The 144,179-nt window shown below is 34.9% G+C and overlaps 1 protein-coding gene and 1 long non-coding RNA gene across 2 annotated transcripts; both read right to left on the bottom strand.

Moving 5' to 3' along the window:
* Nucleotides 1-42,491: 42,491 nt before the first annotated feature.
* LOC139703312 (uncharacterized) lies at nucleotides 42,492-99,762 on the bottom strand. Its single transcript, XR_011705714.1, has 3 exons — nucleotides 99,686-99,762; nucleotides 98,225-98,276; nucleotides 42,492-42,529 (listed from the first exon to the last, which is right to left on the bottom strand). It is a non-coding gene; the product is annotated as an uncharacterized lncRNA (long non-coding RNA).
* A 29,097-nt stretch (nucleotides 99,763-128,859) lies between these two features.
* On the bottom strand, nucleotides 128,860-129,898 carry LOC114083550 (LRP chaperone MESD-like). The gene is made up of 2 exons (XM_027924840.2): nucleotides 129,692-129,898; nucleotides 128,860-129,543 (listed from the first exon to the last, which is right to left on the bottom strand). Exons 1-2 carry the CDS (start codon nucleotides 129,896-129,898, stop codon nucleotides 129,052-129,054), a joined length of 699 nt encoding a protein of 232 aa, XP_027780641.1. The 3' UTR covers nucleotides 128,860-129,051.
* Between the last annotated feature and the right edge of the window lie 14,281 nt (nucleotides 129,899-144,179).

The raw sequence follows: 144,179 nt of genomic DNA, 5'->3' as shown, positions 1-144,179 counted from the left end.
GTATGTTTTGAATCTGTTTCTTCTTCCCTCATTCATCTTAGAGGTTTGGTGCTTTATTGAATTTATAGCATTTGATTGTTTCCTAATTATCATTTGCTTATCTATTCTTCCAGTGAGATTTATTCATTACTGTGCTCTAGTGATTATGTTTATCTTGCTTCCTTTTCTAGGTATTGGTTTAAGTATCATCTGTAGTGCTGGGTTAGTGGTCATGAATTTTTTTTTAGTTTATCTTAGATGTTATTTATTTTGCCTTTAATTCTGAATAATGACTTCTTGATATAGTAATCTATGTTGGCAATTTTTTTTTCTTCCAGGACATGAAATGCATCATACCATAACCTGCTGGCCTTTAGAATTTCTGCTGATAAATCTGCTTTTATTGCAATGGGGTTGCCTTTATATGTGATGTGGAACTTCTCTCTTGCAGTATTAAATATTCTTACTTTATTCTATAGTTTTGGCAGTTAAACTATAGTGTGTCACAGAGAGTTTCTTTCCTGGTGATGTTTATTTGGGGTTCTAAATGACTCCTGAACCTAGACGTCCATTTCTTTCCAAGATTTGGGAAGTTTTCTGTCGTTATTGCATTTTTTTCTGTGATGTTTGCCTATAGCTATCCTCCATTGTCAATTCCAATTTCATATATATATATATATATATATATATATATATATATATATATAGAGAGAGAGAGAGAGAGAGAGAGAGAGTCTTTTAATGGTATACTAGTAACTTGTATGTTCCATTAATTCTTTCTTAATTTTTTCCTTTATTACTGTCTGAATGTGAAAATTCATCAACCTTGATTCCAAGCTGATATTCTTTCTACTTGATCCATCTTTGGGGAGGCTTTCAATTATTTCTTATTTGACTTGTTTAGGTTTCCATTTCTATGATTTCTATTTAGTTATTTTTCAGAATATATATCTCTTCATTCAATTGGTTTTTCATAGCCTGCATTGTCTTCCTTAATTCATTCATCTATTTATTTATATCCACTTTGAATTATTTTAAAATATTTTTTTAAAAATTCCTTTTCCAGCATTTCATACATTTGTAATCAGTTTACTAGAGGTTTATACACTTTTGGAGGAGTCATGTTGCCTTGCTTTTTCATATTTCTTATTTTATTTTTAGTTGTAGATGGACATAATACCTTTATTATTTAATTATTTATTTTTATGTGGTGCTGAGGATTGAACCCAGTGCCTCACATGTGCTAGGCAAGTGCTCTGCCACTGAGCCACAATCCCAGACCAATATTTCTTATGTTTTTATGTTGATATTTTTATGTCTGTTGGAATGTATATTTTTTCTACTTTTACGTGAGATTCTTCTTACTAAGCAAACTTCTCTTTAAAATGTGCCTTGAAATATCAGTTTGTTGAGTTTAATTACAACTGAACTTCATGGTTCAGTTTTCCTGCTGCTTCTTTAGTTGTGATTAGTGGATAAAATTATACTTCATGCTTGTATTAGTCCTTCTTTATCTGTGCAGTCTTTCAGGCTCAGAGATGCCTGCTTTCTCTGCAGGCATTGGAAAAAAGGGGGTCCTTCTTGTAGTTCAGGCAGGTGTGAGGTAGATAGCAAAATATATGGGGTGGAATTCTGTGGTAGAATGAAACTGACCAAGCTATCCTATGTACCTATATGGATATACCAAAGTGAATTTCACCTTTTTGTATATCTATAATGCACTAATTAAAAAACAGTATAAATAAATAGAAGAAATAATGGTAGAATAGAGGAAATAGAACAGGGGGAAGAAGGAGGAGAGAGAAAGGAAAAATACTAGTGACTGAATGGGAATGAAATGTATTCCATGCTTGTATAATCATGTTAAAATGAACCCCATATAACTGTAATATTTATTATAGTATAACTATAATAAAGTAATAAAATTAAAAAGTAATAATAAAAATAAAATTAATTTTAAAAAGGAAAAAAAATAGAAAAGGAAAAAATTGAAAAAAGAAAAAAGTAAAAATCAAAGAGGAAAGATTTGATCCCCCAAATCCTGCACCTGCCTCTTGAGCTTCCAAGTGGCTCTACCCCAGGGCCAAACTGGGTTTCAAGGCAGGTGCCTGCTGAGTCAGTGTAGTTACATTGTTGTGGGCTCCCAGAGACAAGAAAATGCAGGGGACTTTTGACTCCCAGAGCACCAAACTCAGACAAAGCCTTCTCAAGATAGTTCCCCATTACAGCACTGTGAACATCCACTGGAAAGTGCATAGGACTTCTTCATAGCCAGTTCACTATGCAGATCTCAGGTTCACTGTTCAGACTTCACTTTTACACAGTACAGAATTCTGTGCTAGGTGTGCTCACATGGACTTTCTCTCTTTCACATCTACCCTAACCTCTGCCTCACTGTCATTCTATCAGTGCTAGGGCATTTTGTCTCACCCTCTGTTCTACTACCCAAGGTATCTGGGTTTTTCCGTCTCTGACTATCCACTATTGAAATTCAGCATTCTCCCATAGTCACTCACCTTGATAAGCAGTTGCTCTCCAGTTGTTTTGATTTTATCTGGTGGAGAAACAGGTGAGTGCTAGGTGCCTTTTATCTGCCATCTTGGATCTCCTCCTAATCTTTCTTAAGACAACCTTCTTTGACCTCTTAAAGAGGTCAAAAATCTATTATAATTTTTCATAGCAATATATTTTCGTATGTTGCAATTAGCATAGATAAAATTTTATATTTGTATGATTAATGATAATCATTAACAATAAACTGTAGGTCTCCTATTAGGAACCACTTAAGTGAGGCATATTGGAAAGGGATCCTTCAACACTAGTCAAGTCTTTTAGACAACTGAAATCCTGAGAAAAACAGATATTTCTGACATATAAGGAAGAAGAGAAATAAGAGTGCTAATGGAGTAGCTCAGGGGAAGAAAGGAAGTCAGGCCATATAATGGAGACTAAAGAGAGACTATATATTAGGAATTCTTCGCCAATAGTATCCTGTGGGGCAAGTCAAGAGAGGAGGGAGTCTCCAAGTTTCCTTATTCATGATGCCTTTCCTTGCCTTTATAGAGTCAGATGATAAATGCCCATCTGGCAAAATATCTACTACATGTTGCCAAGTGCTGCACTGGGCACTCAAGTTTTTTTGAAATACCAAAACTGCTTTGCCTTCAGCTATCTCTTAAAGTTGACACTACAGTAATATCTAAGTTTTTGTTTTTTCACTATTGTGAGTTTAAAAAACATAAACATCCATATCAGTATGGGATAGGGGCTGATTAGGGTAGGCAGGGAGAAGGAAATCTTATTTCTACTGGAAATAGAACTCCAGGTTCATTCATCATGAATTTTTATCTGATGTGAAGATTTTAAAATGTCCTCACTATGGTCTCTGTCTCCTTTTCTTGCCTATTCACTCACAGCTGACTCAGGATGACCTTAGGCTCAGCCCAGGGCTAAAGAAGCCATTTTGAATATGGCCATTTGGCTTGAATAAGTCAGTTCAAGCTACAGTACTTTGCACAACAGAGAAACCTGAATATTCCCTTTAAGCTAACCTCTTGTCCAACATTCAGGTGGAGCAAAAATATAAACCAGGGCATATCAAAAAATACTTTTAAATAACAAAAAATACTTTGTGGGTATGTATATGTGCATGAAATATAAATATTCCTAAAAATTTTAAAAATTAATAGGTAACTTTGGAGTTTGTAAAAGTATAGGTCTTATGATGTGCCAGTGGTTTTCCAATGATACTTTTCTGCTGCTAAATTACCACTTAAGGCGATAGACTGTAGAAAGCAGTTCTGAATTGAAGCCTATTGTGACAGCAACTATCAGAAGGGCCAGGATGGAACAGAAGAATTTTCAAATTAAAACTACACAAAGAAACTCAAAGAGGAGAAAATGGCAGATCTAACTCTCTGTGGGGAAGAGAAGAGACCTTGTAAAATATAAAGAACCAAAGTTTAAGATCGTGAGTGGTCAATATATTCCAAAATTTGAACCATTACTGACCTCTGGTGTATGGTTGATTATCTTAAAATTCATGTTCACTTAAATAACCCAATCAAGCAAATAACCCAATCAAGCAAAATGAGTTTATATCCTAGGATATTCTTCCTTTAAGAAAGCAGTTTACCAACTGAACAACCTCTCCCCTACTCACCTTAGCCTCTGGTAATCACTCTTCTACTCTCAACTTCTATGAGAGCAACTTTTTTAGATTCCACTTTAGTGAGATCATGCAGCACTTGTCTTTCTGTGCATGACTTTTTTACTTAACATAATGTCCTCCAGGTCTATCCATGTTGTTAAAAATATTGCACAATGTATATAAGAATGGAAACATCATTTTATCCCATTGATATATACACTTATTATTTTCATTTATAATGCATTTTGATCACAAATGGGGGACTGGAGTGTGGAGAAGGATGAAATGAAAACAGGAATTACCCTAGAATTTGTCATTCAAATATCAAAAAATGTCTTGAACTTTAGGGGTTTTGTTAAGGAAGTCAGTGCTTGCACCAATATGGTGAAGTGTTGAGCTTATGTTTTCTTCTAAAAGTTGCAAATTTTATGATTAAACTAAGAATCAATAAGTGGCATCAAAATTAAAAAGCTTCTGTACAGCAAAGGAAACAAGAGTTTGAAGAGATAGTCTACAGAATAGGAGAAAATCTTTGCCAGCTACTCCTCCAGCAGAGAATTAATATTCATAATATATTAAGAACCCCCCAACATTTAACACAACCCCCCACAAATAACCCAATCAATAAATGGGCAAAATAATTAAACAAGATTTTCTCCAAAGAAAAAATACAATGAATTAAATTTTAAAAAGAAAAAATACACTGGCCAACAATTACGTAAACAAAATCTTTAATGTCTCTAGCAATCATGCAAATGCAAATCAAAACCACATTAAGATTTTACTTCACTCCAGTTAGAATGGCAATTATCAAGAATACAAATAATAACAACTGCTGGTGAGGATGTGGGAGAAAATATACACTCATATATTGTTGGTGGGACTGCAAATTAGTATATTTACTCTGGAAAGTAGTATGGACATTCCTCAAGACTAACAATGCATCTACCCTATGACCTCACTATCCCACTCCTTGGTATTTATACAAAAATAACTAAAATTGGCATAGTGTAGTGATAGAGGCACATTAATGTTTATAGCAGTGCAATTCACAATAGCCAAGTTATGGAACCAACCAAGATGTGTGTCAACAGACAAGTGGGTAAAGAAAATGTGGTATATATACATATTGGAGTATTACTCAGCCATAAAGAAGAATGAAATTATGGCATTTTTTTGGTAAATGGATAGAACTGGAGAACATCATGCTAAGTGAAATAAACCAGACTCAGAAAGTCAAGGATCAAATGTTTTCTCTCATATGCAGAAGGCAAAACAAATTAAGGGTGAAAGGAAGAGGATCCCATGAAAAAGAAGAGAGATCAGTAGAGTAAAGGAAGGGGATTCGGGGGAGGGAGGAGAGACAGGAGAAAGGAGGAACTGTGGAATGAAATTGACCAAATTATGTTATGTGCATATATGAATATATCACAATGAATTCTACTGCCCCCCTCTATATATATGGCACCAATTTTAAAAAATGAATAAATAGAAGGAAGAATAGTGTAGAGGAATGGGAATAGGGGAAAGAAGGAGAGGAGGGAAAGAGGAAGTACTAGGGACTGAAATGGAACAAATTATATTCCAGGCATGATTGATTGTGTCAAAATAAACCTCAATATTATGTATAACTATAATGAAATAATAAAAGACATTCTAAAATAAAAAAAAAATTATCCTAGATACTTTGTTTGGAGAGTTGGAAAAATGGTGTTGCTGTGATCCTAAAACGGCAAGTTGGGAGAGAGGAGCTGCTGAGGGGCTTCAGTGGACGTTTTGTCTCTGAAATGTTTATCTGACCATAGCTATCGTCCTGACCTATGCTCTCAGTTTCATCTAAGGAAGAGTCAGAAAGTTGTGAGTTGGTTTCTCTAGGCAAGAAACAGGAGTCTGGAGATAAAGTCAATATTACAGAAAAGTCCAAAACTGAACTTTGGAAATTTTCTCTCACCAAACATTAATGTCTCCCTCACTCTACTTTTGAGGTACATTTAATAGGTAAACACACATTTTCTTTGATTTTTCATGAAGACTAAAGTAGTATCGGATAGTCTTTTACCTCACTAATCCTCTTTGTGTCCCCGTCTTCACCTAGTTTCTTCCAGGTTCATGCAGGTTGGTTCAGGACACTGGCACCAAAAAAATATAGAAAAATTTCTTTAGAATTGAGGTTGTATTGCCTGAGTGTGATAACAAGTCATCAAACACATTTCACTTAGTTGTTTAGGGCAAATAAAAATTTAAAAGTGGAAAAATTAATGTCTAAATTAAGCATGATAATACATGTATCCAATGTAATAATAACCAACATTTTTGAGCATGATGTAGTAGTAACAGTAGATACCATTTAGTGATTCTGCCTATGTTAACTCATTTAATATTTACAATATATATGTAATATCAATTGTAATGCATTCTGCTGTCATATATAACAAATTAGAATAAAAAAATAAAAATTACAATAGCTCTATGAAGATGGCTGTATTATTATACCAATTTTACAGATAAATAAAGTAAAGAGAATAATGATAATTTGCCCATTATTACATAGCTAGTAAGTAACATAGCTATAGTTTGAACTCAAGAGATCTGGTTCCATGATCCACATTCTTAACTACTGGGTTGCACTTTTTCTTATGAGGTTAAAAAAATAATATAAAATATATACTAAAATGTTTAGAATATGAAAAGCTTCTAAATTTTCAATATTGTTATTGTAACATAAAAGATCCTATGGGTAGATGACTTCTATCTTTTTTCTTATATTGATTTAAAATCCTAAAACCTGATCATTTTACAGGCTTTTTAATATTTAAGGGAGAGATGGAGACCATCTTTTATGTTTATGGCCTAATTCCATCTTAAAAAACAAAACAAATAAATAAGCAAAAGCCAAGAAAGGGTTATTATGTAAAGGTGAGACAGCTAATAAACCCTTTAACTGAAATGCAAACTCAGGTCTTTTAGAGCTGAGAACTAAGCTCATTGCATGACACTATTGCAGACCTCATGAGGCCTCAGAGGTTGGTGGGGTTAATAATATGAAATATATCAATGAACAAATATTAATGCACGATTTAGAAAATAGTTCCACCCATTTTTGCAAGGTGTTTGTTAAAGTGTATAGGTAAAATTTACTTCCTAACTGCTTAATGACATTATCCAGACTACTTTCTGTATTATCTCTCTATGTCATTGCTTCCATTGAAGTTTACCTCTCCTTAATTCAGCTTTTTTTCAGAACCAATGATTGAACCCAGGGTCACTCTACTACTGGGATACATCCTTAGCCTATTTTTAATTTTTTTTAAATTTTGAGATAGCATCTCACTAATTTGCAGGCTGCCCTCAAACTTATGATCCTCCTTCCTGAGCCTCCCAAGTCTCTGGGATTACAGGCATATAGCACTACACCCTGGTTCCTTATCTTACTTGTTTTATATGTCAGCTTCAAAACATTAACTCATAAAACTTCCTTTTCATTTATTCTCCTGTGGTCCTTCATAAAACTTTAGGACACATTCTTAATAAGACCTCCAGTGCCTGGACCTACCCAGAGTGGGTAGTGGAGGGACCTCTCATCTCTCCATTTCAGTGGGTATAGCTACCACTGAGACCATTTTCATTACATGAAATTACACCACGTTCTTGATCTTGAACTCTGTTTTTCCTTCCTCTGACCTCTGCTTACTATACATCTGATTTCTTCCATTCCTATCTTCCTATTGAACCAGTTTTCACCCACATCTGCATCTGTAGTCCTTGGTTACCTCCCTATTCTACCAGGCTATCGTCCCATCTGCCTTTAATTTTGCTCAGTGTACAGCATTATGCAATCCATGAGATTCTCAGTTACTTTCCATGTCCTGTTTTGAAAACTGCTAATTTTGAGTAAATCTCATTATTTTTTTTTCCTGATCCTTTGCCTGAGCTACAAATCCTTTCTGGAGAAAAGTTGAGAAACCAGACAGATTGGCTTCATTACAAATCTATGCTCTTCACCCTAGGTGGACTCTTCATTTCCAGCTATTTGGTAACTATTTTACTCATTCATGCCTGGCTATCATATTCCACTCATATATCTTCTCCATCAACTTTATCCCATTAGTCTCAAGTCAGATCCCATCATTATAAATAATTTCATCAACTTGCTTATGAAACACCAAGTTTAAACTACATCTGATGCACATTTTCATAACTTCCTTTCTTTGTACCACAGCAATTCACTTCTCTTTATCATTTTCCTATCCCTTTATTGTATCCTATTTCCCAAGAGATTTTCCTCCTCTCCTCCAAATCTTTGGCTCAGGACCCTCCTCTTCTAAGGACCTTTCTTCACCTATTTTTACCCATTCCTTCTCATATCTTCTATCTATACCTCTTTCTTCTTCCACTAAACCTATCAGAATTCTATCACAAAATTATATCCAAACAACAAAAATCCAATACTTTGATTTGACCATCTGTATCACCTTCTTTCTTTATGATGTTTCCTCTATTGCATAAATTTTAGAAATATAAGTCTATATTAACTGCCACTACTTCCTGACCATTTTCTAGTTCTGGGGTCCTTTTTCATGAGGTGAGGCTCAGATAATGCAGTTGGTAGCCAAAGTTCCCTTAACAGTAACCAAAGACCTAGCCACAGAAGACAATACTGTCAGCAAGTTGAAGGCCAAAGGTGTAATGTGACTTTCTTGATAGTATCCTTTGATGCACAAACATTTTTAACTTTGATACAGTCAAATTTATTTTTCCTTTTGTTGTTCATGCTTTTGGCATCATATCTAGGAATCCATTCTAAATGCCAAATCACAAATATATGGCCCTATGTTTTCTTCTAAGAGTTTAAAATTTTAACTCATATTTCTGTCTTAAATGCATTGTCTTGTCTTTTGTAAATGGTGTGAAGGCAGGTACACTATATTCTTTTGTATGTGGATATCCAGTTGCCCTGGCATGAATTGATGAAAAGACTATTTCCTTCCTATTGAATAATCTTGGCACCTGAATCACCAAGGTTCTTGTCATAGTTTATGATTAACTAGAACTTCTTGCATTATTTTTCTTCATGAATTCTGGGTTTCTCTTATTAATACCACAGCTAACATGATGATCCCAAGTATAAAACTTGGTATTTCTCTAATAAATTGTATTCTGTGGACTTTTACTCAGTTATTCATTCAACAAACATTTATTGCATATCTAAATATATATTAGGCATTGTGATTACCAAAGCAGTTTATTTGGGCAAGATTGTTTTAAATGGTTTTACCAAAGTATAAAAATTTTATTTTTCTCTCTTTTATTTCCAAGTGATGTATACAGTACACATTCATGATTCTCATTTCATCACTGAGACTTTCTTTGTAGGATCAAGAATGGGAGGAAGTAAAGAATTATAAGTGATGAGGTAGAACTTAGCAAGGGAATTAAGTTCAGGGATGTTATAGGGGAGTGGTATGGAATGAAGGTTTTTGTGGTACAGGAGATATACATATCACTCAGGACCTCAGGGTCCTTGACACCTTTTGCTGCACAAAAGGTACTAGGGACCCTGACATGCTGTAGCATCCAGAGTGAGAATAGAAGGTAATGAGGTCAGAGAGGGAGCAGAAGCCCAGAGTGCATAAGACCTTGATAACATTTATTGTGCATAAGATAGAAAACCACTGGAAGTTTCCAAGGAGAAGAATGATAAGATCTGAACAATGGGATCAGTTTAGAACAGAGAAAAGCAAGGAGATAAAATTTTAAAAGAAAATTGATAATACTCTCTGTTGACAAGAATGTGAAGAAAACATGTAGTTATATGCATAGTTGGTTGGTTATGTAAATTGTTACAGCATATCTATTAAGATTTAAAATATGGGGCTGGGGGTAGCTTAGTGGTAGAGTGTTTGCCTTGCATGTGCAAGACGCTGGGCTTGGTCCACAACACTGAAAAAAAAGATATAAAATGTGAATACCATCTTATCCAGCAATGTCATGTCTAGAAATCTAGCTACAAGTATCCAAAGATATAGGTTTCACATTATCATCATCTTCATCATCATAATCACTTGAGGAACTATTATAAGAGATTTTAACTAATTTAATCCTCAGAAAAATATCTCTGAGGTACGTACACTTATTATTCTCTTTTATATAATAAATTATTGAGGCACAAAGAAGATAATAATCTGCCCAAATTCACATAGACTGGAAGTAGACTCAAAGTCAAAACTGAGCAACCTAACCTTGGTGACTGGATGGTGATACACATCTCACATGTGTCTACAATTTTGTATACCAGGGATACATTAGTGAAAAGAGCAATGTCCCTTATGGAGTTCCTCATTTTTTTATTTAATTACTCTCATCTCCTTGCATTCTGGAAGTAAGATGAGAATATAGAATTACTCAGAGACCTCTCCAGTATATGTAAAATAAGATCAAACTGGAAGCAGAGAAACTAGTCATGAGACAGTTGCACTAAGTTAGGCAAGAGACAAAAGAACCTAGAGGAACACAACAGAATTTTAAAATTTGATTTTGCAACTGATTAGACCTAGGATGCATAGGAAAGTAAATCATCTTCAGTACCCAACTCTACCAGGTTATCCCCTTTTAACCCACCTCGAAGTGTGATTGAGCATAAGAAGATGTTTTTAGAACTATACAACTAGTAATTTATTTCTGTCTTCCTCATTATACTGTCTTGCACATTGCAGGCATTCAATTTTCATGTGTTCACAAAATGGTGTTTGAGCAGTTCATTACACCTCCAATACGACAATCCAATTTTATTATCAGCTATATTTTCACACCACTTACAGGTAGATTTGTGGTGGCGGGTTGTTTGCTTGCTTTGCTTTGCTTTTCTGATCCCATTTGCCACTTTAATAAAATCTTCACAATCTATACTGAATGCAGAGTTGGACAGCTGACCCAATTTTGATCTCATTTGGTACATTACCAGGGATTATCAGTTTGGCTTGTAGGTGGGTGCAGCATCTTTGAAAGTGGTGCTGAAATAACCAAACATATACATTAAGCCACTGATTTAAAAAGAAACCTTCCTACACTATGTCAAATATGAAAATATATCTTTACTTTATTCTTTCATCTATTGGGTTGGGATTAGGTAGGAAAATAGTCTCTTGTCAACAGACAAAAGTATTCTGAAATGATTAAGTAATGAATCCCACTGCTGAAAATCTGGAGAAAGGATATCTTCACAATTTTCCCAAAGCTGGTGAGTTGCACTAAGATTTGACTTCAATAGTATGTTATCTATTGTTCTCTTCCTTACCTAAAGTAGAAGATAAGCTAACCCCAGGAACATTATCCATGCTGAAGGACAGCATCTGAATAATTTTTAAAAGCATAAAGAGCTCCTTCAGTCTATCAGAGCTCCTCTCCAGTGAATGGAACTTCATACTTTCTCTTCTCTCAGTCTCGAATGCCTTCTCAAAGAATCACTCCCAATCACTACCTTCTCTTCTCAGTTGATTACTGTATATCCATCCTTCAAGATTCAGCTCAAATTATAGCTCAAGCACTACCCTCCTGATAAAGACCTTGGCATGTTTTTTGCCATCAAGCTTTCTCCTCTAAACTTTCATGGTACCAGATCTTTATTACAGCACTAAACATTATAATGAGAATTGCAGTCTTATTTCTTTGCAGGCCTTCATCTTTTATTTCCCCAGAGGGCCAACACACACTCTTTTTAAACAAAATCATTTTATTGTTTACTTTCTCAAAATTCTGTTAAATATTCAAATATTTTTTCCAGATTTAGTGAGGTATAATTGATAAAAATTGCATACACTTAAGGTATAAAATATGATGTTTTAATATGTACATGCAATGTGAAATGATTACCAGTGAGTCTTTATATTAACTTAGTTTGTGAACTCTTCTAGCTAGAGCTTATGTTTTATCTATAGCCCTGAAACTACAGGTTTCTAATGGAGAGGGTGTTTAGTGAGTCTTTGTTCATTTTTTCAGCATGGGATACATTAGTGAAAAGAACAACGTCCCTTATGGAGTTAATTTTAGTTAGGGGGAATGGACAATAAATAATATATGTCACAGAAAATAAGAGAGTGTAGGAGAGATGGGGGATACTTGAAAGAGCATTGCTCTTTTACATAGGTATCCTTGGGAAGATAATATTTGAACAGAGGCCTGAAAAAAAAAACAGAGAAAGTGAGCCATGTGGATATTACAGGGAAGAAGATTCCAAGCAGAAAGAATGGCAAGTACACAATTCCTGTAGATTGAATAGAGTAAGTGAATGGGGAGAGGGGAAAGAAGATGGGGTCAGAGAAAGAGCATGGACCAAATCATGCAGATTCTTGTATGCCAGGGTAAGGATGTTGGCTTTTAGTTTGAGTGAGATAGAAAAACATTGGAGGGATTTGTGTGGAAGAATGACTTAATATTACTTAGTTTAAAACAGAATCACTACTAATATAATAGAATGTATTGTTAGGAGCAAACATAGAAGAAGTGAGACTAGTTAAGAGGTTGCTATAATACTCTGGGAGAGAGATGATGGTAGCTTGGACCATGGGTGGTAGGCTGGGAGTAGTGAAAAGGTGTTGGATTTAGGATAGTGTCTGTTATTTGTTTGAGGTTAGAGATACAGCATTGGATGGTGCAATTATTACATATGGGTGTAACGATATTAATGTTTTGACCCTATCAACTGAAAGGATGAGTTTCAACTTACTGGAAAGGTAAAGGCTGAGAGAAGCAGGTTGGTACTAGAGATGGGAACCTTGAGTTGTACTTTGGCTAGGTTAAGTATAGGATAAGTTAGAATGAATGGATGGATGAATGGATGAAGGTAAGCAGTTTTCTAGTTGGCATACAACTAGAGTATGTCTACCTGAGTTTGGCATTTCCTAAAGTACCATTCATTACAAAACTACTCAAACAAAATCTATAACCATTACAAAAATCACTATAGCTTGGGATGTAGTCCAGTGGTAGAGTACCAAATTAGCATGTAAAAGGCCCGAGTTTGATCCCCAGTGTCATGAACATCACTGTGATTAATGGAATAAATAACAATTATCAGATATTAAAGCTTTATATGTGTACTCTCATCTAATCATTACCCAAATTCAAGAAAGTACAAAATTTCTGCATTTTTTAAATGATATAGCTGAATTTCAGAGAGACTGAGCATCATTGCAAGGAATAATACTGCACCAGTCCATCTCACTCTAAGCCCTTCATGTATTCTACTCCACCTTCTTGCCCATGAACTAGATCTGACCTATCCCAGTTACAGTATCTTTTTTCAGTTTTATAATTGGAGAAGTGAATATCCTGGAAAGGGAAAATAACTTACTTGAGGTCTGACTTTTGGCTGTGATGCAGACAGAAAGATATCATAATCCAGGAAAATATCTCCTCATTTAAAAATGTTTTATGAACACTGGAAAAGATGCCAGACAATGTAATGAAGGCATAAACTAGAAAATGTGTTCAGAAGTTAAGCTGATCCAGAAAACAGAGGTCTAACAGTTGCCATCTCAATTAAGCTTCCCTACTTGACTACTAGCTTAAAATCAACCTAGCATATAAAGACCCTTCTGAAGTGATATTGAAGTGCATTTCCATTTCTAAATGAAATCCACAGTTGAACTTCCTCTGACTTTTGATCTTCATCATGAAAGTTCTTATCATGACTTGGGAAAGGGGAGTGAGAATGTGAAAGGACTAGACACCAAAAGGTCACAGTTACATTAAACAAAAGAATCATTTTCTCTGAGTTTAGCCATGCCAAGACTCAACAGAAAATGCACAATCCCGTGTGACATCACCCTTCTTTACCCAGAATGACCACACTGTACATAAACCAAGCTAAACTGAGCCCACAACAGCTGATGCATGCTGGGAAGTCTCCCAAGGAAATCCCTTGGCAATGATGCAGAAGACTCCACTGACCTCTCCCTATATAGACCACAATGGGTCTATGGTTTATAAGGGCAGCTGTGGAAAGCATCATATTTTATATGGCATCAGAAACTGATGAATAATTCATATACTTCAGGTAGAGAGACAGTATAGTCTAGTGGTTAAGAAAGTATACTGAAGCCAGCTTGCCTGTGTTAAAATATGGACTCAGTTCTTCACAAGTTGCATAGACTTCAGCAAGTTATTCATTGACCAAATATTAAATGAGGTTCTAATATGGGCAAAGCTTCATTTTAGACACTTTGGATGCCTCATTGAACAAAATGGATCGAGATCCCTACTTTCATAAAGCCAGCATTCTATTGGGGGGCAGATAATAAACAATAAATGTACAAGGGAGAAATGAACAAGTAGAGCAAGGTAAGTATTCCTAAGAAAGCCAGGGGAAAGGGAGTTACTTAATTTCACTGCCTCAGTTTCCTCACTTGAAAATGAGCATAATAAATGATTTATAAATGTAAAGTTATCAGAACTGAGCTTGGCAAATAGAATATGCTTCAATAAATTTTAATTAATATTATTACTGTGCTATGATATCATTTTGCAAAAGAGTTTTTCATATCAAAATGCCATCAGTACCTTAGAAAATAATTCTTTAGTTCATCTTCCTTTTTGTGCAAACAGGTTATCAGTATCCGACCCCAGAGTTAAGCAGAGTTCAGGAATGGCTAAGAAGAGAGGTCAGTCAGGTAGGTGCCATTTGTGCAAAATATTCCTATTGTGTAGAGAATAAATCTAGAGACCATACTCTATACTTTATGAAATAAATAACCTATTTATGAAAAATATGTTTCTTCCCTCAATGAGTGAGACCTCATCATTCTTCCACATATCAATCTCCCTTCCCTTATTCCTTCATTTAACTAACTCTCCTCTTATTTTCTTATTAGTGCCCTCTGCCCAAGCTTGCTGCTTTCATTCAATGGATAGAAGAATTATAACAATAAACAGGTCAGAGTTTGTTTCAGGCATATGCTCAGGATCAAGACTTCATCAGTTTTATTTCATGGCTAAACAAGATTGGTAACTCTTTTGAAAAGTAAGGGGATTGTACTGCCCCTCTGCCAAATACATTAGGGGAGAAAGCTTAAGAAACATAAAGAAAAAATATTGAAAGGAAGCATAATGGGGAGTATTCATGCCAGAAGTTGTGTTATACAAGACATTAGTGATGTCAGTAAGGCAAGCATCTTACAACTTTCTTGACCTCTTCAACTTCATTCACTTATTGTGTATAAGTGTCTTTTAGGGTGAAGGAGGGAGAATGTGGGAGTATATGAAGAATACAGTATTAGAACCACCAAAGTAAGAAAAGCAATAAAGGATATAAGTGAGGCAAGGCAAGTAAGAGGTCCTTTAAAATTTTTAAAATTTTTTCATTAACACTATTCTATATTCAGGTTGCCTTTTAAAACTTCCACATATAAGTGGAAATATGCAGTTCTTGTCTTCCTGTGTCTGGCTTATTTCATTTAACACATTGTTCTCCAGCTCCATCCATCTTGCTGCAAATGACATGAATTTGTTCTTTATAGATGAGTAATATCCATTGTGTATATATGCCTTATTTTCTTTATTCATTCATCTGTTGATGGGCACAAAGGTTGATTTCATATCTCAGCTATAATTATAAGTGCCCACCATAAACTTTGGTGTTCAGGTATCTCTTTGGTATTTTCATTTCCTTTGGAGATATACTCAAAAGTGGGGTACATGGATCATATGAGAGTTGAAAGTGATTTTTCAAGGTATTAAGTGGGTAATTTCCCTGAAATGAGGGTCCTTCCATTTAAGATCACATTCTCTAGGAACTATCAATTGCTTTCTGAAGTATGCTACAGAGCATATCAAAAGTACATAGGTGCTCTTGCACTATTAAAAACCATCAGGGGACTGGCATTGTGGCTCAGCGGTAGAGTGTTTGCCTAGCATGCATGAGGCCCTGGGTTTGATCCTCAGCTCCACATCAAAATAAATACATAAAATAAAAGTATATATTTCTAAAACAACCATCAGGTCCTGGCTGGGACAAGTATTCTCTATGTGATCCTAAAATTCAGCCAAGATAGGCCGCGTGTGGCTCTTCTCTAATTATCCTCCTTTACTGGCTGCCTTTGAAAAAGCAAAGAATGCAAAAACATGACAGGATAAGTGAAAATGACGCTTCTCTGTGTTTGGAAAAAAAATTCAGGTCAGAAGAACAGAGCTTTCAGGTCAAGCTGCAAGAATTACAGTCACATGAAAACTAAACAATTCATGACAGATATTCAAAAGCACTAACACAAACAGACAAATAAGTCAGTCTTGCCCACTCAGAGGCCTTCCTTTTCCCTTTCATCTCCCCTTTCTTCACTTTACTCTAGTTTCTCTTACTTCAGCTTACCAGCCTCTTCTTTTCCAGGCTCCCTCCCTCTTTTCCCTATTTAATATCCCTTTTACAGCCTTGAAGAGGAAGTCTTATGTGTGTAGGGTCTAAATGAAGTATTTTCTTTAGGTCCAGGGCATGCTGTACTCACACTGCTCAGAAACCAGCAGGATCCTTGAGAAAATATGAAAAAGGTCAAACTCTCACCTTCACTTGGAAATATGCCCTCCAAAACCCAGCATTTATTCTTCCCTGGGACTCAAAGGGGAGGAAGTGGGGTATATTCTCTTTTCTTTTCACTTTCATAAAAAAGAGGAGGTGAAAGCCCCTACATTGGGGGGTGGTGACTAGTGGTTGGAGGGACAATCAAAGACATGTTTCTGGGGCTGGCAATACCTCTCATCCCAAGGATTAGAGGCCACAGCAATTTTGTAGCACTACTATAAATGCAGGACCTGGATTAAGGCCATTCGGGTGGGGACCTTTTTCTTTTTCTTCTCCCTCCCTTTTCATTCATGCAGGTATTAGAAGCACAGAAAATTAGAGGCCCGGCCAGCTGCCTGGAATTGGTTCTACCTTAAGATCAGCTACTGCACAAAGGTCAGCTGGATAGTGGGCAATAATGTTTATTTAAAAGTAGAAAGGACTAAATGAAAGCTTCATATATTACCAAGGCTGAACAATGAAAATATGAGCCTTCCAGAGGGCCATAGCTTATAGTCAAACATCCATGGACATTTTACCTAAAGCCAGGCATTTGGGGCATGAGGATTGCAATTGGGTGGTGCAAGTAGAGAAAAGGGAGCCAAGGTAATTGTGGCATCCAGAATTCCCACATCAGAGGAGCTTAGGGGAGAAAGCAGGTAGAAAATAAGGTAGGGAATGAGATTAAGATACTTGAGGTTGTATTTACATTGAGAGTATATTGTTTTACTTAACATTGTAGATTATAAATAATAATCTACTTAAAATATAGCTTTCAAAGATGCTTTCATTCATACTTGATGTAAGATTGACAAAATGTCAATTATTCACTTAAAAGAATGTTATCTACATTGTTTTTATGTGGTGTGGTTTTGGTTACTGATGGCAATTATGGAGAAGCCATATTCCATTTCCTAATCCATCCTTTGGTATGGACATAGAGCTGAATGGGGAAGGCAGGCCCTCCAAGGTAGCCAAATCATAATAGGAATAAGAATGCAAGTGGAAATGGCCAGAATACAAGTAGAAATAGTGGAAAGCGGCTACTCAGAAAGTAATGCTAGTGACATCCAAGCAAAGATAAATTTGAAAAGATAAGAAAACACACACACACACACACACACACAATGTAAATGAATTTCTAAATACCCTCCAGCGGTATCAAAAGACTCAAATGAAGCAACTATCATGTAGAAGATGATCATCCCAAGTGCTTCCTTGTATCCAAAAACATTTCCTTGGCTCCTATGCCTTTTTCTTCCCCTACCCCTCTATAAGCCTATGAACATATGTTAAATACCTAAACCTGAATTCCCACAACCTACTCTTTTGCTTGTAGGCACAATGGAAGAACTAACTATAATAAAACAAAACAAAAATTAAAACCCAATGCTCTATTGTTATATTGTATATTGTGTGCATGTATGTATGTGTAACAACAAATCCCATCAGTATGTACAGATATAATGCACCAATAAAAATGTGAGGGGAAAACCCAAATGCTCTTAAATAACTGAAAATAAGTGGAACCTGTTGTGATAATGAGATGGCTCTTTCACAGCCAGCTTGCTTCAGCTGGCCTCTCCTGGGCTGCCTCCTCAGCTTTCCCATTAGGATCTCTGAACATCGGGTAGCTATGCCAGCCACTTCTTCACTCCCTTCAGTGATCCTCCCCCTCCTCATGCTTCAGCAAAAGAAATCAAAGCTCTCTTCTGTCAAAGAGAATGCCAGCAGGAGGGAAGAAGGTTTTGTTGGAAGTAGACCAATCCCTGACTTCTTCTTCTTTCTTTCACACACAAACTATGACAAATACCTCTTGATTCTAGGGCTCAGATGAGAGGGGTTTCATAGATTTAAGAAAAACTAGTCTGGGTCCTGCAGAACAGGATTATACCCCAAACACTCTATATCCACCCTTCTCCAGGAATTTCTTCTCATTTGAGGTTTCTTATGCCTTTTTCTTCCCCTACCCCTCTATAAGCCTATGAACATACGTTAAACACATGTGACTGTGATTGAGATATACATATATACGGCACATAAATGTGTGCACACAATAAGAAAAAAACAATCTAAATTAGAAGCTCCTGGCACAGTATCAGTCCCAGTTCAGTTACCACAGACCTCACATAATCAACCTTTATCAAAGGTCAAAGATGTTGAGAGCCACAGCCGAAGGGGCCCCAGCAAACTTCCAGCTGCCAGCAATCCAGCTGCCGGCTGATGATTGGCTCACAGCGCCCCCAGCAACATCTAGCTGATTGGCTCCTCGGCCCCAGCAACATCTAGCTGATTGGCTCCTCTGCGGTGATGCTCATTGGACTGTTTCCCTGCCCTTTCAGACCACGGAGCTGCTCATTGGGGGACTTTTTGGCTCTGCCCACGTGACCCAGCCAATCGGCCTCAAGAGCAGGAGGATTGTGGGAGGTGGGAAGAAGCTTGGGTGGGAGAGAGAGGCTTGTGGAAAGCCGGTGGTGGCAGTTGAGGCTCTGAGGGTTTTTCCTGAGAGGCTGTTTTGTTTGGCGTGTGTGGTTCTAAAAATAAAGTTAGTTTCTTTTGACAAGTGGCTCCTGATTGTGCCCAGCCAGACTGCGGCATTTGGTGGCCCGTACAAAATGCTGGGGCCGCAACATCTAGCTGATTGGCTCCTCGGCCCCAGCAACATCTAGCTGATTGGCTCCTCTGCGGTGATGCTCATTGGACTGTTTCCCTGCCCTTTCAGACCACGGAGCTGCTCATTGGGGGACTTTTTGGCTGTGGCTCTCAGCAAAAGGGGACAAAAAGGAGAAATAGAAAAACAACTATACACAGCTTCAAAAATATTTACTACGTACTCAGGAAGAAGAAAATTACTATTGGCAAAATTTCATCAATCAAAAGAAGTTTTGCCATTGCAAATAGAGACCATTATTTAAGTACAATAATCAAACCCAGAAGGTCAAGGGTCGTTTGTTTTCTCTCATATGTAGAAGCTAGAGAGGAAAAAGGAAAAGAAAGGGGGGCAGGGATCTCATGAAAATCAAAGGGAGAACAGTAGAGGATAGGAAGGGGGGGTGGCAAGTGGAGAGGGAGGGGGAAGTGCTGGGGAATAGTATTGGTTAAATTATAATACTATGTGTATATACACATATGTAACAACACATTTCATCATTATATACATCTATAATGAACTAGTAAAATGTGAAAAATAAAAAATATAAATCTGTTATAAATACTTAAAAATTAAAATAAAAATGAAGTTTTTCCATTATAAGTTATTGATGATAAAAATGACTAACATTTTCACTGATAACTTATAAAGAACAATAGGTTGCTGGGTAGTCTGTAGTAGAAGAATATAAAATGTGGAGTTGAGAGATTTAGGCTATTAGGGGTGACCCTAAGCTAGTCACCTAATCTCTTTAGGCTTCAAGTCAAAATTTCTATGTATCTCTTATAGATCTCAGAGTGAATAAATGAAAACAAAACTGTGAGAGCCTTACAAAAATATAAATGTATGTTAAGAATAGAAAAAGTAGTAAGCATTTATAAGTTCTTTTTTTTTTCATTATTTGAGGTCTATCTGGCTTTCCGAGTCTTTTATGGGGTAAAATAATTTAGCAGCTAATTTCTCATAGCACATATTAATAGTAATAGCTAATTTACACTGAGCACTAGGTACTGTGTTTACATATGTTACCTCCTTTTCAACCTTTATAGTAGCCCTATTGGGTAGGTAAACTGAGTACTCAGAAAGGCTAAGTAACTTATCTAAGGATGTACAGATAAGAAGTTGCTATAGACTGAATATTTGTGTCCCCTCCCAATTCATATGTTGGAATCCTAATTCCCAAGGTGATGATATTAGGAAGTATAACATGTGGGAGAGGATTATGTCACAAGGGCAGAACCTTCATGAATGGAATTAATGACCTTATAAAAGATGTCACAGAGAGATCCCTTGCCCCTTCCCATAGGAGACCATGTTAGGAAATAGAGAAAAGATGCCTTTCTATGAACCAGGAAGTGGATGCTTACCAGCTAATGAAATCTGCTGGCATCTTCATTTTAGACTTTCCAGCCTCCAGAACTATGAGAAATAGACTTATGTTGCTTATAAGTCACCCAGTCTATGGACTTTGTTATAGCAGCCTGAAAAGACTAATTTAAGTGGAGAAGTTAGGAATTAAATTTGGCAGCCTGACTTTAGAGCCCACTATCTTACTCTATAAAATGGATTAGATTAAAAAGTTAAAGATGAATCAATTTGAAGAAACACTAGAGGGAGACAGCCAATCTCTTAGTCAATCAAGAACTAATTATTCAACATGCTGGTCCTGCAAATATCTTGCTTTTATACAATTTTCCTTTTTAAATATGACTATATGAAAGTAACATGTTTAACAAGAAGGTGACACAAATTGTCCCACTGTTCCTAACAGTTCTGATTAAGGAAGAGTCTGGAATTAATGGTACGCTGAGATTAGATGTATTTTAATCAACCAAGTTCTTCCTGTATACCTTTCCAGAGATAATAGAACTGGACAAACTAAATTTAAATTCTGTACAGAGAACAGGATCATGATTTTGTCACAGAGTGCAAAAGTTCAGTGAATGTAAAGCCCCAATTCTGCCTGAAAATTGAACTTCTTGCTCAGCACACAGCACATACTTATAATATAGTGGATGCTCAGGAAATATTTGTTGGATGGATTTTATTTCAAAGAGGATCATGCTAATATTCAACAGGTGGCTCAAATGTAAGAAATGGGAAAGCTAAAACAGGAGGGTACTACTTGTACTGAAATGAGCTAGGATAGTTATATCAATGTCTCTGATTTTTACAAGGTGTTCTAGGGCTTGAAGAATTGTAGGTTATCAGAAAAACTATTTAAAAATTCATTATAATAATTTACTATAGAACAAGATATTGCATCAAAGAAAGTATAAAAGTTCTAACATGTTATGATGCTTATTAACTGTTAAAATATATCGAAGGAAAAAACATTTCAAATTCTTGCACATTCTATACCAATATCTTGACTAAGTACGCAACCCAGTCCAAATTCATTTCCTTAACTCAAGTGCATTTGGGAGAAATAATGAGAAAAGCAGGAAGCAGTCTGAGACTCTGTGAGTATAATGATCTTGAACTCTGGACTGCCCTGTGAACTTTCTTTATTCATCTGCCTCCTGTTACAATCACACAGAGTTCTCAGAGAAATTTTCTTTCCAAATGGCTTTTTCAAGAAAATAATTTCCAAAGTGAAATAAAACGTATCTTACAATGGCAGATACCAGAGTCTCTAGTACAAGCTACATAGCCCAAATTCAGTTCTCAAAAGTTGTGGTGAGCACAGTGACTATTGTTAATAATACTGAATTGTTCATATGAACTTTGTTAAGAGAGCAGATCTTGAATGTTCTCAGTATTCACACAAAGAGAATGATAACTTTGTAAAGTGATGGATGTGTTAATTAGCTTTATTGGGAGAATCATTTCCTAGTATATAGATACATAAGAACATTACACTGTATACCATAAATACATTCAACTTTCATTTCTCAATTATAATTCAATAAATGTGAGGAGAAAATCAACATTACTGATTCATTCCCCCCGCCCCCGTCTCTCTCTCTGTCTTTACAGTGGTGGAGTCTGAACCCAGGCCCTTGTGTATGGGAGATAAGCACTCTAACATTGACCTATATCCCTTCCCCTCACCTTCTCCCTTAACCACCCGCACCCCAGCTTTCCAGGTTCTTTTTAGTAAGCTGCAATTTCTGGAACTCTGGCTATAACACTGGTTTCTGGAAGAAAAGGAAAGCCATAGGAAGAAGCTCAAAATCAGCTCTCAAAAGAGTGGATATTTTCCACTCAATGAGTAGTTATTTTTACTAGTCCTTTCATCAATTCTTCTAATTGGCTCCTCTCAGGCCACTTTTGCATAAATACTATGTTGCAATAGATCCAGCCATTCTCTCAGAATCCCTGCTGGCTCAACCTACTCATAGCCATTCCTTCCAGATGGCATTCTACATGAGCACTCACCTATGCAGCCAAGATCCCTTTGGCCAAATGCTAAACCTAAGACTATCAAAGCAGCATCATTCCATGCAGTAACAGCCTTAATTTTAGAGAAGACATAGTCTGGGGCCCAGGGCAAAAAGCTTGGAAAACACAGAATAAAGAATCATATCAGGGAAGAAATGCTGCTCTAGATATAAGCTCACTACCCATTAGATAGGTTCATATTTAATTAAGTGTGTTTGATAACTTTAGTGGGGTGTTAACTAGTTGAAAGGCCTTTGGGTGGACAGGAAAGGACAGATGTTGAACTTTTACCCTTCCACTTATTAGCTGTATGACCTTGGGTATGATATTCATGTGTTCTGTGTTTCAGTTTTCTCACTGGAAAAAGTAATAGGAAGATTTTAGCTGATAGAACTGTCATATATTTTAAATGATATATTTCAAACAAAGTTCTTAGAACCTTGTTTGACACAAGGTAAATACTCAGTATGTGATATTATTATTATGGAAATGTCATATTTGGACCCTGATAACCATTTCATTTTACCAGGGGTGTATTTATTATACTGAAAGATAGTTTACTACATAATGACTACCCATCTGTCTTGAGGACACTTCTAGTTTGATTATTCAGTCTCTGAGAATGTTAAAGTCCACCCCTATCACTCATTAATCGGGCATAGAACCACTCTAAAATGTACAGGGAATAAAGATTCCTTTGATTATGTCTTCCAACATGTTAAAGAACCTTTATTTATTGACTCCCAAACCTAGATCCACTAACAAAAATTCTCAGCAATATGTGCCTTTTCAGATTTGTCTATTTTAATCTTCAGAATAAGAAAAATCAATAGTTGACAATTTTTAATGGATTCACTTGAAAATGAAATAATTTAAAGAGAAAAATACAACATTACCATGAATGGAAGACAGAATTCATTTATGCATATTATTATATATTCAAAGAAATCCATAACCCTTCAAAATTTTAAAACTTTACCAGAAAAGAACGAGCTACAAAATCTCTTCATTTTATAGGTGAAAAGAACTGAATTATGGAGAAAAGACCACACACAAATAAGCCATGTCACTGAGTAAAAAATAAAACTAAAAGCCAAGGCTCTTAAAGACAAATTTAGTATTCTTTATACCATACTACCTATGGTTTGTGTAAAATTTTAATTATTCTCCCCACCACTCGACATATTCCTCCCTTTTATCTCAGGCAACCCTGGAAAAGAAGTGATTTCTAGAACTACAGACCAAAATTTTTCTTAGTCCCTGATTCTGCTTCCATAGCAGATAGGCAAACTGATGTACAGGAAAATAATTTGCTTTATCCCACACACATTACATAGAATTATATCTATGCCCATATCAAATATAAAGGAAATCATTGTACTTTTTTTTGCTTGCCAAAATTTTATTTCATATTAATCATTGTACTTTTTGCTTATCTTGACAGAGATAGTCATAACTCAAAGTTTACTGTCTTTCCTGCTGAATCACAGAGATCTACAAATCAAAGTTACAAAAAGGTCTTAGAGTTTATGTAATTGCAAATACGCTTTATTTAGTAAATTAAACTGAGTTTTCAAAGGGGCAAGCACTTGGGCAAGGTCATACAATAAATTCATGGTAGAGCAAGAAAAGTCACAGCTCAATATTTTTCTCCTTATTATATTTTAGTCCTTCCAAAGGCCTGGAAATATCACAGTTTATAATTTTATATTTGTGGTTATTAGGTTAATTTGGTTTATTTCTTTGCTATATTGAAATGTCTCGAGGCTCAAACATGGCCTTCTGTATCTACATACAATATTTCCTATGGTCAACTCAATCCAGGCTCTTGGCTTGATAAACCATCTTAATGATAACTCTTAATGTATACATCTATCCTGGCACTCTTCCCTGAACATCAGATTTGCATACACACCTAACCATTTGATACCTCGATGTGGATGTTTAATTAGCATCTCTAATTTAGCATGTTCGAAGTAGAAGCATTGTTTTACTCCCCAAACCTTATCTTTCCTGAGTTTTGCCTATCTCAATTAATGGCACCATCATTCTGCCAGTTGCACTCTAAAAACTGTAGAGTCTTTGATTCTCCTTTTCCCTTCCTGCCATATTCAGCTAATCATGAAATGTCAGTTCTATCACCCAAACATATTCTGTATCTGATCACTTCCATCTCTACTGCTAACAGGTTACTCATCTCTCACCTATAACAGAATCCTAATTGGTCTTCCTGGTTCCTCTACATTCCATTCTCTGTGGAGCATCCAGGGTGATTTTTAAAAACACAAATCAGATTATATCATCCTCTTGCTTAATATTTTCCAGTAATTCCAATTATAATTAGAATAAAATTAAAACTTTTAACCGTGGCTTATAAAGTCCAAAGTGACTAACAAGATCTAACTCTCAAACTTTACTTCCTGGTAATATGTTCCTCATTCACTATGCTCAAGCCACATGGGCCTTTGGCTGTTTTCCAAATACCCCTTTCATTCCTACCCCATGGCTTTTGTGTTTGCTATTCCTTCTTGGAATGTACTCATCCCAGTTTTGCATAGCGATCATAGCTAAGGTATTGCCATTATTTTTAACCTTCCATCCTTGTGTGTGTATGTGTGTGTGTGTGTGTGTGTGTGTGTGTGTGTTCTATAGCACTTACTAATGTATGAAAATTGTTTTTCATCTTTCTTTCCATGCACTAGACAAACTCTATAAGGGAAAAAGGATTTTTATTTGCTATATACCTAGCACTTATAACAGTGCCTATCACAGAGTAGACACAATAAATAATCCCTGAATAAATTAATCAGGAAAAAACAAAAGTTGCAGTGCCCCAAGAATACTCAAAGCCTGAAATTTATATCACTGTTGGGACATGAGATGACTTTGGTTGGTATACAGATGAATTATTTTTTTATTTAATGATCATGCATTTATACCAATATACACCACAAAATATTACTAGCATTTCTAATCTGTAAGTATATGATGTAGATATAGATATCACTGCTAAGAATAAAACTAAGTAAAAATACAGTAGAATTTATAAATAAAATTTTTAAGAAACTAAAAGTATAAGTGGTATATGGATCTCTTAAAAGTCATCAAGGTGGACTGGGGCTATAGCTCAGTGGCAGAGCACTTGCCTAGTGTGTGTGAGGCACTGGGTTTGATCCTTAGCACCACATAAAAATGAAACAAATAAAATAAAGGCATGCTGTTCATCTACAACTACAATTTTTTTTTAAAAAAAGTAATCAAGGTGGTATATGTATCACTAAAGTCTTGAAAATGTTACTCAAAATCCAATTATATAGGTAAAAACTGATTATTGTCACAAGAGTTATAAAAAATACTAGGAAAAACTGAACAAGGGGTGAAAGATCTCTATGAGAAAAATTACAGAACATTGAAAAAAGAAATTGAAGAACCCCTTCTTGGACTATTCCCAAAAGACCTAAAAAGAGCATACTACAGGGATACAGCGTCATCAATGTTCATAGCAGCACAATTCACAATAGCTAGACTGTGGAACCAACCTAGATGCCCTTCAATAGATGAATGGATAAAAAATGTAGCATATATATATATATATATATATATATATATATATATATACACACACACACAATGGAATATTACTCAGCACTAAAAAATAACAAAATCATGGCATTTGCAGGGAAATGGATGGCATTAGAGCAGATTATGCTAAGTGAAGTCAGCCAATCCCTAAAAAACAAATGCCAAATGTCTTCTTTGATATAAGGGGGGCAACTCAAAACAGAGCAGGGAGGAAGAGGATGAGAAGAAGATTACCATCAAACAGGGACGAGAGGTGGGAGGGAATGGGAGAGAGAAGGGGAATTGCACGGAAGATGGAAGGAGACCCACATTGTTATACAAAATTACATATAAGAGGATGTGAGGCGAAGGGGAGAAAAAAATAAGAGAGAGAGAGAGAAATGAGTTAAGGTAGATGGGGTAGAGGGAGGGGAGGGGAGGGGAGGGGAGGGAGGGGGATAGGAAGGGGATAGGAAGGGCAGCAGAATACAACAGACACTAGTATGGCAGTATGTATAAATGTGGCTGTATAACCAATGTGATCCTGCAATCTGTACATGTGGGAATAATAAGAATTCATACCCCATTTGAAACAAAAATATGATATATGATATGTCAAGATCAATGTAATGTTTTGAGCAACTAATAAATTTCTGATGTTAAAAAAAAGGAAAAAAAAGATATTGAAGAAGACAGTAGCAGATGGAAAGAACTCCCATGTACATTTTTTTGGCAGAATTAGTATTGTTAAAATAGTCAACGTACCAAAAGGGATGTGCAGATTCAAAGAAAGCCCCACATTTTATTTATTCATTCATCTATTGAAGGGCACCTAGTTGGCTCCATAGCTTAGCTATTGTGAACTGAGCTGCTATAAACATTAATGTGGCTGTGTCACTGTAGTATGCTGTTTTATATCCTTTGGGTATATACTGAGGAGTGGGATAGCCGGGTCAAATGGTGGTTCCATTCCTAGTTTTTTTGAGGAATTTCCATACTGCTTTCCAGAGTGGTGGTACCAATTTGCAGTCCCACCAGCAATGTATGAATGTATCCTTTCTCCCATATCCTTATCAACATTTATTTTTATCTCACTCCAGTCAGAATGACAATTATCAAGAATGCCAGTTACTCTGACAGAGGATTAATATGTAGAATAAAGAAACAAAAGAAAAAGCTCAATCCCCCCCCCCAAAATCATTCAACAAATGGGAAAATAGAAGAGTTACAAATGGCCAACAATTATGTGAAATTTTTTTTCATATTTATCTATCAGGGAAATGCAAATCAAAACTACCCTGAGGCCACCTTGTGCAGAGCCTGAACTGAATCCTGCATGCCCCACCTCACATGGAGCCTGGATGGGAACCACCAGCCTGTGCTGAGCCAGTAACCATTGTGCCCATATGGTTAGGAATACTGCACTGGGGTTCCCTATCCACCAACGTGTGGCTGCACCCAAACCACTTCCATCTTGGAACACTGTAGCCACTGCCATAACCTTTCTGACTGTGGTAATCTCCACTGTGGGACAACAGACAGGGCCAAGAGGCAGCTGCCCATTGCAGCATCATATGCCACAGTGTGCCATCACCAAACAGGCCATCCAACACAAGAAACAGTTCAAAAAATTGACAAAATAAAAAGGTGGTTCTTTGAAAAAATAAATGTAATTGACAAACCCTTAGCCACCCTAACAAAGAGTGAGAAAACTCAAATTACTAAAATTTGTGATGGAAAAGGGAATATCAAGACAAGACACATTTGAAATACAGAAGACAATTAGAAACTATTCTGAAAATTTATACTCCAGTAAAATAGAAAACCTTGAAGACACCAACAAATTTCTAGAGGCATATAATCTACCCAAACTGAACTAGGAGTACATACACAATTTAAACAGATCAATTTCAAGCAAGGAAGTAGAAGACGCCATCAAAAGCCTACCAACAAAGAAAAGTTCAGGACCAGGTGGATTCAGAGCTGAGTTCTACAAGACCTTCAAAGAAGAACTAATACAAATACTCCTCAAATTATTCCATGAAATAGAAAAATGAGGTAACCCTTCTAAACTCATTCTATGAGGCTAGTATCACCCTGATACCAAAACCCAGACAGAGACTCATCAAGGAAAGAAAATTTCAGATCGATATCTGTGATGAACATAGATGCAAAAATTCTCAATAAAGTTCTGGCAAATCACAATACAAAAACAAATTTAAAAATAGTGCACCATGATCAAGTGGGGCTCATCCCAGGGATGCAAGGTTAGTTCAACATACAGAAATCAATAAACGTAATTCATCACATCAATGCACTCAAAGATAAGAATCACAATTATATCAATTGATGCAGAGAAAGCATTTGACAAAATACAGCACCATTTCATGTTTAAAACACTAGAAAAACTAGGGATATTAGGAACATACCTCAACATTGTAAAAGCTATCTATGCTAAACCCCAGGCCAACATCATTCTAAGTGGGGAAAAATTGGAAGCATTCCCTCTAAAAACTGGAACAAGGCAGGGATGTCCTCTTTCACCACTTCTATTCAACATGGTTCTTGAAATTCTAAAGCCAGAGCAATTAGACAGATGAAAGAAATTAAATGGATATAATTAAGAAAAGAAGAACTCAAAAGTATCATTATTTGCCAATGACATGATTCTATACTTACAGGATCCAAAAAATTCCACCAGAAAACTTTAGAATTAATAAATGAATTCATCAAAGTAGCAGAATATAAAATCAATACCCATAAATCAAATGCATTTCTATACATCAGGGATGTATACTTTCAGGGATATGAAAGAGAAATTAGGAAAACTACCCCATTCACAATAGCCTCAAAAAAATAAAATACTTGGGAATCAACTTAACAAAAGCAGTGAAAGACTTCTACAATGAAAATTACAGAACACTAAAGAAAGACATTGAAGAAGACCTTAAAAGATGGAAAGATCTCCCACGCTCCTGAATACGCAGAATTAATATTATCAAAATGGCCATACTACCCAAAGCAATATACAGATTCAATGAGATTCCAATTAAAATTCCAAGACCATTCCTTGTAGATATAGAAAAAAAAGCAATCATAAAATTCATTTGGAAAACTAAGAGACCTAGAATAGCCAAAGCAATACTTAGCAAGAAGAGTGAATCAGGAGGCATTAGAATACCAGGTCTTAAACTATACTACAAAACTACACTAACAAAACAGCATGGTTTTGGCACCAAAATAGACATATAGACCAATGGTATAGAATATAAAACACAGAGACAAAGACCCACATAAATACAGTAATCTCACACTAGACAAAGGTGCCAAAAACACACCTGGAGAAAAGATAGCCTCTTCAACAAATGGTGCTGGGAATACTGGAAATCCATATATAGCAAAATAAAACTAAACCCCTATCTCTTACCATGCAGAAAACTCAAGTGGATCAAGGACCCAGGAATTAGACCAGAGACCCTATGCCTAATAGAAATCCACTTGAATCAAATGTATGAAATATGATATGTCAAGAACTATGTAATGTTTTGAACAACCAATAATAAAATTTTTTTTAAAAAGAATGATTTATAAAAAAAATGTAGGCTCAAATCTTTATCATGTCACATTAGGCCCCTCCTTCCTTAACAAGACGTCTAAAGTGCAAGAAATAAAATCAAGAATCAATAAATGAAATGGATTCAAACTAAAAAGCTTCTTCTCAGCAAAAGAAAAAATGAATGAAGTGAACAGAGAACCTACATTTTGGGAACAAATTTTTGCCATGTGCATGTCAGATAGATCACTAATCTCCAGGATATATAAAGAACTCAAAAAACTTAACACCAAAAACAAACAACCCAATGAATAAATGGGCTAAGGAGCTGAACAGACACTTCTCAGAAGAAGATATACAATCAATCAACAAATATATGAAAAACTGTTCATCGTCTCTAGCAATTAGAGAAATGCAAATCAACACTACTCTAAGATATCATCTCACTCCAGCCAAAATGGCAGTTATCAAGAATACAAACAACAATAAGTGTGGGTGAGGATGTGGGGGAAAAGGCACACTCATATATTGCTGGTGGGACTGCAAATTGGTGAAGCCAATCTGGAAAGCCGTATGGAGATTCCTTAGAAAACTGGGAATGGAACCACCATTGGATCCAGCTATCCTACTCCCTGTTCTATATACAAAGGACTTAAAAACAGCATACTACAGTGACACATAAATGTTTATAGCAGCATAACTCATGATAGTCAAACTGTGGAACCAACCTAGATGCCTGTCAATCGATTAATGGATAAAGAAACTATGACATATATACACAATGGAGTATTACTCAGCAAGAAAGGAGAATAAAATTATGTCATTTGCAGGTAAATGGATGGAGTTAGACATGCTAAGCTAAGTAAACCAATCCCCCCAAACCAAAGGCTGAATGTTTTATCTGATGAAGTGGATGCTAATTCCTAATGGGAGGGGGGAATGGGATGAGTGTAGGAACTTTGAATGGGGCAAGGGGGTGTGAGGATAGGAAAGATGGTGGAATGAAATGGACATCATTACCCTAGGTACATGTATGATTGCATGAATGGTGTGACCCTACTTTGGGTACAACCAGAGAAGTCAAAAATTGTGCTGTATTTGTGTACAAAGAATCAAAGAGCATTCTGCTGTCATGTATACTGATTAGAATAAATAAATAAATTTTTAAAAACTACACTCTGAGATTCCATTTCACCTAATTCAGAATGGCAATCATCAAGAACACACATACTGATAAACCTTGGTGAGTAGGTGGGGAAAAAGAATTCTTATATAATATTGGTGGGAACATAAATCAGTATAGTCACTATGGAAATCATAATGGAGGTCCCTCAAATAACTAGAAATAAAACTACCATAAGATCCAGCTATATCAACTCCTCAGTATTTTTCTGAAATAAACTCAGCATTCATTAGAGAAACATATATACTTATGTTTATCATAACATGATTCATATATACATTGTTTGGAGAATGTCACCAACACACACTCAACTGCCAATCCTGCCTAGTTATCACCCTATTGTTCACCAAAAGATGAGTAGATGAAGAAAATGTGGTATTTATACACAATGCAATATTATTCAGTTATATACATCAAGAAAATTATGCAATTTATGGGAAAATGAATGGAATTGGATATCACATTAAGTGAAGTAAGCCATACTCAGAAACATAAGTATCATGTTTTCTCTCATATGTGGATGCTGTGTGTTTGTGTCAGGGGAAGAATACCATAAATATAACAGAGAGTCAATAGATGCTGTGAATTTAGAAGAGTAAAAGAATGGGATTTTGGAAGGGGAAGTGAGGATAAGGGGAAGATTTGAGGAATGAAACTGATCAAATTATGTTATAGGAATGTAAGAATATGCCACAATGATACCCACTATTCTGTCAAATTAATATGCATCAATAAAAGATTCTGATTTCTGTTTCTTTGGAAATATACAGTAGTGGGATTGCTGGATTCTATTTCTGATTTTTTCAGGAAACTCCACATGGCTTTCAATAATGGCAATGTGATCAGCACTTGTTACCTTTAGTTTTCTGGTAATGATCATGCTTTCCATTTTAAGTGATCTCTCATTATGGTTTTGATTTGTGTTTACCTGATGATTTGTGATTTGGGGCATTTTCTCAGTTTAGTCCAAATTCTTTTTGGAATACATCAAAGCAATGGACAGGAGATCATTTTACACATTCTAGAAAACTATTCTTATGGCATTGTATCATAGTTTAATTGTCATTTTTCTTTTACAATGGTATATAAAATAACAGTTCATCTTAATAATGTATGCTAACTTAGATTTAAGGAAATAGAGTAGTAACTCCTCATGAGGTTTTTGTGGAAATATGAGTTCATGCCCATTAGCTCTGTGCCTAGCGTGTATAAGAATTAAATAAGCATTAGCTAATATTTTTCAAAGGTACCACTTTTAACTGCTTGCAAAATACGAGACGTTTACATAAACTAAAATAATTCATATTATTATATCTACTTGATACATGAGAAAACCCTACCATACAGAGATTAAATTACTTTTTAAAGTCATAGTTAGTAAATGGATAAGAAGCATTTGAACACAGGTACAATTTCTCATACTCTAAAACACGTTTTTCCCTTTTTACTAGGCCTCTTTTACATAAACCTGTATTGGTTTGAGAATGAAAACAGTTTCTAAGGGGAAGCCAGTTGGAACCATTGTACTTCAAGTACATATTGACTGTCTAACAATGTCCTTGCAGATAATTTGCACAGAGGGTAACAGGATGTGAGCTTGACGAATCACATTGGAGCTCAGGAGCAAGTTGAGAAATGGATTTGCATGCATAAAATAAATATTACTAACCTGTGTGATAGTGTGAATGAAATCACCAGTATGGGGTTTCAAAATAGCTTCATCAAAGCCTTCTTTTGTCTCCAGACCTAGAGAGTGGAGGCCACAGCATTTACTATGATCTAGGTACAGGTTTTCAATCTATCTTTTCCTTTTTCTCATTTATTAAATATTTATTCAGAAACCAGTATGTATTTGGCATTGTTCTAGGGGCTAGAGATACAACAGAAAACAAATTGTCTCTCCATGGAAGTTAATATACTAGTGAAGTTATGCAAATTAAAACATGATAAAATACAGGTTGCTGCTAAATTCTAAAAACAAATAGAAAGGGGAATGGGGAGAGGATGGGATTTTAGATAGGAGAGCCAACTCAAAGAATTTAATTTCCCTCATGTGAGTTTTTGTTTGGAGAATGTCACCAACACACACTCAAATGCCAATCCTAAGACAAAGGTTGATTTTTTGATGTAGCTATTGTTCTATATCTGTAATAAGTTTCCAATGCATTTAATTATTTCCTTTCCACTGCTATGACATTAGGTTAACCTAAAATTATCTCTTAGCAAAGTAATTATGAAGACCTCCAAAAGGTCTCCCTCCAGTCTTTTTAAAAAATGTCTTTATTAGTGGATAATACTTATACATAATCATGGGGTTCATTTTGACATATCCATACTTGCATATAATTTGTTCCATTTCAATCCCCAGTACTTTCTCTTTCCCTCCCCATCTCCCTCCCCCTGATCCCCTTCCTCTATCCTATTGGTCTTTATTTTACTTAGTTAATTTTAAGTGGTACATTATGAATATATATAAAAGTGGAATTCATTGTGACATATTCAAACATGCACATATAATCAATTGGTCAATTTCATTTTGCAGTTTCTTCCCTTTCCCATCCTTCCTCCTTCCTCCACAAATCACACTCTCTACTTCAATACTTTCCCTTCTATTTTCATTGAATATTCCCCCTTTTTAAAAAAATTGCTTATTTTTCTCTAACTTCCACATATGGGAAAAACAATCTGACCCTTGACGTTCTGAGTCTGGCTTATTTCACTTAGCATGATGTTCTCCAGTTACATCCATTTACCAGAAAATGACATAATTTCATTTTTCTTTGTGGATGAGAAAAAACTCAATTGTGTATATCTATCACATTTTCCTTTTCCATTCATCTTTTGATGAGCACCTGGGGTTGGTTTCATAACATGACTATTGTGAATTACCCTGCTATAAGCATTGGTATGCATGTATCACTATAGTATGCATATTTTAATTATTTTGGGTAAATATCAAGAAACGGGGAAGCTGGGTCATATGGTGGTTACATTGCTTGTCTTTTTAAAAATTTTTTTTAGTTGTCAATGGACCTTTATTTTATTATTGATGTGTGCTGCTGAGAATTGAACCCAGTGCCTCACTGTCTTTTTTTTTAAAATGTCTTTATTAGTGGATAATATTTTGCTCTAATTCAGTCCCCTTTACTACCCCTTCCCATCCCCTCCTCTATCTCCCTGTTCCTTTCCCTCTACTCAACAGTTTCTCTGCTATTTATTTATATGTTTTTCAATATCAGTATCTTGCGGATATACATGATGATGAGATTCATTGTGGTATATTCATATACATACACAGGAAAGGTAGGTCAGATTTATTCCCTTATCCAATCACTCTTCCCTCCCCTCAATCCATTTCCTTTACTCAACTGATTTTTCTTTTATGTTGATGGAATCCCCCCCCCCTTTGCTTTTTTTTCCCACTTATTTTGGACTAGCTTCCACATATCAGTGAAAACATTTGACTTTTGGGGACGTGCTTATTTCATTGAACACAATAGTCTCCAGTTGCATTAATTTTCTGGCTAATGCCACAATTTCATTGTTATTTCTGGCTGAGTAATATTCCATTGTGTATATATACCACATTTTCTTTATCCATTCATCTGTTAAAGGGTGCCTACTATGGTTTCATATATTGGCTATTGTAAATTGTGTTGCTATAAATATTGATGTGCCTGTATGCCTATAGTATGCTGACTTTAGATCTTTTGGACATATGGTGATTCTATGTCTAGTTTTTTGAGAACTCTCGATATTGCTTTCCAGAGTGGTTTCACCAATGATGTATTAGTGTACCCTTTCCAGCAAATCCTCTCCTATGCTTATTAGTATTTGTATTCTTGATAACTGTCATTCTGATTGAAATGATGTGAAATCTCAATATAGTTTTGATTTTCCCTGATTGCTAGAGATATTGAAAATTTTTCATATATTTGTTGGCCATTTATATTTCTTCTTTTGAGAAGTGCCTGTTTAGTTCTCTTGCCTACTTATTTTTGGGTTATTTGTAGGGGGCTGGTGTTAAGTTTTTTTTGGTTCTTTATATATTCTGGACATTAATGCCTTATCCCAGGAACAGGTACAAAATATCTTCTCCCATTCTGTAGGCCTTTCTCTTCACAATCTTAATAATTTCCTTTGCAGCACAGAAGCTTTTTAAACTGATGCCATCCTACTTATTGTTTTGTTTCATTTCTTGCATGTTAAAAGTGTTATTAAGAAAAACAGTACCTGTGCCAACATGTTGGCATGTTGGGACTACATATTCTTCTACCAGTTGCAGAGTTTCTGGTCTAATTCTGAGGTCTTTGTTCCACTTTGATTTAGCTTTTATGCATAGTGAGAGATAGGGATCTAGTTTCATTCTTCTACATATGGCTATCCAGTTTTCCCAGCACCATTTGTTAAAAAGTCTATCTTTTCTCCAACAAATGTTTTTGGCATCTTTGTCTATTTTTATTTGGATTTGTCTGTTTGTCTTGTATTCTGTTCCATTGATTCATATCTGTTTTGGTGCCAATACCATGCTGTTTTTATTACAATAGCTCTGTAATATAATTTGAGGTCTGGTATTGTGATGTCTCCAGCATTTCTCTTTTTGCTCGAGATTGCCTCACATAGGTTTCTATTCACTATTTGGTTTTAAACTGCATGATTTGCTTCAAGGACACTGCTGTTTCTGTCATGTTTTATTTTTTCCTGTGTTTTTTTTTTTTTTGCCAGTTGTTTTAAAGGGGGGGTTGTGCTTTTCCTTTCCCTCTTTCTCTTGCTCCTGGCCTCTTTTCCACCCAGGTCTGGGTTTGGGGTTAGGAAACTGCTTTGTTTTCTACTCTGGTAACCAATCTTCAAGTCTCTCCCGGTCTCAGATTTTGTAGTAATGGGTCTTAGAACATTTTTTTTTGTCACCCACCTCTCAGATAACTTTTTCCTTTACTGCCTTCTTTTGGAATTATGGGAGATCAGGAATTTCTCCCTAGCTCCATTCTACCACCTATTCACATTGATATTCCACATCATATTGCTACTTGTATAAGGCAGTGTAATAGTGTTTAGACACCAAGGTTATTCATAAGGTAAATCTGCTTTAACTGTACTATCTGTTACTTAAGGCAAATTTATGTTATAAAATAAAAACTTGTATTGTGCCAGGATTACAAAAATAAATACTTTAATAGAGATATGAGAACAAAAAAAAATTGTCTGATAAGATTTCATCTCACTCCTGTCAGAATGGCAATCATCAAGAATGCAGGCAACAATAAATGTTGGAGAGAATGTGGTGAAAAAGGTACACTCATACATTGCTGGTGGGACTGCAAATTAGTGCAACCACTATGGAAAGCAATATGGAGATCCCTTAGAAAACTTTGAATGGAACCATCATTTGACACAGCTATCGCCCTCCTTGGTTTATACCCAAAGGACTTAAAATCAGCATACTATAGTGATGCAGCCACATCAATGTTTATAGCAGCTCAATTCACAATAATTAGACTATGGAACCAACCTAGGTGTCCCTCAATAGATGAGTGGATAAAGAAAATGTGGTATATATATATATATTCAATGGAATATTACTCCGCTTTAAAGAACAGTAAAATTATGGCATTTGCCAGTAAATGGTTGGAATTGGAGAATATCATGCTAAACGAAATAAGCCAATCCCACAAAACCAAAAGCCAAATGTTTTGTCTAATATGCAGATGCTAATTCATAATAAGGCAGGGGGGCACTAGGGAAGAAAAGCATTACTTTGGATTAGGTAGAGGAAAGTGAAGGGAGGGGAGGGGAGGGGAGGGAAGGGGAGGGGATGTGGGGATAGGAAAGATAGTAGAATGAAACAGACATTATTACTGTATGTATATATGTGACTACATGTCCAATATGATTCTGCAACATGTACTCTCTGAAAAATGAGAATTTATATCCCATCTATGTATAATATATCAAAGTGCATAAATGCATTCTACTGTCATGTATAACTAATTAAAACAAATTAAAAATTTTTGAAAAAAGAATTCAAAGCAGTGATCTTAAGGAAGCTCTATGAGATAAAAGGAATTATAAACAATTGAAAAAAGTCAGAAAAACAATTCATAATCTGCCTGAGAAATTCAACAAGGACATAGATACCACAAGTTAAACAGAAATAATAAAGTGGAAGACTTCACTGATTTGAAAAATTACAATCAACAGCAAACTAGATCAAATAGGAGAAATAATTTCTGAAATTGAAGACAGGTCTTTTGTAATAACAGAGAGGAAAAAAGGTAAAGAAAAATATTCATGTCCTACAATTAAGTGAACAGATATTTGCATTATGAGAGTTATAGAGGGAGAAGAGATGGAGGAAAGGCACAGAAAGCATATTTATTAACATACTGGTTGAAAATATCTGACATCTTGGGAAAGATATGGACATCAAGATCATTGAAGCATAAAGCACCCCAGTCAAATTCAACCCAGAGCAGTCTTCTCCAAAGCACATTATAATTAAGCCATCAAAAGTCAAAGACAAAGAGAGAATTATAAAAGCAGCAAAAGAGTTAAGTCATATAAGAGGGAATCCCTATTTGACTGTCAGTAGCACAAACATTGTAGGCTGGGGGAGAATGGACTGTGATATTTCAAGTGCCAAAGGAAAAAAAAAAAAAAAAAACTACCGCTCTATAAAGAAGTATGGAGAGTCCTCAAAAATTAGAAATGGAACCACCATGTAACTTCACTATCTACTCCTTAGAATTTATCCAAAGAACTAAAACCAGCATACTATTGTGATACAGGCATACCAATGTTTTTGGCAGCATAATCCACAATAACCAAGTTATGGGACTAGCCTAGGGTCCATCAATAGATAAGTGGAGAAAGAATATATATATATATATATATATATATATATATATATATATATATATATATATATATATATATAAATACACACACACACACAATGGAATATTATGTCATTTGCTGATAAATAGATGGAACTGGACAGCATTATGCTAAGTGAAATAAGTCAGACTCAGCAAGTCAAGGGCTGAATGTTTTCTCTCACTTGTAAAAGCTATAAAGAGAAAAGAAATAACAAAGGGAGATCTTATAAAGATAGAAGAAAGATGAGTAGAGTAGAAGGGTATGAAGGGGTAGTAAGAAGGGGAGAGAAAGGGAAAGAACTGGGGAATGAAATTGACCAAATTATGCTATATGAGTGTATTAATATATCATAATGCATTACAATTTCATATGTAATATAATGCACCAAATAAATGAGAAAACATATAAATAAATAAATAGAAGGAAGACCAATAGAGTAGAGGAAAGGAATCATAGGGAGATAGAGATAAAGATGAAGTACAATAGACTAAAATGGAAAAAAATATGCATTTATGAATATGTCAAAATGAGCCCCATTATTATGTATAATTATAATGCACTAATTTTTCAAAACTAACAATAATATCATACCCAACAAAGATATTCCTCAAGACTTAAAAGGGAAAAAAGTCTTCCTCAGGCAAGCAAAAGCTCAGGGCATTAATCATCAAGAGACTGGACTTACAGAAGATGCTTAAGAGAATACTTCAACCAAAAGAAAAAAGGATAACAGTTCCATATCATGGAAATATGAAATTATAAAACTCAGTGGTAAACTCATATTTAAATTTAGAATGATCCACTTTTGTAATGGTGGCATAAAATAGTATGAAGAGAGGAAAAAAATCCAGGTGATCAATGATAATCATAGTTACAAAATGTTAAGGGAAACACAATATAAGATGTACTTTAAAGCAACAAAATCAAAAATTGTGGAAAGAAGTGTAAAAGTCCAGAGTATTAGCATGGAATCAAAATAAAGCTGTCTTAAGCTTTAAATAGTTGATTTTATCTGTGAGATTTTTAATCAGAAGCAATAGAGTAACTACAAAGAACAAAATTACAGCAGGTACAGAAAAGAGAAAGAGAAAGGAATTAAAGTTTATCATTACAGAAAAACCACCAAAACAGAGAGGCAAAAAAGAATAGGGGAAGAAAGGAATAAAAAATGTACAAAATAACCAGAAAACAGTTAACAAAATGGGAGAATTAAGTCTTTATCTATCCATAATAACCTTGAATATACATGGATCAATACCTCCATTTGACAGATGTAGAGTGGCTAAATAGGAGAAAATATATTCTGCTTATAAGAGATTCATTTCACCTTTGAAGCATACACATAGACCCAAAGCAAAGGAATGTAAAATTATATTTTATGCAAATGGAAAATAAAATATAGCTGGAATAGCTATATTTCCCTGTGATCAAAATAATTGAAAACCTGTGAAAAGAGAAAAAAAAGATTATTTTATAATAGTAAAGGGGTCAACAAGGTTAAAGATATAAATATTGTAAACATATATTTATCTTACAATAGAATACTCAAATATGTCATACAAATATTATAAGATCTAAAGGGAGAGACGGACTTCAGTAAAATAATAGGAGGGGCTATGCCAGACCACTTTCAGTAATAGAAAAACAATACAGACATAAAATCAACAAAGAAACATCAGATTTGAACTGCACTGTTTATAAAATAGACCTAACAGACATTTATAAAAATTTCACCCAATGTCTGCAGAATGTACATTCTTCTCAACAGCACATGGAACATACTCTAGGCCAGTTCATATATTAGAAAACAAAAGTCTTGGGCTAGGGTTGTATCTCAGTGGTAGAGTGCTCGCCTCACATGTGGAAGACACTAGGTTTGATCCTCAGCACGACATAAAAATAAAATAAAGATATTGTGTCCATCTACAACTAAAAAATATTTTGAAAAGAAAAAAAAATCTTAAAAAAATTTAAGAAAACTTCAATAATTTCAAGTATCATCACTGGGCACAATGGCATAAAACTAGACATCAATAATAGGATGATTTGCATTACTCCAATTGTTAAGGATGTTGGATATTTTTTCATATATTTGTTGTACATTTGTACTCTGTTGAGAAGTATCTGCTTAATTAATTTGCACATTTATTGATTGGAATTATTTGAGGGTTTGTTGGTAAGTTTCTGAGTTCTTTATGTTCTGAATATTAATCCTCTGTCAGAAAAGTAGCTGACAAATGTTTTCTTCCATTCTATAGAGAAGAATGAAATAATGGCATTTACAGAAAAAAATAGACAAAACATTAATGCATAATGTCAAGTAAAATAAGCCAAACTCTGAAAGTCAACTATTGTATGTTTTCTTTAATGTGTGGAAACTAGAGATGAAAGAAGAAAATAAAGGTGAGGGAGGAATCTCATGAAAATAGAAGGAAGACCAGTAGAGTAGAGAAAAGGGGCCAGGGGGAAGAAGGAGGGAAGGAAAAAGGAAAGTACTGTAGAATAATATTTGCAAAACTGTATTGTTATATTGTGTGCATATATATTTTACAATGAATCCCTCTAGTATGTATAATCATAATGCAGCACTACAAATAGGGGGCAAATAATAGGAGGAACTTTGGAATCTTTAAAATTTTTGGAAATTATATAATATGCTCCTGAACAACCAAGGGGTCAAAGAAGAAAGTAAAAGGAAATTTAAAAATTTCTTGAGATAAATAAAAATGGAAGCACAACATAATAAAATCAATGGGGTACAGCAAAAGCAGTACTAATAGGAAAGGTATAATAAAATCCTAAATCAAAAAGGAAAAAAGATCTCAAATAAACAACCTAACATTATACCTCAAGGAGGCAGAAAAAAAATAGAACAATCTAAATATAAAACTAATGGAATAAAATTAAAATGTTAGAGAAGAAATTAAAAAATTGTCTAAAAATACAAAAGATAAATGAGAAAGAGTTGTTGTTTATATAAACAAATGAGAAACTGAGTTGTTTTTTTAGATAAACAAAATTAACAAACCTTTAGCTAGTCTAAGAAAAAAATGAGAGAAGAGGGGCTGGGGTTGTAGCTCAGTGGTTGAGCACTTGCCTTGCATGTGTGAGGCACTGGGTTCCATCCTCAGTACCACATGAAAAAATAAATAAATAAAATAAAGATATTGTGTCCATCTACAACTAAAAAATACTAAAAAAAATGAGAGCAGACTCAAATAAAGATAAAATATATCTTTCACATTTCTGATATTAGATAACCTGGGTGAAATGGATATGTTTTGGGACATATACTAAAATGGAAGTATGAAGAACTAGAATATGTGAACAGACCAATAATAAGCAACAATATTGTGTCATTTAGAAAGTCTCCCATAAAGGGCTATGATTGTGGCTCAGCAGCAGAGTGCTCGCCTAGCACATGCGAGGCCCTGGGTTCGATCCTCAGCACCACATAAAAATAAATACATAGAATAAAGGTATTGTGTCCAACTAAAACTAAAAAATAAATATTAAAAAAATTTTTAAAAAGAAAGTCTCCCATGAAATAAAAACTCAGGACCTGATGAATTCACTGCTGAATTCTACTAAATATTTATAGAAGAACTAATACCAATTCTTCTGAAACTCTTCAGAAAAAAAAAAATCAAAGAGGAAGGAATTTTTTCAAATTTATTCTACTAGGCTGGCATTACCTTGGTACTGAAACTAGACAACGACACAACTAAAATTCAAACTACAGGCCAATATCCTGATAAGCACAAATGTAAAATTCTCAATAAAATACCACCAAACAAAATTCAATAGATCATTTAAAAATTATTCATTATGACCAAGTGAGTCTCATCCTAGGGATGCAAGCAAGGATGGTTTAACATACACAAGTCAATTAACGTGATGCATATGAAGGGGAAAAATCATATGATCATCTCAGCAGATGCAGATAAATCATTTGACAAAATATAATGTCCCTTCATGATATAAATATGAGCAAATTAGTTATAGAAGGAATGTACCACAATACAATAAAGGCCTTAAATGACAAATGTACATATACTGAAATGGGAAAAGTTGAAGGCCTTCCCTTTAAAAAAAGGATGCCTTCTCTCATCACTTCTATTCAACAGAATATTGGAAGTACTAGCCAGAAGAAGTAGGCAAGAAAAGAAATAAAAGGCATTCAAACTGGAAACAAAGAAGTTAAATTTTAGCCAGGTGGTGGTGCATACCTGTAATCCCAGCAGCTCTGGAGGCTGAGGCATGAGAATTGCCAGTTCAAAGGCAGCCTCAGCAATTTAGTGAAGCCTTAAGCAAAGAAGTTAAATTTTCCTATTTGCTGAAAACATGATTTTATGTGTGTGTGTGTGTACACACACACACATATATACATACATGTGTATATACATGTGAGTATATATTTGTGTATGTGTGTGTATATTCCAAAGACTCCACTAAAAATTGTTTAAATTAATAAATTAATTGTTTTAGGGTATAAAATCAACATACAAAGAACAGTAGCATTTCAACATGCTAGCAGTGAAATTCCTGAAATAGAAATCAAGAAAACAATCCCAGGGCCTGGGGTTGTGGCTCAGTGGTAGAGCACTTACCTAGCAGGTGTGAGGCACTGGGTTCAACTTTCAGCACTGCATATAAATAAATAAATAAAAGTTCCATCAACAACTAAAACAGAAAGAAAATAATCCCATTTCCAATAACTACAAAACTAAAATACTAAGAAAAAAATAAAATTCATGTTTATATGTTTATGTCAATGAACATAAAAAAGTCCTGCAAAGACACAAACCAAACTATTAAGAATGGTATACTAAGAGAGGAGAGTAGAATGAAGACAAAAGTAAAGGTCAGTTTTATTCTACTTCATTTAGTTATATATTTTTAATCATCTTATAATGAGTACATATTATGTAATATAAGAAATAAACATTGCGTTACACAAACTGAATTTGAGGTGAGTAGGATATGTAGAAGTCTACATGGAATATAATAATTTGATCTCTCATGTATGTCTGTGTTCTTATTTGTACCAAAGAGGCTAAAATCTACAGGGATTAAATTCTTATTACACTTATTTGTTATCCTGATACACTGTGTCTTCCAGGACTGACCTCCACCTGGAATACATAAAAGTCCTTCCTCAAGCCAATTCTAGAACCAGTAGAAAACAGTAAATAATTAAGATCAGAGCTAAAACAATAAAATTGAGAATTAAAAACAACAATAAAAAGGGCCACTGCAACCAAGAATTGGTCTTTGAAAATATAAACAAGATTGATAAATCCTTAATCAAACTAACCAAAATAAAGAGAAAGAAAACGCAAATCAAAAACATGAGATGGGCCAGGTGCACTGGTGCATGCCTGTAATCCCAGTGGTTTGGGAGGCTGAGGCAGGAGTTTAAAGCCAACCTCAGCAAAGTGAGGTGCTAAGCAACTAAGTGAGACCCTGCCTCTAAATGAAATACAAAATAGGGCTGGGGATGTGGCTTAGGGTCAAGTGCCCCTGAGTTCTATCCCTGGTTAACCCCCTCACCCCAAGAAAAAATATGAGATGAAAAAGGATATATCACTACAGACATTTAATGCCTGGATCATTAGTAGAGGATCATTAGCAACTTTTGAAAACATATTCCAAAAATGTGAAAAATCTAGAAGATATTAACAAATTTCTAGTCATATTTCTAAGTCATACATGACTTACCCAGATTTAACAAATGGAACATATAAAACATAAATAGACCAATATTAAGAAATGAGACTGACTGAATGAGTGATAAAAAAAGGCTCCCAAAAAAGTAAAGCCCAGGACTAGAGAGATTCTCAGTTGAGTTTTACCCTAACCTTTAAAGAACTAATGCCAATCATCCTGAACCTATTCCATGAAATAGAAAGGGAGGGAGCACTGCAAAATTAGTTCTATGAAGCCAGAATCACCCAGGTAGCAAAACCAGAGAAAGACACATAAAAGAAAGAAAACTACACACACATACCCCTGATGAACATAGATACAGGTATTCTTAATATTAACAAACCACATTCAAAAACCCATTAAGAAGATGATACATCATGATAAAGTTGGTTTCATTCCAGGAATGAAAGATTGCTTCAAATTATACAAATCAATAAATGCAATTCATCACACGAATACAATTAAGGACAAAAATTACATGATTATCTTAACAGATGTAGAGAAAGAATTTGACAAAATCCAGCACCCATTCATGTTAAAAAAAAAAAAAACATCAAAAAAATTAGGGACAGAAAGAACATACCTCAATATCATAAAGGCTATAAATGTCAAACACAAAGCCATCATTATACTTTAGAGAAAAACTGAAAGCATATCCTCTATAGTCAGGAATAAGACAAAGATATCCACTCTCCCCACTCCCATTCAACAGAGTTCTTGAAACTGTAGACAGACTTAAAATCAGCCTACTACAGTGACACAGCCACATGAATGTTTATAGCAGCTCAATTCACAATAGCTAAACTATGGAACCAACCTAGATGCCCTTCAACAGATGAATGGATAAATAAAATGTGTACATACACACAATGGAATATTACTTAGGCTTAAAGAAGAATGAAATGATTGCATCTGCAGGTAAATGGATAGAACTATCATGCTAAGTGAAAAAACCCAATCCCCCCAAAAAACCAAAGGCCAAATGCTTTCTCTGATAAGCAGATGCTGATCCATGGAGGGGTGGGTAGGGAAAAATGAAGGTACTTTGGATTATGTAGAGGGGAGTGAGGGGAGGGGTGGGGCAGTGAGGATGGGAAGGAGGGTAGAATGAGACAGACATTATTACCCTATAAACATGTATGATTACACTATTAGTGTGACTCTGCACCATGTACAGCCAGAGGAATGAGAAATTGTGTTCCATTTGTGTACAATGTGTGAAAAAGAATTCTACTGTCATGTATAACTAATTAGAACAAATTAATTTTTTAAAAAATTACAAAAAAAATTATAGCCAGAGCAATCAGGCAGGAGAAGGAAATTAAAAGAATAAAATTGAAAAAGGAGTCAAATTATCTCTGTTAGCTGATGACATTATTCTATACTTAGAAGACCCAGAATACTATGAATACTATAAGCAAAAGACTTCTAGATCTGATAAATTCAGAAATGTAGCGGCTTATAAGATCAGCATAGAAAAATCAATAACCTTCCTGTAGTAAATCTGATGAGAATAAATTCAGGATTACGGGCCTCAAAGAAAGAAAGAAAGAAAGAAAAGAAAAAAACTCGGGAATAAATCTAACCAAGGAAGTGAAAAACTTCTACAGTGAAAAACAAAGAACACAGAAGAAAATGAATAAGACCTTAGAAGATGCAAAGTCGTACCATGAATTTGGATAGGCAGAATAAATATTGTCAAAATGATAATATTAGCGAAACTGATATATAGATTTAATGCAAAACCCATAAAAATACTAATGGCATTCTTCATGGAGATAGGAAAAATGCTAAAATTAATATAGAAGAATAAAAGAATAGACAAATCAGTACTGAGCAAAAAAAGAGTGATGCTGGTGGCATCACAATACCTGATCTCAAATTATATAACAAAAAACAGCCTAGTATTGGCATGACAACAGACATGAAGACCAGAATAGAAGGCATGGAGACAAATCCATATAGATACAGTCATCTAATCCTTGACAAAGTTGCTAAAAACATATATTGGGAAAAAGATACCATTTTTAACAAATGGTGCTAGGAAAACTGGATTTTCATATGTAGAAGAATGAAACTTCTGTGAAGCCTTTATTCGGTTAGTTTGCCCATTTATTGACTGGGTTATTTATTTTTTTTAAGTGTTAAGTTTTTTGAGTTATTTATATATCATGGAGATTAATGCTCTATTTGAGGTGCAGTTGGCAAAGATTTTTCTCCCATCCTGTAGGCTGTCTCTTCACCCTCTTTTTCTAAACATATTTTTTAGTTGTCAATGGATTTTTATTTTATTTATTTTTTTATTTATATGTGGTGCTGAGGATTGAACCCAGGACCTCACACATGTTAGGCAACTGCTCTACCACTGAGCCACAACCCCAGCCCTCTCTTCACATTCTTGATTGTTTCCTTTGCTGTGAAGAAGCTTTTCAGTTTGATACCATCCCATTTATTGTTTCTTGATTTTACTTCTTGCACTATAGGAGTCCTGTTGAGGAAATTGGTTCTTAAGCTGACATGATGGAAAGTTGGGCCTACTTTTTCTTCTAGTAAGCACAGGGTCTCTGGTCTAATGCCTAGGTCTCTGATCCACTTTGAGTTAAGTTTTGTGCAGGATTAGAGATAGGGGTTCAATTTCATTTTGCTACATGTGGATTTCCAGTTTTCCCAGCACCATTTGTTGAAATGGCTATCTTTTCTCCAATGTATACTTATGGCCCCTTTGTCCAGTATGAGATAACAATATATATGTGGGTTTATCTCTGTGTCTTCTATTCCATTGGTTCTTCATGTCTGTTTTGGGACCAATACCATGCTATTTTTACTTCTATATTTCTGTAGTATAATTTATGGTCTGATATTGTGATGTCCTCTGCTTCTATTTTCTTACTAATGATTTCTTTGGTAATTCTGGGCCTCTTATTTTTCCAAATGCATTTTATAACTGCTTTTTCTCAGAAGAATGTCATTAGAATTTTAATAGGAGTTACATTAAATCTGTATAGCACTTTTGCTAGTATGGCCATTTTGACAATATTAATTCTGCCTATCCAAGAACATGGGAGATAGTTTCATCTTCTCAGTTCAAGTATGAATGGTCAACAGATATATAAAAAAAATGTTCAACATCTTTAACAATTAGAGAATTGCAAATTAAAACTGCATGAAAATTCCATCTCACACCAGTCAGAATGGCAATTATCAAGAACACAAATAACCAATAAATGCTGATAAGGAATTGGGGAAAAAAGTATACCCAAAGTATACCCAAACATTACTGGTGTGCCTGAAAATTGGAACAACAAGTATGGTAAACAATATGGAGATTCATCCGAAGATTTGCAATGAAATCACATTTGACCCAGTTATCTCAGTCCTTGGTATATACCCAAAGGAATTAAAATCACCATACTGCATTGATGCAGCCAAATCAATGTTTATAGCAGCTTAATTCAGAATAGCTAAGCTATGGGACCAACCTAGGTGCCCTACAACAGATGAATGGCTAAAGAAAATTTAGTATATATCCACAATGGAATATTACTCAGCCATAAAGAATAATGAAATTTTGGAATTCACCAGTAAATGCATGGAACTGGAGACTATCATGCTATGTGGAATAAGCCAATCCCCCCCCCCCAAAAAAAGGCCAAATATTCTCTCTGATAGTGGATGCTAACATACAATGGGGCAGGGGGAGTGAAGAATAGAAGTTTAGTGGATTAAACAAAAGAGAATGAAGAAAGAAAGAGGGATGTGAATAGGAAAGACAGTAGAATTAATCAGACATAACTTTCCTATGTTCATATATGAATACACAACCAGTGAAACTCCATATCATGTAATGGGATCCATATTAGAATACGTTATACTCCATGTATATATGTCAAAATAACCTCTACTGACATGTATATCTAAAAATATAAAAATTTAAAAAGAATAATGACACTAGATCCCTTCTCTTGCCCTGTACGGAAATCAACCCAAAATGTATCAAAGACCCAAGAATTGGACCAGAAACACTGCAACTGCTAGAAGAAAACATAGGGTCACATCTCCAACATATTTGCACAGGTGCCAACTTTGTTAATAAGACTCCTAGTACTCAAGAAATAAAACCAAGTATTAATAAGTAGGATGGCTTAAAATCAAAAAGCTTTTTCACAGCACACAAAAACAAGAGTGTCAAGAGAGAACCTACAGATTGGGAGAAAATCTTTGCCAGGTATCAAATAGGAGATTAAACTTCAGAATTTTTAAAGAACTCAAAAAAAAAAAAAAAACTTAACACACACAAACAAATAATAATTAGGCAAAAGAACTAAAAAGATATTTCTCAAAAGAAAAAAACCACAAATGGTCAACAAATATATGGGAAACAATGTTCAACATCTTTAGCAGTCAGGGAAATGCAAATCAAAACTACATTGAGATTTTATCTTACTCCAGTTAGAATGACTATTATCAAGAATACAAATCGGGGCTGGGCATGTGGCTCAAGCGGTAGCGTGCTCGCCTGGCATGCGCAGGGCGCTGGGTTCGAACCTCAGCACCACATAAAAAAAAAATAAAGATGTTGTGTCCACCAAAAACTGAAAAATAAATATTAAAAAATTCTCTCTCTCTCTCTTAAAAAAAGAATACAAATAACAATAATTGCTGGTGAGGATACAGAAAAAAAGATACACTCATATATTATTGGTGGGACTGCTAATTAGTACAACCATTTTGAAAAGCAATATGGCGATTCCTGAAAAGATCAGGAATGAAACCAGCATTTAACCAGCTACCTCACTCCTTCATACTCATCCAGAAAACCTAAAATAAGCACTCTATAGTGACACATGCATACCAATGTTTATTGCAGCACAATTCACAACAGCCAAGTCAGGGAACCAGCCTCACTCGTGTCAACAGACAAGTGGATACAGAAAATGTAATACACACACACATATACACATATACATACATGCATACACACACATCCATGTACACACACATATACACAATGGAGATTTACCTAACCACAGCAAGAATAAATTATGTCATTTGCTTGTTAATGGATGGAGATGGAGAACATTATGATAAGTGAAATAAGTCAGACTCAGAAAGTCAAGGGTTAAATGTTTTCTCTTATATTTTCAGAAATAAGGAATTTTGACCAAATTATGCTATATTCATGTATGAATATACCACAGTGAGTTCCACTTTTATGTATAAGTATAATGTACCAAATATAAAAAAACAATAGAAGGAAAACAATAGAGTGAGGAAAGGAATCAGGGGGGTGTTAGGAGGGAAGGGAAGGGTTTATTACTGGGGATTGAATTGGAGACAATTATGTTAATGCATTTATGAATGTTTCAAAATGAACCTCACCATTCTATAAAAATTATATTGTACTAATAAAACATTAAAAAGATGAAAAAATGAATAGTCCTTCCTCAGCTGAACTTGAGGTCTTTTATGATAATATGAATGCCCATGGCTTCTACTGAGGTACCATCTATATTAATATGCTAGTCTTTTTCACTGGAAACACGGATAGATATAGAAATGACCTCAGAAAATAGATGTTAGAACAATGAGGCTTATTTTACTTTAGTTTTCTTCCATTTATCTGTAGACTGGCAAAGAAAATAGTTAAATCCTTACCCATATAGAATTCATAGTACAGTTTTGTTATTTAAGATAAAAGTCACACTTGTGAAATGACACAAATGGGAGTTTGCATGATTCCTACTATAGGTAATATATTCATATTCATAAGATAGAGCAAGTTAGTAGTTAATCTCTTTTCAACATACTGAGTGGCCAATTTATTAAAAAATACTTTTTTTCTAGGCAGTTCCAAATCTCTCCAGCTTCACTATGGAAAGATTTATGACTATTAGTGACAGCATGTTGATAATATCAGTATGTGACATTATAAAAAAAAAAAGGTATGCTAGTAGAAGCATCGCAAAATTAAAGCCCCATGTAACTGCCAAATCTACTTTCACATCTTCAGCCCAACCCCCCCTAAATGTCTGGTACACAGGACATGAGTGAAAATTGAAAAAAAAATCATCAATGGTTTTCACCAAGGCCCACAGCTTCAGGCAGGGGGCTTTATCTCTGTGAACAAAAGGCAGTCATACTAGCTGGCAGCATGGGGTTACTGACCCCAGGAAAGGAAGACTGTTGCTGGCATCTTCACAGGAAAGAATGCTGACCTGAATAAAAGGAAAGGTCTGAGGGAAGTGATTCAGAATTTACAGGAGGCACTTAAAAAGGAAGTCAGAAGCATTTCATTCCCTACTAAACATCTGTCAGGATTTCCACCCCCACAGCTGTTGAATTGATTGAACCTAATCCATCATAATGATACTTTATAGAGAGTCCCATCCAGAAAATAATTATAATTTAACTACAGTTAATTTTATAGTTTTTGGGGAGAAAAAAATGGTGCTCCAGATTCATGGGAATAATAAAGTTACCACTTTTATGTATGTGAGGTGGTGACGAATTGTTTTGTTTTATAGACAAGGGCTCAATATCATACAGCTTGCTTTTGGTGACAGGTAGTACTGCTTCCCAGGAGTTTCAAATCCTAATACTGTACTCTTTACACTTATAGAATAATGTTGCACATGTTCCTGGTGCAAGTTGTTTTACAGTTTTTTTTAATCATGTGGAAGTTTTCCAACTGTTGTCCCCAAACCTTAAAATATTATTTAATTTTATCCTATCCCTCAATCCAATAAGCTACATTTATCTCTTTATTAATTTGTTTCTTTGTGGTTTATACTCTGCTTCATTTATAAAACCACAGTTTATACCAAGGAGGATTAGATTTCTTTTTTACAATCAACAGGAATATTCAAGTGACAGTTGCCTAAAAAGAGTCTTACTTATTTCATATAAAAGAAGCTGGGGAGAAGGCTGTTTGGGGTTGGTTTGTAGCATTGTGCTTGTAAGAGACATAGGTTCTACCATCATATCACAAGGCTCTCCTCTTCGGAGTATCTTTAGGATGACAGGTTTTCCAGGGATCAGGAAGGAGCAAAGGAAGAAAGGACAAAAAAGGACTCTCCAGCAGTAGCATGCAACAATTACTTTGACATCTTATCTTACTTTAGTAATATGCCCACACCTAGCAAGGGAGAATGTTAATTAGCTGAGCACAGTTCCACCATTATTGCTCTGTTAGTAAGTGCTCTGGAACTAAGTAAGAGAGGGAATACTGGGCATTCTACTAGGATCCTTTGATAAAAATATAATTTGTGGAATCTAAGTGAAGAAAAGATAAGGGTAAATATTTAAGAAAAGATTCTAAGGTGCTTAAGCGGGTACACTAGCAAGAGACTGGTAGAATATTGGTATTTGAATCAACTACCAAATAACCTGAAGTCTACTTCTGCCTTATCTTACAAATCTTTCCTCTTTCCCACTTTCACTGCCATTACTTCCATAGCTCATCATAACCAGATCTTGGGCAACTGCAGAACTAATAAGCTTTTAACTCATTTTCTAATCTTTAGTCTCTTTCATACTTCATAGTAGTCTTCCAAACACCAATTCTGATCATGCCATTCCTTGTTCAAAAATATTTAGTGACACAGTTAGTCACATCTCCAGTATTTTATCCTGTTCTTTCCTCCTGCCTAACAGAACCTTGACTTTATTCATGTATTTGCCTCTGTTATACATAGGATGGGCTTCATAGGAAGTCAATTTCATGCCTGGCTGAAATAAATAGCATTTATAAAAAGTAAATAGCATTTGGTATAAGCCTATCATAGTTATCTGAATCCCCTTGTCAGTAACTGGTAGAGAGGTCAGTGGGGCTTGGAACAATAGGCAATGAGGCTTTAGGGAGGACTTCTGGGAAAGCATGTAGGAAAGTATTCCTCCTACTGTAAAGGTAAAACTAGATGAAATGGTCATTTGGTATCCCTCTAATGTTAATATTTTGGGATAAATTGCCTGAAGCTATCTAATTACAAGTCTGAGTATAACTCTAATCAGTGAAGGGGCAGATCTAACAGAATCATACAGAAATAGATTAAAAGTCCTGAAATACACCTAGAGCTAGCCTAACTTCTAGCTGTAGTGTTATATATGAAAGTAAATTTCTGTATTGTTTGCATCTATGTGAATTGGTGTTTTCCTTTACTTGAAGTGAAAAGCTGATGTACAAACATTAATGGCTCCAAATCTCCTCCAAAATGATGTCCAAAATCTTTCACATAGCCCTAAGAGCTTTTGTGATTTGGACCCAATTTACCTTTCTAACCATATGTTTCCATTATCCTTGATATTCATTAACCCCTAACCAAACTGGATCAGTTGATGTTCCTTGAGCATCTCCATGCATTCTTCCCTCCAAATTCATCTCGCTAGTACACTCTGCCTACCACACCTCATCTCTACTTGTTGAAATTCTACTGAACCTTTAAATCTTATCTCAAGGTGCTATCCCTAGCTTGAAACATTTCCTAGTTACAGACATGTGATATGTTTCCATTCTTAATGTCCATAATACTTAGCCAAGCAAAGACTGAGGAAACAGTGAGCAAATGGGAGCATATAACCAGATGAGATTAAGGATATATGGGCCAGATTATGAAAGGCCTATTAAATCTTGGTAATATGTTGTGATTTTATTCTTAGCCTAAAGACAGTCTTCTTGTGTAAAACAGAGTAATCATATAATCTGATTTACATTTTTTTAAAATTTTTTATTGTTGGTTGTTCAAAACATTACATAGTTCTTGATATATCATATTTCACACTTTGATTCAAGTGGGTTATGAACTCCCATTTTTACCCCGTATACAGGTTGCAGAATCATATCAGTTACACATCCATTGATTTCAATGTTGTCATACTAGTGTCTGTTGTATTCTACTGCCTTTCCTATCCTCTACTATCCCCACTCCCCTCCCCTCCCCTCCCCTCTTCTCTCTCTACCCCCTCTACTGTCATTCATTTCTCCCCCTTGTATTATTTTTCCCTTTCCCCTCACTTCCTCTTGTATGTAATTTTGTATAACCCTGAGGGTCTCCTTCCATTTCCATGCAATTTCCCTTCTCTCTCCCTTTCCCTCCCACCTCTCATCCCTGTTTAATGTTAATCTTCTTCTCATGCTCTTCGTCCCTACTCTGTTCTTAGTTACTCTCCTTATATCAAAGAAGACATTTGGCATTTGTTTTTTAGGGATTGGCTAGCTTCACTTAGCATAATCTGCTTTAATGCCATCCATTTCCCTGTAAATTCTATGATTTTGTCATTTTTTAATGCAGAGTAATACTCCATTGTGTATAAATGCCACATTTTTTTATCCATTCATCTATAGAAGGGCATCTAGGTTGGTTCCACAGTCTTGCTATTGTGAATTGTGCTACTATGAACATCGATGTAGCAGTGTCCCTGTAGCATGCTCTTTTTAGGTCTTTAGGGAATAGACTGAGAAGGGGAATAGCTGGGTCAAATGGTGGCTCCATTCCCAGCTTTCCAAGAAATCTCCATACTGCTTTCCAAATTGGCTGCACCAATTTGCAGTCCCACCAGCAATGTACAAGTATACCCTTTTCCCCACATCCTCGCCAGCACTTGTTGCTGTTTGACTTCATAATGGCTGCCAATCTTACTGGAGTGAGATGGTATCTTAGGGTGGTTTTGATTTGCATTTCTCTGACTGCTAGAGATGGTGAGCATTTTTTCATGTACTTGTTGATTGATTGTATGTCCTCCTCTGAGAAATGTCTGTTCAGGTCCTTGGCCCATTTGTTGATTGGGTTATTTGTTATCTTACTGTCTAATTTTTTGAGTTCTTTGTATACTCTGGATATTAGGGCTCTATCTGAAGTGTGAGGAGTAAAGATTTGTTCCCAGGGTGTAGGCTCCCTATTTACCTCTCTTATTGTTTCTTTTGCTGAGAAAAAAACTTTTTAGTTTAAGTAAGTCCCATTTGTTGATTCTAGTTATTAACTTTTGTGCTATGGGTGTCCTATTGAGGAATTTGGAGCCCGACCCCACAGTATGTAGATTGTAGCCAACTTTTTCTTCTATCAGACGCCGTGTCTCTGATTTGATATCAAGCTCCTTGATCCATTTTGAATTAACTTTTGTGCATGGCGAGAGAAAGGGATTCAGTTTCATTTTGTTGCATATGGATTTCCAGTTTTCCCAGCACCATTTGTTGAAGATGCTATCCTTCCTCCATTGCATGCTTTTAGCCCCTTTATCAAATATAAGATAGTTGTAGTTTTGTGGATTGGTTTCTGTGTCCTCTATTCTGTACCATTGGTCCACCCGCCTGTTTTGGTACCAGTACCATGCTGTTTTTGTTACTATTGCTCTGTAGTATAGTTTGAAGTCTGGTATCGCTATACCGCCTGATTCACACTTCCTGCTTAGCATTGTTTTTGCTATTCTGGGTCTTTTATTTTTCCATATGAATTTCATGATTGCTTTCTCTATTTCTACAAGAAATGCCGTTGGGATTTTGATTGGCATTGCATTAAACCTATAGAGAACTTTTGGTAATATCGCCATTTTGATGATGTTAGTTCTGCCTATCCATGAACAGGGTATATTTTTCCATCTTCTAAGATCTTCTTCTCTTTCTCTCTTTAGGGTTTTGTAGTTTTCATTGTATAAGTCTTTCACCTCTTTTGTTAGGTTGATTCCCAAGTATTTTATTTTTTTTGAGGATATTGTGAATGGAGTGGTTGTCCTCATTTCCATTTCAGAGGATTTGTCGCTGATATACAGGAATGCCTTTGATTTATGCGTGTTGATTTTATATCCTGCCACTTTGCTGAATTCATTTATTAGCTCTAATAGTTTCTTTGTAGACCCTTTTGGGTCTGCTAGGTATAGAATCATGTCACCTGCAAATAGTGATAATTTAAGTTCTTCTTTTCCTATTTTTATGCCTTTAATTTCTTTCGCCTGTCTAATTGCTCTGGCCAATGTTTCGAGAACTATGTTGAACAGAAGTGGTGAGAGAGGGCATCCCTGTCTTGTTCCAGATTTTAGAGGGAATGTCTTCAATTTTTCTCCATTCAGAATGATGCTAGCCTGAGGCTTAGCATAGATTGCTTTTACAATATTGAGGTGTGTTCCTGTTATCCCTAGTTTTTCTAGAGTTTTGAACATAAAGGGATGCTGTACTTTGTCGAATGCCTGATTTACATTTTTAAGAGGTCTTTTTCATTGTTTTGTGAGAGAATAAAAGGTAACGCATCAAGAGACAAATCAAAGAGAACAATTAAGAGGTGATTATAGTAGTGCAAATAAAATACAATTAGTGACTTGGGCCAGATACTAGTAGTGGGGATAGAGAAAAGTGGATATATTCAGGATACAATCCAGAGGTAAGGGTGATAGACTTTTTGATAGATGAATATAGGAGAGATGAAATGGAAGAAAATAAAGATGAAGCCCAAGATTTTATCTAGAGCAACCAGAAGATGCCATTTCCTGCGATGGAAAATCTAGGGAAGGAAAAATTATAGGGAAAAAAGTAGGATAGACTTCTATTTTGAACATGCTATGTCTTGATGCCTAATAGACACCCAAATAATATCCAAGTGAAGAACATTAAGCTGAGTGAAGTAAGACTCAGAAAAATAAGTGTCATGTGTTTTCTCTTACATACAGAGGCTAGCGGGAGGGGATAAAAACGGGATCTTCTGAAAATAGAAGGGGCACCAATATAGTATCATTTCTTTTAAAAATGTTAAGGTGTGTAATATGTACTAGAATGTTTTCTGGTTTGGAGAATATTCCATATGAGCTTGAAAGGAATGTGTATTCTGCTGTTATTACATGAATTTCAATTGTTATAGTTGACTGATGGTGCTATAGAGGTCAACTCTGTCCTTACTGATTTTCTGCTTGCTTCATCTATCCTTTTTTAATGGAAGTATGTTGGAGTATTTATAAAAGTTGTCTGCAAGTTATCCACATACACTAGCAAATTTTGTCTCCAACCTAGATTTTCCTCTACCCCAAAGGCCCAAAGGAAATTCAGCCAAATAATGTGACAGCTTACTGATTTTTTTTTTTTTTTTTGTACCAGGGATTGAACCCAAGGATGCTTAACCACCCAGTCACATCCCCAGCCCTTTGTATCTTTTATTTTGAGGCAGGGTCTCACTAAGTTGCTTAGAGCCTTGCTAAGTTGCTAAGGATGGATTTGAATTTGCAATCCTCCTGCTCCAGCTTCCCAAGCTGCTGGGCTTACAGGCATGCACAACCAGGCCTGGCAGTTTACTGATTTTTATAATATCAGATTGTCTTAATGATTTTTTCTTCTGCTCAAAAATGTTTTCTGTATTATCTAGGCCCCTCTCTTACCCAGCTGGATAATTCTGGCAACCTTCAACAGAGAATCAGAATCATTCATATACCATATTCTGAGATCACCCTTAAATTAATTTTTGATCAGGTATGTATCTGAATTAATTTTTGAATGTTAATGTCCAATAGTTCCAGTATCATAATTGAAAATTCTGTGTTTTATTCATTATATTGATTTTGCTTGTTTGTCAACAATTAGCTATATTTGTATGGGTTTGAGTATGGGCTTTTATTGTATTCCATTGATCTATTTGTCTATTCTTCTGAGAATATCATATTCTCTTGATTATAGTAACTATATAGTCAGTCTTGAGGTTAAGTAGTGCCAATCCTCAGACTTTGTGCTTCTCCTGTAGTATTGTATTGACTATTCTGATTTTTTCCCCTCTCCTTATATACTTTAGAATCAGTTTGTTGGTATCCACAAAATAACTAGCTGATTTTTAATTTTGGCTGATTTGAATTTACAGATAAATTTGAGAAGAACTGAAATTTTGACAATATTGTGTCTTCTGACTCATGAACAAGGTATATGTATCCATTTATTTAGTTCTTCTTTGGTGTCTTTCATCAGAATTGCAGTTTTTCTCACATATCTTATAAATACTGTGTTGGGTTTTTAGCTAAATATTTCATTTTGGGGGTATGTTAATATAAATGGTAATGTATTTTTAATTTCAAATTCCATTTGTTCATTGTTGTACTATATAAAATCCACTGACTTTTATAAAAAGTACTGGTGGTTTTATTGATCACTAGATTTGGTCTTCACAGATGGTCTTTTCAATATTGAAGTTCAATAATTAACATGGTTCCTCAAAAATAGCTAATGCTTCCTTAAACAAGGATTATCCTTATTTTAATTATTAAATCTTTGCAATTATTATCTTTATTACATAACTGAGGAAAGTAATATTTCTATAGTACTTTGTTTAATACCACTTTGCTATAATTTCTTTTTACTTCCCAGAGAATTTTGTTAATTTCGGGTTTTCTTCATAGATAACCCTGTCATCTGCAAAATGTCTTATTTCTTCTGAGCTCTCGATTTTCTGCTGGATCTAAATAGTCACTGATTTTTAGTTTGTTCTGCTTTTTCTCTTGCTGTTAAGATAGGGGTGATAACTTCCAAGATTTCTATGTGGTAAATGCCAGAAGTCCTCCCAATGTTTATTTTGATTAATAAACACTCATATTTTTAACAGTGTGTGTGTGAGAGTGTTTGTGTGTATGTGTGTGTGTGTGTGTGTGTGTGTGTGTGTGCTGTACTTGTGGTAGAAGTAAGTAGTTATTAATGATTTGATATACATGCCTATAATTACTTTTCCTTCCTATCTCCTTAATTCTAGCTGAGACCTTGGTATTGAATGAGTGAAATCTTTGAATAAAATTAAGGATGAGAAACTGAAAAGTAAGAGTCAAGTGTTGATAGTAGTGCAAATGTTAATTTCAACGATGGTTGGACCTGAGTGGAATATTACAGTGACTTTAGATAACCAGTGAGCAATACATTCCTAGAAGGTAGGGAAAAAGAAAGAACCATGCACAGGAATAGGTGAGGGGCTTAAAAAGAAAATATTTTCTTCCTTTGAATGTTCCCGTAATTTATGTACAACTGTTATTTCAGACTGCTATATTCAATTTCTCATAGCCAAGGCTTTGCTGCCCCATTTCCTTGCTTTGAAAACCAGGGGGCTGTGTTCTTTGTGAAAGAATGTCCATAGATTGAACCAGGTTTCCTGACCACCTAAGAGTGGTATACATTGACTTGTGGGAACCCATAACATGGAGTGGTAAGAAAGGCTCTTATCAAGAAAAATAATAATGAACTAGACCTACTAGAATACTTTTTTTTGGACTTTGACCAGGAAAACAGTCAGTGATTAATGAATATTAGAGCAGAATCATGAGAAGAAAAAAAAGGACAGACACTTCAGCATATACAATACCACTTAAAGACATACTTCTTTAATAGCTCATCTCAGTAGATTAATAATGTGGCACATATACCTTTGCTATGTTTAATTCTGTTTGTTGGTTGGTTAGTTTGTTTTGATGACAGATTCATCATGGAAAAACAGAAACATTTTAAAACTATGTATGCATTCAATATCCCAGAAACAAAAGCAATTACCTGCATTTAGGGGCTTTTCCCTCTTCCTTTAAAATAATAGATAAATTAATTGCTCTAAAAAAGAAAATAGTAATCTTTAGCACTCATCTGATGAACAATGAAAAGTTCACCTTCCTCCTAACACCTTGGAAGATTCAAGGAGAGTTTTTGTTTCTTCTTATTATGTTTTTCTCCGATAATTGCCTCTAAAGAATTAATCTTCCTTGCATCCTAATATTGGTTTCTTCTCGTTGGTCTATAATTTCCCCAGAAAAAGGCACATTCCATTTGACTTTGATTTTCCTAAAGCATCACTTACACAAGGCAGTTTTATAGGTATTAGAGTCTTTAGGGAATAATGTTCTCTATACATATGGCATATTCATAGCTATATGATCATAACTAAGTGCAGTTTGATTTCTCTGTCCAACTTCTGAAGAAAGCGACTTACTGTAAATAAACCAATAAATATTTATTAAGCAATAAGTATATGTGGATTACAGGAAAGAGAAACAAAGAACCTAATTGATATAAAAAGTAAATAATCACCCCCCTGTTAAATAAATAAAGCTATTTTTCTACTCAAAGAAATCTAGTGAAAAATAACTATTCACAAGATATATCTTAAAGACTACAACTTGGTTATCTCTAAGGAAGATTGGTATCATTGTTCAGTAAGGGCATAGTATGTATTTGACATGCAACAAGCATTCAGTGAGTAGGTGAATGAAAAAATGAATGAATGAATCAATCAATCAATCTAAGTATATAACCAGATGTCTCTAATATTGGCAACTTCTATATTCTGTCTGGTTCACTCCACATTCCTCCCTAATGAGGTATCTGATAAACGCTCACCTCTGAATTCCACTTCAAGGAAAGCATCAAAAACTAACTGTTGTTGGTTCCAATTTGATCTTAATGACTCCATCTCCCAGTAAAGGATCTTTTTTGTTTTAATACCAAGGATTGAACTTAGGGACACTCGACCCCTGAGCCACATCCCCAGCCCTATTTTGTATTTTGTTTAGAGACAGGGTCTCACTGAGTTGCTCAGAACCTCGCTTTTTTTTTTTTTTTCTGAGGCCTCCTGCCTCAGACTCCAGAGCCGCTGGGATTATAGGTGTGTACCACTGTGCCCAGCTCCAATAAAGGCTCTTTTTAAAATTTTTATTTGTCCTTTTTAGATATACATGATAGTAGAGTGTATTTTGACATATTATACATATATGGAGTATAACATTGTATGCTTGTGGTTATACATGATGTGTAATTTCACTGGTCATGTGTTCATATATGAACATAGGAAAATTGTGTCCGATTCATTCTACTCTTTCCTATTCACAACCCCCTCCGTTTCCCTCATTCTCCTTTGTCTAATCCAATGAACTGTTATTCTTCTCTCCCCCACCCTTACTTTGTGTTAGCATCTATATATCACAGCAAACATTCAGTCTCTGTTGTTTTAGAATGGGCTTATTCCACTTAGCATGATAGTCAACAGTTCCATCCACTTACTGGCAAATGCCATAATTTCATTCTTATTTATGGCTAATATTCCACTGTGAATATATACCACATTTTCTTTAGCCATTCATCTATTGTAGGGCACCTAGGTTGGTTCCATAGCTTAGCTATTGTGAATTGAACTGCTATAAACATTGATTTGGCTGCATCAATGTAGTATGGTGATTTTAAGTCCTGTGGGTATAAACTGAGGAATGGGAAAACTGGGTCAAATAATGGTTCCATTCCAAGTTTTCTGAGGAATCTCCATACTGCTTTCCATAGGGGTTGCATCAATTTTCAGTCCCACAGCAATGTATGAGTGTAATTTATCCCCCATATCCTCACCAATATTTATTGCTACTTGTATTCTTGCTAATTGCCATTCTGACAGGAGTAAGACAGAATCTCAGTATAGTTTTAATTTGCATTTCTCTAATTGCTAGAGATGTTGAACATGTTTTCAGATATTTGTTGGTCATTTGTATTTCTTCTGTGAAGTGTCTGTTCAGTTCCTTTGCCAATTTATTGATTGGGTTATTTGGGGGGGGGGATTTTTTGTTGTTAAGTGTTTTGAGTTTTTATATATTCTGGAGATTAATGCTCTATCTGAGGTGCAGGTGGCCGAGATTTTTCTCCCATTCTGTAGGCTCTCTCTTCACGTTCTTGTTTCCTTTGCTGTAAAGAAGCTTTTTAGTTTGATTCCATCCCATTTACTGATTCTTTTTTAAAATTTATATATGACAGTGGAATGCATTTCAATTCTTATTACACATAAAGAGCACAATTTTTCATATCTCTGGTTGTATGCATAGTATATTCACACCAATTAGTGTCTTTATACCTGTTCATTTATTGATTCTTGATAGTACTTCTTGTACTTGTTGAGGAAATTGGTACCTAAGCCGACATGACAGAGAGTTGGCCATACTTTCTCTTCTATTAGGTGCAGGGTCTCTGGTCCTAAATGCCTAAATCCTTGATACACTTTGAGTTGAGTTTTGTACGGGGTGAGAGATAAAGGTTTAATTTCATTCTGCTACATATGGATTTCCAATTTTCCCAGCACCATATGCTGAAGAGGCTATCTTTTCTCCAATGTATGTTTATTTCACCTTTGTCTAGTATGAGATAACTGTATATATGTGGGTTTGTCCCTATGTCTTCTATTCCATTGATCTTCATAGCTCTTTAGGTGCCAATACCATGCTGTTTTTGTTACTGTAGCTCCATAGTAACAATAAAGGCTCTCTTGCCCTTCAGATCTAGTCTCCAAATGACTGGATTCCTTTGTCATATGGTATCTAGTGTATGAAACTGAATTTCTGAATTAATCCAGTTCTCTAGTTTGGATTTTGTGAATCAACTCTGATATCTTAATGTTTACTGCTTTGCCAATTCAACTACTGCTAATTACTAAATATATTTTTAATTCCTACCAGTAGTTGTAGTTAGTTGTGGTTTATAGAGGCTTTATTGTGACTAACCACCTCCATTACTATGACTACCACTACTACTACTAGTACTCATTATCATTGTCATCATCATCATCATTATCATTATGGTAATAAATACATGCATTTATTTTCAAATTATATGGAAAGCATTAATAAAATGATTTTTAGAAAAAAATGCTGTTATTTCTTTGCAATATACAAAGTTGTAAGAAAAGTTGTCTAAATCTTATTCCAAAAAATTTTTCAAATCTAAGTTAACCATATTTAGAAATATTCAACACACTACTCAATATTGTTCTTAAATTCAGGAGTGATAGCTCTTCACCCCATCTTTTAAAGACCCTGCTCTGGACCTCTTCTATTAGTGCCCCTTCTACAGGATGAGAACATCATAGGGTGAAGGGAACTGCAGGGAAGGAAAACTGTCACTGGGAGAGGGAACTAGCAGCATGAAACACTTTAGACTGAACTGGAAAGTGAACTTGGGGGTAGTAATTAAGTAGAAGGATAAGATTAACTAAGGTACCTAATCATAGAATTATTTCTGCTTTTTAGCAGTTTATATTTATACTACTTTTATTATAACTTAGTTATAATTACATATCCTTTGACCAACATCTCCCCATCTCCAGATCCTCCTATAACTATTTAAGCCTCTGGTAACTACTCTTCAAATATATCCTTCTATGAGATCAGCTTCCTAAGATTCCACATCTGACTGAAATCATACAGTATTTCTCTTTCTGTTTCTTCCTTATTTCACTTTACCTATTATCCTCCAATTCCATCCATTTTGACACAAATATTGGATACTGATTTTTATTGTTCAGTAGTATTCTCTTGTACATATACATTTTCTTTATACATCTGTGCATTGATGGATACCCAGGATGATTCCATATCTTAGGAATTATGACTAGTTCTGTAATAAATACGAGAGTGCAGATATCTTTTTAACATACTGATTTTATTTCCTTTGGATATATATACAGTATTAGTATTACTGGCTCATACTGAGTTTTCATTTTTAATATTTTGAGGAATATTATTTTCAATAATGTCTGTACTAATTTATATTCCACCAACAGTGTACAAAGTTTCCCTTTTATCTACAGTTTCACCAACAATTGTTCATTTTCCTTTTTATAATAGCTATTTTGATAAGCATGTAGTGACATAGAAAAGGCAAACATATAGAGACAGAAAGTAGATAAGTAATATTCTGGAGCCACGGGAATAGGTAAAGGAGAAAGAAATTAGAAATGACCACTATTGTCTATGAAGCTTCATTCTTAGGCAAAGAAGGAGCTCTAAAGTTGATTGCGGGGATGGCTGAATAACACTGCAGACATACTAAAAACCATATTGGATTGTGCACTTTAAGTGGATGAATTGTATAATATATGAATTTTCTCCAATCAAGCTGCTTTGTTTTTTAAAACTCCAATCCAGGAAAAAACCCTGTTTCCCTGTGCTTTTCCCAAAATCAACTCACAAAAGCCCAAATCCTAGAAGGGTCCTCTCATGCTGTCTTCCTGAGATGCCATTGGTTCCCTATGGTATCTGTTTTCCCTGTTGCAATGAGTAATAAATTAAACTGTTTGAATCAGATGTTTTCCCAGTTGGTTTTGATAATAAATCACCCTCCAAAATGTGAAGGACTCATTGAGATTCAGATAAACCTCACTATCTTAAACCAGAATCCTAGACTCAAATAGTGTACACATCAGAGACTCCTTGTGTTTCTATACTCAAATTGACATCTTGTGCATGACTGGGAGGTATATTCATAATAAAATGAGCTCAGAAAATTTTCAAGTCCTTCAGCATTACATTTTTAAAGGAATAATAAAGTCCCTAGGGAGGAAGCACTCTGGAGGATTCAGAAAATGTCTGCATAGAAGCAGGCTTTATGTCCCTGCTCCTCTGAAGTTAGGAAACAAAATAACCAGAGAATAACTACTCATGAGGTGGGTGATTGAGGGAATGTACTGAGACTCAATTTGGAACAGTCAGAGACTTGGAAAAAATCAGAGACTATAGTTACTGGAAACGAGAGAGAATTTTAATCAGGTATGAAGCTGTATCCATGGCCAGCTTCAGGGCAGGTTGGAGGGGGGGTGATCACACAAAGGGAGAGAAAGAAAGTCATATCTAACAAAATTATGACAAAAACAGTGTCAGAGTGAAAAGTCAGTCTGAATTTAGCTGAAACCAGAACTGCATAGTGGGCAGCTGTGTGATAATTACTCCATTTTTCTCCAAGTATAAGCAGAGAACTGTGGAAGGAAGCCATCTTGTTGGGGCTGAGTCTTGTTTCTTAAGCCTGAACCTTAGGGAAATATAATCTCCTGTATCTTCATCTACCTTCATCTACCTTCATGACTGACCTGTAGGTAGCAAGCCATCTGAATAGTTTATATACTGAAATCACTGTAAGCCTAAAACGAACAAACAAACAAAAATTGGTCAGCAGAGAGAATGTAGCAGAACCCACTGCACTATTTGGGTACCCTGGCATCTTCCCTCATGCATGGAAGCTTCCTGGGGGCACACAAAGTGCACTGCCAATACCAAAGAAGGTTCGGTCTGCTGGGAAGTGTACATAATGGCACCAGCTTCTCTGCAATATGAGGAAATCCACAGGTTCCCAGGTTAGTTCTGGAATTTTTAGAGCCACCTAGGTCCTCACCAGAGGAGGGGAGGGTAAAGTCTTTGTGATCAACCCCAGCATATGGTGCTTTTCCCTGAGCATCACAAGAAAACCTTGAGGGCATGGAAAACTCCCACCTGTACCAGTGAAGAGGAACTTCAAGCCTAAATCCTGTTAAACATTACGTCTGGCAGAGGGAACACAAATAGAAAGACTCCAATGTCTATGTACACAGTGTTTCTATTTGCATACTAAAATTTCCCTGTTGAAGTATTCTACCCATGCCAGAGAAAGTCCAGATTCACTGGTCAGGGATGTGTTTTAGTCAGCTTTTTTGCTGCTGTGACTAAAAAATCTGACCAGAACAATTTTAGGGAAAAAAGTTTATTTGAAGGCTCATGGTTTCAGAGGTCTTAGTCCACAGAAGGCTAGCTCCTTTCCTCAGGGCTTGAGGTGAGGCTGAACATCATGGTGGAAGAGTTTAACAGAGGAAAGCAGCTCACAATGTAATCAGAAAGCAGAAAGAGAGAGAGAGACCACTTGTCAGATACAAACATATACCCCAAAGCCACGCCCCAATCCCCATCTCCTCCAGCCACACCCTACCACTTCAGTTACCACTCAGTTAATCCCTATCAGGGAATTAATTCATTGATTGGGTTAAGACTCTCACAACCCAATAATTTCTCCACTGAACTTTCTTGCATTGTCTCACATGTGAGCTTTTGGGAGACACTTCACATCTAAATCATGACAGGATATCCCAGCACTATCCCATCTGTAAAGCTAGGAGATCCACAGGTTCCCGGGCCAGTCATGAAATCTCCAGAGTCACTTAGCTCTATACCTGAAAAGGAGGGTAGGGTAACATTTTGTGATTAACACCAGCCTGCATTGCTTCTCCCCATATAGGAAGAAAACCCCAAGAGCACATAAAACTACAGACTGTGCCAGAAAGGGATCCAGCAACTGGGTTGGAATTCACACAATACCCAGGTAACACAAAAATCTCACAGGCCCTGATAAGGATACCCAGAGCCAGATGAAGAGAGAATGGGCAAAGTTTGAATGAGTAAGTTGCAGTAACAGCTCCACACAGATTTTTTAAACAAGAGACTCACCTAGACTTTGGAAAATCCAAATACACAACCTCCACCTCAATGCTGTACCCAGTATTTCGGAAGTTGCCTCCACCAGCAAAACCAGTCAGAAGATACATATTCAAGGCTTGGACATTGGCCACATCTCTGATACCTGACTGATTTTAAAACTTGAAGTACTTGAAAGAAGTATCTATATGTCAAACATCTAGGCAAGGTGAAGTTTTAGTCTTTTTCATATATGACTTTACTTCACTTGTACTGCCTTCTATGTTGGCTTGTTTGGATTCCTGTCACTACTTGTTATTTCATACTTTTATATAATTTTAAGTATTTTTAAATTTATTAATTATATTTCCTATCTTTTTCTGTCATTTATGTTCTCTGGTTTTTTTCTTTCTCTTGTTTTTCTTTTATTTGACTTCCTCCCCCACTATTTCTTTTTCTTTCTTCCTCTCTTCTTTCCTTCAAATTCACTCTATTTTCTATGTTTGATATTAACTTTATATTCTCTATGTCCTGATTTTTCAATCTATTCTATATACTCACTCTCCCTTCTGTTTGAATAATCTTCAATAAATTTTTATTGAATATGTATGATTTCCTTTCAAGTTGCTGTTGTTACTGATGGTTAGTCTCTCATCTCAAAGCAGAGCTGGGATTGAAAATAGCATTTTTAACACATTGAATAGATGCTTTGAGGTTAAGATAAACCATGATGGGCTAGGATCCACCATAAAGAGAAACAAGCTCACTAAAAGACTCTTACATAACATTGTTAGATATCTCCATCCTGAGGGAAAAAACACTTATCAACATAGAAACAAAGATAACATGAGAAAACAAGTATGCAAGATGCTTCCAAAAGGTAAAACAAACAAACAAACTTCCCAACAAATAAATTCCACTCATATTGAAGTAGAAGAAAGGGCAAACAAAAAATTCAAAAAATTGATTGTTACAATGATCAATGAATTAAAAGAAGGTCTGAAGAATAAAGTGAGAGAGAAAATGCAAGATATGAAAAAGTATTTCAATAAAGATATAGAGACTATAAAAAGAATCAGAAAGAAAACTTGGAAATGAGAAACTCTGTATGTAGAGTCTCAATATGAAATCATATCAAGCAGAGGAAAGAATATACACACTAGAAGATAAGGTACAGGAATTAGAACACCCAGACAGTTAAAAAACTATAAGACTCTATTGGAAGAATATACAGGAGCATCATAACAACATTAAAAGCACAAACTTAAGAATCATAGGCCTTGAATAAGGAAAGGAGATTCATACTAAGAACACTGAAGACATATTCACCAAACAATAGCAGAAAAATTCTGTAACCTAGGGGAAAACATGGATATACAAGTACTGGAGACATTTTTTTTAACTCTCAATAGACAGGACCAGAAAAGAAGTTATCCATAAAATATTATAGTTAAAATGCCAAAAATTCAGAACAAAGAAAAGATTTTTTTAAACTGTAAAAGAAAAGAACTAAATCAATTAGAGAGGCAAATCCATCAAGATAAAAGCAGATTTCTCAGCAGATATTTTAAAGACAAGGAGGACATGAAATTGTGAAAAATAACAACTGGTAACCTAGGTTATTGTGCTCAGCAATGCAATCCTTCAAAATCCAAACAGAAACAAAAAAAAATTTTCCAAAATGAGCATAAAGTAAAGGAATTCATGACCACTAAAATGGCATAGGAAAGGATACTTAAAGGAATTCTTCACAGAGAAGAGGAAGATAAAACTAAACAAGAGAGCATGGATAAGTATAAATAACATTAGGGAAATAAATAACTAAATGAAAATTGGGAGATAATCAAATATAAAACAATATGACAGTAACACAAATCTCTTGATAATAATGATGAATATAAATGATATTAATTCTCTAATTAAAAGAGAGACTAGCAGACTGGATTTAAAACAACACCTTATTTTATGTTGTCTCCAAAAAATGATCCTCATAGGCAAGAACAATATTAGACCGAAAGTGAAAGAATGGAAAATTATATTCCACACAAGTATAAACCAAAAGCAAGCAGGAGAATCCACTCGTATATGAGACAAAGCAGACTCTAAGTCAAAATTAGAAGAGGCAAAGAAAGCCATTACATATTGTTAAATGGAAGAATCCAACCAAAAGTTATACCAATTAGAAATACTTATGCTGTAAATGTTGGGGCATCCACTTTCATAAGACAAATATTATTAGATATGAAAGGATTGACCAACACTATAAAATAATAGTGGGGGATTTCAATCTACTTCTTTCACTAATAAGCCATCTAGACAGAAAATCAACAAAGACACATCATATTTAAACCTTACAATAGATCAATTGGACTTAGCAAACATCTACAGAATGTTTTATCCAAAAACAACAGAATGCATTTTCTTTTCAGCCACTCATGCGAGTTCAACATCCTTTCATGATAAAACCCTGAAGAAATTGTGGATATAAGGAAAGTATCTCAACATCTTGAAGTGGATGCATGATATAACCAAAGCAAAAACTGAAAGCATTTCCACTAAAATCAGGAAATAAACAAGTATGTCCATTCTACACATTCTTATCCAATATAGTACTTATAAATTTAGATAGAACAATTAGGCAAGAGAAGGTAATAAAAGGGACACAAATAGTAAAGGAAGAAGCTAAATTATCCCTCTCTGCAGATGAAAAGATTCTATATTTTTGAAGACCATGAAAATTTCATCAGAAAACTTTCAGTGCTGATAAATTCAGCAAAATACCAGGATATAAAAATCAATGTACAAAATTTAATACCTTCTTTATACACAAATAAATTTGCTATGAAATGATGAAAACAATTGCATCATAAGAGCTTCAAAAATAAAATAAAATACTTAGGATTAAGACTAACCAAAGAGGTGAAAGGCCTCTATAATGAAAATTATAGAACTCCAAATAATGAAATCAAAGACTTCCCATGTTCATGGATAGGCAAAATTATTATTGTTAAAATGGTCATTTTACCAAAAACAACAGAGATATTCAATGCAATCACCATCAAAATGTCAATTATATTCTTCACAGACATAGAAAAATTAATCCTAAAATGCATATGGAGGAATAAAAGACCCAGAATAGCCACATAAATCCTAACTAAAAAGAAAAATGTTTGAGATATCACAGTACCCCATTTAAATTTAACTACAGATTCATATGACAAAAACAGCATGATACTGGCACAAAAACAAATGGACCAGCGGAACAGAATAGAATATACAGAAACAAATCACACAGCTACAATCATCTGATCCTTGACAAAGATGCCAAAACCATACACTGGAGAAACGAAAACCTCTTTAACAGTAATGGCAAAATTGCATATCCATATGTAGAAAAATGAAACTACATCCCTATTTCTTACTCTGTGCAAAAGTCAACTTAAAATGAATCAGAGATCAGGGATGGGATTGTGGCTCAGTAGTAGAGCTCTCGTCTAGCATGTGTGAGACCCTTGGTTTGATCCTCAGCACCACATAAAAATAAATAAACAAAATAAATGTGTTGTGTCCAACTACTTCTAAAAAATAATTTTTTTTAAAAAAAGAATCAGACATCTAACTATAAGACCTGAAACTTTGCAATTTCTGGAAGAAAAACAGGGGAGACATTGTAACATATAGGTCCTGGCATAGACTTCCTTAAAAAAAAAAACTATAGCTGAGGGAATATGAGAAAGAATCGATAACAGGAATGACATCAAATTAAAAAAAATCTCTGCACAGAAAATGAAAAAGGAGTGAAAATACAACCAACAGAATGGGACAAAATCTTTGCTGGCTACTCCTCTAACATAAGAATATATAATATATAACATAAAGAACTCAAAAAACTAAACATTAAAAACAAATAATCTGAGCTGGGCATGGTGGTGCACACCTGTAATTCCAGTGACTCAGGAGGTTAAAACAGGATAATTGCAAGTTTGAGACCAGACTTAGCAACTTAGCAAGGCCCTAAGCAACTTAGTGAGACCCTATATCAAAATATAAAAATAAAAAGGGCTGAAGATGTACCTCAGTGATTGAGTACCCTGGGTTTAATCCTACTACAAATACACAATGAATAAAAGTGCAAATGAACTGAATGGACACATCCCAAAAGAAGAAGTACAAATGGCTTAAAAATATATGAAAACATATTCAATACCTTTAGCCATGAAGTAAATAGACCTTCAGACTCAAACTTGTCTGTAGTCTATACTATCAGCTCTCTTTTCCTTGGGTCTTTGAACTACAAACACTGGCATTCCTGGGTCTCCAGTTAGCAGGTAGCAGACTTGGAAACTTCTCAACTTCCACAATCAGGTAAGTTAATACTTTATAATGTGTGTGTGTCCTCCTGGCTTTATATATAGTGATTCAAGTGCTGTTTATCCATAGGAAGAAATGCCTCTATGGAGTGGTAGGGGGAAAGCCACATAAGCTCATTCTCAAGCTGTTCTACGGGGTTAATTAGTTCAAAAGATCTCCTAAGACCAGCATTCTTTGAATAAAATTTGTTTAGAGTCATCATTTTAAAACCTTATAAAGATTTCTTCCTAAAGATTTAATTTGTATCTCTGAAATCACCTTTGCATACTTATTTTTCTTTATTTATAGTAACTGTAAATTGAACCCAGGGGCACTCTACCACTGAGTTACACCTGCAGCCCTTTTTATTTTTTTATTTTGAGATAAGGTCTTGCCAATTTACCCAGGCTGCTTTTGAACTTGAAATCCTCCTGCCTCAGCTTCCTGAGTACAGACATGAACCACCATGCCCAGATGCTTTGTATACTTTCATTTACCTAGAATCATCAGGTTTTGTCCAGTCCTTAATTGGTACTGATTGGCTATTGGCCAAACACAGAATATAGGAAGCTATATGAGCAGCATACTTAAATAAAATTCTCAAAGGACCTTCTCAATCTAAAGCTGTGCCTCTTCTAGGTTAAACATTTGTATCTTTCATGTATTCTTACAAATATAATTCTCAGTTTTATAATTATCATTCTAATTGGAAAAAGTTCACTAGGGAGAATTTGAAATTCCAATGGCTACTTTGAAAACTTTTAATATAAACAAGATTATTAATTTGAGAGGTAACATATGACAAAAACCAAAGAAAGATCCATGAGGAAACTGTTTTTTAAAGAGAGATCATTTCATTTAATGTAGAAGACCTTCTTACTTTTGACTCATACTTTGAAGATTAGGAAAACTCTCATTTTTTTGTAATATTGTTTAAAAATTTTAATTGATTTTTTTAAAAAATAAATGACAGTGGAATATATTATAATTCTTACTACATGTATACAGCACAATTTTTCATATCTCTTGTTGTATATAAAATATGTTGACACTAATTCGTGTCTTCATACATGTATTTTGGATAATGATGTCTATCACATTCCATCATCCTTGCAGTACATGGTTTGATTAGAAATATCAAGAGCTCAAGTTATGTCGACATTGGCTCTATGCCATTCTTTTTTATGTACACTGCTCCTCTGCTGAGGCATCACTTTCCATGGTTGCAGTTACCTATGGTCAACTGTAGCCCAGAAACATTAAATGGAAAATTGTAGAAATAAGCACTTCACAAGTTTTAAATGACATACTGTTCTAAGTAGCATAATGAAATCTTGCAGCAACCTGCTCTATCCTACCTAGGGCATGAATCACCTTTTTTTTTTTTTTTTTGTCCAGTGTCCCACAATATATATGCTAACAACTTGTTAGTCACTTTTTAGCCATCTTGGTTATCAGATCATCTAAAATGGTATTGCAGTGCTTATATCCGAGTAACTGTTATTTAACATAATAATGGCTCCAAAGGGCAAAAGTAGTAATGCTGGCAATTCAGATATATCAAAGAGAGGACTTAAAGTGCTTCTTTTAATTAAAGAAGGTGAAAGTTATTAATAATAAAGGAAAACATCATCTTAAGAATAATCTATGGTAAGAATGAAATTATGAAGAGAGCAAAAGATATTTATGCTAGTTTTGTTATCACACCTCAAAAAATCAAAAATTCCAGCTAAAGTGCATCACAAGTACTCTTTTAAAAAGGAAGAGCCATTCAATTTTTTCTAGGAAAAATCATAGTTCAGTACTCCTATAACATCAGGCAACAACTAAGGGTCATCAAATGTATCCCTCTCATGAAAAATTTTAAAGATATCCAGATCGAAAAATAATTCAGTTGTTTCCCATTCACTCTAAGATATTTAGTTCAGGTAAACAGTCAAATAGTCTTAACAAAAAAAATTATTAAATGTGTTTCTTTTAGTGGATACTGAAATGTATGTTGACATAATAGCCTTTTTACTACTACTATGAGAAGAGTATGGGAGGAATAGACAAACTCTACATAGGGCAGAGGGGTGGGAAAGAAGGGAGGGGGCATGGGGTTAGAAATGATGGTGGAATTTGATGGACATTATTATTGAAAGTACATGTCTAAAGACACGAATTGGTGTAAATATATTTTATATACAACCAGAGATATAAAAAATGTGTTCTATATGTATAATATGAATTGTAATGCATTCCACTGTCATATATAAATAAAAAATAATAAAAAGACAAACTCACAAATAAGCAATATTCTAGTTCAGATGCACTATAAAAAATGCTTTGTTAGCAAGGTAGAAGAAGGATTTTGAATTGTAGAGTCTTAAAATTTTGGTTTACAATATGAAAATGACATTAGCACAATATTTAGGATATTAAAGACCAATGTTACATTTATTATGCTTCACATTTTCTACAACACCTTCATTTGTTTTATGAGTTAAATATTAATGTGTTATGAGCTAAATGTTAACTGTCATAGTTAAATGAATCCTATGAATGTTGTTTTCATAACTTGTTCAAAAACTTTAAATATATATACATATGTAATTGTATTCAACTAAATTAAATGATAATGAATATTCTTCTAAAGTGAATCATTTAATGAAAATTTCACAAATATACATAGATAAAAATGTAATGTGTTGTTTATAATTATATTACCCAGATCTTTAGCTAAATTCAATATCCTAAACTTATACAATATCCAGCAAACTTCCAGCTGCCAGCAAACTTCCAGCTGCCGGCTGATGGACAAATAGTAAATAATCCCTGAATTCCTGCCTGATCAATCACAAAATATAATTTTGTTATATTACTTCTTAAAATGACAGTAGTTTAATAAATATTCAAATACTGTTAGTTGCTAATATGTATACATTCATTTTTACTTCCTCAAAATTATTAAAATGACATGATGTCAGTATTGATGAAAAAAACCTACCTAAACAATCATTAATTTTATTTCCACAGTTTTCTCTTGTGTCTGAAGAAAAGTTGATTACTTTGGCTAAAAATAATAATTAGTATAAATGATTAGTAATACTACTTACAATTTCAGAGAAATACAAATATATACATGCACAAAACAATGAATAGGACTTCATTTTTATTTAAAAATGTTATAGTACATTCAAATAGTAAATTTAATGTAATATATAAGGTATACATATGTTTTTTTAAATATACTGATAAGCCAGTTCTACTTTAAAGCTATAGTTAAAAGCTTTAAATTATTATTGCCTTGTAATGTATGCCCAAAGCCATATAAACATGGGAATATGTATAATCGTATTAATAAGTTATTTACTGCAAGCTATTAAATGAATAATGCACTAAAGTTGTAAAATTACAATCTGGATCTTTTATGCAGAATGACTAAATAATTTTATGCACAAATTACAAGAGAATCCATTTATCATCCTATGATTTAATGCAGTCCTTTTTTAAATAATTGTAAACCATATTTTAAGAGTCCATACATAAAAAAAATTAGTTGCTAATAATCATTATGGTTTACTGATGGGTGTTTCTACAATGATGAGTGAAAATATTTATTGTCTTCAGATACTTTCATCATATTCTTATCTCCTCTAACAATATTTTTTGGCTTTTTGCTGGTCTCAAATTAAGAGTAAGAAAACAAGCCCAGTGTGGTGGCAATTGCCTGTAATACTTGTGGCTCAGGAGGCTGAGGCAGGAGGATCTTGAGTTCAAAGCCAGCCTCAGCAACTGGCAAGGTGCTAAGTAACTTGGTGAGGCCCTGTCTCTAAATAAAATACAAAATAGGGCTGGGGATGTGGCTCAGTGGTTGAGTGTCCCTGAGTTCAATCCCCAGAACGGAGTAGGAGGAGGAGGTGGAGGAGGAGGAGCAGGAGGAGGGGGAGGGGGAGGGGGAGGAAGAGGAGGAGGAGGAGAAGGGAGAGGAGGAGGAGAATAAAATGTTTTTAGCTGGGCATGGTGGTGCATACCTGTAGTCCCAGAGGCTTGGGCAGGAGAATTGCAAGTTTGAGGCCAACATCAGCAATTGAGCAAGGCACTAAGCAACTTAACAAGATCTTGTGTCAAAATAAACAAATAAAAATGGGCTGGGGATGTGGCTCAGTAGCTGAGTACCTCTGGGTTCAATCCCTGGTCCTCCTGTCATTCCCCCCGCCACAATAGTTTTTATACCTAAACTATCTTTGGTTTTTGGCTCTTGGGTAACAAAGAGCTCTGCTTTTTTTTTTTACCCTGTAAATGAAAGTATAATTAAAGATAAGTCTAGAGTAATTTCAGAAAAATTCCAGAGTTGGCAGCTCCCAAAGGCTTCCTCTCTATAAAAAAAAAAATATATATATATATATCTCAATAGTAAGCAAAAAACTACTAGAACTACCTTTATTAAAATTCTGGAAAACAAATTTTACAGTAATCAAATGAACATCAAATGGGACCCTCATATTTATTTCCAGAAACAGCATAGCAAATCTTATTCACAAATTACTATATCTATTATAACTCTGAAGGACTAAGATAAATTATTCATCTCTATTTTTCCTAAGTCTAAGCTCACTAAGGGAAAACTGATGGACATTCCCCAAAGATATTGTAAGAAACCTTACAGCCACATGGGGAAAAGATTATGGTGGAAACACACAATACATAATCTAAAGACTGGAAGAAAAAGCTGTAGAAGTAGTTTCTTTGAGAATAAAGAACATTCAAAAGCACTTGTGTACACTGGAAAAATTGAAAAATCATACATGTGGCTCAAGAAAGGACACATGCTCACAGAAAATCCTGAGAAGACTAAGCTTTCAAATTTGGTTAGTTTCTAGTGTCAGTGCCAGCATGCAGTGAAGACTAAGGCAGAGTTGTAAATCAAATTCAATGTTAAAGGAGTGTTCCAACACAAAGTGAAACCATAATGATCCACAAAGACTGGGAGAGGATTTATTTTTATGTCTTGGAGTTCCAGGAAATCATTGTCAAAACCTCAGACAGGGGCTGTGGATGTGGCCCAGTGGTATACTTCTTGCCTAACATGCAAGTGGCCCTGGGTTCTATCCTCAGCACAGAAAAAAATAAATCAAAGATAGCTGAGTGACCATACAAAACAAAGAACTGACCCTATGTAAAAACCACTGGGACAAATCCTTAAGAATTAGAACAGCAGTCTTCAGTAATCAGGAACACAAAGCCAAAAGAAGTAAGGAAAGAAAATGATCTGATTTCCAGAGTTACTATATTAAAATATTAAAATATTCAGAGCCCAATTTTTGATAACAAAAAAGTAACATAACATACAAAGAAACAGGAAAGTATATCCCATCCAACGGAAAAAACACAAACCATCCCCAAGGAAGTTCAAAAAACTAAACTCACTAGAAAATGATTTTTAGACTGGAAGAACAAATTATAGTAATGTAATGCACTACATGAAGACCAGAGTTGTTAATGATTATTTCAAATGTCAGGGCTGGGGATATAGCTGGGTGCTAGAGTTCTTGCCTAGCATGTGTTGGGTTCAATCCTCAGCATTACAAAAAAATTGTAAATTAACTGTCTTAATTATGCTCAAAGAAGTATGAGGAAGGAACCTTGGATAAATATCTAGAAAAAACATGAATAAAGAAGGAGAATTGGGGCAGGGGTTGTGGCTCAGTGGCAGACCACTTGCCTCACACATGTGGGACACTAGGCTCAATCTTTAGCACCACCTAAAAATGAATAAACAAAGATATTGTGTCCATGTATAACTAAAATATATTTTGAAAAAAGAAGGAGAATTGGAAAGTGGTAGGCTAGAGGCATTCAGTGCATACTGGCTACTTTCCAAGACCGAATCAAATCCATGTGGGAAGAACTAGTACTTGATCTGCATTGCCCTTGGGTGGGTCTTGAGAAGGGACCACAAAGACTTGCATAATTATTTTATTTAGATGTAAGATATATTTGTAGATAATTTTTGTATGTGGCATGTGGTTTCTTTTTTGTGTGTATATGGCAGTTTAATTGTTAAGCACCATTTGCAGAAAAGATGGCCTGTTCTGTTAGAAATACCTTTACACATGGGCTGAAAATCAATTCACCATAAATATATTTGTCTAATTTTGGACTCTCTGTTTGGTTCCACTGATCTTTACATCTATATTTATACCAGTACCACACTGTCTTAGTTATTATAGCTTTATAGTAAGTTTAAAAGCTGGTAGTGAAAGTTCTCCAGTGTTGTTTCTCTTCACAATTATTTTGAGTATTTTATGTCTTTTGTACTTTCATATAAATTATAAAATTAATGTCCAATTTTATGGAAAACCAAACTGGTATTTTGAATAAAATTGCTTTGAATCTATAACTTATTTTGGAAGATAAGTCTTCTAAACAATATTGAGAGTTCCAAATCATGACCATAGTATATTTCTTTATATATTTAGATCTTCATTAATTACTCTCAGTGATGTCTTTTCATTTTCAGCCTACAGGTCCTGCACATCATTTCTCAAATAAATCTCTGATCATATCATTTTGATGCTACTGTAATTAGTATTTTAATTAAAAATACCATTATCATTGTTTAGAGATATACAATTGATATATTGTACATTATATGTACATTAATTGATGTACATTATATGTACATTATTGTTTTAGAGAAATACAGTAGATACTTGTACTCTATAATCTTGCTAAATCCACTTTTTAGTTACATTGGCTTCTTTGTATGTTCATTAGGATTTTCTAAGCAGATATTAGTATTGTCTGTGAATAAAGTAAGTTTGGTTTTTACTTTTCAACCCATTTGTCTTTTTTCAACTTTTCTTGCCTTATTTACATGGATGAAAACCTCCAAAATAATGTTAAATAGAAGTAGTGAGTGCATATCCCTGCCTTGTTCTTGATCTTAGGATAAATGACTTAGTTTTCATTATACATGATGACAACCATAGGATTTTCATAGATGCTCCTAACATGAATGATTAAGTTTATTTCCATTCTTAAGTTGCATTGAATTTTCATCATGAATGGAAGCCAGTTTTGTTAAATGTTTTTTTTCTGCATCTACTCAGGCTATATATAATATCTTATTTATTTTGGTAGTATGGTAAAATACATAGTTTGATTTTCAAAACCATTCCTGCATTCCTGGGATAAATTCTACCTCATCACAACATATTATCCATTCAAAAATTTTAATATGTTTTGCTAAAATTTTGTTTAGGAGAATATTCATTTGTAGTTTTTCACCCATTGTTAGAATCATTGTGGTATCTGGGCCTCATAAAATACTTTGATAGGGATTCCTCTTCTATTTTCTGGAAGAATTTATATAAATTGGTTATTATTCCTTCCATAAATGTTTGGCTCAATTCATCAGGTAAAATATTTAGGCACAGAGTTTTCTTTCTTTGAATGTTCTATTCTACAAATCAATTTCTTTAATAGACAAAGGGTAATTTTGTTAATATGTTTTGTCTTGAGTGAGAATTCAGATCAAGTGCCTTTCAAAGAATTTGCCTATATCTTTAAAGTTATCAAATTTCTTGAATTAAGTTGTACCTACATAGTATTCATTTATTATCTTTTTAAATCTATATTTTCACTAGTTATATCCATCCTCACTCCTGATATTCATGTGTTTTCTTTTTTTCTTGTCCCTAAGTCAGAGAAGATATTTATTAATTTTATTGATCTTCTAAAGAAATGATTGATTTTATAGACTGTGCTTCAGTCTTCTATTCCATTGTCTTCTGCCTTGTCTTTATTAATTCCTTTATTCTGCTTACCTTGGAATTATTTTGATTTTTTTTAGTTTAATGAGGTAGAGTATTATATCACTGATTTGAGACCCTTCCACTTTTCTAAAAGCCCTTTAGTACTACACATTTCCATCTAAACAATTTTTTTGTGTGGTAATGGGGATTGAACCTAGGGCCTTGCACATGCTAGGGAAGCACTCTGCCTCTAAGCTACTTCCCCAGCCCTTTTTTATTGTTTATTTTGAGACAATGTTTCACTATGTTACTCATGCCTGCAACTTGTGATCCTCCCAAGTAGCTATTATTACTGGTGTACACTATTATGCCTGGCTAAACCCTGCTTTAGCTGCATTGGGCAAATTTTGACACCACGTTTTCATTTTAATTCAAATTCAATTACTATTATGGTTTGGATGTGAGGTGTTCTCCAAAAGCTCATGTGTGAGACAATGCAAGAAGGTTTAGAGGAGAAATGATTGAGTTATAAAAGCCTTAGTAAATCAGTCCCCAGATGGGATTAACTGAGTGACAACTGAATGCAGGAAGGGTTTGGCTCAAGGAGGTGGATCCAAAATATATAGTCCAAAGGACCTGCCTTTGGAGTACATACTTCATATCTGGTGAGTGGAATCAGTCTCTCTCTCTCTCTCTCTCTCTCTCTCTCTCTCTCTCTCCTTCCTGATCACCATGTGAGCCACTCCCTCCATCACACTCTTCCATGATGATGTTCAGCCTCACCTCACCTATGGTCTGAGACCTCTGAAACTGTGAGCCCCTAAATAAACTTTTCCTCCTCTAAAATTGTGTTGTCAGGGCTTTTAGTCACAGCAGTAAAAAAGCTGACTAAAACAATTACTTTCTACTTTGATTTCTATTTTGATGACTTGAGTTATTTAGATTAAATTAATTTTTAAAAATAAACAAAAAGAACACAAAAAATTGGCCTAAAGAAAAGAACAGGTCATTCATAGGGGAAAATGAGACCTTTAAAAAAAAATAAAAAGATGATCAACATCTTTCAAAAACAACTAAAACACAAAACAATCCTAAATCTCTTTTGGAAACGCCTAACTCCAAATACCCAATGAAATATTGAGCAAAAAAGGACAAAGCTAGAGCTACCATACCCCTTGATTTCAAACAGTATCAGAAAACTATAGCAATTAAAACAGAATGGCATAAAATAGAAATATTATTTAATAAAATAGAATAGAAAGCCTCAAAATGTATGTATAGTCAATTGATTTTTGACAAAGGTACCAAACCATACAATGGAAAAATAAGTGTTTCTTCAATAAATAAGTTTATTCAGAAGAATAAAACTGAACCTCATACCATACAAAAAAATCAGCACAAAATGGATTATAGATTTAAACCTAAGACATGAACTGTAAAAATACTAGAAGAGAAATCAGGTGAAAAACTACAGACCTTTATTGGAACTCTGTGAAAAAAAAAACAAAACTACAGACCATTATTCTAGGCAATGCTTTTTCTTTTCTCTCTCTCTCTGACTGATGAATTACAGGCAACAAAAGCAAAGATAGGTAACTGGGGTTGTATCAAACAAACAAACAAAAAAACTCTGTCAACAGAAACAATTAACAGAGTAAGGATACAATATATGAATGGGGAGGAGATGTTTGCTAGTTAGACATCCGGTCAGGGGTTGATATCCAAAATGAATAAGAAACTCAACCAACTCAATTGAAAAAAAAAATAACTGATTTTAAAAAATCAGCAAAGAACTTGAATAGAAACTTCTCAAAAGAAGACATACCAATAAGCTACTAGTATTCGAAAAATTCTCAGTATCACTAATCATTAGAGAATAAAAGGAAAACCACAATAAGATATCTATCATCTTAAAACCTGTTAAAATGGTAATTATTTGGTTCAAGACGGCTAAATAAAACTGCCTAGCTCTCACTTTCTCTTCCAAAAAAAAAGCCAAAGGAACAGTTATCTAGCTGCAATTTAAAATTAGTAACCAGAGACAAACACTGGAATCAGCATAATGGTGACTGGAACTTGCAAGATTCAGAATCCTGAGATAACAGCATAAAAAGAGAAACAAAACATCCCAGAATGTGCTACCCTGTTTCTAATCTTGGGAAAGGGAAGTCTTCCTTTGCAGGGTGTTATGGTTTGGTGTCCCCTAAAAGTCACTATGTTGATGCAGGAATGTTAAGAGGTTAAATGTAATCTATATTACATAGAGTGCTATAATGTAATACTAGTTTGAATGACCTGGTGGTAACTGTATGTAGGTAGGGCATGGCTGGTGAAGGTGGGTCATTAGGGGCATTCCATGCAGCCCCTTCCCCTCCCTCTCTGCTTCCTGATTCTTTCTTGAACTGAGAAGCTTTTCCTTTGCTGGGCCCTTCCCCAAAGATACTCTGCCTCACCCTGGTCCCAGAGCAGTGGAGTTGGCTCTCTATGAACCTTTGGAACCATGAGATCCAAATAAACTTTTCCTCCTCTAAGTTGTTCTTGTCAGGTGTTTTCTTCATAAATATGAAAAAGCCGACTAAAACAGAAATTGGTTCCAAATAGTATGGCTGTTGCTGTGGCTAACCTGACTATGTGATTCAAAAGACATTGGAGCTGGTTTGTGTGGAGAATTTTGAAAAATTTAGAGATGCAGGATGGAAAGCTTTAGAATGGTGTAAGTGCAGCTTAATGGGTAACTTTGGTGGGGCTTCAGAAGATCAGAATGGCAACAGGAATGTGAATTGTCCTCATGAGGTTTCAGAGGGAAATAATGACTCTAGGGAACTGAATTAGAGGCCACTTATGACACATTATGGCAAAGAACTTGTCCACATTTTGCATATGTTCTGAGGCTTTGTGTGAGTTTAAACTGAAAAGTGATAGACTAAATAATCTGATGGAGAAAATTTCAAGGCAGCACAGCATTTGGTCAGTGACAAAGACATTGCTAGCAACTTTTAGGCAGGTTTGCTATGAAAATCTGCAACAGAAATCACAGATAATGGATTTTTAAAACTTGTAGTTTGGCCAGAAAAGTTATTGTAAAGCTGGGGTCAGGGAAGCTCTACTTGTTGGAAAGATTACAGTCCCAAAGAGATACTTGCAGGGACACAATAGAAGATAGCTTGGAGGACATCTCAGGAATTTGCAAAACCACACCCATGACAGGCTCCTGGATAAAGAAAAAATGCTTTGAGAAGAGATTACTGAGGTCCCCTGCTTGCCCAGGAGTGCCTAAATGTTGTTTTACCATAGGGAGCCACACAAGCATGCAGAAGCCACGGGAGCTATGATCCCAGGGCACCTAGGTATTGCACAAGCTGTCAGCAGACTTTGACATCATCTGCGTAGTGCTGCAGGAATACAGGACACTAATGTTTAGGGATCCTGGAGGCTTCCACCAAAATTTCAAAGGAAGGCCTGGGAGGCCCAACAAAGTGTAACCAGATTGGAATCCCTGAAAGGGCAATGCACGAAAAGCCAAAGCTGGAATGCAGACCCCAGGAATTAAGAGATATCTGTAAAACGTACTGTCTGCTGAGAAAAGCTGCTGGCTGTGGAGAGAGTCAGTCATGAGAGAGTCAGCCCATGTGTACAGCAACTGGAAAGGCCAAAGCAGTAGAGCTAACCAAGGCCTTTGGAGAGCATATCATTGGCCATATGTCCTAGATACTATTCACAGATTTACAGGCAATTATAGGACCTGTTTGTCTTGTTATGTTTCAGCCTTGCTTTGGACCCATCCCTTCTTTCTATGCTGCTATTCCTCCCTTTTGGAATGGGAATGTTTATTTTGTGCCACTGTATATTGGATATTTGTAACTTGCTTTTGATTCTTACAGGGGCTCACAGCTAAGTGTTATCCTTCAGTCTCAAAGGAGATGTTGGATTTTGGGGTAATGCTGAAAATGCTAAGATTATGGCACTCTTAGAGATGGACTTTGTATTCTGAGGTGCACATGAGCTTTCGGGGGCCAGGGACAGAATATTATGGTTTGGACAAGAGGTGTCCCCCCCAAAGCTTCTGTAATACTTCAGGAATGTTCAAAGGTAAGGTGATTGGATTGTGAGAACTATAACCTAATCAGTCCATCCCAGTTTGAATGACTGAGTGGTAACTGTAGGCAGATGGGGCTTGGCTACAGAATTTAGGTCACTGGGGGCATGCCCTGGAAGGATGTATCTTCCATGAGATCCCTTCCCCCCACTCTCTTTCTCTTCCCCTATCCTCTCCTCTTCCCTCTCCCTCTCCCTCTCTCCCCTTCCTGGTCCAGCATTGAGCAGACCAACTTTCCTCTGCTGGGTCCTGCCATCATGATGATGTACTATTTTGCCTTGGGCCCAGAGCAATGGAGTCAGATGTCTATAAACTGAAACTTTAAAAACCATTAGCCCCAGATAAATGTTCCTCCTCTAAGTTTATTTTGTCAGGTGTTTTAATCACAACAATGAAAAAGCTAACTAATACACAGGAGTAAGCATGAAAGACTGCCAGAAAATTCTATCAGTTTAGATGCTGGCAATCCTAGCTATTGGAAATTTTCAAAATTCTCACAGGCTTACTACACCCAACCTACTTGAATAACTTGAACTCTCCACAGTAGCCTTGCTTTGGAAAATGATCTTGCATCATCTCCCAGCCAACCCCCAGGGAACGGTAGCCAGAAGTCATCTTGAGAAGAGAGCTATCATCTGAATTTGGGCTGCTCTAGGAATCAGAAACCCTTGAATATTCTTATACCTGGAACCCCACAGACATTCTATTGCAGAGATTTGGGAGTAGCTTCCTTGCAAAACCAATTTAACCAAGCATAGTGACTGTGAGCCAAGCCCACTGGGTGCCCTGCACTATAGGAGATGGGTGTGTAACACAGGGGAAGGAGGGTGCTGTCTTGGAGAACCAGGTGATCAGGGTGCTTGACCTCTGAGATTGAGGGTGTGGAAAGCCATGTGTGAAACTGCACCACCTCCAGGACTGAAGGGAGTTGCCCATATGATTTTACCATCCCTCCTACCTATACCACTGGCAGGTGGCTATTACTGGGATGAAACATTGCAGTTCCCATTGTTGCCCCACCCAAAGAGGCATGCTGAGGGGACCTTAAGTAGTCCTATGGCTCCGACAGCTGCCCCATTCCAAGAAGCTCTGAGCTAAAGAGATCAAGAGGAAATTTTCCCAACTCCAGCTGCAGTCCATCTTACAGACAAACACTATATCTAAAGGTATTTGGAAAAAATACTGGAGATCCAAAAGCTGCCTTGCTCCTGGATGTGCATGGCTAAAGGGAACAGAGAGAAATTACGCCCATCTCTAGCTTCTGCCCCTCACCCAAGCACGTACTGCCACTGAAACAGCAGTTCCTACTACCACCTCAACTATGCAGTTCCCACCACCACTCTAACCTCATATCTTTTGTGACCACACGGTGATGAGATCTGTAATTTGACAACAGAGGTAGTACCGTAGTGCCCACCACCCCAATCCTGGTGCAATACCTGGACTCACGTCCTGACTGGTTGGAGGAAAACACTTTCCTCGCCAAAGTTGAGGCTACTAGTGCCAGAGGCCCTTGCTAGTAGCAAAGCAGAAGCATCAGTTGTCCTGAGGGGGGTTTCCCTATTGCTCAAAAAGTATCACTATCCTCACTATAAGAATAGCCACATAATAAGCACCCCAGACCCACTGCTACCTGTACCACACCTGCCTGAATTGCTCATGTCCTCACTCTGTGTGACCCACAGAAACAGTGGGGTTCTAGGACTTTGCCATGGCATACAATGTGCCCATCATAATTAATTTCTAGAAAAGAAGCTATAGAGAAACCATAAATGAATCCCAACTGAAAACAAAGCCAACATTGCATAAAAAATCAGCACCCCAAACCCATGTTCTAGACAAAGCCACTTACATAGAAGGTCATTCCATAAAATTTGTAAGGATAACTGATCTACCATATGCACAAATGTCAACAGAGGACTACAAGAAATATGAAAAACAAAATACAATGCCTCCCTAAAGCACAACTCTCTAGCAACAGATTCAAAAGAAATGAATACTAATATTAATCAATATCAGTAAAAAGCTGATAAATAATTTAAAAGAATGATTATAAAAGTTTCAATGAAATTGTGTTAGCTTTTCATCACTGTGAAAAAATATTTGGCAGTGGGGGGGACAAGTTGAAGGAGGAAATATTATTTGGGCTCAAGATTTCAGAGGTTTCAGTCCATAGTAAGATGGTCCCATTGATTCTAGGTCTGTGATAAGGCAGTATACCACTGTGAAAGGTTGTGGCAGAGGAAAGCTGCCCACCTAATGGCAGGTGGGAAGCAGGAAAGGTGGGAAGCATGTATGCACAAAGAAGAGGCCAGAAACAAGATATCCTTCCAGTGTAAGCTCCAAAAGACCCAGATCCTCCAGCAAGGCCCTAACTCCTAGTTCCTACCATATCTCAATGATGCCATCAAATTATGAAATTATCAATGGGTTAATCCATTGATGCAGACAGAGCCATCATGATCCAACCACTTCCCAGAATCACACTTCTGAACATTGTTGCATTGGGGACCAAGCTTTCAACACATGAACCCTTGGGGACATTTCATATCTAAATCATAACAACGATCTTAGAGAATACAACTAAATAAAATTAGGAAGATAATGCAAGGTACAAATATGAAACTCACCAAACAGAAGTTCTGAGAAAGAGCCAAGTAAAAATCTTGGAAATGAAGAGTTCAATATGTCAATTAAAAATATAGCTGAAAGCCTCAACAATAGACTGGATCAAGCAGAAGAAATAATGATTGAATTTGAAGATGGGTAATTTGAAACATACCACTCAAGGGAAAAAAAGGAAAAAAGTGTCTGTTTTAGTCAGCTATTTGCTGCTGTGACTAAAGGACCCAACCAGCACATTTGTATGGGGAAGAAAAGTTTATTTGTGCTCATGGTTTCAGAGTTCTTAGTTATACAAGGTCTGCTCTATTCCCCAGAGCTCAAAGTGAGGCAAGACATCATGGTGGAAGAGTGTGGCAGAGGGAACAAGCTCACATGATGTTCAGGAAGCAGAGAGAGAGAGAGAGAGAGAGAGAGAGAGAGAGAGGACTCCACACTCCAGATACAACATATATGCCCTCAAGCCATGCCCCCAATTCCCACCTTCTCCTGCCATACCCTACCATTTTAATTACCACTTGGTTAATCCCTACAAAGAGATTCATTCACCGATTGGGTTAAGACTCTCACAACCCAATCATTTCTTCTCTGAATCTTCTTGTATTATCTTACAAATGAGCTTTTGAGTGACACCTCACATTCCAACCATAACAGTGTTAAATCACATTTAAGGGTATCTCCATTAGACTAACAGAGGATTTCTCAAAAGACACCTTACAGGTCAGAAGGGAATGGAATTAATTACATATTTCAAGTCCTGAAAGGAAATAAATTCCAATGACAAATACTATTCTCAGTGAGACATTCTTTTAGAAATCAAGAACTTCCAAGACAAAAAAAAAAAAAAAAAAACTGTTGGAACTTGTGAACATCAGACCAACCTTTAGGGATGCTTTAGGTAGTCCTACATTATGAAGTGAAAGATAACTACCATCGTGAAAGCACATGAAAGCACAAATCCCACTAGAAAAGTAGATACAAAAAAAAAAAAAAGAAAAGAAACATAATCAGCACACCAAATCATTAAAACACAAATATTAACAAGAAAGGAAGAAAAAAACAAAGAATATTTGAAAGAACTAGAAGCAAATCAACAAAAAAGATAGGAACAAGTACTTATGTATCATTAAAACGGTGAATGTTAACAAACTAAATTCTCCAGTTAAGATACAGACTGGCTGAATAGATTTGTTTCTCTGTCTCATCAGTAAAGACTCACAGGGTGTAACCGATGTGATTCTGCAATCTGTATTTGGGGTAAAAATGGGAGTTCATAACTCACTTGAATCAAATGTATGAAAGATGATATGTCAAGAGCTTTGTAATGTTTTGAACAACCAATAAAAAAAAGTCAAGGATGGAAAATTATAGTCCAAGCAAAGACCTAAAGCAAGCAGAAGTGGTTATATTTATATCTGAAAAAAATAGACTTTAAAACCAAAAAAGTATGAAGAGACAAAGAAGGTCACTATATCATGATGAAGTGATCAATTCAACATGAAGATATAGATTGTGAGTGGATATGTCTATAAAGTCTGGGCACTCAACTCTATAAATCAAATGCTATTAGACCTAAAAGGAGACATAGACTTTGGGAACCAGTGGTTGAATGTAATCATTTGGATATAGAGTATTCCCAAAAGGCTAGTGAGTTGAAGATTTAGTCTCTGATGAAGCAATTGATGTTCAGAGGTGGGACACTTGGGAAGTGACTGGATCATGATTTTCTTGATCTCATCGATGGATCAATCTAATGATGTATTAACATTTGATGACATTACAGGGAGGTTACAGAAACTGTAAGTATTGGGCCCTCATTGGAAGAAGTAGTTCACCGTGGGCATGCACTGGAATGGTATGTCTTACCCCCAACCCCCTTCCCATTCTGTGCCTGCTTCACAGCTGCCATGATTGAGTAACTTTCCTTTCCCATTTACTTCTGACATGATGTTTTGCCTTGCCTCAGATCCAAATTAATGGGGCCAGTGGACCATGGACTGAAACCTCTGAAACAATGACCCAAAATAATCTTTTCTCCTTTAAGTTGTTTTTCTCAGGTATTTGTCACAGCAATGAAAAGCTGACATAATAAAATATTGAGGAATAAATTTATCCTTTGTTTGAAGAATTACAGAAAACATCCCAAATTTAAGGATGAATGTTAATCAACTCATCTAAGAAGCTTAAAAATTGCAACTAGGATAAACTTATGGGAAACTACACCAGTACACATCATAGTCAAAGTAGTAGAAATCAAAAACAAAGAGAAACTTGAAAGCCAAAACAGAAAAATCATTAATCAAACATTAATACCTGTGTTGTTATCATAAATTATGGAGGCAGAGGCAGTGGAATAACATTTTTAAAGTGTTGGGGGAAAGGACTGTCAACGAAGAATACTATGTCCAGCAAAATTATCTTTCATTGGTTATTTAGGAGTATGTTTAGTTTTCACATATTTGTGAATTTCCCCAAACTTTGTCTCCTATTGTCTTCTAGTTTCATTCCATGCCGTAATAAAACACACTTTGCATGATTTTAATTCTCTTTTTTAGAATGATAGATTTTATTTACTCATTCAATAGTGCCATCCATAAAATAGCTGGAACATTATTAATTGATAACACAATATATTCAATTTTAAAATAGATAAGATTCTTTTAAATTTATTGAGATTCATTTCATAGTTTAACTTGTGGTCCATGCTGAAGGATATCCCATGCGCACTGGAGAATGTATATGCTGTTATTGGTGGATGAACTTTTTCTATAGATGACTATTATGTCTAGTTGGTTTATAGTGTTACTTGAGTCTTCTATTTCCTTGTTAATTTTTGCCTACTTTTTTCTATCCATTTATAAAAGTTGGGTATTGAGGTGTCAAATAGTAATGTTGTTAATTTGTCTATTTCTCCATTCAATCTGTCACATTGTATTTCATGTATTTTGGGTTCAGTTTTTAGATGAACATATATTTATCATTATTATATCATCTTGAGGAATTGACCCTTTATCATCATAAAATGTTATTTGTATCTAGTAATAATTTTTGCCTAAAACATGTTTAGAAAAAAGACCTGTTTGTCTGATATTAATATATCTACTTCTGGTTATGGTTTGCATAATGTATTCTTTCATACATTTATTTTAACCTATTTGTGCCTTTGTATCCAAAATGTGTATCTTATAGAAAGCAGAAAATTGAACAACATTTTTGAAATTTATTCTGTCAATCTTTACCTTTTGGTCAGCATATTTAATCAATTCAAATTTAATGTAACTACTAATAAGGTAGGATTTATATCTGCTATTTTATTCTTTGTTTTCTATATGTTTTATGTCTTTATTCTTCCATCACTACTTTCTTTGAAATATTTGCAACATACCCACTTAATTTCTCTGTCATTTCTTTTACTCTATTTTTGACTAATATCAATAATATACAAAACCTTCACTCATAAAATCTCAATTCTCTCCCTGATCTTTTCATTGTTGTATCTTTACTATAGGCCCATCAACATTCCTACAGATATCTCATTCCCCACATTTTTCTTTTAAGCTTTTTGACTAAGCTATTGTTTGACCCTATGCTTATCTATCACCTCAGGAGGCTATATTAAAAATTTTCTCTGATCATTTTTTACAAATACCCCAAGGGGTAGAATATTGACTGTGGGGAAGCTCTTAGGGAAATTAAAGATCAGACTTATACATGATATTTTCCAGAGAGCCAACAAGAAGGTTGAATGACAACAATTTTCTGGTAATGTGGCTAAATAAGTACCCACCCCATTTTGCTCTCTCTAGTTGCTGCCAGATTGCTGGTCTCACTGATTGTACATTCTTGATTTCATGGCTACTGTGGAGCTGGCAGGGGGACACGCAAATAGAACACATTAAAATGCTATAAAACTCATTGTTCTTACTAAAAGTTAAATATTTTTCTTTAATAAATGCTCCATAGATTTCTGCAAGCCTTAGGTTAATTTTAGAGTGCTGAAAACATTTCATTTTTTCCCAGCATTCACATTGCTTTTAAGTATGAAAGGTATTCTGAAAGTTGTTACTCTACCATTTTCACTGATGATAACTCAGATATATTATTCTTTTTTCTCAGATATAGCATTGTTAAATTCAAATATTTTATGTGAAGTTTTTGTTTGTTTCACTTTGGTTTGATTTAATGATTATAGTTGAATATGGTTAATGCCTGCTTTGAATTTTTTCCACCCTGGTATATTTTATTCTATGCTCTCTGTATGGATCTTTAGGAATCTCAACTACCCAATCTTCATTTCCTAAACGAGGCTATAAACATTTCTGAGGAATTCAGTTCGTGTGCATATGTAGCAAAACACCACCATAAATACTTATCTGACTGATCAGATTCCATGACACATAAGTACATGATTGTGGTTGATACAGACCTATAGACTGTATCCCTTTGGCTAAGCTCAGTGCCAAGGTGGGGCAATCATATATTCAGGTATACATCTGGTGTTGAATTCCAGACTTTCTTTATAAGATATGAACCTAAAATACTACTTACTTGCCCATTCAATAATATTTCTGAACTTTGTATTTTCTGATTTAGAGCATAATTCTGACATCTTTGTTATTCAATTACCTAAAACTTAAGAGAAACGGCATGATTATATTGGGGGGAGGGGCAGGAGAGACTGGGTCAGCATAACCACTTTGTAGATGTATTTGCCTATGTTGACTAAAATTAATCATATACATACCATATGACATAGCAATTCAACTACTTATATATAACCAACATATCTGAGTGTGCATTTGTAGCAAAACACCACCATGTACATAACGTTTCATACAGCATTATTAACAATAGTCTCAAACTGAACACAACTCAAATGTCCATCACTTGAATAACTTACGGTATAGAAACACAGTGGTATACTATTGAGTAATGTAAAAATGACGAACTACTGCATTTTTGCATCATCAGTGAATGTTAAAATCATAAAGTTGAGTGAAATAAACTAGATACAATAAAGTACATACCATATGGTCCCATTTATATAAATTTTATAAACAAATGGTTCTAATCTCTGATGCTAAAAATCAGCATAGTGATTTTCCTTGGGATATAGTAACTAGAAGAAAGTAATAGGGGCTTCTGAGAAGCTGATAATGTTCTGTTTCTTTTATCTGGTATGTATCACAAAGGTATGTTTAATTTATGAAAATTGCTGTTCATGTATAATTTCTACACTTTTTTATTTGTATTCCCTATTACAATAAAATATTAGCAAATCAGAATAACATGCATATTCTGACTGGAGAAAGGGGTCATTTGAGACAAAAGGGTAATGTGGATAAGTACACTGAGTTCGTGGACTGGGTGATCATTTCAGTGGGGAAGAAGCAAGTTAGGCTTATAGGTAAGGGAGAAGAGATAGATAAAGTCTTTTGTTTCTGTAATATGGTAATGTGATTAATAAAGTGCAATATTATTGCATATATGTATTTACATATGCCATCTAACCAAATGTCTCAGAAGTATTTCAATGTGTATATGCTGAAATTAAATATATGATACTAAATCCATACACTGAAATTTGCTCTTTCTTTGGTACCATTTTGTACTTAGTTGCTCAGGTCAGAATCCTGGAAGTCACCATTACTTCTTCCCTTCCCTCAACCAATTTACTACCAAATAACTTCATTTATATATTTAGAATTTATCTACCTTTCTTGATTCTAACATATTCTAGTCTATTTAACTATCACAAATGCTTCCCAACAATATTCCTGTAGCTAGTCTCTTTTCTAAGCATGCTCCACACTGTTGAAGCATGATGTTTTTAAATACCCAGATCCTTAGCATGCCTTACACTGCCCTTTCACATATTTCTGATACCACTGCTCTTGTCTTCTCTAAGTCAAGCTGCTATCCTTCTAAATAGCACCCCCAGCTGACTATGTGCTGATTTCCATTATGTTTAAAGTCCTGCTTTAATTCCTTTCTTATTTAGTGCATGTACAATTCTAGAATGACAGAGATAGCACCTAAAAACCTTTTGTGTTCTCCCAGTCACCACCATAAATACTTATCTGACTGATCAGATTCCATGACACATAAGTACATGATTGTGGTCGGCTGTCTATTCTTTTTTTACTAATCAGGCTTATCTATGCAATCATGTCACACTGCAGGTAGATTTCAAATAAGGCTCTGAGATTCAGGTTTGTGTTAAGGTAGAGGAAAAGAGGCCCCATAAGGCCTCTGAAATGAACCATAAGATCCAGCTTTACCTACCACAGTTCTCTGCCTAGAGTTCTGGGGAATGATTCTGCCTATGTGTTAATTTGTTACCATTGTTTCCAGTGTGTATTTTCCTCAGGAAATTTGTGATAAGGCAGGCTATTGTCCAGGATAGTTATTCCATGGTATTCTGAATCGAATGCCATTAAATTCTACTAGTACTTCTAAAGATATACACGCATAGAAGAAAATTGGCCTCAGGACTTTATTGTCCCATATAAGCCTTGTCACTAAGTTTATGTATCCCCCTCTGCTTTTGACCATTATTTCTCAAAAATATATCACTATGGAGACTGTTAAATCAGTTCCAAATATCCAGAATATAGAACTTAGAATAGTTTGAAGCATGTAATAAGTGCTCAATATATTCTCTGAAAGCAAGATTTTAAAACAGCAGCCACAGTTTTCTAAAAGTTCATTCTCCAAGAGAAACAAAAGTAGTTTAATAACAGTAAATAATCTGCAGGGACTGGATTTTATAACAAATGAACTGAGAGGATTTTGGTCATATTTATGTAATCTACTACTAATTTTTCCATTGTACTCATAAGATTAATTGCCATCTACAGATTACTATTATTACTTTTTATGATGATGAGTTGTTTCCTTTCTTATTCTGCAAGGAATACAGAATTCAAAACAGATTGAACAAATTTAAATAGCACTATAAGGATTCAGCTTATACATATGACCAAAACATCTGGAGAGTAAAGGTTGTCAGACCCAAAAATCACTGAAATAGAGTTAAGAAGTGATTTAACTACCTTCCTTAGAAACATATGAAAAGCAGAATGTTAGCCATCTTTCTGAGATGGCTTATGGAAAAACTAAATGAACTCCACAATTAGTGTCATCCTTATGGTTGTACAACAAGCCTTCCTGAATACAGATACATAGATTCCTAAAATTGTAACTTTTACTAGGACATAGATATGCCAAATACACACATGCCTCTCTCTCTCTCTCTCTCTCTCCATTTCCCTCTCAATCTCATTTCTCTCTCTTGCTCTTGTTCTCTTTCCTTCAAACATGTGCATGTGTATATACACACACATGTGCATGCATGTACACGCATGTGCATGCACATATGCGCATGTGCGCGCGCGCACACACACACACACACACACACACACACACTATGTAACCATACAGACTTGCTGATAAGCAGCAATATTTTTAACCAACAAAATGGCAGTTTCATATGGTTCAACTGAAAATACTCCTACATATGCATAATTAATCTGTATATAATACATATATTTCCCTCACCAGAAATTAGGCAATCGAAGTTTCCACAAATACCAAACCACCAAACTTTGCCAAAGAACATAATTCAGTTTTAATCAGCAGTTGCATTCTCCTTTCCACTCAACAGACACATTCATACACACAAAGGGAAATAAAAGCCTTCACTATCACTTCCACTAAGAGCTATATTAAAGACAGGTTTCTTTCTTTCCTTTAAATAGCATATTTTCATTAATAGTTAAGAACATGGATATTAAAATTAATAAAAATCAATGAATCTTTTAAAAATGTATTTATGTAGGGACAGGTATAGTGAGCAAAGGAATAAAACAAAATAAGACTCTAAGCCAAAATGAATGCCATTTTTTCCATTTCACTTTATGTCAGTTACTTAAAAAAATATCTTTTACTTTGAACTCAAAAGAGAATTAAATAAAGAGTTATACTACATAACTGAAAGGGAAAATCCATCCCACTCAAGATTATGACGGTAATCACCACTACCACCCCTCAAAATAATCTAACCCACTAGCAAACATACACCATCACCACCATTACCCCCAGTGCACTGGGAGACCTGCCTGCTCACTTTTTATGGCACAGCAATCTTTTCTATACCTTACAACCATTGTGTCAGTCTCAGGCCCACGACATCTTCCTCATTGCCCTTCCCTAATTTCTCTTCTCCTTCATACCAGCTGCATACATATTTTTCTCTTTGTCTGAAAGGCTTACTATTCGCTTTGCTTTCTCCAGTACAGAAAGAACCATTTCAGTGTTGGCCAGAGCTTTTGACAGGGCAAGGAAAGAGGCTCTGTTCTGGGCTTGCTGCCATTGTGTTTGGAAGCCTGCTTCAGCTCTGTAAGGCCACACTCCCAGTATATGCATGCACTGTCACAGTCCCAGTATGCCTGTGAGCTTGCTAGGTCCCAACTATTAGCTTTCCAGAGTCTGCTTCTGTGTTGTAGGAAAAAAATAATAACAAATGAAAACTTACTCTTATGAGTCTTGCTGCTATTTCCTTCAGGCAAGACTGACTGAGATTGAAAGTAGGTAATAGATTTCTAGACCAGACACTGTGGTATTTTCCATAATAGAAAAAACTCCTTGATTTTAAAACCAAATGTTAAAGATATAATCTATCTCTCCCCCAATCCTCCACTGACCTTTCCCCACTTTTTAAAATGTTTCACTATAAAAAGTTTTATTTTATAATATAACCACATGGTATTTCAATTAAAATAATATTTGTAAAACAACTATAAAACTTTTAAGGTAAAGGAACTAACAAGTAAAATGGTCTTGAAATCCCAAATATTTCCTTGTGAAACTGAAGGAAATGAGGAACCTGATTTGAATCTTTGCATGACACAAAAATTGCATAAAACAAGGTAGGTCATTCCTCTCTGAATACAGTGGCTAAAATGCAGACACAGGACCACAAATATTTGTATGATGCTAGATATGTTAATGAATTCCTTTATGCCTTAGTTTATTTTCCCATCTGTAAGTGGGAATAATAATAGTACCTATCTCTTAAGTTCATAATGAAGATCCTTGACTTAATTAATGTAAAGCACTTTTAAGAGTGCATGGATATAGCATTTATGTGGATTCTTATAATTTCTAGTAATTTTTAATCTGGCATAAGAAATGAATGGCATGTTCTTATCATTCATAGAGTCTAGGTAACTAAAAATTACTATGCATATCACCAGGAGTTATTATTTTAAACATAAATATAATAGAAAAAAAGAAAATAATACTTTTTAAAACTGTAAATTACTAGGGGTGCTTAACCACAAAGCCACATCCCCAGCCCCTTTTTATATTTTATTAGAGACAGGGTCTTGCTGAATTGCTTAGGACCTCACTAAGTTGCTGAGGCTGGGTTTGAACTCGAGATCCTCCTGCCTCAGCCTCCCAAGCTGCTGGGATTACAGGTGTGCACCACTTCAACCAGAAAGAATATCAATTTTGACTGATCCATTCAACAAATACTTTACATATGCTACCTTATTACCTCACAATAATTCTGGGGAAGGGCAAGTCTTATGACTATAAATGTAGTGAGGAAAAATGATTTGCCCAAGGTTATACAGCTACAACTACTCAAGTTGAGATTTGAATGTAAGTTACAAAGTTCAGGTTCAACAACAAGCAAAAATTGAACTGACATTGCATTAAGCTCTAGAAACAACTGCTTTAAAAACTTTACCTTTGTAATTAGAGCTTGTTATTTGTTAGTTACTTATTTTACATAACACACACAGAGACTGAAAAGGCAAAACTATCCCCTATTTCCAAGATATTTCTGTGGCCTTCATTTTGGCTTATAATTTTCTCCCTTCTCAAGAAAAATCCTTTATAACCTTTATTCAAATCTTCTCTTACATTAGCACCCTTCTTTCTACCACCAATGATGCTACTGTCCTTGTTTACATCCTTGTTACTTATTTTAACAACTTTTCCACTGTTTTTTTTTCTGCTGCTCTTCTCCCCCTCCTCCACTGCAGCAGAGAAATATTTATATCACACCATTATGGATTTTACCTTGCTTGAACACACCCACCTTGACTCTTATCAAAATGAGAAAAATCGAAACATTCTATTAAGTCAGAAAGTGGTACAGCTAGAAAAGTTCTATAGAGAAGGGCAAAGACTGTTTCATTTTCCTTCCCCAAAACTTCATTGACCTTTTAGAAAATAGACAAAAGCAGTTCACCACAACAAGAAAGACAGATGGCCAGTAAACAGATGAAAAGATATTTGGGCTCACTTGTTATAAAGGACATTCAAATTAAAACAACAGTGAAATATTAACCCATCAAAATGAAAAACAATATAAAGGATTGTTGAATGTGTGAAACAATACAAATTCTCAAATTCTCAAATACTGCTGATGGGGGTAAAAACTAGTACAGCCACTTTGAAGAGTGATTCAGGCTGAAAATGTGCAATCTTGTGACCCAACAAATCTACTCCTGAGTACATACTTTAAGTAAATATTCTTAACCTGAGGTCTGGAAGCCTTCAGGGGATACATGATCTTGGATGGAAAATAAACACCTTTGTTTGCACTAACTGAGGTACAGTAAGCATTTATTTTCATGAGGAAAGTAGGCAAAAAGCCAGTTTTATTACTAGTACATATATCTTTGCACTAATATTAATTCTACTTATTTGTGCAGAGAATATTTTTACACTCAATGGTATTTTTTAAATTACAGTAGCTATTAGACCCACTAATAGATTTTATTATTTAATGAATTTTATAAAGAATCACACCAGGCATGGTGCTGCATTCCTGTAATCCCAGTGACGTGAGAGGTTGAGGCAGGAGGATCACGAGTTCAAACCCATTCGCAGCAACTTACTGAGGCCCTAAGCAACTTAGCAAGACCTTGTCTCTAAAAATATGAAAAAGGGGTAGGGATGTGGCTCAGTGGTTAAGTGCCCCTGGGTTGAATCCTAGTACCAAAAAAAAAAAAAAACACATTTTCATATCATAGTTTTGAAAAATAATTTGAATAATATATTTTCATAAAATTTGTTTTCTTTGTAATTTGAGGCATTGTATTTTATGTATTGAAAAACAATTTCCTGATAACGGGCCTGTAAACACCTCCTAGATTCTCAAAAGAATACCATAGCACAAAAAGGTTAAGAATCTCTATTGTAGAAATATTCTTGCATTTGTATATCTGGAAAAAACACATTTCTTAAATTTTTATTTATTTGACAAATAAAAACTATCGACATTGTATACAACATCATGTTTTGAAACATGTATACATTGTGATATAGTTGAATGAAGCTTATTATCACAAATTGTCTCACATTTGTGTCATTTTTTTGTGACAGGAACACTTAAGTCTTAAAATTGAGAATCTATTCCCATAGCCTGTTTTTGTTTTTTGTTTTTGCAAGGACAGGTGCTGGGGATTTAACTGAAGGAGCTTTAACACAGCTACATCCCAAGTCCTATTTTTTTAAATTTTTTGTTTTTAAATTTTGAAACTGAGTCTCACTAAGTCACTGAGGCTGGCATTGAACTTGCAATCCTCCTGCTTCAGCCTCCTGAGTCATTGGAATTACCTATGTGAGGCCTGGTTCTTTTGGCCATTTTTAAGAATACAATAGATTGTTATTAGTCATCATGTTGTATAATAGATTTCTTGGAATTATTCTTCCTATTTAACTGTTGTATTTTGACCAACGTCTCCCTAACCACCATGATCCACTTGCCTGCCAGACCCCAGTAATTACCATTCTCCTCTCTCCTGTAGGAGTTCAATTTTTCTAAATTCTACATGAATGAGATTGTCTATGCATGATTTATTTCATTTATTATAATGTCCTCCAGATTCATCCATATTGTCACAAATGACAGAATTTTCTTCTTTTATGGCTAAACAGTATATCATTGTATGTATATTCCACATTTTCTTTATCTACTCAGACACTTAGATTCCATATGCATAGCTATTATGAAAAATGCTACAATAAATGAACATGGTAGTTCAGGTATCTCAACATACACACACACATATACTGGATATATATATACACACATATATCATATATATAATCTCATATATATATATATATATATATATATATATATATATATATATATATAATATGATATATGAGATTGTTGGATGATATTGTGGTTCTATTTCTAATTTTTTGAGAAATTGCCATACTGCCTTCCATAATGACTACCCTAATTTAAATTTCCACCACAAGTGTACCAGTCTTTCCTTTTCTTTATATCCTTACCACTACTTATTATCTTTTTAATAAAAGCTATTTTAACAGGTATGAGGTAATATCACATTTTTATTTTAATTTGAATTTCTCATATGACTAGTGGACATTTTGGAATTTTAAAGAATGGGCTTCTCTGAAATAGTAAGTAATTGAAAACTGAGAATAAATAAATCAAATGTAGAATAATTCACATAAATGAATATCAGAGGAATGAACTAGATTCATATATATTAACCTGACTAGATGGCAATAACTCCAATCTGAATGGAAAAGAATAGATGCAGATTAATAGGTGCAACATGTATTAATTAAGGATGTTAATTTAAGAATGTACACATGGAACTTACCATATATTGCTTAAAAATCCATATGTAGGCATATAAAAATATAAAAAATGGACTAGATACCATGCTTTTATAATTATGTCAAAATGGATTCTGTCATGTATAACTAAAAAGAAGCAATTAATTTAAAAAGTGGACGAGGCAACGATATAGACCAAACCCACAATAATGGTTTTCACCACTGTAATGCCATCTGCCATGAGACATTCACCAGAGCGAAGTTGATACCAGTGCCATGTCCTTGAACATTTACAACTGTGAGTTAAAATACCCAACCTCAGGTATTTCATTATATTAACAGAAAACTGGCTAATACAAAAGCCTACCTCAAATGGAATTTTCCTCATCAGACTTTTCCTGATTTCTAAGAAATAAATTTACCTCTTAATGTTATTATTATTCCTTTGTTATAGAGTGAAGTGGCAGAAGAAATAGTGGTGGTGGAAGGGAGGTGGGCAAGCTTGCAAGTTCACAAGGTCGACTATTTAAACTCGAGGTATTTTTTTTTAGTACCAACTGCTGAAACAAGCTTCTTTTATACTTTCTTTCTCAGACATCTCTTAAATACTAGTAACATATCTGCTCCCTTAAAATGACATGAACGTTTTCAGGAGAGGTATGACATACTGTGATTGAAACAGGTCTGAGGAAAAACAAGTATAAATGGTATAAAGATAGAAATTTTCATTAGGGCAGCATCCTTGATAGAGATATCATTTTCGAGGTACAAACACACATATCTTCCCACAGAAATCCCCAGGCATGCCACAAGTTACCTGGTCACACCATAGATGCCTCACAACTTGTTTTCTATATCTAAATTCATGATTGTACTGATATCTTCTGTTTTGTCCTCCAGACCCACTCCTAAACCTTCTTCACTCTGCTTTGTGTTCCTAAAGGTTACTTTATGTATACTTCATCAACAGGTGCCCCATCTCTAGCTTTGGTTAGTGTTTAGCCAATGAGAAATACCAGCATGTGATTGGAAGGAGAGAGGTTGACATACTTATTCTTTAAGCCACCACCCTGCAAGATCATTGCAGGCTTGCTGCTTCCTTTAACCAATTATCATAGTTTCTGCTAAGTGACACTCTTTAATAGCTGTATCTACTCATGATTCTAGGAATCTAGGAATCACTCCCTACTTATAACCCCTTTAGACCTTGGAGTAATAGCACTTCCTATGAATATACTTAGAATATTACACTATATTTTATCATTTCTCTATCCCTTGCTCACAATTTTGTAAGTAGATTCTGTATTAACCTTACTCAAATTACTTAATACGAGCAGGACATATGTTTTCAGCTGGAATGCTCTCTGACACAACAATCATCATCATAATCCAAGAAATAATAGTCAGTATTTATTGTGCATTTACTGTGTGTCAGGTTTCATTCCAAATATTTGAAGTGTATTGACTTAAATGAGTCATTTTCACAATAACTCTATGAGTTAATTATCATTTTATTTTATTTTTCTTTCTTTTTTTCTTTTTTACCAGAGGTTAAAACCAGGGGTGCTTAACCACTGAGCCACATCCCCAGCCATTTGTTTTTAATTTTGAGAGAGGTCTCACTAAGTTGCCAAGAGCTTCATAAACTTGCTGAGGCTGGCTTTGAACTTTCAATCCATCAGTTTCAGCCTCTTGAGCCACTGGAGCTACAGGTGTGTGCCACTGTGCCCAGCTATGATTTTATTTTCCACAAATTACTTAAATCTCTCCTTTCTTGATCTCTGATCCAGGTATTTCCCCCTCCATTTTATTGTGAAAAGAAATTGGAGTTGCCTCTTCCTATATCACTAAAAGGTGAAGAATTGATAAGGCCCCAAATGCATCAAGGGTTGCAAAAATAATGTATGGGTAACAGAAAGGACACACTTTAATTATATTCAGAACAAGATGAGGAAAGAATGAATAGGGAAAAAAACTACTTAAAGTCAATTGTATAAAATTGAGGAATGATCTTAGAAGAAGTTGTTCCTCACCTTCCATTTTACTCCTTCTGATGTTCTTCTGTCACAGAGAATGATTTTCAGGCTAAAAGGGATATGAGAAGAAAAGGTAAAATATACATAGGGAAGAGGCAAAAGTCCGTGACAACTAAAACAATAGTGAGAAATTATATGAATCCATTTTAACAAAATTGTTAAATTCCATCATCAAGAAGGGGGTTGAAAAATACAAGAAAAAGAAGCCATAGATACAAATCAAAAATATCTAAGTAGAAATGAGGATTTTTAAAAATCATCTTTTCTTGTACTTTTCAATAATATGTTACATGCAATTTTATTTTTCACTATATACAGTCTTGAATTGTTCTTTTTTTTGTAACATCTTCTTGTTCTCTCAGTAAACTGAGGAAATGCTTTTTCTTCTAGAACACAATAACTCCTTGATCAGAATCTATTTTTCAAAGCTTCCCAGTGTTCATGGAATGATATCCAGACATTTTACAAAGGCTCTACTGCAAAGGTTCTGTACAATCAGGGAAATAAAGGAAAGAAGGAGCAACGAAGTAATTTTTGTAAATCCAAAAACAATGAATAATTTCTCTTTCAATTATTTCTATTCCTCCAAACTCATTTTGTATCCCATTGTTCTTTAATTCCTTTATTTCAGCTACTGGAACTCTTATAATACCTGGATATTCTACATTTCCTTTTTACATAAATGCCTGGTATTCTGAGATTAAAATATAAATTATATTGCATACCAGTTACACACACACACACACACACACGGATTTCAATTATATATCTGGAAACAATGCTTTGCTGAATTAGATAATAGTTTTACAGATTCTTTACAGCCATGGAGTGAAGAGGATTGAAGTTAATTATTGGGCTAAGATACAGTTTGTAGAAGTAGCATAGCACCTTAGAACACAAAACCTATAGTCTTTATTTATATATTGACTCATTCATTCATTAAGCAAATATTTATTGAGCATCTATTCCTTACAAAACCCACAGATCCTTCAGGATCCCTATTCATTCATTCAATCAATATTCTGTCAACCATGTGCCAGAAAAAATGTTAGGCACTTTGATGCATGAAACAAAAATTATCCTTGTTTTCATGTAAGATACAGACTAATGAGGACGGTAGATACTAAAAGTAACACAAATTGATCATTTACAATTTTATAGGTTCTACAAGTGTGAAGTACAAAGTGCAATAAGAATGAATCACAGAAAGACCTGACCTAGTCCAAGTGTCTGAGCAGGTTGCATTGAGGAAATGATATATAATACCTGTCCCCCCCCAAAAAAAAACCCAAAAAAATGAGTAAGAATTAAAAAAATAAGATGGGTAGACTTGATTCTGTGTTGGTTGTATAATAAAGGAAGTAATCAGAACCACCCCTCAGTGATATTTCACATATGTATCACAAAACATCAATGTTAGGAGTTCTAAAATGGTCCATAGCAGATGCCAGCACTCACCTCCTTTTCCACAAAGAAAGATCTGCATAGCTGTATTTTGAGGTGCGTTACTGCAGGAGAATGCTGGAACCCAGAAAGACAAATTGGAACATTGTAAGATTCTGAGACCTGCAATGACAGCATAGAAAGAGAAAGCACCTTGACAAATACAATACCGGCTCCCCGGCTGGAGGAGGAGGTTACTCTACTTTGCAGGGGAAAGATTGAATGAGAGAGTCCCAGCAAACTCCATCACCATGGACACTGACAATCCTAACTACAAAAAGTTTCACAATGGTCACAGTTTTACAGACCAATTAGGGAACAACCTGAAATCTGCACCATACTTTTGTTTTTCAAAAGGAATTCACATTGTCCCCCAATCAACCCCAGAGAATAGACTGCTATGACTGACACCATCTTGAAAGGGAGCTATTATTTTAATTCATACTAATTTAAAGGGCAGAAACGCCTGCATATTTGCATCTCTGGGATCTTATATACACCATACAACACTGGTAAGGTGTATATAACACTGGTAAGCATAAACTAACTTGACCCATCTTGTCCAAGAAAAGAAGCTGTAACCCCAGCATCAAACCCACTAAGTGTCCTGTACTTCAGGATTGAGGTATTTTAGCACAAAGGGGAAGAGAGAGCACCACCCATGAGAACAGAGACCAGAGCACTTGTCCACAGGGGAAAAGAGGGTGGTCAACCATGCATGGACATTAACCAATGCCCGAAAAGATGGCAGGAACTTGTAGCCCTCACTAGCCAGATCTTTCCTATACCATGTGCAGCATGTTCCTTTCCTTTGAGGGCTAGAGCCTGATATTAAGTGTCCTGCCACCACAGCCCCACCTTGGTGCCACATCTGGGCATATGCTTATCGCCCTTTGGGGCTAAGAATGCACCAGATATGCAAATCTCAACACAGAAATATAAGAAACGGGGGAAATAAAGTCATATGACACCTCTAGAACACAATAACTCAATAGATAACATGATACAACACAAGAACTCAAAAAAATGTATTAAAAAGATTCCTGATAAATTTCAAAAGAATATTACAATGAAGCCAAATGATATTCAAGAGAACATTAACAGTTTAACTAAAATGAGTCATAATATGAATAAGATATTCATGAAAGAGATGGAGATCTTGAAAAAGAACCAAACAAAAATCTTGGAAATACAGAGAGCTTCATAAGACAAATTTTAAAAATACAGTTGGAAGCCTCAATGATAGACCAGATGAAACAGAGGAAAGAATATCTAAACTTTAAGCTTTAAGACAGATCATTTGAAATCCCAAGTCAGACAAAGATAAAAAGAAAGAAGAATGAAGAGAGCCTTCACAGTTTGGAGTGAACCATTAAAGGTTTTTGTGGTACTTGAAGGAAAAGATAAAGGGGAAGGCATAGAAACCTATTCAAAGAAGTAATAGGTAACCCAAATTTTGGGCTGGGGATGTGGCTCAAGCAGGCCCATGGAACCTCAAACAGACATAGTGTGACCAGAAAAGATCCTTAACCCAAAATAGTAGAATCAAAGATAAAAGAAAAAGAGAAGTTTCTTAAACCTGCAAGAAAAAAGAACTAAGTCACATCTAAGGGAACCACCATTGTACTACAAGCAGATTTCTCCGTGGAAACATAACTGGCTAGAAATAAATGGAATGATATGTTACAAATTTTGAAAAAATAAATAACTTTAAATCAGAACTACTATATCCTGAAAATGTATCTTTCACAAATGGAGAAAAAATAAATATTTTGCAAGTTAGGCAAAAGTGGAGGGAATTATCACCAGATAGGCTAAACAAAAGATGATTAGGCCATGTAGAAGACAAATTTCCAGCCCTCAAATATAGGGTATATGATCTTGAAAACATACTCAGCAATAAAGAAAACATGATAAGAAACCATAGCCAGAATATTCAGGAAGTCTGGGACATTATAAGAACAAACCTAAGAATTATCAGCATTAGGGTGCATATCAAGATACAAGCTAAGGGCATGCATAAACTTTTCAGGGAAATAATGTCAGAAAAATTTTCAACCTTGGGAATGAAAATCAGATATATGAGATATTCGGAAGTCCAAATAGACAAGATCCTTTCAAGACACATTATAATTAAACTGTCTAGTATACAGAATAAAGATAAAACTTTAAAAGCATCAAGAGAAAAATGGAAGGTTATATTTAGGGGTAAGTCAATAAGAATGACCTCTGATTTTTCTACATAAACTCTTAAACCAGGAGGGCTTAGAACTATGTATACCAAACCCTGAAAGAAAATAATTTCCAACCAATATTGTTACACCCAACAAAGTTTTCGTTCAGAATTAAAGAACCAAAAACATTTCCAAGGTAAGCATAAATTAAAAAAAATTCATGGCTACAAAGCCAGTAAAAACTTTGCAACTTCTAGAAGAAAACACATACTTAACAGTCCAACATATTGGTGTAGGCACCAACTTCATAAACAAGACCCCTGAAACTCAAGAAGTAAAACCAAGAATCCATAAATGGTATGACATCAAATCTAAAAGCTTCTGCACAACAATGGAAACATGAGCATGAAGAGAGAGCTACATACAGAATGGGAGAAAAATTTTGCCAGCTACTCTTCAACAGGAAATTAATATACAAAGTATATAAAGAACCCAAGAAACTTAACACTGAAGCAAAATCCAAACCATAAATGTATAAATGATGTAAATAGATATATTTCAGAAGAAGAAATGCAAATGGCCAAGAAATACATGAAAAGATGTTCAGCATCTCTAGCAATCAGGAAAATACAAATCAAAACTATTCTGAAATTTTATCTCTCTCTGGTTAGAATGGCAACCATAAAGAATACAAACAATGATTGCTAGTGATGATATTGAGTACAGGTACACTGAAACATTTATGTTTGGAATGAATATAAATTAGGACAACCACTTTGGGAAGCAGTATGGAGATTTCTCAAGAGACTAGAAATTGGCCAGTTGTAGTGGTGCAGCCTGTAATCCCAGTGGCTGGGAGGCTGAGACAGGAGGATCATAAGTTCAAAGCCAGCATCAGCAAAGGCAAGGCACTAAGCAACTCAGTGAGACTCTGTCTCTAAATAAAACACAAAAAAGGGTTGGGGATGTGGATCAGTGGTTGAGTTCCCCTGAGTTCAATCCCCAGTACCAAAAAAAAAAAGAGACTAGGAATTGAATTAACATATGATCCACCTATTTCATTCCTTGGTACTTACTAAAAAGAACTAAAATCATCATACTACAGTGATAGATGTATACCAATGTTTATAGCAGCACAATTCATGATACCCAAATTGTGGAACCAGCTTAGATGTCTGTCAGAAGAATGGATAAAGAAAATGTGGTATATATACACAATGAAATTTTATTCAGTCATAAAGAAGAATGAACTTATATAATTTCCTGGTAAATGTATGAAAGAAGAGAACATCATGCTATGTGAAATAAGCCAGACTCAGGAAGTCAAGTGTCAAATATTTTCTCTCGTATGTGGAAGCTAGAGAGAAAAAGACAAAATTAAAATTAAAAAAGGGCTCTCATATTTCATGAGAACAACAGAACATGAGAAGGGGAGGTCATGAGAAGCACTGAGGAATGAAATCCACCAAATCATGCTAGGTTCATGTATGAATACACCACAATGAATCCTCTGTGTGTGTGTATATATATAAATACATATTATATAATTAGCAAAATTTATATGAATTAAAATGGAGATCAATAAACTACTACAAGTGGATCAAGGGGATGGGGATGGGTGAGAAAGAGAAGGTACTTGGAAATGAGAATGATAAAATTATATTATGTGCATATGCAAATATGGCACATGTGCCTCTATTATGTATAACTATACTGCACAAATAAAATTAATAAAAAATCAATAGCTCAATAGGTTCTGTGTATACCAATAATTAATATGCTGAAAAATATATCTGAAAAACAATTACATTCACAATAGCTTCAAAAAATTAAAATACTTAGAGATGAATCTATCCAAGGAGGTGAAATACCTCCACAATTAAAATTATAGAATTTTTAAGAAAGAATCTGAAGATATTTCAAGGTAGAAAAACCTCTCATGTTCATGGATGTTCATGACTGATATTGTTGTTAAAATGGTCATATTATAAAAAGTGATCTACAGACTCTATGAAATCCCCATTAAAATACCAGTGATACTCTTTACAAAACTAGAAAAACATTCCTATAATTTACATGGAAGAATACAAGACCCAGAATAGCCAAAACAATTCTGAGCACAAAGATCAATCCTGTAGACATAGCAATACCAAATTACAAATTATACTACAGAGCCAATGTGGTGCTGGCATAAAAAACAGACACATAGATCAATGGAACAGAATCGAATACACAAGAACAAACCAACATAGCTACAGTCATCTGATTATTGACAAAGGGGCCAAAAATATACAATTAGAGAAAAGACAGCTTCTTTAACAAGTGGTGCTAGCAAAACTGGATATCCATATGGGAAGAAATGAAACTAGATCCTTATCTCTCTTTCTGTACAAATGTCAATTCAAAGTGAGTTGACTCTGGTCCTTTCTATAAGACCAGAAACTTTCCAACTCTTAGAAAGAGAAATAGGGGAAACATTTCAACATATAGGCACAGGAAGACACTTCCCAATCAGAGCCCTATAGTTGATGAAATAAGACAGAATCAATAAAAAGGAATTGCAGCAAATGAAAAACTTCTGTACGGCAAAGGAAATAACACAGTAGTGACAACCAACAGTATGGGAGAAAATCTTTGACAGTTATTCCTCTATTAAAGGATTAATATCCAGAATATATAAAGAATTCCAAAAGTCAATATTAAAAATCAAGAAGCCAAATAAATAAATAGAAAAAAAGAACAGAAAAGACACTTCTCAAAAGAAGTACAAATGGCCAATATTTATTTGAAAAATCAAGGAAATGCAAATCAAAACTACACTGAGATTGCATCTCACTTCAGTTAGAATGGCAAGTATCAAGAATAAATATAATAATTGCTGAATAAGGACAAAAAGGAATACTTACACACTAGTCGTAGGAATGTACATTAGTATAGCCTCTATGGAGGTTCCTCAATAAGCTAAAAATAGATCTACAATATAATCTAGCTATACCAATGTATTTATCCAAAATAATTAAATTTATAGATACATGCTTACCCATGTTTATTGCCACACAGTCATACCAGCCGAATTATGGAATCAGCCTGGCTGTCTGTAAACACCTTTAATTGCACCTAATCATAGAATTTTAGAGTTGCAAATTTAGATATGAGGTGTCTCCCAAAAGCTCATGTGTGAGACAATGAAAAAATGTTCAGAGGCAAAAATGATTAGATTATAAGACCTTTAACATAATCAGTAGATTAATCCACTGATATGATTAACTGTGTGATAGCCATGGGCAGATGGGGTGTGTTGAAGGAAATAGGTCACTGGGGGCCTTTCTTTGGGGTTTATATTTTGTACTTGGCAAGCAGATCTCAATCTCTCTCTCTCTTTCTCTCTCTCTCTGTGTGTGTGTGTGTGTGTGTGTGTGTGTGTCCTTCCCTTCCTCCCTCCCTCCCTCCTTCCTGGTTGTCACTTCCTGAGCTGCTTTCCTTTGCCATGCCCTTCTGCCATGATATTGTCTCACCTTAGGATCAGAAGATGGCACTGGCTGACCATGGACTGAACCTCTGAAACCTTGAACCAAAATAAACTTTTCTTCCTCTACATTGTTTTTTTCTTTTTTTTTTTTTGTTTGAGGTAACTGAAAACTTTATTTTTTTATTTGTTCTTTTCAGATATACATGACAGTAGAGTGTATTTTGACATATTATACATACATGGAGTATAACTTATTCTAATTAGGATCCCATTCTTATGGTTGTACATACCGTGAGTCTCACTGGTCATGTATTTATATGAACATGGGAAAGTTATATCCAATTCATTCTACTGTCTTACCTATGTCCATTCCCTCTCCCTTCCCTTCATTCCCCTTTGTCTAATCCAATGAACTTCTATTCTTCCCTCTCCCTCCCCCTTATGTGTTACTATCAGAGAGAACATTTGGCCTTTGGTTTTGGAGGATTGGCTTATTTCACTTAGCATGATAGTCTCCAGTTCCATCCATTTACCAGCAAATGCCATAATTTCCTTCTTCTTTATGTCTGAAAAAATATTCCATTGTCTACATTATTCTGGTCAGGCATACTGGTCACAGTGCGGCAAAAGTGGACTAAAATAGTAAGAATCTAATCTTACATTCAAAATATAAATCCTCTCTATTACAGACATAACAAGTAATTTTTTTTTTTTGCTTTTTCAAAATAGTTCTAGACTAGTTTGAGTAATTTTGAGTCAGTCCATTGCAATGATCTCCAGCCCACCAGGGTGTATCAATGGATTCAAAAGCATCTCTGTGCACTTATGGAAGAGCATATTTAAACAGAAAACTAAAATATAGAAATATTTGGGTGTGGGAGACTAAATTGGAAAAAAATTACATAAATAACTTTTGTCCCATTCTCTCATATCTGATACCAAAGAAAGAGATTCTTACAGCCTAAGTGTCTTTCTTCAGACTAAATGTATCAGCTTATAGACATGGACCCTCTAGTTTTAGGCTTTGGTCAATGCTGCAACAATATCTTATTCCCCTCCCCACCTCAATTTAAGGAACTTGACTTTTATAAAGGAAGTAATGAGGAAGTTAAGCTCAGTCTCATCACAGCATCTAAAACAAAATATACTTTTTTAAAGTTAATTAAATTTAACAGACACATAAAATTGTACATATTTATGGTATAACGTGACATTTTGATATATGTATATGTTGTGTAATGTTTAAATCAGGTTAAATATATCTGTCATTTCTCTATGGCAAAAACTTCCAAGATGCTGTCTTACAGTTTTTTTTTGAGATGTGCAGTTCATTCTTTTCTATAGTTACCCTGCCATGCAATAGCACACCAGAACATTTTGCTCCTATCCAACTGTAACTTAGTACCCACTGATCAATCTTTCTCCATCTCTCTCCCCACACTCTTCCTGCCTCTGGTTACCACCATTCTATTCTCAACTTCTATGAGATCAACTTTTTTAGATTCCACAATGTCATACAGTTACTTGTCTTTCTGTATCTGACTGAATTCACTTAATGATCTCGAGTTCCATCCATATTGTCACAAATGACAGGATTTTGTTCTTTTTTATGCCTGAATTACATCCCATTTTCTATCTATTTTATCTATCTAAGGATTTTTTTTTACCATTTCTTGGCTATTGTGAATTTGCACTCCCATGTTTATTGCAGCACTATGCACAAAATATGCTTTTAAGCAGCTCTATTCCCTAGCTGATATTTGAAAAATTCCTCCATACTCCACCTCTATTCATCAGAAAGAGAACCAGATTTTGATTCATCCTTTCTTCCCACTGCTGTTATATTAGAAGTGAGGCACAAGCTGAGTACTGTGGTGCACACCTGTAATCCCAGTGACTTGAGAGTGTAAAGCAGGAGGATTGCAAGTTCAAGCCAGCCTCAGCAATTTAGCAAGACCTCAGCAATGTAGCAAGATCCTGTCTCAAAATAAAAAAAAATAAAAAAGGACTAGGGATGTAACTCAGTGATAAAACACCCCTGAGTTCAATTCTGAGTATAAAAAAAGTGAGGCACAAAGGGCTGGAGGTGTAGTTCAGTGATAAAACTACATTTTTCATATGCATAAAGCCCTGGGTTCAATTCTTAGTATCAAAACTATGGGAACATTTATTCCTAAGAAGCAATAAAAGGAATAAAAATCTAATTTCCATTAGCTACTTTGCTTTATCTTGCTAATGCAAACATATTATGAGTTGGCCTCTTTTCCTACTCCTGTGTCTGTATCGCCCTGTGTAATATTGAACAAGTTACTTTCCATGCCTTAATTTTCTCATCTGTTAAATTAGAATAGTTATAGTAAACATTGTTATAGGATTGTTACAAATTAGAAGAGTTCATGCCAAACGCTTGATGCCTTACATATAGTGAATGATCATAATATGCCATCAGTATTCCCCAAGTTGATGAGTTTTAATGATGTTCTGTGTAAGAAAATTCTGTGATTTACTCATTTTCAACATCCAAGTTCAAATAATTATTTAAAAACGCTCCCAAACAACTAACAATGAGCAATCTGAAAAGGAAATTAAGAAAACAAATCAGTTTATGAGAGGATAGGAAATAATAATATATTCAGGAATAAATCTAATCTAGAAAGTGAAGGATGAACACATTAAAAACTAAAAAATTAAAGAAGATACAAATAAATAGAAAGACAATTACATTCATAGATTGGAAAACTTATAATTGTCATGATGTCAGTACACACAAAGCAATTCAATGCAATCTTTACTAAAACCCCAATGGCATTTTCCTACAGATATAGAATAATTCATCATAAAACTCATACAGAATCTCAAGTGACCCTGAATAGCAAAAATAATTTTTAAAAAGAACTAATTGGAAGGCCTCACATTCCCTGATTTCAAAATTTAATGAGTTAAAGTAACCAAAACACTGTGGTACTGACATAAAGACAGTCAAATAGGCCAATGGAATATAATAGCAAAAAAAAATGGTTGCATATATCTTAAACTAACTCCAACAAGGGTGCCTGGGTCTTTCACAGAGGAAAGAGCAGTCTCTTCAACAAAAAGGTACTGGGAAAACAGGGTATCCACATGTAGAACAATGAAATTTGACCCTTATCTTATACCAGATATCAAAACAAATGTAAGACCTAAAACTACAAAATTCCCAAAAGATAACACAGGGGAAAAGATTCATGACATTGAACCAGGCAATGATTTATTTACTATAACATCAAAAGTATAGGCAACCAAAACAAAAGTATACAAATGGGACTACATCAAACTCAAAACTGTATACATCATTAATAGAATGAAAAGACAACCTATAAAATCAAAGAATATTTGCAAATCATATATCAAATAAGGGTTTAATCCAGAATACATAAATAAATAATTTTTATCACTCAACAACAAAATATCAAATAAAAAAATACTTAAAGAATTTGAATAGACATTTTTCCAAATATGATATACAAATGGCCATTAAGAACATGAAATGATGCTCAAAATCATAAATAGAGAACTGCTGAACAAAACCACAATGGTCCTTCATATTTCTGTAATATCAGTTGTAATGCCTCCTCTTTTCTAATTTTGAGTCCTCCCTCCTTTTTAAAATATTTCTAGTTGTAAATGGATCTTTTATTTTGTTTATTTATTTGTATGTGATGGTGAGGATGAAACCCAGGGCCTCACACATGCCAGGCAAGTGCTCTACCACTGAGCTACAACTCCAGCCCCTCCTCTCTCTTTTTTTTAATCTACTTAAAGTCTTGTCAATATCGTGCATCTTTTTTAAAAACCAATTTTTAGCTTTGTTGATCTTTCTGTTGTTTCTAATCTTTCTTTTGTTTAGTTATGATTTGTTCTTTCTTATTTCTTTCTCTTTGATAGGTTTGGCTTACTTTTTTCTCCCTTTCTACTTCCATGAGGTGTAATGTTAGGTTGCTTATTTGAGATCTGTCTTTTTTCATGTAGGTGGTCTATTGCTATAAACTTCCCTTTCAGGACTGCTTTTGCTGTGTCTCATATATTTTATGTTTTCATTTTCTTTTTACTCTTGTATCAGCCCCATTTATTTATTTTTACCTTTGCATTTTAATTATGTATAATAGTGGAATCCATTACACAATAATGTAATTTGTTATCTTTTAATTAATGCATTATAACTATATATAAAAGTGTGGTACATTCATTTATGGGCATACCATAGTTTGTTTGATTTCATTCCCTAGTTCTTCCCCTTTACCTCCCATTCTCCCTACCCATTGTCTCCCACTTCTATTCTACTAATCTCCCTTCTATTTTTCATGGGATACCCTTTTTGATTCCTTTTTCTCTCTATCTAGATTCCACATATAACAGAAAATATTTGCAACTTGACTTTCTGAGTCAGGCTTATTTCACTTAACATGATTTTTTTACAGTTCCATCCATTTACCAGCAAATGAAACATTTTCATTCTTCTTTTTGGCTGAGTAAAATTCCATTTTATATATATATACCAGTTTTTGTTCAAAGAGGTTTTTTAAATTTATCCTTCAATTTCTTCTTTGACATACTGGTTGTTCAGGATCATGTTGTTTAAACTCCACATATTTGTGCCTTTTCCAAGGTTTCGCCTGTTATTAATTTCTACATTCATGCCATTGAGGTAAAAAAAAAAAGTGACATAATTTTGATCTTCTTAAGTTTGTTAATCTGTTTTGTAACCCAACATATCATCTATCCTAGAGAATGTCCCACATGCGCTTAAGAAAAATGTTCATTTTGTTGGATGTAATATTCTATAAATATAGGTTAGATCCATTTGGATTAATATGTAGTCAAATTCAACATTTCTTTATTTATTTTATGTCTATATGATCTGTCCAATTTTAAAAGTGATATATTGAAGCTTCTTATTTTTATTGTATTAAAGTCTATGTCTTCCTTCTGATCTATTAATATATTTAGGTGCTCTAATATTGGATTCATATACATTCAAAATTATTATATCATCTTTAATAATTGACCCCACTGTCATTGTATAATGACCACATTTTCTCTTCTTATAGATTTTGACTTTAAAAGTCTTTTTGTCTAATATAAGTTTAGCTATTCTGTCTTTTGCTTTCCATGTGCATGAAATATTTTTACATCCCTTCACCTTCAGTCTGTGCATGTCCTTAGAGGTGAGGTGAATCTATTATAGACAGCATATATTTGGGTCTTGTTTTATAATACATTTAGCTACTCGAAGTCTTTTTGTAATTTTTAGTTTTAGTTGTTGATTGACCTTTTTTTTAAAATTTACATATGGTGCTGAGAATCAAACCCAGTGCCTCATACATGCTAGGCAAGTGCTCTATGGCTGAGCCCCAGCCCCAGCCCCACTACTCAAAGTCTTTTGATTGGATAATTTATATACATTCAAAGTAATTATCAATAGGTAACAAACTTACTATTGGCATTTTGTTATTTTCTGGTTAATTGTAGATCATGTATTTTTCTCTCCCTCTCTTGCTTTCCTTTTTTGTTTGATGATTCCTGTAGTTATATACTTTGAATTTTGAAGTTCATAAGAGACCACTATGAGCAACTATACACAAATAAACTGGGTGACCTAGAGTAAATTTTTACAATTAAAATAACAATTTAAAAAATAATGGATAAATTCCTAGAAATATGTAACCTATCAAAACTGAATCATGATGAAATAGAAAAACTGAACAGGCCAATAATGAATAAAGAAATTAATTCAGTGTTATGGTTTACATGAGGTGTCCTTCAAAAGCTCACCTGTGAAACAATGCAAAAAGTTTAGAGATGAAATGATTGGATTATGAGAAACTTAACCTAATCAATACATTAATCCACTGTTATGGCTTAACTGGGCAGTGACAATAGGCAGGTAGGAGATTAGCCTGTAGTTTCCTTGTAGTTTTGTAATATCCTTATCTGGATTTGGTTTATAAATGAGCTTAGAGGTATTCCCTCATTTTCAATTTTGGAAGAGTTTGAAAAGGATTGATATTAGTTCTTCTGAAAGTATTTGGTGGAATTAAGCATTGAAGCCATCAGGTCCTGGGCTTTACTTTGGTGGAGACTTTTTATTACTGATTATTTTAGTCAGATTTTTCATCCTGACCAAAAGACCTGACAAAAACAACTTAAAGGAAGAAAAATTGATTTTTGGCTCATGGCTTTAGAGGTTTAGTCCATGGTTCGCTGACTCTATAGCTCTGGGCCTGAGGTGAAATAGGATCTCATGGCAGAAGGGCTTGACAGAGGAAAGCAGTTCTGGACATGGCAACCAGGAAATAGAGAGGGAGAGAGCTCTGTTCACAATGAACAAAATATAATCTCAAAGGCATGCCCTCAGTGACCTACTTCCTCTAGCCACATCCCTAAGAAAACATCCAAGCCATTTTCTCAGAAATTTTTAAAAATCCCAGTATTCCTATGGACAAGAAAAGATGCCAAATAACAAAAACAAAGTAAAGAGAACAAAGTTGGAGGCATCACACTACCTGATATTAAAATATATTTAAAGCTATTGTAATCAAAACAAGAATATATTGACTTTTATCAAAATAAGACATACAAATGGCCAAAAGATACATGAAAAAATGCACAACCTCACTATTCCTCAGTGAAATGTGAATCAAATTCATGAGATACCTCTTTACCCCAGTTGGAATGGCTATCAAAAAGATTAGAAATTAACACATATTACTGAGGATGTGGATTAAAGAAAACTCTTTTTTGGGGGGAGGGGGTACCAAGGATTGAACTCAGGGGAACTTGACCATTGAGCCCCACCCCCCAGCCCTATTTTGTATTTTATTTAGAGACAGAGTCTCACTGAGTTGCTTACAGCCTTGCTTTTGCTGAGGCTGGCTTTGAACTTGCAATTCTCCTGCCTCAGCCTCCCAAACCACTGGGATTACAGGCGTGTGCCACTGCACCCAGCTTAAAAGGAAACTCTCTTTTACATTAATGGTAGGAATGTAAATTAGTACTGCCATTATGGAAAACAGTATGAATTTCCTCAAAACTTAAAAATAGAATTTACTATAATACCTGGCAATCGCTCTACTGAGTATTCAAAGGAAATAGCCTGCCAAAAAAAACCCTGTACTCCCATGTTTACTGCAGTACTATTTACAATAACCAGGATATAGAATTAACCAAAATGTCCATCAACAGATGAACAGATAAAGAAAATGTGATATTTATACATATTGGAATACTATTCAGCTATGAAAGCATGAAACCCTGACATCTGCAACAACCTGGATGAACTTGGAGGACATTATGTTAAGTAAAGTAAGTCAGGAACAAACATTAAGTGATTTTACTCCTTAGTGTAATCCAGAAAAGTTGATCTAATAGAAGTTCAGAGTAGAATAATGATTACCAACACTGGGGAGAGTGTGAAATATAGGAGATGAGGGGATTTTGGCCAACATATATATTGCTAATGTTACACAGAGAAGGAATAAGTCATGGTGTTTTATGGCACCATAGAGTGAATATAATTAACAATAATACATTTTATATCACAAAATAGTTAGAAGAGAGAATTTTGAATGTACTCACCATAAAGAAATTATAAAAATTTAATGTGATGGATATGTTGATTATCCTGAATTTATATTTATCATTACCTAATGCATACATGAATCAAAACATCATGTTGTACCTCATAAATACGTATAAATGTTGTGTCAGTTAAAAATAAATGTTAAAAGCTTGGTACTGGCATAAATGTCAATATATCAACCAATGGAAAAAAATCAGAAAACTCAGAAATAAACTAAAAAATGTATGACCAATTGCTTTCAACAAAGGCACCTAGAACACAGCATGAAGAAAACACAATCTATTTAATAAATGGTGCTGGGAAAATCAGATAGCCTCATGAAAAAGAATACAACTAAGCCTTTATCACACCAAATGAAAAAATTTACTCAAAATTGATAAATGATATAAATGTAAGACCCAATTAAATAAACTATAATACATCCATATTATGAAATATAATCATGTAGCTTTAAAAAGAATAGAGCAAAGCCTATTTATTGATATTGAAGAATCCCAAAGAAAAATTGTTAAAATTAGTAAAAAGAAGTTGGATGATAATATTTATAGTACAAGCCTATTTTTTCCTTAAAAACTCAAATGACATATTTCTACATATAAACAAATATGTATATACCTGTATGTAAATAGGTATAGAAAAATACATACCTACTTGTCAATATTTTTTACCTCTCAGGAGAAGAATAAAAAAGGGGATGAGGAAGGTAATGGGTATAAAAATTGGCATTTGCTTTTAAAAAGTATATTTTTTAGTTGTCAATGGACTTTTATTCTATTTATTCATATTCAATGCTGAGAATCAAACCCAGTGCCTCACACATGCCAGGCAAGTACTCTACCACTGAGCCATATCCCCAGCCCTGACATTTGCTTTTAATTAATTTTTCTTCAATGTTGTTTTAATCAGATGTGTCATTATTTTGCTTTAGTGGTTAAAATAGTGAAAATTATACTGCTAACTGAATAAATAAATATATGCAAGACCTGAAATAGTAAAACTATTAAAAGAAAACTTAGGGGAAATATTCTACAATATTGTTATGAGCAATGATTTCTTGGATAACATTCCAAAAGCACCAGAAACTAAAACAAAGAAAAATGGGATTAAGACAAACTAAAAATCTTCTGCACAGCAAAAGAAACAATTAACTGAGTAAAGATGAAGCCCATGGGTAGAAAATATTTGTAAACCATTCATCTGATAAGGGGCTAATATAGAAAATATATAAGAAACTCAAGCAACTCAATAGCAAGAAATCAAATAACAATTTTAAGAACAAATAAATAATATGAACAGACATTTCTCAAAAGAAGAGATACCAATGGCCACCATATATACCAAAAAAACTTCAACATCTCTAAGTATTAGGGGAATGCAAATTAAAACCACATAAGTGATCACCTCACAACAATTGTATCTAAAAGATAAATGATAAGTCAGGCCAGGGTTGTAGCTCAGTGGTAAAGCACTTGTCTAGCATGTGTGAGGCACTAGGTTCAATCCTCAGCACCACATATAAATAAATAAAATAAAGGTCCATTAATAATTTTAAAAATATATAAAAAATAAATAATTAAATGCTACTTATTTCTTTAAAAAAAGATAAATGATAAGTGTAGGTGAGATTGTAGATAAAACAGAACTTTTGTATACTATTCATGAACATGTTAATTAATACATCATTTTTGAAAATACTAGCCAATTCCCTAAAAAAAACTAAGAATACAAATTCAACATAGTTCAGCATTCCAACTTCTAGGTATATAACCAAGAGAATTGAAATTGGCATGTCAAAGGAATTATTGCTTCTCATGATCATTTCAGCATTATTCACAATAGCCAAGATATCTAATAAACCTAAGATTCTAGCAATGGACAAATGGATAAAGAAAATGTTGTAAATATACAGAAATATAAGAATATTCTTTTATTTGCAACAACATGGATGGAACCAGGGGAAATTATTTTAAATGAAATAAATCAGGTACAAAAAGAAAAATATTGAATGATCTCACTTATATACAAAATCTAAAAATGTATATATAATAAAAAGGATAGTAGAAAGTGGTTCATAGAAGCTAAGTGATAGGGGAGGTATGGGGAAAATGGAAGATATTGATCAAAGTGTACAAAGTTTCAGTTAATAGAAATATTTTATTGATCTTTGCACCACATGATCCTGTAATTTAAAAATAACTTATTGTATATTTCAAAATTGCTAAAATAGATTTTTACATTATCATCACAAACAATAAATTGGGATGGTGATGATTATAATAATAAGCTAGATTGAATCTTTCTACAATATATACATAAATCAAAACATCACATTGTAACACATAAATATATATAATTATTATCTGTCAATTAACAATAAATTATAAAACCCTGATGAGAGCATCTCACCTATTAGGATGGCTACTATTTAAAAATAAATAAATAAAAAGTGTAGGTCAGTATGTAGAGATATTGGAACCTTTATGCATTATCAGTGGAATTGTAAAATGGCACAAGCCCTATGATACAGCAATCTCACTTCTGGGTATATATCCAAAATAATGTAAAGCAGAGTCTCAACAAGACATCTGTCTACCCATGTTCATAGCAGCATTATTCACAATAGCCAAGAAGTAGAAGCAACTCAAATGTCTGTCAATGAATAAAGGGATAAACAAAATATGTATTATTCAAGGTTATCCACAAAAACAACATATGTAGATAAAAGATAGACAGAATTTGGCTGGGGCAATTATGAAGGCTGAGATGTCCCAAAATCTGCAGTTAGCAAGGTAAATACCCAGGTAAATTATAGTTTCAACCCAAGTCCACAGTCCTGAGAACTAGGAGAGGTATTGGTAGAAGTGCCAGTCTGAAAGCTGGAAGACTCAAGATCCAAGAAGGGCCAATGTTCCAGTACAATTCTGAAGGCCAGAAAAGTATAATTCCCTAGTTAAACACAGTCAGGCAAGAGGAGTTTTCTCTTATTCACTCTTGTATTTAAGTCTCCAATTGGTTGGATTTGTAGTCACTCCTCATTCTTACCAAAGGGCCTAATTAAACACTAATCTATTTTCTGTCTCTATACATTTTAACTTTTCTGGACATTTTGTATACATAGAATTATACAATATGTGGTCTTTCACACATAGCTTTCTCACTTAACATAACGGTTTGAGGTTCATCCTGTTTAATACTGAACATTATTCCATTATACGGATATATCACATTTTGCTTGTATATCCACTAGTTGATTAGCATTGGGATTCTTTTTGCTTCTTGACTATTATGATTACTCCTGCTATGAATATTCATATGCAAATCTTTGTATGGACATATGTTATCATTTCCCTTTGTGTGTGAAATTGCTGGGGCACATGGTAACTCTTATATTTTTGAAGAATTGCCAAACTCCTTTTCAAAGTAACTAGACTATATTTCATTAACACCAACAGTATTTGAAGGTATTGATTTCTCCATTTTCATAAAAAACTTATATTTCAGTTTTTATTATATTAATCCAAGTGGGTATCCTACCATGTATATAATTATCATCAAACCAATTAGTAACTTCTCTTGCTTCTTCAGGAAAATGGAGATTTAATTCATTAAAAGCTCTTGGAATTCTATCAGCCAGGTAGAATGCCAATTAATACAAGTGACATAGTCTTAGACTAAAGCTTTCCTTATTGCTATATCACATTATCACATGGCCCATCCCCCAGAATTCAGCTTTCTACTCCTCTTATATGGCTTCTTTTTTTTTTTTTTTTTTTTTGTACCGAGAATTGAAGTCAGGGATACTGGAACACCGAGCCACATCCCCAGCCCTATTCTGTACTTTATTTAGAGACAGGGTATCACTGAGCAGCTTAGAACCTTGCTTTTGCTTTGAATTCACAATCCTCCTGCATCCTGAGCCACTGGGATTACAGGCATGCACCACCATGCCCAGTTTCATGTTGCCTTTTAATTGTTTTCCATGGGCACTGCAGTTTGGGGAATTTCAGCTTTCAGCATTTCGATATTTCAGGATTTTAATCTTTCAGATTAAATTTGATTAAAAGGTGATTTGGGGGATTTTGGATTATGGATACTTTCAGGATATCATCATTCAAGGTTATGACATTTACAATTGTGTCTTTCAGGAATTTGGTTGGAACCATCTTCTAACCACTCTAGCTAGTTACAATAACTCAGTGGTACCCTCACCTCCTGTCACTCTGTGTCCCCTTGCCCTACTTTAATTTTCCTCTCAGCACTTACCACTACTACTTAACTTTATTTGTTTCTATAGTTACTATACCCTTGTCAAGAATATGAGCTCCATAATGTCAAGTGGGAACTTTCTCATTTACTACTGCACCAAAATGTCTAATACTTTGTATGCATTCAAAACTATCATATCTACTCAATAAATGACTAAACCCTTGAAGTCAGGGCACTGAACTTAGATCTCCCTGGGTTTGAAATCCAGCTTCACCAATTAGTTATGTGAACTTAAGCAAGTCACAAGCTCCATGAGCCTCAATTTCATCATCTAAAATTGGGGGATAAAAATTATATACAACTCATAGTTTTAACCAAGATATGACATTAATGTATCTAGCACAGGGCCTTGCTCATGATCTTTTTTTAAAATATTATCAGTACTAGTATCATTGTCACCATTAGTCCCTATGGTAGGCTGAATGAGGGCCTCTCAAATAAGTTAACATCCTAAACCCTGAAACATTTGAATATATTACCTTACATAGACAAAGGAACTTTGCAGATGTGATGAAGCAAACCAAGACTAGGAGAGCATCCTAGACTACCCAAGTGGGTCCAATGTAATCAAAGAACACTTATAAGAGGAAAGCAGGAACCAGAAAAGGAGATGTAACAACAGGAGAAGTCAGACTGATGCAATCTTTGATTCAAAGGAACAGGAGTAGCCTCTAGAACCTGGATGCAGCAAGGGAACAGGTTTTTCCCTAGAACCTGCAGAAGGAACAGAATCCTGTTGACAATTTGATTTTAGGTTTTTGGACTTTTAGAATTATAAAATAATAAATTTTAATTATTTAAAGTCACTAAATTTGTGGTAATTTTTATAGAAACCATAAGAAATTAATATAGTATTTTCCAATGTTTCCTTCATGAATGGACCTATTGGAATCATGATAATAATTTTGTTATTAAAGAACAATTTTTCTAATAAATGGATTACTAAATAATATCAAGGAATGTCCTTGATTTAAATGAACATACTAAGCCAGAAGTACTGACTAGAACCAAATAACCACTTGGGTTTTCTACAGAAACAGGATTCTGAAGCCATGATTTCAAACTCAGCTGCACATCTTAATCACCCCTGGTGATTAAAAACAATTCCAGTTCCAAAACTATACCCCAGACCAATTACATCAGAATGTCCCAGGGATGGAACCCAGTCATCGCTATTTTTAAAACACTCCCCAAGGTGTTTCCAAAGAGCAGACAAATTGAGAGCCACTGTCCCAAGACTTACTTTATTTATTTATTTAAAATTTTTTAGTTGTAGATGGACACAGTATCTTTTTTTTATTTATTTACTTTTTTAAGTGGTGCTGAGGATCAAACCCAGTGCCTCACACATACTAGGCAAATGCTCTACCACTGAGCTACAACCCCAACCCCCCTTTTTTTTATCAAATGTCTTATATGCTTAAGCAGCCTTTGCTCCTCCATAGTCATACCATACACTCCATATATTAGCCACCAAGACCTAGAACTTCACTAGACAAGAAATAAACAAGTATTCTCCCAGTCATAGTTCATCTCTCTCCCCTCAGACTTTCTTTTTTCCCCTAGAACTTCTTTCCCCATACACATAGCTCAAATTCTTACATATAATATAACCTCAATAAATACTTTTTGAATTGATCCAGCAGTGTGTATTTCCATTTGCTAGCAGAGTCTATTTCCATTTGGGTCTCTATGACTTGCTGTGAGTATTACAGAAAATGTCTTCCTGGAAACCCTGTAAACTCCCAATTCACTTCTATTGCATGAAATCTTGAATTATTGATGCAGGATATATACTGGACCTTGGAAAGAAGAGGGGGAAAGACTAATGGTGAAGTCACAAGATGACACCAACTTCTGGTATTTATTTGTAAGTATATTGCAAATATAAACCATTTTAGTCTAATTCAGTTCAACAAGTATTAAGTTATACTATATGCAAGGTACTGCTAGTTATTGTGAAAGATACATAAAAACCATCCCTACTCTCAAGATACTTTCTGTCTAATATGGAGGTATGAGAAAAGCATATTTGTGATTATAAGACAAAGAAAAATAGGATGAACATCATAAGAAAGGTATTAAGTACCACCAGGGGATCAGAAAGGACTTGGAGATGTTCCTTACAGAATTAGTAGTATTTAACTACCTGAAAGGGAGAATGCTGGTAGAGTATTAATAGTAACTACTATTTAGTGTCACAGTGCTAAGCCCTTTCATGCATTGGCTAACTGAGTTAGATATATTATTATCACTCTTCCTTTAGAAATGAAGATATGGATCTAAAGTGTTAAGCAAATTTCTTAAGGTCATTTACAGAAAGTAAATGGCAGAAGTAAAACTTGAACACAGGTCTATCTTCCTCTAGTGCCTTTGCTCTTACATGTACATAATTATGCTTTTTCTGAAACTCTAACTGATCATCTAACTCTACATACTACTATTGGCCACTTTGAAATATACTCCCTGCAGTACTAACTCAAGACAGACAGCTTTTCTTGGTAAAAATATAGACATTTCCAGCAGATATGCCACATGTTCATCTAGCTACTTTCTGCTAAGGAGATCCTCATGCAGGTAACCAGACTTTGGCAGGCAGAATTGCTCTAGGACACTGAAGAAGGGGACAGTGACTGGAGAGCAAAAATGGGCCATTTCTATTATTAGTATAGGTATGTACATAATGTTAGTTGAGGAAAGAAACTGATCATTTTAAACCATGCTATAATGTTTCAGGATTCAAAAATAGTCAACATTTTATAAGAATATTTGGAATATTATTATACCACTAAAACTTTAAAGCAGTTTACAAACATTAATTTCTTGCTTCCTGGTAGCAAAGATAATTTTCACCATAGCTACTTTAAACATACAGATTTATGGAAAATATACAGTGTCAGGAAAATCCTCCAGGCATCAAAATCTAAAACATCTTGTTTGTCTGTGGTCCAAACCAAATGAATATTCCAGAAACCTACCTCTTCCAATTATTATTAACAGAACATTCTCTACTCAAGTTAAATAAGATATCTAATCTTTTTAAAGTCTCTCTTTCTCTCTCTCTCTCTCTCTCTCTCTCGCTCGCTCTAAAACACACACACACACACACACACACACACACACACACATATCCCATTTGGAAACTACTCACCAACTTGAGGTAAAACACATATATTTATCAAGGTCAAAAATAGTAATGTCTTAGAGAAGTCTGAATTTGTAACCACTGTCCATGGGGCCTGGAAATTGAAGGGTTGTTTATCAGTAAAACATGCTGAATAAGATTGATTGATCTGACTCATGTACAACAACATTCGACTAATCTCAATGTCCTGATCTGTTTGCCTTGCTCTGTATGGGAAGAGTTTGTTACTGTAGCCTAGCTAAAAGACACTCATTTCAGACAAGTACCATACAAGGTAATTTGTTTGAGAGTTCAAACACTAGATAATAAAAAATGGAACTGTCTAAAAAAACTTTTCTATTGATAATCTGTTTTTAAAATACTGCAACAACTGAAATTGACAGAATAGCAAATGCCTATGGAGTACTTACTAAGTACCAAATTTTACATGAAGTAACTCATTTTATAGAGACAAAAGTTTAGTAGATAGCATATCAGTAAAGGAATAAGAATTAATATTCAAAATAAGAATTAATATTTATCTGACTTCAAAGTCTGCTATTGTAACTACTCCTACATTGTCTCCCACTAGACTGGTAAGGGTAGTGATGGTATGATCTATTTGGTTCTAATAACCTGTTGGTGATGTCTTGGCAGCCTCGAATCCTACTGAGTAGAACATATTATAAAGAAATATTAAACAATAATCTTTAGATACAGCTGTAGGATTACTAGTGATCATCAAATGTAGAGAATATCCTCACTTATCATTTGGTTTGATATGTAAAATTGTTTTAAAGTATCTGAACTGGGAATAAGTCTAGCCCCAGACTTTCCAGCTAAAATAATCTTCTATAGCAGAGGTAGGCAAACTACAGCCCATGGCCAAATCCAACCCTGGACCTGTTTCAAAAATAAAGTTTTATTAGAACAGAGCCATTCCAATTTGTCTATAATAACTCTCTACACTTTATAATCCAAGTGTTGAGTTGTTGTGATGGAGACCATATAGCCACAAAAGAATAAATTTTTACTGGCCATTTACAGAAAATATTTACTGACTGCTCTTCTATAGCAACAACTTCTAGAATGAATTTAAAGGGTGCAAAATGTTAATCAGCTCATTACTGTATTTCTTAAAGGGAAAAAATGGGGGCTAGCTTAAAAGCACTGTTAGTGAGTAGGCTATCATATTTGCTGGCTGTCTTAGTCCATTTTCTGGCATTCTAACAAAATTGTGGGACAAAGTAACTCATTAAAAAATCCTCATGATTTCCCAAAGGAACCATCTCTGATATCATTAATATATGAACTTTGCGATTAAGTTTACAACTCATGAACTTTTGGGGAACACATTCAAATCACAGCACTGGCACATAAGCTCCACTTCCCAACTCCAATGCCAAAATATATGCAATACTTTCCTACACTTAATATATTCATAAAATGGAGAAAGAGGCAAAATAAATTACTGGTTTATTAGTAAAAATAATTTCCCTGTCTTATTTTACCTCTAACAAGAATATGCACTGTATTTTCATGAAAAGTGCTTTCCTTCTATAAGCTAGTTTAAATACATGTGTAAATTTTTAAAAGTACAATGCCATTGAAAATATTAGGATATCTTATACACCTAAGGATCTTTCACATTATAATACAGAGGATTTATTTGTAAGCCTGTTTGGAGCCCAATGGGAGGTGATGAGGGATTAGACTATTTTTTATATATAATATAAAATATTTAATATAAAATTTTTTTATAAGTTTGATTCTACTATGAGAATATTTCCTATAGAAGGAACATTTCTACCAAAGAGAAAAGAAAAAGAAAAAGAAATTTTTTAAAAGTGTATTTGTGGTTGAGGAAGCCATTCCTAGTGTTCAATTCACAATTTCCTCTGTGAAGTTCAGGATTTAGACCCTTTGGAACCCTTATCCCAACAAGCAACCAGGGTCCATATGTATAACTTTATTCCAGAGACTAGCAGAGTTCTTAATGAAAAGCAGGCAACTGCTCCAAATAAGTTGCTTTCAATTACAGCCACTTAAGATGCAGCTGAAAGTTCAAAGCAGATGAAAACCAGGGCAGTAAGTTCTGCAGCCACACACTGAATTTCACTTGCATCAAACTAGTTTGTACCTCCTGGCATTTCCTCCATCCCCCAAACATGCACACTTCACAGGCTTATTAAAAGCTATTAAGAAATAAAATCATAGGTTAAAATTCAGCTGCTAGTTATCATAGACCTATCTATCATCAACCGTCATTTCACCTTTCCCACTGAATATACTCATCAAATACCAGCAAGTGCTTCTACTCTAACAGATCTCTAAATATTGGGTCTCAAAACTTTTTTTATTCTCCAGGTTTGCCCTTTCCTTAGGTGATTTCACGCAGTCCCACCTTTTCAAAAATCATCTCTATGGTAAGGACACCCAAATCTTAATCTCCAGTCATGCTACTGCAGTGAGTCCACTTGGATGTCTAATGAGCATCTCAAATTCAAAATGCCCAACACTGAACTCTTGATTTGACTTCCAAACTGCACCTTCTCCCTCATCTCAGTAAATAGCAACACTGTCTACTCTGTCACATGACAAAAATTTAAAAATCATCTTTGGCTCTTCTCTTTCCCTCACCCTTAACATTCATTCCATCAGGAAATTCAATCAACTCTACCTCAAAAATAGTTTCTGAATGTATCCACTTCTCTGTCTCTCTTCTACTATCTGAGTTCAAGATTATCACGTGGCTGGTTCCTTTTCACTGTTCCATGAACCAGCCAAAATTATTTCTTTTTAAAAAATGTTTTTAGTTGTAGATAGGCACAATACCTTTGTTTATTTATTTTTATGTGGTTCTGAGAACCAAACCCAGTACCTCATACCACTGAGCTACACCACAGCCCCTTCAACTATTTCTTACTTGAAGCACTACAAGACCTATCAGTCTCAAGATTCCACAGAGCAAACTGATAGGTGTAATACACTTCAATGCCCTCAATGCTTTAAAGTCCTCTTTGCAATTCACCAAGACTTGTTTGCTCTGTAGGCAGCAGTCACATTGAACTTCAACCTACTCCACCAACAGTCTAAGTTTGCCTTCACTTCAGGGCCTTTGTACTTCCTTGATTCTCTATCTGGAATGTTCTTCCCCAGATTGTCACATGGTTGGTTCCTTCTCATTGTTCCATGAACCAGCCCAAAGATGGCTAATATGCTTCCCTAAGCACAAAATCAAAAGAATCCTCACCCCATACACACTCTAGTCCCTATCCCATTTGTTTCTATTTTATTTTCATTATAACATTTGCCATTAGCAAATTTACTTTGACCATGTATGGCTTTACTGGATTATTTATTTTATTTTATTTTTTAGATGTAGATGGACACAGTATCTTTATTTTTATTTATTTATTTGTATGGCTTTACTGGATTATTTATTTTATTTTATTTTTTAGTTGTAGATGGACACAGTATCTTTATTTTTATTTATTTATTTATGTGGTGTTGAGGATCGAACCCAGGTCCTCACACATGTGAGGCAAGTGCTCTACACGGAGCCACAACCCTAGCCCTTTACTGGATTCTTATAAGTAAGTCTCTTACTATTAGAAAGTAACCTTCATGTGAGTAAGGAATTTTTGTCTTATTCACCACTGTATACCCACTTGGTGGAACAGGGGCACGTTTAAAATTAAGATTCTGGGGTGGAGGTTGGTAATGAAATTGTTTACCAAGAAGGGATGAGTTCCCCCTGGTGGCATCATTTGACTCCAATACTGGGGTGTGGGGGCATACCTATGGCTCCTTGGCCCTGAACAAAGGGAACAGATAAAAGGCCACCATCTCTACAGCTGAAAAGCTAGTTTTGTTTTAGGACCCTCCTTTGTTTCCCTTTCCAGCCAACATCATCTGCCCTTATTGCCTTTTGGTGACACAAAAACATAATTTTTTTGCCCTGGTAAGTTGTCCCTGACAGTACATGTTGGACTTTGCCCTTCCTTTATTGTCATTTGGAGCTCTTCTGAAAGATTTTGGGGTTATCCTGAACCAATTTTGAGGCCTTGGTCACTTGAGTGACAGGAAAAATTGGATTGTTGTTTATGACTTTGGTGACAATTTGCAAGGAAGGAATATAAGGTGTATAGGAAAACCCAGAATGTTTGGAGAACTCTATTGTGATTTTCATGAGAGTGAAAATACCTAATTCTATGTTGGAGCCATCTAGAAAAAAATGTGGTTGACTTAGAAAAAGGTGATTTTATTATTGTTGTACACCATAGTCTATGTAACTGAAAGTGCATTCTGATTTAATGTAACTGCTTTATGTGTTCTTTTGATCTATAACCATGCTTATTCACTTAAAAGAGGTTACATTAATTTGACAGCTAACAGCAACAGTCCTATAAGGATTTTGTTTACATGAAAATACTTAGACTCTAAAGATAAGAGGCAAATGCTACCTCTGGCCCATACAGGGTGACCCTAGGTAAGTAGGATCTTGATGGAAGTGTCAAAACAACTGACCTACGATGATGTGCAATGACTTCATAGGATTCCATTTCAACAACATATTTCATTCCTGGGTTGGAAGGAACTCTAACAGCTAATCTAGAAGATGCATGTAGGGGAGAGGTCACCCTCAACCCTGAACTTTAACTACCCTATACCCCTTGGTGTTCAGGGCTGTCTGAGAAATGTAAAAGGAAATATTTGGCCCATTAGTGACATTCTGGGAAAGAATTACCATAAATAGCACATTTTAATGACCCACAATATTTCCTAATCATCAACTCTTACTCCAGTTGATCAGAAAAGCCTCTAAAAAAATGAATCCTGAAAACAAAATTTGGCAGAGTTTAATTTAAATTCACCAAGATAAACTGACCCTAAAATTCCTAAAAATAACTTGACTAGGGTACCTGTGGCTACTTAACTTTTGCCTTTTTGAACTCATGGTTGTTGTGTTGTTGTTGTTGTTTGTTTGCTTTTTGGTGAATTCACTTTTTGGTTCTGCACACTTAATATATTTTTAGTTTGTTTTATTTGATTGGAGGCTTTTGGCACTTTGCCTATCTGGTCTTTTCTGCCACCTTTATTAAGATAACCATTTTCAAGGTTACTGGGAGGATTATTATTTTAGCTAGTCCTAGCTGCAAAGCAGACTTCAAAAGAATTAACTCTCAGACTATTTGAGACTAAAGGAAAAGAAGATAAATAGGGTTTTTAAACCAAGTTACTGCTATATAAAATTTTGATTCAAGGCTTATTCAAGGCTTATATAAGACTTGCAAATACAAATCTTAAAGTTTAGCCATATAACCAGGTGACCTCAACATTTCTGTTTCTCATAAATACAATTTTGATTTAATTGTCTGTTTAAAAACCTGGAAAATATACATTACCAGATTGTTTTGTCTTATGATTGAAATTTTAGTATACATAGATCTTTGACAAATGGATCAACTTAAATTGTTGGTAAGGTAAAATAGAAATGTCTTAAGAACCTTTATACATTTTGCCTATATTGCCAGCCAATCAAGATTATATTTATCTCTCTTAGATTTTTAAGGTGCAATGTCCATTGCTTTCTATGTCACAAGCACAGCAACTTTTAGGGCTTTACCTCTGACAAAGAAGCAACTGAATATATTGACTAAGATTGTTTAATGTCTCAATTTTGATGGGTAATAGAAAAAAGTTAAAAACAAATTAAGTAAATATAAGTGGGAAAAATGTTTATAAATGTATATGCTACAGCTAAAACACCTAAGTATATCGTAAATAAATTAAAATACTGAAATTGCTAAATGTAAATTCAAGTACTTTTAACTTATTAAAATCTATATAAAATATAATAAATTTGGGTCTATTAAAACTGTTTCAAAAATTGTTGAAATATAAACTATACCAAAAAGATATCTGATATTTTAATAAGTTTGAAAACAACTATTCTAGAGGAACAATAAGTGTCTAGAAATAAAGACTTTATTTAAAGTGCATTTTCATCTAATATAGACCAATACTTGAAGAGAAATGGAATTTAAGCAATAAATTTTTAAGATTTTTACAGGTTATATTTGTTAATCATTTAAAAATACCCTTAAGTCAATGATTTCTATAAAGGCAATTCATTCAATACTTAAGTTGTAAAAACAGTAGCCATCATCTATTTTAGGTGGCATCAGCTTAGGGGGAACACCTTTTGTTTTGCTGTGAAGATGCATTAAAGAAACCTATTCCAAGTAGAGTTAATAGCTGAGACTTAGCCTTTAATGAAATGTGTTTACTTATGTAACCTGATACTAATAGTTGGAAAAGAAACTAGAAATACTTGCTTGCTCCTCTGTAGTAGGTGAGCTGCTGCTGTTTTCATATCTCATCCTTGTCTAGATCTGATTCTTAGAATTGTAGTTTTTAAAAATCATTTTTCCTCCAGCTCACATTACAATTAATAAACTTCTCTCATGAGTGCATTACTGCACATAATCCAAATTAGCTGATAAAATCAATCTAAAATTTAAATTACACTGTCAAAATACATTAAGAAGTGAAGCCAGGCACAGTGGTGCACACCTGTAATCCCAGCAACTTGGGAGGCTGAGACAGGAATATTTCAAGTTCAAAGCCATCCTCAGCAACTTAGTGAGGCCCTAAGCAATTTAGCAAGACCGTGTCTCAAAATTTTTAAAAATTATAAAAAGGGTTAGGGATGTGACTCAGTGGTTAAGCCCCTAGGTTCAATCCCCAGTACCAAAACTATACATAGTTGTGATATAATATTTATAATATATAATATATTGTACTATATATATTACATACATGTTATATATGTATATAATATGTAATATATATTATATATATGTTCATCATGCTAGGTAAAATAAGCTAGACTCAGAAACTCATGGGTCAAATGTTTTCTCTCATATGTGGATACTTAAGAGAAAAGAGATATAAAAAGGGATCTCATTGAAGTAGAAGGGAAAACAGTAGAGTAGAAGCAGTAGAATAGAAGTGGGGATGAAGCAGGAAAGAGGAAGAAAGAGAAAGGGAAAGAACTGATGAACATAATTGGATAAATTTTACTAGGTGCATGTATGAACATAATACAATGCATTCCAGTTTTATATATAACATTTTAAAATAAATAAATAAATAAATGGAAGACAAAGTAGAAGAATGGGATCAGGGAGGAGGATAGGCAATGAGGGGCACTGGGGATTGAAATAGAACAAATATATTATCTGCAAATATGAATGTCAAAATGAACCCCACAATTATGAATAAATATAAGGCACTAATAAAAAGAAAAAATAAATATTCTTAATTGATAAATCAGCATTAATTCCTATAAACTATATCTGAAAGTTTACAGTACTTTATTTTTCTATGGCATATCTCTTAAAAAATTCTAAAGGTATTGTCACTATAAAAAAGAAAAGACAAATGCAGCTTAATTTTTAAAATGCAATTCTTTTTTATTTGTGCATATTGATTACACAGACTGGTGGGTTTCTTTGGAGCATATTTGCACATAGATAAAAGCATACTTTGTTTTTTTTTTTTGGGGGGGGGGGGGAACATACTTTTTCTTTTTGGAAACAAATTAACAGTAGCTCCACTGGGGACAAGTTACTGGCAGCAGGGTAGAGATGTACTTTGCACTTTGTACCAATCTTTAACAGTGACATTTCTAAGGATGTATATGTGCTAGTTTAAATTCCTTAAAATCACAATTGAGGCTTTTCCCCCCAAAGAATTTTAGTTCTTAAAAATGATATCTGTATATAAATGTTCTAACTCTTCTTTCAAGTAGGCTTCAACATATGAATGGCAAAATAGCTAGACATGAACAGTAGCACATCAACCACAAGTTTAGGCACTTTATCAAAGAAAAATGTTTAGAAATACTGTCAATGAGGTCAAGTCTTCTGCCCCACCCTGCAAAGGACTCGGCTGGTCCTAACTCATACACACATAACTGTCAGCAGAAAACGAGCCCTCTACACCAGCCTCACTCTTCTGTAGCTAAGAAAACAGAACAGATTCCCCTTACTTTACAACCACAAAAAAAAAAAAAAAAAAACTGACAGATAGCAAGAGTTCTTTTCAACTGCTGAGAGCAAGTCAGTCAAAGAAAGATAACTACTTAGGATTTCCAAGTGGCATTGTTTCTGTTCTCTGCATTTCCTGCGTGGATTGGGTTCCTAGTTGTATGTCTAGAACTGGCTATCTGGCTCCCACAGCACGTTCTGCCTTTGCTGCAATGAAAATAATGACTGCAGCATGAACAGTTTGACTCAACTAAGTATTTTCATGACTTGTCTGATTTGAACCTGCCATCTTTCTGGCTGATAGAAAATCAGAAGCATGGACACATCAGGTCACTGGATCAGAGCAGATGCTATGAAAGGGTATGGCACCTTTGGAGTCAATGATGCCCCAGCTTTATGTGGGAAAAAGCAACAAGGTCAAGTTTCCACAGAAAGTGATTTTACAGTAAACATAAATCTGTCAGTGTCCACAATCATTAGAAAAACTTTGTCCTTATACTGGAAGCCTTTAGAATAGTAATTCTTATACTGACCACACACTGATCAAGTGGCAGACCCTTTTTAGAAGAAATAAGGATGTCATTCAATATGCAGTTCCCTGCACCCAGTCCTGCCCATGACATGGCAAGGTCTCCGTGTTTTATCAGCTCCTCCTTGGAGTGCAAGTGCTCCATTAAAGGTCTTCTCGTTTGTTTCCAGCTCGATTGCCTTCCTTGGAAGCCCGAGGTTTTGGATCTCCTTCCTTTTTCTTTTTACCCTTTTCTTGTTTTGTCTTATTTTTCTCTTTGCTTCCTCCTCCTTTGCCAGGGTATACCTGTCCCTCCAGAGTGACATCAGCACATCTGTCTTGACTGACCAAAAAGTCCTTGATCTCCCAGGTATAGCTCCCATCACGAAGCATGAAGATAGCACGGTCTGATCCCACGATGAACCTCTGGACATCGTAGTTGGCATTGAACAGACTGCCCTGCCACAGGCTGGTGATCTCCTCTGTCTCCTTTTCAGTGGGGCTCCCTGATACAGTGACAAACATCATCAGAGTCTTCCCTTTTTTCGTCATCTTTAATATACTTTCTGGCTTGCCAGGGTCTATCTGTGAGAAGTCGACAGGTGCTGAGGGTCGCTTGTGCTCTGGGAGATCTCCTTCTTCTATGTCATCATCTTTATTGTGGTTATATTTGTTATCTACTGTTCCTGATGGGTTCTTTGCTCATCTCTGCAGCACCTCCACATCTAGCTCAGAATCTGCATACTTCCAGAGCAGGATTTCTCATGAGATGATGTTCTCACTTTGGCAGTTCAAAAGGCTTTATCTCCCACTGCTCCAGAAGACGCGCCATGTCCGCATCGTTGTAATCTCGAATGTCCTTCTTCTTCCGCGGAGGAGGAGCAGCATCGCCGGGCGTACCGGCCTGGCTCTCGGCGGCGCAGGATCCCAGAGGAGGAAGCAGCAGCAACAGTAGCAGATCAGAGAGGCAGAGCAGCCACAAGGCCGCACGCCACAATCCGGAGGACGCCATCTTGGCCGCGCCGTGCCGCACCGCCGGCCCGCGCCCTCTAAAAGCATACTTTGATGGGCTGGGGTTGTAGCTCAAAGGAAGAGCACTTACCTAGCACATGTGAGGCACTGGGTTTGATCTTCAGCACCACATAAATATAAATAAAAAAAAATTAAAGGTATTGTGTCCATCTTCAACTAAAACATTTTTTAAAAATGAAGCTTTAAAAAATATAATATGATCAATTTCATACCCCAGTACTTCCCACATGCTCCCCCTGATCATCTTTCTCTACCCTGCTGGCCTCCCTTCTACTTTCATGGCACCCCTTTGTTTTCCTATTTCTCTCTAGCTTCCACATATGAAAGAAAACATGACACTTTTCTGAGTGTGACTTATTTTCCTCAACATTATGATCCCCAGTTCCATCCATTTTCTTGCAAATTATATAACTGTTCTTCTTTATGGTTGAATGATAATTCACTGTGTATATATACACCACCTTTTCTAGTCGTCTGTTGATGGATACCTAGACTGATTCCATACTTGACTATTGTAAATTTTGCTTCAATAAACACTGATATGCATGTATATTTAAAGTATGCTGACTTTAATTCTTTGGACAAAAATCAGGGAGAGGTATAGCTGGATCATATTGTAGTTCTATTTTTAGCTTTTTGAGGAACGTCCATACTGATTTCCATAGAGGCAGTATCAATTTACATTCCCATCAACAGTATATAAAAGTTCCTTTTTACCTACATTCTCACTAGCATTTATTGTAAATAAAATGTAATTCCCGAAATTCTGTATGATTAGAATCCCAGAGGATTAAATTCTAGAAGCAAAGAAAATTTCCCTTGGAACTCATGAGATGATTTCTAACATATTGTATTATTTACTTTTACAATTTAACAGAAATGATTATATTTTAAGTGTAAAGTAATGTGCTTTTTGCCTAAATGGTAGTTCATCTTAGTCTGCATAAAAATGATTCTAAAAAGTACTCCTAAGTACTCCTAAATGAACCTTTTTGACAAAACTAAAGTTGTTTTAAAAGTAAACTGGTTTTCTTGTTTATCATGGTGAAATTGATAGAAATAAAATAGACTGTTTTTCAGTTCAAATCTGCTATATAAACTAGATTTGATTTGCCCTTATTAATTTGTTTTGTATTTTCCTTTTAAATTTTGTAACTGTTGTCTGGCAAAATTCTGCATAAAACCCAATGTTTTAAGATGCTAGCTATTGCTTATGAAACAGACAAGATTAAACTTAGCAATGAACTTCACATAAACTGAGCCCCCAAGCCACTCTCTCTAAACCTCTTTTTGCTCAAATCTGGACAAAATGGTTTAAACACTAATTCTTAATTATGTTACTACTTCCCCTCTGACATGGAACCAATTTCCCAGACAGGTCCATTCTGGCAATGAGACACAATCAAAAGCAAACCACAGGGTGATTAACCAGCAATGCCTTCAAAGAAGGTAAAACAATCATTCAGGAAAAAGGTGGGATAACTGTCAAAATCAAAATGTAGTAAGCTGTGGGCTGGGGATATGGCTCAGTGGTAGAGCCTGGCATGTGTCAAGGTCCTGGTTCAATCCCCAGCAGGGCAAAAACAAATGAAGAAGAAAATGGAGTCAGTTATGTTAACCCTGCCAAAAGTAAGCAGAGCCAAGAGGTTACAGAAAAAGGGGTTCTTACCCATGATTGTCTAAAAGCAAAAATCTTTCCACCAGATGGAGCTCATAACTTTGACCAAGGGGCCTCTACTTATATAGAAGTTGCTTTTCCTTGCTTGCTCCATCTCATGGTAAAAGCAAAAACTGCCTTACCACCCCCTGGTCTTAATGCTGAAAAAACTAGCAAAACCAGAATAACAACATACTTCTCAACTTGCAGGCCCAAGGCCTGACTGGCCTGACCAGATACACATATGACTATATTTAGCTTTGTTCTCCCACATATAAAACCCTAATGCTCTGCCAGTATTAGCAAAATCATAAATAAATTCATTTCTTACTTCACCATTTATTTTTCTAACTAGCTCCCTGATGTGGACTGGTTATGGAATCTGGGACCTTCAGTGTCAGACCTTTGGTGAGAGTTAGGTGTAGTAACCCTATTAAAAAGTTCAGTTGATAGCTATGAATGATATATGGACTTTAGAGAATAGAGATCCATGAAACTGGTAGTGATACTGAAGAGGGGAGGATGGTCACCAACTGTAAATCATATATAAATAAAAAATTAATTAATTAACGGAAGGAAATAAACTGAAAAAAGGTATTAGAATGTTTCAGGTACATGTGCTAATGTGGTCACGATAGTTTTAGATTCATTTTTCTCTGGATGGTCACTTTCTTGTATTAAAAAATATTAAAAATGAAAACCCATGTACCTACTTCTCCAATTTTTCAAATTATATCATGATACCCTATTTGCTTACGCTCTTTTTTGAAAAATTAGAGCCTTATACAGATACTTCAAGCCAAATAAGTGACCCTCCACAACCTCATTTGTCTCCCTAGAAAAAACTACTATCCTGAATTTGGCCCATGAACATTTTTATATTTTGTATATGTGTAAAACAGTATATCTAACATTTTAAGCATTATACAAATTATATGAATCATCCTGCAATTTGCTCTTCCTCCCCAATATATTTCTGAGACTTATCCAAGTGATTCTAGTTTATTATTTAGTACTGCTATCACTGCTAACAAAATACCAGAATTATACATCCTCCTATTAACTGATATTTGGGTTGTTTCTGTTTTCTTTTCCTGTTGCAATGATGCTACAAATATTTTTGATCAGGTCTCTTTGTGCACATGTGTGAGAGTTCTTCTAGATACTTCTAAAACTTTAATTTGCATACAAATCACCCAGGATCTTGTTAATATTCAGGTTCCAATTCTGTAGGTTTGGAGCGGGGCCTGAGATTATGCATTTCTAACAAATTTCTAGGTGATGTTGTAATTTGTCTAATGACCATACTTGGAGAATTAAGGCCTTAAAGATTCTCTACCCAAAAGTAAAATTACTAGATTGTAAGCAATGCTGAACTTCTACTGTACTAGTAATGCCAAACTATTTTCAAAGTCCTTGTACAAATCTATAATCACACCAACAATATGAGAGAGTTCACAGTCTTCTATATCTTCACCAGCACTTTAGTATTATGAGACTAATTTTTTCTACTATCCACTCCAGTCTATTCTCCTGAATGCATACCTGGCTCCCCTTCAACTACCAAATATATGGCCACTAGAAGACTGGGATCCAACCCTAATTCCTACAAAGTCAGATACCCGCTTTCCTATGCTTCTCCCAGGTTGAACCCAGTGATCCCAGGAACTTAATCATGCCCCACCAAGGGGAGAATTGAATAGGGCTCTGGACCACACAATGGGTACAGTTTATACACTTTACTTTTTTATGGCATTATTCCCAACTCTTATAATATTGTGATTTCTGAAGGTAGAATTTGTTAAAGCAGAATCTAGAAGCATATTGACTGAAAACTTCAAATCAAGGAAGCAGAGATTAGGGAGGGGTGCTAATTGAACTGAGAACTAAATACCATCATGGGCAGAAGGAAGAGAAGTGAATGCTATCACCAAAAGGAATAATTTTTGGTCATTCAAAATCTAGAGCTAGGATTCAAGAGATAGCTAAAATAGGGGTGTGCCTTTTCAGACATTGTATGTTCTGGTTCTGACCATTAAATCTTTGCTTACTTTTGATGGAATGTTGTAAATTCTTGAGATCTTTAACTGTTTTAAGCCATTCCCCAGTTGCCTGATGCTTTTATTATTGATAAGTATGGGCTGCCCTTTTATCCAGCTCTACTGGGTACTAGGATAAGGAGACAGAGAATTCAGCTGATTTCCATTCAAAAGCCTTTTTGAGCACCTTTTTGAGAAGAAGTATCTGTACTTTTTTTTCTTGATACCACGGATTGAACCCAGGAGTATTTAACCACTGAACCACATCCCCAGCCTTTTTATCGTTATTTTTTATTGACACAGGGTCTTTAGGGCCTTGCTAAGTTTCTGAGGCTGCCTTTGAACTTGCAATTCTTCTGCCTAAGCCTCCTGAGCCAGTACATGTAATTTTATTAAGGTTTTATATATCATGACTGCTAAGAATAGAAATACATATGTGAGAATGGTTTTTCCTCTCAAAGAATTCCTATTAAGGCAAAAGCTACATACAAATTAGCTAAGCCAATTCAGTTAAACTGATTGATAAAAGATTTTTTAAAGTGCTTAATTTCTAAATTAATGAATTAAGCAATACCATGTTACCTTGATTCTAGGACACTTTTTTTTTGCTTTTAACAACTATGAAATCAAAATTTATCTTATAATTGATATAAACTTACGTTGTGGCACATTTTCCCATAAATAGCTTAAAAAGCTTTTCCCTTTAATAGCTCAAAAAGCTATTATCAATTTATACTACAATTTACAATTAAGAATATCTTCAAAGTAAAGCAATATAGAAAATGTTATTAGCATTCTTCACGGGTAGAAATTATCTGGTATGATTTGAACTGGAATCTTAAGAACAAGTCATATTTTGGTAAATAGAAAAAAGAAGCTAATTCCAGGTTGGAAGGCATAAGCAAATAATGGTCATCAAGTCTCTCTTTTTTCCTCCTAAAACAGAGTAAACTGTGGAAAAGCAAAATGCTATACACACATATATAGTCATTAGTGAAAACAGAAAGGTGTGTTCTATAAAAACAATTACTTAGAAATTTGAAATTTTCAACAGAATTCCCAAGAACCGAGAATTTCTGGAGGGATAACTGCAATTCAAAATATTAAGATTTAGGAGGTGAGTAGATCATGGCAGTTGTATTACCTCCTCTTAAACCAGTTAACCAATATTTTTAATAACAAAATATGGACATTCTCCTTGTTTGCCATTTTCTCTATTCTTGTCATAGAAAGCAGAGTTCTATTTCAACAAGGGAATCTTTTATAATATTGACAACCACTTTTCTGTCTAGGTAGATTTGACAAATCACCTTGGATTATATACTATTTGTTCTGAAAAGACTGAATTGTGTTGGTTGAGTGTAATGGTCAATAAGGGACTATTAAAAAGTACTTTTTTTTGTAAAGAGAGAGTGTGTGTGAGAGAGAGAATTTTAATATTTATTTTTTAGTTATCAGCAGACACAACATCTCTGTTTGTATGTGGTGCTGAGGATCAAACCCGGGCCGCACGCATGCCAGGCGAGGGCGCTACAGCTTGAGCCACATCCCCAGCCAGGGACTATTTCTCTTAAATGGTAATTGGCTGATCATATAGCCATATGGAAAAAAAAAGTAAAATTAGACTCCTACCCTAAAACTACACATACAAACAGTAGACATATTAATGATTAAACATGAAAGCAAAACTGTAAAATGTTTAGAAGAAAACAAGAGATTTCATTACAGTAAGATGTCAGAGCAGGGAAATATTTTTTGAATAAGACATAAAAATACTCAATCTATAGGAAAAGATTTATCCACTTGACTAAATTGAAATTAAAATCTTTAAAGTTTAAAATACAATAAGCATAACTAAGAAACAATTTACTATAGAAAGTATGACATATGCCAAAAAGACATAGGGGCCAACCTGAAAGACCTCCCATAGGCAAAGTGAGAACAATTTGAGCAACAAAATAAATGATGATAGTATTGAGTTAAAACCCAAAGAATAAAGTCCACATGAGTCCACACTGGTATACAGTAAATTATTCAAAAATTAAATATATGAGGACAAAGGGAAAAATGTTCCTTACAGAATAATTTTAATTAATATATTGTGAAAAATGAGGAAAATAGAAAAACACTATCATTATGCCACAATAAAAATTTCTGCAGGCAAAATCCATGAATGAATGTTAAAATGAGTGGGTTCAACTTTAAGAATAGAATGTTTGTATACTCACAAAGCATCTCTTATAACTATTTATTAATTATTGTAGTTTTATAATATGGACTCATATTCTTTGTTATCTCTTCCTCCAAGAAGTAAAGCTAATTCCTTTTCCTTTGAATGTGGGCTAGACTTAGTGCCTGACTCTTGGAAAGGGAAAAATGGTGACTCTACTGTGGATAAACCTGGAAGACAACCTTAACCAAGTGATCAAGGTTAACATTTCCATAAATCATATGAATCTCATGTACTCCCTAATATGACATGATGTTAAGGGCATATCACTTCTGTGTTATTCTTCTCCACAACCCTCAATGTAATCATGAGAAAACATCAGATAATGCCAAACTAAGTGACATTCTACAAAATAACAGGCTATTACCATCAGAAGTGTTGGGATCATAAAACCTTTGTCCGTGGAGATAGAGATATAAAAAGTAAATGCAAATGTGTACTGGAAAAGATAAGGGGTACTAGTGGGGAAATCAAATTAAAATCTTCAGTTTAGTTAATAGCTTCAGTGTTAATTGTTTAGTTTTCACAAATGTACTATAGTTAGGCAAGCTGAATGAAGCACATATAGAAACTTTTGTACTATCTTTGCAACTTTTCTTTTGTTTTGTTTTTAATACCTTTATTTATTTATTTATATGTGGTGCTGAGGATCAAACCCAGGGCTCTGCACGTGTTAGGCAAGCACTCTACCGCTGAGCCACAACCTCAGCCTGCAACTTTTCTTTTAAAAAGACAATATACAGATTAGGGAAAATATTTACAACACATATAATCAACAAATAATTTATGAAAAATATATAAAAGATGACTTCAAATTAATGATTAAAAGAATGACTAAAGAAAAAAAAGCAAGTAAACTGGCCTTTTACAAAAAATGGAAATCTGAATGTCCAATAAATACTTGAAAATATGAACAAAGTTTTGTGAGGAAATATGAATCAAGGCCATGCATTATCATTTCATATCAACTAGATTGGAAAATTAATATGTCTGAAGTCTGATAACTCTAAATATCAGAAGATACAGGAAAAACAGGAACATGTATATTACTGATAACTGAGGTAGGAGAATAGAATGTTGAGCTATAAATTGGTACATATACTCTGGTGATCCATTTCTGGTAAATTTGAAAGTGTATACTGTATACACTCTGACCCAAGATTGCTTTTAGATGTTTATGCTAAAGAAATTCTCACACATGTGCATAAGAAGGAGATATGTTTAAGATGCTTGTTGAAGCACTATGACATCATGATAGGAGACAAAAAGACAGAAAGTTTGAGATTTTTCATTGTCACAACTGGTGCACATAGTATATAGAGGCCAGAATTTGCAAAATGTAGTACAATGTATAGGATAGCCCTCCATAGGAAAAGTTTTCTAGTCAAAATATTAATAGTGTCAAATAGAGAAACTCTGGGCTATCAGAAGAGTATAGTTATAATTGTTTTCTAACCTGAGAAAATATTTGCACAAGATTCTACTTCCTCTTCCTGATCACTTACATATTCAAGGAGTATTGGTTAGAGCCCATAATTTGTACTTAAACTCTATTTGATCTATTATCTACTTTGTACATCAGTTTATTCTTAATATTTGCACTGGTACTTTTATAAACCTATAGCTCCTTTTGGTGCATCAATTTTTGCTCCACTTCCTGAAATTCATAATCTTAGGTTTGTTTATCTGTACAAAAGATATTTTATGGTGTACTTTTGCTTAAAACCCAGGCCATGAGCCCAACTATCAGCCTTCATATGCAAAGGAAATTTTCATATTTTAGCAAACATGTAAATGGATGAATGGCAAGTAGAAAAATTCACTGTATAAGTAAATACATAGATTGGAGGAAGCATGGGCAGATTGGGAAACACTATGGATTTACAAAGACAATCTTGGCTCAGCAACCTAGTACCTATTCCCTCTAAATTTTCCTCGGACTCCTAAGATTTGGATAGGGGACAGCCTAAAGGGTATCAACATGACCTTTATACAAAATATTTCATAGAACCTATCCTTATTTCTGTTCACCCATGCAGAGTCTGTTCAGAGGTTACACACTGTGATCACAAATATTATAACTCTCTACTAAGTGTCAAGCCATGTATTGGACAGCAGGAATATAGTGCTAAAAAAGCAGTCATGCTTCCTACCCTCATGGAACTCATAGTCTAGTAAGTTGAATTTGGACTATGCCTGGTCCCCACAAAAATTTCTTTCTTTCTTTCTTTCTTTCTTTCTTTCTTTCTTTCTTTCTTTCTTTCTTTCTTTCTTTCTTTCTCTCTCTCTATCTATCTATCTATCTATCTATATAGATAGATAGATAGATAGATAGATATCTTTGATAAAATTTCATCTTTGAAGTTTAGCTCAAGCTTTTGACCTCCTTGAAGTATTTTTCCAATCATCTTATTCCCTATCATGTGGAACATGTGGATTCCTGGAGCATCAGCTGTTTGTTCCCTTCATGTTGGGCATTCTGCACTGCCTTGGATAACTATTTTCTTATGTGCCTCACCCACCCAAGTGGACTATAAATATCTTTACAGTACAGATTAAGCCATAGTCATCCTTTACCCTAGTGCCTGGCACAGTGCCTGGCATGTAGTAAATGCAACAGATGGTGCTGTTGCTGCTACTACTGCTGATTAAGATGGTATAGTATGTAGTATGTGGGAGGGCATACAGTGATAGAAATGCCATTGCTTTTCATGCATTTGTGTGTGTCAGGAGAAGGGAAACGGACCACTTCCACTGTCTTAAATCTTTAGGTGGGGAATCAAAGCAGAGCAACCCTGGTTGTGAAGTAAAGGAATGTACTCATAAAATGTGCTCATCTGCACAATGGACATGCAACATATCCTTTATATTGTCCCTGCACATAATACACACACACACACACACACACACACACACACACACATATGGTCCCCTCACCCTTTTGTCTGGTTAATACTCAAACCTTTTTGAAAACAAAAAGTTCTTCCTGAACTAAACTTTTAGCTCCTTTCAGGCAGAGCCCATGTTTTATTTATAATAGAATCCATAGAGAACAAAAGTTGCTAAACCAAATGGGACACCAATTGCTCACATAATAGGAGAGACCAGAGTCATTTTGTTCCAACAGAGAATTTGCAGGCACTGCTTTTTGTGTCTTTTCACATGATTCTCACCTGATTGTCTTATAAATTTTCAGACATCTGAGTATTAAATGAAGCAGAATATGAAAATACCTGGCATCAAGCAGATGCTCCATAAAAATTCTTTCTCCCTGTGCATTCATTGCATGAACAAATATTGGGTATCCATAATGTGTCATGCCCCATCTTGGGCTTTGGGGAAAACAGTATGGAACAATAACAAACAAAAGTCTTAGCCCTCGTGCCTCATGAAACTTGCATTCTAGTAAGGGAAGACAGATAATAAAATAAATACACAATGGTGTTAGGGCAAACACAACTCAGTGCTTAAGCTTGTTGTTCCTGTCAGTGAAATAAGAAGGACTCCAAAGAATGTAATAACAAAGATAAGGAGAAGGGAAACTGACCACTTCCATTGTCTTAAATCTTTAGGAGGGGAATCAAAGCAGAGCAATCCCGGTTGTGAAGTAAAAGAATGTACTCATAAAATGTGCTTATCTGCACAATGGGCATACAACATATCCTTTATATTGTCCCTGCTCATAAGTGCAATGTGCCCTAAATTTTGTCCTGGCCTGAGGAATGCACAATTAATAAAATGTCCTGTACCACTGAGGAGTAGATGTCCAAACTCTCTGTTGAGCCTTCCAAGTTTTTTTCTTTGAGATTGGTAAACAGTACACTGGGGCTTTTGCAGTCTCAGGGTTGAAAAAATGACCAAGTGGTATAAATTGTTATGGATAAAAACAAAGCAGGCAAATAAGATTAAAAATGTTGGGAGTAGATGGGGTTGGATTATCTTGGATACCCCAGTCAAGAAAGCTTCTCTGACATGATGATATTTAAAAAGAGATCTAAATGAAAAACAAGAATAAGCCATGCAAATATCTGAGGGAAGTGGAAGAGTGTTAGGCAGAGGAAAAGTAAATGCAAGTTTTGAGGCAGAGATGTTTAGCATGATTAAGTACCAGCAAGCCGATATGTGCTTTATATATCAGATTATAAATGTTTGCTGAGCCCTAACCCATCTCCACACTACACCATATGGATGTTCTATTTTGTAAACACACACACACATACATGTTATATGTGTGTATGTATATGTGTGAAGGCATACCCAAGCGTTACGGGTTGAACTGCATCCTCCTCAAGATACATGAAAATACTAACCCCTGGCATTTGTAAATGAGGTGATCATTAGGTTTATGGAAATTTTATACCAGCAGAAATACTACTAGTCTGGACTAAAAGAGATAATGATGGGATGAAACAAAGAACTAATGACTCCAAGAGTAGAGTCATAGATATACAGAGTCCTGGCCAAAAAAAATGTAATCTCCTTAGGCAGAAAAAAAAAAATGAGCCATTATCTTGATTGGACTAGAGGGCAAGGCCAATCAGGCCCAGATAACACAACATCATACTTCACAGGATTATTTTCAGACCTAGAAATCTAATAGAATGTTCCTTGGTAAGTTTCAGACATGCTTAGGACCCATGATACCTTTTTATCCTTCTAATATTTTCCGTTTAGAATGAGAATGCCTATCCTATTCCTGTCCACCCGTTGTATTTTGGAAAGTATTAATTTTTTTTAGGTTTTACAGATATGCAGATAGAGAAGAATTTCACTGAGTCTCAACCATATCTTATTTAAATGGTTTAGAAAACAAGATTAGGAATTTTTAAATTCATTATATCTAGCTGACACTTTGGACTTAGAATTGATGCTGGAATTAACTAAAACCTTTGGAAATGTTGGGGTAGGGTGAATATATTTTGCCCGCAGGAAGGACATGAATTTTGGAGAGCCAAAGGACAGACTGTTATAGGTTGTATTGTATCTCACAAGATGATATGTTCAGTTCCTAACCATCAATACTTGTGAATGTACTTATTTGAAAACAAAAACTTTGAAGAAATAATCAAGATGAAATTGTTAGAGTAGGATTTATTTCAATATGACTGGTGTCCTTATAAAGAAGGGGAAGAAACCATGTCAAGAGAGAGACACGTTACAATAGGAGACCACCATGTGAATAGAGGCAGAAATTAGAGTTATACTGCCACAAGCAAAGGAATATGTGATGCTTCTAGAAGTTGAAAGATACCAGGAAGGATACTACTCTAGAGTTTTTAGTGGGATCTTAGTTTTGATTTGTGAGAAAATAAATTTCTGCCATTTAAAGCCACCCACTTTATGGTACTTTCTTATAGCAGCAGGAAACTAATACAACAAATATTCTTTTATGTGGAGATGTATCTTTATGAGTCTGTGTATATCAAGACAGCAATTTCTGAATAAGTATGTGTATCTTTGGGTACATATATACATAATTTATATATCCTTGACTAGGAACATGTACAAGGACATATAATGTGTCAGGAAGAGTTAAACTAGGTATATAATTCTTTAAAACTTGTTGATTTACTCTTTTACTCATTCATTCATTCCATAAATATTCACTGAGATCCTCCTATGTTATAGGCACTGGAACAGACATAACAAAAATATTCTTAGACTATTGGGTACTATATGGTACAAGTAGGAGCAACCTCCTTAATATACTTTCCAGGGCCCTGTTATTTCTATGATCTCATGTGAGATGTCATGTGAGACAGTAAGAAGGTGAATGAGTAAATAACAGGAGAATATTTATCAAAGAGGGCTTTGATATTTGAATCTGACACCTTTATAATGTAGGTGAATGAAATCAGCTTGATATTACTTAAGGGCAAGGGCTCTGGTGGTTAGATTTGCATTCAAATCCCAGATACCAAATGCTAGCTCTGTGACAGTAAGAAGTTCTTTTAGTTAATTTCTCTGATTCAGTATTTCCTTTATAAAAAAGAGGGGACAATAATATTGCATAGGGTTGTATTAAGTGGATTTAACAAAATAATATAAACACAGGGAAAATATAGTTCTGGGCACTCAGCATCCAGCTCAGTTCTTCCCCTTGAATACTCAAGAGGAGGATGTTTTGTTTGAGGACTTTTTCCACTAGATGGGTGTACCGTTTCTGCTAATGTGCCCAGATAATCTGAAATACGAATTTGAGATTCTCAAGTCCCTCTACTATCCATAACTGGATAGTTAAAACTACCAAGTTTACAAAGATGATGTTCCTGGACTTTATTTTTAATCAAAACATGACAAACACATGTTAACACAATAAGGGGGGGGGAAATAGAAGTTCATTGGATTAGACAAAGGGGAATGAAGGGAAGGTAGGAGGTTGGGAATAGGAAAGACAGTTGAATGAATCGGATATAACTTCCTATGTTCATATATAAATATATGACCAGCAAAACACCATATCATGTACAACCACAAGAATTGGATTCTGATTAGAATAAGTTATGCTCCATGAATGTTCTTGGAGCATAACTTATTCTAAACTGTCATGTATATCTAAAAAGAACAAATAAAAAAGAAAAAAATGACAAACACACTATCCCATATCCACATACAAAATCAATATAGCCAGATGAAACTTTGAAGAAAGTTAAAGGTACCATAAAGGCATTTACTAACACGGTTACTGATACATCCGTAGCACAGCTGCAAAGGAAGAACTCAATTAACTAGATTCCAACAATGCTTAAGAGCCTTCTGCAAGTTCTCAACTGTCATAGAGTCCCAAGCTATCAAATTATCTCAAGTAAGCTCAACAACCTGTAGGCACCTTGAGTTGCAGGATTTGGCAAGAACTATTTTAAGAGTTCTCTGTGGAAATCCTTAAGTGCCCTACTTTACCTCACCAATAAACTGACAATTATTCTCTCCCACATCGGGAAAAGAGGACCTCAATCATATTCAGGTAGAGTTGGCATGCTGCAAACCCAGAAGTGAGAGCCTATTTAAACTTCTTTACCCCTCCCTCTCCAACAAATAAACCTATCCCCAAATATCTGAATCAGCCTTACTTATTCTTTTGAACTAATAAAAACTGTATGAACAGTGGAGTTTGTATCTTAGAGTTCTTTGTAGCTTCCATGCACAAGCTTTCATGCTCATGACATTTTAAGCCAAAATAACTTGAAAACATTCACAAGTGACCTTTAGAAATAATTATAGTAATAATTCAGCAAAGCAAAATTACATTTAGATCAGACACAAGAAGACTCCTCTACCTCACTTCCACAGGCTGAGATGAAGCAGAACAGGCAATTTGACATCAAGAAATTGCTTCAAGAAGTAATTGCAGAAGTGTACAGTTTAAGTACAGCATGACAATCAGGAGCTGGGTTCAAGTCTAGACTCTATCACTGACTAGCTCTGCAACCTTAAGAAAAATCATTTAACATTTTTAAGTATTAATCACCTCATCTGCTTAAATAACAGATTTGATAAACTTTGAGCCTCTTTAGATCTTTACTACCTAAATGTGTAATCCATCGAACACTACTGATATCACTCAAAAACATTAGAAATTAGAATCTCCTCAGGTTCCACCCCACACCTCCTGATTCAATCTGGATTATAAGCAGAACTAAAGGTTGAGTAGTAATAACCTGGGTCAAGTAAAGGAATAATGAGAGAATATGTATAATTTCATTAACAAATCAGGGAACAAAATTAGAAGGAGGTATGAACAGGACTTGATAGATATAGAAAGGTCACGGAATTGTTATTACAGGACTTGATGAAAGGATGGTGAAGCAGCCAAAATGACCCCTCTAAGATTGAAAAGCCTGTGCTTTTAGTAGGCCCAGTCTTCAATCAAAGTATGTTTTAAGGAAGAAAGAATAGAAGAGATAGAGAATATACAAATACTACTATTCACTGACTGAACATTATATACTAGGTACGTGTCTTAGTCTGTTTTCTGGTGCTATAACAGAAAAACACAGATTGGGTAATACATAAAGAAAATAAGTGTATTTTTCACAGTTCTGGGTGCTGGAAAGTCCAAGATCAAGGTGCTGACATCTGGTGCAAGAGGAGAGGGAGAGGGAGAGGGGAAAGGAGAGGGAGTGGGAGGGAGGGAGGGAGGGAGGGGGAGAGAGAGAGAGAGAGAGGAGCAAAAGAAAGCTGAACAACTAACCTTGCTTTTATATCCACTCACTCTGGGGATAATGGACTTAATCCATCCATGAGAATAAAGCCCTCATAACTCCATCATCTCTTAAAGGGCCAACATTACAATACCATTACAGTGGCAATTAAATTTCAAATATGGTTTTGGAGG

The sequence above is a fragment of the Marmota flaviventris genome, chromosome X (genome assembly GCF_047511675.1).
Source record: "Marmota flaviventris isolate mMarFla1 chromosome X, mMarFla1.hap1, whole genome shotgun sequence".
NCBI lineage: Eukaryota > Metazoa > Chordata > Mammalia > Rodentia > Sciuridae > Marmota > Marmota flaviventris.
Note: the sequence above shows the minus strand (reverse complement) of the source record. Positions and strands in the feature narration are given on the sequence as shown.

Bases quoted from the DNA above. Each gene is read 5' to 3' on its own strand.
- LOC114083550 (XM_027924840.2), bottom strand. From the start codon at position 129,898: ATGGCGTCCTCCGGATTGTGGCGTGCGGCCTTGTGGCTGCTCTGCCTC. The intron at 129,544-129,691 runs ATAAAGCCTTTT...TATAACCACAAT, and splicing joins GTCTTCTGGAGCAGTGGGAG to AAAGATGATGACATAGAAGA.